Source organism: Xenopus laevis, chromosome 4L (assembly GCF_017654675.1).
Source record: "Xenopus laevis strain J_2021 chromosome 4L, Xenopus_laevis_v10.1, whole genome shotgun sequence".
Classification (NCBI taxonomy): Eukaryota; Metazoa; Chordata; class Amphibia; order Anura; family Pipidae; genus Xenopus; species Xenopus laevis.
The window spans coordinates 47,036,100-47,180,278 of record NC_054377.1 but is presented as its reverse complement, the minus strand read 5'-3'; the positions used below and the strand labels follow the sequence as shown (position 1 = coordinate 47,180,278).

The 144,179-nt window shown below is 38.2% G+C and overlaps 3 protein-coding genes across 5 annotated transcripts; all 3 read left to right on the top strand.

The window, feature by feature from the left end:
• The first annotated feature begins 38,256 nt into the window (after positions 1-38,256).
• nudt7.L (nudix hydrolase 7 L homeolog) lies at positions 38,257-51,970 on the top strand. Of its 3 annotated transcripts, none has more exons than XM_018257887.2 (5): positions 38,257-38,334; positions 39,757-39,877; positions 45,548-45,695; positions 47,635-47,793; positions 50,244-51,970. In XM_018257887.2, the coding sequence occupies exons 2-5, from the start codon at positions 39,834-39,836 to the stop codon at positions 50,598-50,600; spliced, it is 708 nt and encodes a 235-aa protein (XP_018113376.1). In that variant the 5' UTR covers positions 38,257-38,334; positions 39,757-39,833; the 3' UTR covers positions 50,601-51,970. The 3 variants fall into 3 exon arrangements, with proteins under 3 accessions (XP_018113376.1, XP_018113377.1, XP_041446091.1); XM_018257888.2 differs by having other exon boundaries at positions 38,280-38,367; XM_041590157.1 differs by lacking the exon at positions 38,257-38,334 and adding an exon at positions 38,430-38,818.
• Positions 51,971-81,387: 29,417 nt separating this feature from the next.
• vat1l.L (vesicle amine transport 1-like L homeolog) lies at positions 81,388-124,424 on the top strand. Its single transcript, XM_018257886.2, has 9 exons — positions 81,388-81,742; positions 93,271-93,400; positions 101,212-101,427; positions 108,121-108,263; positions 109,825-109,928; positions 110,710-110,765; positions 112,259-112,453; positions 116,309-116,392; positions 121,557-124,424. The coding sequence occupies exons 1-9, from the start codon at positions 81,528-81,530 to the stop codon at positions 121,653-121,655; spliced, it is 1,242 nt and encodes a 413-aa protein (XP_018113375.1). The 5' UTR covers positions 81,388-81,527; the 3' UTR covers positions 121,656-124,424.
• A 13,066-nt stretch (positions 124,425-137,490) lies between these two features.
• On the top strand, positions 137,491-142,739 carry clec3a.L (C-type lectin domain family 3 member A L homeolog). The gene is given in 3 exon segments (NM_001093856.2): positions 137,491-137,705; positions 138,486-138,563; positions 141,878-142,739. Coding segments are annotated over 3 exon segments (582 nt in total). The 5' UTR covers positions 137,491-137,590; the 3' UTR covers positions 142,267-142,739.
• The last annotated feature ends 1,440 nt before the right edge of the window (positions 142,740-144,179 follow it).

Genomic DNA, 144,179 nt, shown 5'->3' with positions numbered 1-144,179 from the left:
TTAATGCAGTGATTCATCCAAAAATAATATACTTACAAATACTGTGGTAATAATCAAAAAGAATATCAATATCATCCCACCATAAAACCCCCACTCATGAATAAATATTAGGTCGGAAATTATGTAATTTCCATGGATAATAAATAGGTAGACCCCATTTTTTTTTTCTTAAAAGTGCTCTAGTGTTCCCACCAAAATCTTCCCACAGTGTCATGATTTTTTCATGGCTGCTTAGAATGTGTTCATATTAGGAATGATATCACTACGTTTACAAAATTGTTTGTTTTAATTCCAACAACTTTATATTTACTTTGTAATCCTTTAAAAGTATAAAATGAGGTAAGCAAAGCATTGTTTACTCCTATGCAATTATGTATAATTTGCCCACAAAAACATGGTTACTCGTTTCACTAAACTTGCAGTTTTCCCATTACATCCTTAAATATGATGAAAAAGGGGTGACGCAGTTCTCATCAGCTTAACAGATGAAAGACAGATCTGTCTTTGTAGTAAAATAACAAAAATTGATGCAAAGGTGACTGCTTTAGTGCCTAATTGAGTTTACTTCCTGTTTGCCCGGTATTACATTTCCATCATAGATCCTGTCTTTCATCTTTTAAAACAATCACACACACACATACACATTATATATACAAAGTAATTCAGAACCAACTCTTTTCATTGAGTAACAAATTCTACACTGAAATTTTAAAAAACACTTACATTTAGTATTAGTATTTCTTAATATGATGCTGACATAATTATTCAATTCCCACACTTTATTACCCAGGTACAACATCTTGAGCTTCTATGCTTCATGATCTGCCCCATTAGAGGGGGCTGGTAGTTCCCTCCTTAGGAACAACTACTACACTTGATCTTAGCCAAAGGTTTTTAAAGGAACAGTTACACCAAAAAATTTAAGTGTTTTAAAGTAATGAAAATATCATGAACTGTTGCCCTGCACTGGTAAAACTGGTGTGTTTGCTTCAGAAACATTACTATAGTTCATATAAACAAGCTGCTATGGAGCAATGGCGGAAATTGAAAAACGGCTATATGGCACAGGTTAACTAATGGATAACAGATAACACCATTAGACAGACAGAGCTTATCTGATATCTGTTGTGTAACCTGAGCCTTTTCTCCTTTGAATGGCTGCCCCCATTGCTACCCTGCAGCTTATTTATATAAACTATAGTAGTGTTTCTTAAGCAAACACACCAGTTTTACCAGTGCAGGGCAACACTGCATTAGATTTTCATTACTTTGAAACACTTGTATTTTTTGATGTTATTGTTTCTTTAAGGAGAACTCTATATAGTTAACTCTTCCCAACAATGAGATGTGATGGAGTATCAGTAGTATGATGGACCTTGTATCTTGTTAAGATAGCAGAAGAAACATATAGTTCAATATACAGAGATAAAATTCAAGAGAATTTGTTTCAAACTGCTAGAATCAAAGCTCTACAAAATGTATTCCAAGTGAGAATCTCTGGCACTATTTTCAAATGAGTCATGTACATGGACATATAGAAGATTTTTCCTGTCAAAAGATCATATATTATTTAAATCAGAAGTTATATCAGAACCCCCTAGTTACTTATTAGGGCAGGGCTCCACGGACGATTCGGCCGCGATCCGACGAGCTGTGCAGAATCGCAGGCATCACGTCGGATGCAACGGAAATAAGATAAGTAATTCAACTGTCAGATAGTGTCGCAGCATTGATGCGGCGCAACAAAACTGTCGGATGCAGACTCTGCACAATACTTCTGCATCCGACAGTCATGTCGGCCGCGCATCAACAATGCAACACGATCTGACACTGGCATTACTTACCTTATTTCTGTCGCATCTGACGTGACGCCTGCGATTTTGCGCAGCGCATCGGATCGCGGCCGAGTCGTCCGTGGAGCCCTGCCCTTAGTGTTAAATGGTACTACTTTTCTTTATTAGATACTGTTTTTCTTTATTAGTTGTTTAAATCTTAGCAACATAATACTGTAAAATGTATACAGGTTTTGAGGCACAAGGGAATAAATATAGAAGAAACAGATGCAATGCTTCTAATTTTGAAAAAATAAAATTCTGAAAAATTTACTAGCACAGAATCATGAAATACGACTATTTTGATTGCTTGTCTAAAGCGTGGTTCCAAATATGTTAGGAAAACCATGATATCTTGAGCACTGGTTTATACTGCACATGATAGAAAAGCATGAAAAGTGTGCATGAGTCTCTTTTCAACTTATTGACAAAGCAGACACCAGATTAGTAAAGAATGGCTTTTAGGAGGTTATCTAAATGAAAAAAGTTCTGGATTTATCAGTTAAAACTATAGAAAAGGGAAGGCGTGATGGATTATGCATCTTTACAGAGCTCCAGACTCCAATCTGCCCATCTACATGCACCATCATTACATTGAGTAATTCTTTGATTTTCCTGACCAAGCTCAGGGTCGTAGATGTAGATGGGGACAAGACAATTATTTTGATGGGCCAGAAGTGGAGGTTGACTGGTTAGTCTGTAGATATCTTCCCATTGTTCTGTTCTTAAACTGCTGGGGGGGGAGGAAGGGGTTGACCAACTTGCATTACAGCAGTAAAGAGTGACTGAAGTTTATTAGAGCACAATTCACATGACTGGGGGCAGCTGGGAAACTGACAATATGGGGCACATTAACTAAGCTCGAGTGAAGGATTCGAATATAAAAAATGTTGAATTTCGAAGTATTTTTTTGGGTACTTCGACCATCGAATAGGCTACTACGACCTTCGACTTCGATTCGAATGATTCGAACTAAAAATCGTTCGACTATTCGACCATTCGATAGCCGAAGTACTGTCTCTTTAAAAAAAACTTCGACTACATACTTCGGTAGTTTAAACCTACTGAGGTACAACGTTAGCCTATGGGGACCTTCCCCAACACTTTCCTACGTTTTTGACGTACTGTATCTAGAATGCACTTAACCATATATTTTGCATGGCACTCTGCAACTATGTCAGACCAGAGATGGCCTGATAGGTCACTTCAGCTGTGATTCATGAGTTACTCCACCTGGGTCAAGTTGTTACTAGATCAGTGCATATTTAATGAACCAGCGAAAGGCTACTTTAATTATCTACTCTTTATGGTTCTTTCTGACCCATGCCAGTCCAGCCTCACATTTTGGATACACTGGACCATATGTGCCTTCAACCTGATCTCTTGGTAAGATACCCAGCAACTTAAAATACCATGTCTCTTTTGACCAAGCAACACTTGATGAAACCTCAAGTTTATCCGGCTGTGATACTAGGGTGGAATGGTTTTCCATGGTTCATGTCACCTGTGGATCAGCATACATATACTTAATCAATGGATGGCTACTTCTTTTTCACAGTCCAGGTCTCAGGACTGTGTTCAGTTGAGCACTTATTCAGACCCGGCTCTAGAGTGGTGTTATACTCATGTTTTAGACAGTGTATCTTCCAGAGGAGGAGGAGGGGGATGAAGGGTACTTTGCTGGCCTGCTGCAGATGGAAGTGGTGTAATATGCACACATATATTCCGTACTGCACATGCACAGATAGGACACACTGAGGTCCAGTGCCTATAGTGGTGCCAAGAGGCGGCTTTCCTTACCAAATCTTGAATTATACATCCATGACAGTCAATTAGTTTTTGCACACTTGTGGAGGAACCCCAAGTCAGATAACAAGCCACTATTTTAGAAGAAGCAGGGGTAGGTTCCAATAAAGTATTGACAAGGCTCCTATATAGAGGACCATCCAGACATTAAGATTTCTAATTTGGTCACCCCTAGACCTTAAAAGTTGTTTGAGTCTGAAAGCTCAAGCAATCTTAAAGGGGTGCTTCGCCTTTAAAGGACAAGACAACCCCTGAAAACTGCAATCGTCCCACTTGTAATGCTTCTTTGCCCCTTTTATTTAGACACTAACTTTTTTTATACAGTACAATAAGTGGTGTGCGCTGCATCCTTCATGGAGCTGGCATTTTACCCCCACTGACATCACCAAGATGGTTATGGCAGATGCTAAGTGGCATATACTGAAATCACCCCACAATTACAGTGATGAAGAGGCTACATCTGTAGTTTTATGGGCATACACAAGGCTTTGTGCACATGTGTAAGGTCTTGGTATAGACTGAAGAATTATCAGGAACTTGTGTCATGCAATGTGGCAAAAATTATAAATGTATTGAGCTGGTACAGGGAAAGCCTAAATCACTGAGAAGATTAGTGAGCATTTCAGAAGTCAATACAAGTAAGCTTATCTTGGTCACTATCTTTTTGGGGGATGCCTTGTCCTTTAATGGCCCATTTTAAGCAGCTTTTCAACTGTTCGTCATTATTAATAGTTTTTTAATTATTTGCTTTCTTCTTCTGACTCTTTAAAGCTTTCAAATGGGGGTCATTGACCCCAACTAAAAAGCAATACAAATGTATTATTGCTACTTTTTATTACAAATATTTCTATTCAGGCCATTTTCTATTCTTATTTCACTCTCCTATCCAAATCAGTGCATGGTTGCTAGGGTAATGTGTACCATATTAACCAGATTGCTGAAATTGCAAACTGGAGAGCTGCTGAATAAAAAGCTAATTAACTAAAAAAAACACAAATAATAAAAAAATTAAAATAAGTTGTAAATTGTCTCAGAATATCATTCTCTAAAACATGCTAACAGTTATTTTAAAGGTGAACAATCCCTTTAAAAAGGCCATTTTGTGTATAATCATTTAGTGCTTTTTCATTTCTGGTGTTACTGGCCCATTTAACCTGGACACTTTGAGGAATGGCTAGCCAGGTGAAAATGTGTTTTGGACACAGACAAAAAAAGTCCACTGCTCATACTGTGCTATATAGCTAGGTTGGCAGACTAGCAGAGTTCCCTGAGTGCCACCTGCTGGGAATACATGGAAAATTTCCTTTAAACTTGCATATTTGACAAGGGTTCAAACTACAAAGCTGATGTAATTGAATGGCTGCCTGCATGCTGAACACCAACATTCACAAGAACTCTCTATGGTGTGCCTTGCTAAAGCCTGCAGCGGCTGAAAGCTTTTATATTTAATCACATTAACTGTTTACTTTGCAAACATAGCAGTCACTCTGTTAGATAAATCCTGTAAATCCAAGCTGATGAGAATATTCTATACAGTGTTTTGTGATTTTGCCCAGTAGACCTGAAACTTGTCTTGCCCTTCTCTGGCTCACAAATGTAATTGGTGCAGAGAATACAGCTTTAACACATGAATGGAAAACACAGCATCGTTCAGTACACCACTTTTATGTCAACTTTACTGAGAATTTAGCAAATCTTTGAAATGCAGACCCCTTTGACAGGCCTGTCCTTGCTTGTACATATCACATGTCCAACATATCTTAGCTGAACAAGCAAATCTGTTCATGATTTTTTTTCCCTTAGTAAATTTTGCTCAACTGGTTCCAGTAGCTCAGTGCTGTTTTCATCATACTGACAGATATTTCTTCCCATCTGACCAACTTATCATAAACTGACTTATATATGCTTGTTGTCAGATGTTAGCAAACATTATGAGAAGGAACATAATTTATCAACAGTTCACAGAAATATTTTTTTAAAAAACTAAAGGAATATTTAGTCGTAAATCCCAGCATAACAGATCTACATTCGTTTTATTTTTTAATGATCTTTTCTACAGAAACAAAGGTCAAGGTTAGCATTATAAAGAGAATGACATTATAGAGAGTGTTGCATTATGAGGGTGCCCATAATAAAATAGTATTCATAGTAAACCCTATTGGGTTCAAAATGAGTAATTTATATTAAAATAGAGTAACTGGAGCTACCAAATGAAACCTTTTAATTTCATACACACTGCAGGCAAACAGTTTACAGAACATAAAGGGGGGGGGGTATGTAATCTGAGTGGGCCCCATACCCCCTAATCCGATGCTGAATGTTTGTACATTTAAAAAACAATAAAAAAATATGACATATGAACTTGGTCACCTTCGAAAGTGAAGTTGCCCAAATACAGATGATCCATAAGGCCCTTTCTTATAGGTGTTAGGAGAAATACAGGGGCTTATGTAGACCATATTTTATCAATCTTGTCCTATGGTATCCATGCTGTTTCACTGATGCTGTGTCACCAAGATGATTCAGTCACTTGAATTTGTGAGTGAGTGTCCAAGCTGACATGTTTTGCTCCATAGGGAGCACATATTTATAATTTTAGCAACTTCCCAGGGTGTTTAATCATCATTTATAGTTTAACAGTAGTGCCACAGAAGAATGTGAAGTATTTGAATAAAAGAATAAAAGTCAAATAGGAATGTGGGGAATTTTTATCATGTCTCAAAATAAGAAGCTTTTTGTTTTTGATTTATTATGATGGGCAAAATTGCCTTCAAGATTCAGCTGTTGTCAGCATTGCTACTTAGTCAATGTCACTGGAGGAGCAACACAAAAATATAGCAAATGCATTCTGCGGCATCTTACAAAAATAACTACGGAATGGAGGGATTAAACTAGGTAGAGTGCATCTTCATATTATTGGGATCAAAATTCTAGTGAAATCAGAGGGTAGCAGAATATCTAAAGATGCAGAAACATATTTTTACCCCCAATGACCAGAAGCTGGGCTCACGGATCCAGTCATGGTGCCTTCAGCTCCTTGCTGATTAGGGGTTTAGCAAAAAAGGGAAAGTTGTGCTCACCAGTACATTTTAAACCATGATGGCAATGAGGCTGTGACCACAAAATTCATATAGACATAGACCAGAGGCCCTCTGCACTCATCCATTATCAATAATGGAATCAAAAGTGACTGTAGGACTGGCCAGACCAGGGATGACTTTGATGTAATTGGTCAGTTTGAATATACAGCAATATATGGACAAACAATCCCTGTTTTGTTTAAAGGGGAGAACATTTTTTTAGTTGCTTATTGAACAAACTTTCTTAATGTCCTTAATATGTTGATAATGGGTTGAGTGCAGAGGGCCTCTAGCATAATGGGTTACCAATCAATTAATTTATATTTTCTCCAAAACACATATATATTTGCAAACCCTACCATTTACTATAGTGTATGGGGAACAACAATAAAGACCACAATCCCAATAACATACAGGAATTCCAAAATACTAGGCTTGATAAATGGTCTTAATAGATATTTGCTCCACTGATTTTTACATTTGTCTCAAGAGAAAACAGAGTGTGGTGTATGGTCATGCCCTTGAGACAGAAAACGCCTCTTGATAAATGTGGTGAACTTGTTCCATGCCACTGCTTGATGAATAAACAGGCTTGCATTTGGGTTTGGAGAGAAAAACTCTTTTATTAGTAGCAAAATATTAACTCCTTTGAGTAAGATGGCATGTATCTTAGAATCATGTCCTCTGCCTCCTTCTCCTTCAGAATTTACTACCAACCTTGAACTGAGAAATTAATCAGTTCTTAATAGATCAAACAACATTATGCAAGTAAGTAGGCTTAGAATGGTCTTTAGAGAAAGCAAGATAGATTCATGTCACAAGCCATTCAACACTGATAAATGCAAAGACATGCACATGGGGAAACAAAATAATCATGCAACTCACACCACAGGCTATTCAAGATTAATGCTTCACGGATAAGGATTTGTTTTGAATTGCAAATAACAAATACTGCATTTATATGAATAGCATCATACACTTATATAATACAGGTATGGGACATGTTATCCAGAATGCTCAGGACCTGTGTTTTTTTGGATAATGGATCTTTCCATAATTTTGGATCTTTGTACCTTAATTCTACTAGAAAACCATGTAAGATTAAATAAACCCAATAGGCTAGTTTTGCTTCCAATAAGGATAAAACTGAGTCTTTTGGAGATGGCCTTTCCATAATTCTGAGCTTTCTGGATAACAGGTTTCCAATAACGCATCCCATACATGTACTGTCTTTGTAAAAAAAAAAAAAAAAATATATATATATATATATATATATATATATGTGTGTGTGTGTGTGTGTGTGTGTGTGTACCAAAAAAGGAACCGCACTCACAGGACTTTAGTGAAAAGATATTATTCAACGTTTTGGCTCCTAAATTCGAGCCATCATCTTGAAGCTCCAGTTTAGGAGCCGAAATGTTGCAATAAACAAAATATCCTGTGAATGTGGTTCCTTTTTTGGTACTTTTATATTTGGATATAACCAGCACCCAGGCAGTTGTTATTTGTCGGTCATTGGTGCACTAGCTTAGACTGCTTAGACACTTCCAGTGTCGTTTTCCATTACAGAATTGGAGACATTTCAGATACTGCAAAATAAATACAGGTATCAAAAGTTCTAAGTATCGGATGACAACATGTTGTTTGATCTAAATGAAGAAAAAGGTACCCACGAGGGTTATGCGTTCTATACACAAAAAGAAAGGTGAACAGAAATTACTCTCCAGGGACCTTTTCCAACACAGGTTTGCACAGAGAACAAAAGGTCATTAATTAACACTGGAAGAAAAGTGTTTTCAGCTTCAGAGATAGAAATATATTGTAACCGTAAAAGCAGTACATTTATGTAATTTATTGCCAGAAGAGACTTGCTGGAGGATACGTTTCTTGTTAAGGCATTTTATAAATGAGTTTGTAGAGTTTTGCTATAATTTCAAACAGAGAACACTGATTAAGAAAATGCATGAATTGCTCAAAAAAATTACATTTAGGGATCTATTTACTAAAACTCCAGTTTATCTAAATTTTTTATGAAAACAAAACTCCCATTCACAGACTGACCTCATTTATTAATAATTCTTCTTGAAAAAGTTGGAGTGAAAAAACAGCTAGACGAAATTGAGTGTCAATTCGAATCATACAATTGACGCTCCAAAAACTTGACTTTATTGAACAAAACCACAGCTTTATTGAATTATCCAGCATGTCAATAAAGAACTTCAGGGACATCTGTCAATGACTTCTACATTTCCTCAACAGGTTTGAAATGGAGTATTTTTGGATTCAGATTTTTATCAGCTTTGGGGTATAATAAATTTTAAAAAATTAGATTTTTTTTGCCTCCTCTAAAAATGTGAATTTTCCCCTTTAAAAACTCAACCAGATAAATTTTAGGTTTAATAAATGGTTCACTTAATGAGATGTGTTTGTGAGGTGGGAGGTGTCTGAATTGGCATCAGGAATATAGGTTCTTTTAGGCTGATTGTACAAAGTGTGTACTCTCCAACTGCATACCATATTTCAGCCAGCCAAGCATTTTTAGGCAGGAAAGAACCAGCACTATCGCATATCTATATTGAATGGGAGGCAACAGTTGTGGTTTTCAAGCTGAAATATATGTACATCAAAGGATATTTCTTAGGTTAAAAGTCAAATGGGAAACTTCACCCATTAACTATTGAGAGTGATAATAGGTATTAACGCCTGTGTTAAAATCTTTACAACCCCAAGTTGTATTGCTCCCAACATTCCACTTTAAGTAGGGAGGCTATTGAAGAACACCTGATGTAGTGATGCACATGTATCAATACAATTCTACTAAATAAGTTGGTCATTTGTGGCCTTATTTAATGTATAATACTGAGAGAAATTCCTGTGTACCTTGTCTGGTGCATATGGGGGTGACACCTGTTAAATTTAATAGAAGAGTAAGGTATGCATTTTCAGGGCCCATATCACACCAAACCTGAATCTTCTTTTGTTTGTATATAGAAAGGAAACAAAAAGAAAACAAAAATGCAGGCAACTAAATCTTGTTGGATCCCAAAAGGTCTGAGCTTTAGAGAAAAAGCAGACTATAGCAATTTCAATCAAACTAATGAAATGAAAAAATGATACTAATTCTGTCTGGTTTTTTTGTAAAGTAACTTGCCTTTTAACAGGTAACGGCACTTATTAACAGCTTATTATATTAACAGCTTATTATAAAGGAGCTTATACTTAGTTTATAACGTGTCCTCAACAGACCCTCATAAACGAAGGCAGAACATGTGACATTGTAACTACTGGTTCTTAGAATCGAGGAAAACTGACCTTGAAATGGTTTAAAATATCTACCAAAAACATCATGTTTGTAGCGCTACATAGATTTTGGAATACACAAACATTCTGAGGCTAAAAGCCAATGCTTGACATAGCATTTATTCAAATATCCCATAATAGTAGTGTGGTAACAGCACTGTAGTTAAAATCAAGGAGGCACATTTAATTACTGCTTACCTTGCATTTCTGGTGTAGGTCAAAAACTCAACATTCTATTAAAACAGCCCATGTATGTAATTTGGAACTGGTTGGGTTCCATTCTAACAGCACAAAGAAAAAAAACATTATTTTAAGAAAGAGAACACAAAAATCTCAATGTTTCTTAAAATTATTTCTCACACATGAATCTGAGCAGTAAATGTAAATGTCTTTTAATAATTTCCGTTTTCATTTATAAAATAGAAATGTTACTAAATTTAAAGCAATTGGGCACACACACACACATGTATCCTTCCTTATTTATACATATCCTGGCTAAATTCAGGGGTAGTTAGGCAATATTCAGTATAATGGACCTCATTACTTTACATATTCCACATAACTGATATCCAAGGTCAAATTTTAGAGTTTTAAATACCTTGAATAAACTTGAATGGTTTCTAATTGTAAAAAAAACTTGAATCACCGAGTTTGGGGTCAACAACTCAACTCAAATTGATCGAGTTTTCGGCTGTAAAATACTTGAAATGCTCGAATTGATCGAGTTTTCCGTCAAAATCCTCCGAAAAAAACTGGAAGATAATGAAGACTATTAACATCTTCAAATGGTATAAGGGACCTCTGCCATTAACTCCTACATGACCTTGATGGGATTCTAGCTATTCCCAGGGTCGGGGGAAAATAAATCTCAAAAAATTATATATAAGTAAATTATATATAAGTTGAATAAATCTCACATCAGGTGTATATCTCACTGAATTGCAACTGATGTGACTTTTAATAAACTGGCCCCTATTTATTCCTTTCGTCTGTGTGTAACGTAAAGTTCTTGATGGAAAAAATGCATTTGAAAAGGTAAAGGAAATAATTCATTAGAATGGAGATTAACTATGGGTAGATGGCCCACAAAGGCTGGCAATGAGGTTATCCAATGTCCCATTGTTTGATCTGGCCATTCATAAGTATAAACAAAGAACACTGATTTTCTTGTTTGGTCAATGATCTGAACAAGAAGATCTGGAAAGAAGAGGAAGGGAGGCTCTCATTGGCCAATATTCTAATGCCACGTACACTTGCTGATGGAAGGCCTAATTTCTTGCCTGGACAGACAAAGGGGGGTATTTACTTAAACTCTATTTTTTTTACTTTTTTTAATAGAATCAAATTTGACCTAACTCCAATCCACGAATTGCCTTAGTTTTTCAAAAATTCTGGTCAGCAACTTTTTCAAATCTGACACTCGAATCGTGCGACAATTCATGCTCGACCTTTTTGGATTATAGAAGGAAAATCAGCACAGATCATAATGGGAAAAAACATCTTCCATTTGTAAAAGGGGCATCTACTATTGACTTCTACATGACGTTGACAGGTTTTAGCTGGAGTATTTTCGGATTTGTTGCCGTTTTGTCGCATAATAAACCCCAAAAAAAGTTGCACTTTTTTTGGGCAATTGTTCGGATTCTACGGGTCAAAAAGCCCAACCCAAAAAATCTAAACTGCCCGTGCAGGTTTTATTACTTGGCTAAATCATGCAGCCATATATTTGCATTGGCTGCTAAACTTACTGTGATCCAGCAAAACAAAGCTGACTGCGATATAATTACTGAACAATATACTTTGCAAAAGGACCATTTCAGAATCAAAAATTCAAAAATACATCAGAACGCCTTAAAGAAATGGCCATTGGGGTTGGGTGGGGGATAGACTTACATGGTTCATATCATGAGGTATTAAAGCATAAAACATAGCTAAGTGTGCTCAACAGCCAATGTGCCACTCTTTGCCATAATTGCTTTTAACACAGTCTGTATTAAATGATCCAGTCTCCCAAGATTTTCTTCCTCACAGCAGAGGCCTCATTTAGCTGCTGTTTAATGCTTACAATTTTCAGTGTTTTGTACTCAGTCCAAGTAGGAAGACAATAAAGAAATGCATTAGTGATCAAATTCTGAAGTAAAATTAATAACTTCTGTGTAAGTCCCAGAATGGACACAGATTGGCAGTTACATCATTTGTTTAAGGGAATTCCCTTTAACTTGCGGTTAAAATCAAATGTGCCTTTGTTTGGTTAACGGTGCAGTTTTTTTTGGACAGGTAACAGTTGTATCTGAGGCTATGAATATCAACACTCCATAAACCCAATTCATGATTTATATTTTTTCTGGCACATCATGAATTCAATTTACACTACATTTTGGAGGAAACTATTATGGGATCCTGAATATTTTATCCTGGGGCATATTTGCAACATTAAAAGGCAAACTGGCAAAACACAATGGGTATTTCCAGTACATTGTTTTTATTAGTTTTCTTAGACAAAAACACAGCAGAAAACAAGAAACTGTCAATATGTGTGTATGCAGTGTTACATGATTTTCTGGCATCAGCATTTTACTCCATTATAACTTAATTTATGGGTAATGCCACTAAGTCTGACCTCTATGTTTCTTGCTATTAGCCATGCAGCATGTGAATTTCAGAATTTCATATGTTGCCTTAATAAAGGATGATGTGTGAATTAAAGCGGTTCAGAAACAGGGGCAGCTTGCCCTGGGCCCTGCATTAAAGAAGTAAAGGGGGCCTCACTTTTTTTCAGTTACATATTTCATGTATTTCTTTGGTGTGGTCTGGTGTCCTATAATTACATTTAACCTCTCTATACATTTGACCTTTAAATTTGCCACAACATCCCTTTAGAACTGAATGCCAGATCATTTCATTTAGGGGTTTATAGAGAAAAAAAATTGTGCCTTCTACAAGTCAGATATTTTAATTGAAGTAAAAAAAAGTACATTAGGGGGCATATTTATTATGCTGTGTAAAATTCGCCAGAAAAAAAAACGTGTTAAATAAATGGTGAATTTATCAAGGTGTGTTTGATTTTTTACGCCATGCCGCCAATAAAACGTTTAAAAAATGTACACCATTTTTTACACAGCAAAGCCTGGTGTATTATCCAGCCATTTTTTACACCACATAATAAATATACTCCTAGATGTTTGCTGAAGAGCTGGGGGTCTCCAAAATGTTTTTACTGGTAAGCTACATTATTAAATGTAATAAGAGTTGGGGAGGAAACACATGCATGAACAAAACTCATAGGGAGTGCCACATAAGGGCTGTGATTGGCTTTTTTTTAACACTATGTGGACTGACAGCCTGCAGGAGGCTCTGTTTGGTAGTGAACATGGTCTCAGCAATTTGCCTCTGCAGCTGGCCATACGCTCATCTGGTGACGTCGCCAAACGAGCGGGGGATCCTTCCCCAATATGCCCACCAATGGCAGGGCTATATCGGGGTAATCTGAACATTTGGCCCTAGGGCCGAATATTAAGATTACAATGAGGAGCAATGGGCTCCAATGGGTCGGTAGCAGGAAAATGTAAACCTTCCCAATCAAAATCGTGGGCAGATATCGATCAGGAACACCCGTCGGAAGCCAGAAATTCAAATTAGACGCCTGAGAACAACATTAGGGGGGGTTATTTATTAAGGTTTGATTTGTGTTTTTCACAAAAATTCAAGGGGTTTTTTTGGTACATTTTTTTGGGTAAAAAAAAAATTGAGATTTATTATACCCTGACCCTGGAAATAGCTTGAATTGTGCAACTTATTTCTTACATCACACTTCTATGAAATCATCAACCAAAACAATCCCTTAAAATTGTAGAATATAGGTATTTTATCTGCTAGCTATTACTATTGGATAAACTGCATTTATCAAAGTTACTTGTGTCAACATGCCCCCCTTGCATTTCTGTATAGTTGTGCTCAGCACTGTTGCCTTCCTCCTGCGAGTGCAGTTGTGCCAATTTAGGCAGGACCATGGAGCTGCCGCCAACTCTGAACCAGGTGGAAGCTCAGAGGTTCCAACAGTGTCCTGCATCAATCACCACAGTGCAAATAAATCTGGCATACGCTCTCAAGCCTAACTCCGGAAATTGTGCCAACTGGCCTCAAGCGCATCTCCCCCTGGTATCACTATGAACATCCAACTAAAATTTTGTGGTTAATGTCCCTTTAAAGCTCAATTAATTGTCTCCCGACTGTGATACTATAAATATGCAGTAGCTGAAATAGCTATCATCTGTGCAGGAAATATACAATATTATGCTGTGCGATGCTAGGTCTGTTTCATTTATGCAAGTATTTAAAATTCATAGCCCTCCAGATAATCTGAAGTCAGTATTGGCTGTGGATTTTTTATTTTTCAACAGCTGGAAGGCCACAACTTTGTCAGCCCTAGCTTCTGTTAGAGAGAATTGCAGCTATAGTTCAGCGCTGCTATAAGAGCAGTATATTTTGTCTGTGTCTTCCAGGTCATTAGCATTGCTTGTGTCTCGCTGTCTACTGTCTAGCAGCCTGCAAGCTTCTTCCCTTTGCCGGCTGGAGAATTCCCAGTCTTCTGTTCATGTGGTTTTATTTTGTTGGGGCAGGAAGGTTTTCAGTGCATCTTTCTATCAGATTTCTCCCCCTGGAAAACACTTGGTTCATGGAACATGATCAAACGCATAGTGCTGTTAATTAGAAAGTGAAATTTGACTTAACAGATGTTCTAAATTTTGTCTTTGGATTTGGGTGCAAACTAAGTATCTTTTATAAACGCTACCATATGTCTATCATAAGACAAAACACTGAGCTAAGGTCATGCATTTTATTGCACCCTTTAGAAAAATTTAAATTAGCTTGTTTACATTCATTTTCCACTTTGTTTTAATCTCCAATTAGGCATTTATTCCCCTAGTGGAACACCAAAGTGTGATGCATAATAGTGTACCTCCAGAGCTTACACAGTATATTATCCACATAACTGCCTTTAAATACATGATGTCTAGCTCATAATGTCTGTCTGATGTATGTTTCTATGTTTCTGCCTTTTTTTTATTAGAGTTACAGTTTATTTTACAACTCATGCAGTCTTGGTAACTGCATTGATGTACATAGTTCTGATTAATGAATCCTTCTCTAGTCAAGCCTTATCATTAATTATCAAGGCAAAGTAGTAGCATTCATACAACTAATCTTGACTCATATGGCTCATAATGAAATTCTTGTTTGCACAGTTTTTTTTGTTTTTTTTTCAAACAAAGCTTATTTCTAGCTTGTGTCATCAGATCTTTTACAATTTTTCTTGCTGGCCTAGATCGGGCCTTCAGTCTTGTAATATTTCATTACTGCCATTATTTGAAAATGACATCCATGGACACTAGGTTGCTGTATTTTTATGCAACACAAAAACTGCGTACAAATTGGGAATAATGTGCCACATCTAGCATATATATCAGAAATGATACATTAGCAAGCAGGACTAACTATGAGAATGACTAGTGGCTTTACAATCCATGAAATTCTGAAGTGTAGTTGGATAGATGTAGTAACAGAACTGCCTGCTAAAATTAGGGACACTTTTAAAATATGTTTGTCTATTATCCTTTATAATTGTCCACAAGTAAATGAGATGACATTTTAAATAGACTGCGCTACTGGCAAACAAGACATTATTCTGAATCTAAAAGGGTGATAGGAAATGAATGCAATGTGTTGGGGTATAGCAGGATGTGAGAAACCCAAACGAATTGCATTCCAGAGTAACAGATTCTTCTCCTGATGTTTTAATTCAGCTTTGAAGGGGCCCAGGATATATTTCAGAACTATTTTGGGTCTTTCTGGTAGTTGCAGTTTGATTTATAACCACCCGTTGACTTTTTCTAGAACCTTATTTTTACCTGCTTTTCCCTGTCCCCTGCAGGCTATTTGCTTCACCCACTGGGTTTAATTCATCTCTCTTTTCCAGAAAAGCGGTCTTCTCTCTACTTTTGAAATCTCATGCAGAATGACAGCCAGGTGTGAATGATGAACAACGGTGTCATTAGTAAGATAAAGTGAACGACAGTCAGGAAACATGAAGCAGCTAGCAAAGGCTGGTTAGGACACTGGAATCTGAAGTATATGTGTGTGCTGCGTTAGTTTATTATTCTCATAAACTTATATTGTGATATTGGCCTAGATTGTAGGCTAATAAGGTAGCCATTTACAGGCTAAACTTAGTGACTGCCAGCTTATTAGCTCATTGTCCAAACAATAAGTTGTTTTATGATAAAACATTGTTTTGTAAGTTCAAGGACTCAAAGAGAAGGCACTTAAACAACTGAAAGATTAGCTCAGAATGTGGAAATTTGGCCCTTGACCAGCACACAACCAATCCATAGAAGAGGTAAGAATGCCCTAAGGTTGATGCCGACATTTTTGTTATTTATGCAAATCAAAATATATATTGGATTTTTCATAAATATTTCACTGTATTTCTCAAAGGTTCTGGGCTTTACTTCAACCCACATTTAAATATGCTGCAGACCCTGAGTCTGACTCGCACTTCTCATCAGCAAACATTCATTTTATCCATTCATCATGTTCATCATTTTTTTTCCCGTTCCTGTGTTTAGATCTCATTTGGATTGTGAGTCTTGTGCTTATATTTGACTCTATTGAACATTTCCCTACTCATTTATCATTCATTTTTTCAAGCAACTGGTTTGTTCATTACCATATTCATGCATTATTTGTTCCCTGGGCAGCTTTGTTCTTCCACTTTTATCATACTACAGACCTAAATTATCTATACTGGTATGCAGTCATGAATTTGACCTGTATATCCTTGTTTACTGTACATATAATTAACATTTAAATTATATTTAGTCTTAAAACAAAAAAGACATCCAATAAAATATGTGTTTATTTCATGCACAGTTAAAAAGTAAGTGTGAGCAGGTCAGTTCATGAATATATGCGAGAAGAATTATTGTCTGTACAAATTTGCAGTTGCTTCTCTAGCTAAGCGTTATTGCTTGGCTTCAGTTACTCTCAATCAGAACCAAAGATGCTTGGCTCCTTCTGTAAGCTGACTGACTAAAAGTTTTTTCCAGTTTATCAGCCAATGATGATTCAGGCAAGGACTCAATTTTTTTCTGATTAACTCAAATGTGCACTAGTTTTTGAATATCATTAGTTAAAAGTCTGCTGTGACAGGATTCAGTACCCCACAATAGGTCTTAATGCACTTAATAAAATTAAGAAAACAATTTATGAGACACATACAGTATATGCTGTTTTGCTTTATCACAGAAAAAAAGGATAATACACTGAGATGCAAAGCAATAGACTTTGAGCAATATATTTTGTAAAATACATAAATACCCGTATTTGTACATAAGATCTTTTTAAATGGCAACAAAACACCACAATAATAGTTGGGGTTAACTGAAAACAGTAAAAGTGTAAAATGATGTGATTAGACTATCCCCATATGTTAACACCAGTATGAACTATAAAAAATAAGCTATTTGAGTATATGGGAGTCAATATTTCTGGAAGACCTTCAGGAGAAATTGATTTAGTAAATTTTATTAATGAAGGTGGTGTTTCTATGGGACACATAACTATGCAATTTTCCCTTATGAAATAGACCCCCTACACTATTAACCCATCCCTGCAGTATTTCTCTGAGACATACAATGTCTAATTTTAGTGAGACAGAATTTTACGTATTTGCTAACACTGGTAAAATGTACAGAAGCAGGAACCACAGCTATCATTTTGATCAGTATAGTTATATTTAGACAAATGGGAATACATCTCTGGCTGCTTATCTGATAACTTTTGCCCATCTTTGTAAATGAGCCCCATGAGCCCCAAATACTCCAGTGTCTCTGCTCTCAAAATTGTCTGACATCTGTGTGTGTGTATATATATATATATATATATATATATATATATATATATATATATATATATATATATATATATATATATATATAAAAATTAAATGAAAAGGCAGACAGATGGTGGATGGATAGGATAGATAGATAGATAGATAGATAGATAGATAGTGTAATTTGTTTTTCAACTACTCAACTACTTGAGTCTGTTGTACTTAACATACAATTTTTACTGCATTACTTATAGCATGTGTCTTGTTTGCAAAACACAAAGATGCAAAACCTACAGCAATAAGTGATTTGTGCATGGCCATATGAGGTGTTGACTAAATGGACTTGACGATTTACAGAAAGATCATGTCATGGTTAGTGTTTTAAACATCTTAATTTCACTGCGAATAACATCCATAGAGGACAAACAGCCATTTTTTTGGGACATCAGGGCAACATTTTGGTGTAAAATTCAGCCAAGCATTGTGTAAAATGTGTGCAAATTAACTTAGCACTAAGCAAGAAAGAAAAAAATGACTTGTCCATAACCTCAACATGATATAGAATTTGAAATCAAATCCACAGTTCTGTACATTCCCATGTGCTTTACACTGTAATCATTAAAGTAAGAGGGGAAATTGAAATTTGCACTAAGCATTTTATACAAAATGTCTCAGACACAAATGCATCAAAATTGCTTTGAAATCTGAAATGATTTTTAGTCTTGACATGCAGACTATGAAAAAGGAGCCCAGAGAGTTGTCCTGTGGCTGGCTACACCTCCAGCAATAGTAGATCATTCCCCCTTGAACAGGACTCTGTGGTTTCGGAGATAATAACACAATAGAAGACCTTTGGAGGTAAGATAAGGTGCCTGCAGCCAGCAAGATTGAGACAATACTCTTAGGCAAGATTGTAACAGAATACTTAATCTGTAACAATCATAGAACCTAGGAAAAAAATCAGCAGGCATATAATTATACATTGCCTACTTAATATTTTGAGTAGACAAATAAAGAGAAAATTATTAGACTGATTTCACATGGACCCAGAAATTTTGTGAATCGTATACTCACCCACCCACCTCTATAACATGTAAGTTATGTCTGGGCACTCTTTTTCTCGCTAGTCTATTCTTACCTACAAAACAACCAGCAGAAGATGTCTCAGGATAAATAAGAGATTGTTTTGCCTTATAATGTTCTGAGTATGGTTCTGCCAATGACAACACAAATGAGTCATTCAAACACTTATCACTTTAATTATGCATTTGGTGCAATTTAATTAATGCAAAAACATCCAAAGTACTCAGCTACATCTTCTGTATATCCCATGAATGTCTTTAAACCTCTTCATCTATAGGTCACACACACTTGTTTATAAATACCTTTATTTGTGCCTTATGATACATTTGCATATTTGTATATCTGAACGTGTAAATATACATTTAAGCCACATCAAGTTATTTGGAGATTGTTTGTTCTTAGTGAGTCTGACACAGCTCAGAGTGTCAAAACTGATCGGAAATACCATTCCAGGATGATACAGAGAATCTTCCAAATAGTCAGTAAAACATGCATTCACACTAGCAGCATGAAAGTAACTGCAATAATATTCACTTTCACATTCAATATTCACCTACTACATTTATTATACAGTATATATAACTGTTACCCTTTATCATCTATTTGCAATTATAAAGGAGCATTGATCTTGTTATTCTTTTATTGTATTTTTATTGCAATTAAATAAAACTATACAAAACAATCTGGTTGTTCTTAAAGAACATGCCTTTTTTTATTCAGTTTGAATAATTTTTCTTTCAGAAATGCAGAATCAGAAATAAACTGTGGGTTTTTGTTCCCGATTACATTACAGTGTGTTAACAAATGCATCTGTGGTAGAAGCCACAAAAGGCCAACCTCTATAATTCAGCTGGTTAGTTAAGGCAACAATTCTAGCTACATCATCACGATTGTGATTTCTTTTAAGCATTTATTAGTCCAAATAAAATTAAAATATACCATGACAGAGAGAAAACTATTTTGAAACATTTTTTCATTGGATAGATTCTAGATGTATAAAATACTGGAATGTGTTCCTTTATTTTTAGACAATTCTGTCCAAAGCTGTAACTCACTCTTAAAAAATGTGCTACGTTTTCCACTCTGTCTCAAAACATTTTGGAAGAGTCATTATATACTACAAGTTATATTTAACTTTATTTAACATCTGTACCCATTAGCTACTGCAGCTACAGTACTTCCTGTACGAGTTTTTTGTATCATAACTACAGTTTATTTACTTTATTAAATATTGCCTTATACAAATACAGCCTACTATAAAACCTACTAGTTACTTAATTTCATTCACCCACTTTCAGACTTCAGCATTTGTGCAAAGGATTCCCCACCAATTCCTCAGCAGTATTTCTAGTAGGGGGAGACAGTGGCAGCATAAACAGGAACAGCTTCCAAGAAATTAGGAGTAAAAGTAGCATCAGGAAAATAGTATAGTCAACTCAATATCTTGATTAGAAAGAGGAAATGTAGAGTGGTTCTTTAAGTTTAATTAGTTATAAAAGAACCATTGCTCAGCAGAACGTATCTTGATATAATAATAATAAAAGTGTATATATATATATATATATATTTTTTTTTTTTTTTTTTTTTTTTTTGCAGTCTCCAACACTGGCTTAGAGCCATTCCTTTATGCCCCCATGCACTTTTAGGTTTCATACATTGTAAATCTAAACAAAAATCAGTTAATAGTAGTGATGGACGAATTTCTCCCGTTTCACTTCGCCAAAAAAAACATAAATTTCCTGCAAAATTCTCAAAACTGTGAAAAATTTGTGAAATCGGAAAGTTCACGAAAAAATCGTGAAATTCGGACGTTTACACAAACAAAACATGAAATTTGAAGGATTTCACATAAAAATCGTGAAATTTTCGCGGGAGATTCGCAAATGTATTTGCCGGCGGCAAAACGCAGAAATTATTCGCCCCATCACTAGTTAATAGCTATGATAATCATAATTAGTGATTAAAAACTAGAAGTCAGAATATATTTTTTTAAACTACATGGCATTAATATAATGTATATCGTTTTTGGGGTCTTTTTAAAGTAACCATCTGCTTATTTGCCATGTGTGCTATGTTTACAATGTTTATTAAATTATACTTTTACTTGTTAAACAGCTGCAAAAAAAATTCAAATGCTGTATTTAACCAAGAAATATTGCACAGGCTACCTGGGGACCATTTCATTTCATATTATATGATCCTTTTGAATTCAGTGTATTGCCACATACCCCTGAGCAAAGCTAAACTCAATAAAACAATAAAAAAAATTTTAGAAAGGATTAAAAAGATTTTTTTTTATGTTTGTTGGAAAATCTCCAAGCATCTTGTGCTTGTGGAGTCTTGTGTTGCACATCAGCCACCAGAGTTGTTCAAGGACTTCAAAAACTTTAAATGTAAATGCTAGGCATAGTTTTCCTATTCCTACTGTGCTATTACATGTTTCTCTTACACTGGCCTTCCACTCACTCGCTATGTCCTCTCCACAGGCATTTCTGTTGTGCAGGATTCTAACATTTTATAAACTGGATTGATGGGTGACAGAGGAGATCTTTGACCAGTCTGGCAAAGCATGTGGTATGCTGGCCTAGGGTCCAGCTCGAGATTTTTACCAGTTTACCCAAGAGAATCATACAGCCTATTTGACCAAAAGATTTATAAACACAGAAAAACAAAGATTTTATATTAATCAAGCAAATCCTAGTTTCATATTCAGCTTATTCTATTCAAACCTGCCGCAGGGGGTCACCATCTTGGAAATTGTCTGCGACACTCACATGCTCAGTGGGCTCTGAGTAGCTGTTGAGAAGCTAAGCTTAGGGGTTGTCACAAATTATCAAGCAGAAAATGAGGTTGGGCTGTAATATAAACTAATGCTACAGGGCTGATTATTAAATTCTGATGCTAGTTGCACTGGTTACTGTGCTGCCATGTAGTAATTATCTGTATTAATTAGTAATTAGCCCTATGTTGTGACATTTATATTATTTATATGTAGTGTTTATACAAAGGGCCTGTAGGTGTCACTGTGCACAAGAGTTATACTGTGTACATAGTACTTTCTAGACTGTTTTAAAAGTATTAGAGTTGAAGTGTAAAGGTTGCAGGAACTTGCTTATAAAGCACTGTTATACTCTACTCATCCTTGGCTACCAAAAGATAACAATATATTCAGTATATTGTGTGTCAAACCCTAAGCTCAGTAACTAACATCAGCAAAAGCATGTGCAGTGAATCGGCAGAATATGGGGAGCTACTGAAGCACAGATCCTCCCTACTAAACGGCTGTGGTTGCCTTGGGCTGGCACAGAAGCCCAAAACATTACGTACAACATTTCTAGCCTACTTCTTTAGTTAAGCTCTAATTCTCCTTTAAGGAATATGGCACACCAGGAATTTCAACAACTGAGGTGCTTGCATTGAAAGCCACAGGTGCCAAACGAACCCTTCCTCAGGAGGTATATAAATTGTTATAGAAGGCAGCTCACTACTGTGCCAGTGGTTCTGGCTCTGGTTTTGGAAAAGACCTAATACAGTGCCACAATTCTCAGAGTTCTAATACAGTATTCAGAAGCAGAAATATTCCATGTCCCAGTACTCACACCCATTGTCACTTCATTAGCGAATTGCATAGGACCCCAAAAGGACTTTCTGGAATCACTTCTCTCTGTAAAAACACCTGTTTCCTACTACTAGCCCCAGTAACAATAATTGGTGCCAAACCGATCTATTATAGGGCATTATATTCTAAAATCTGGCTTAATTCACACTTCTTTTATCCACATGCACTCACTGCAACTTGCATTTGCACAAAACTTGTTTTGGGTGCATTGTTCACCATTTTGGCCAATCATTCCCAAGTTTTTTTCAGTGTGTCTTTGCAAACAGTGCCCAGAAGGGGTCACAAAGGGTGCTTACCAGGCAGTAGCCAATCAGTGACTTGAGGGGGGCCCTTTTGAGTCATAACTGTTTGCTTTTAAATCTAAGCTGCATGGATCAATTGCAAACACACTGAACAATAATGTCCCATGAGGCCCCCCTTAAAGCCGCTGACTAACTCAGAGTTAGAGAGCTGCAAGGCAGGAAGCATTGTTCTGTTCTGTAAGACATCCGGTCACTCCAGCCTTAATGTATTACATTTTTGGCTAACAAACTATATTACAAACATTTGTAATTTTGCACAGCCTATCTATTTAAACAGTTGCTTTTACACTGAACTGTTCCTTTAATAATAAGCTAACATTGAGATTATTCAAAATAGAAAATACTTCAGCCTGCAATGGGTTGTGTCTCTCATTTCAGTGCTGCCTGCAGGGCAACATACCACAGGGGTGTAATTTAGATGGAATTGAGGCGGTGCAATTTATAAAAGAACCCTATAAATATGCTTGTTCATGTCAGGCATTAACTATTGGGGAGTCCTTGCACTGATCATTGCTGTGCTCCACTTTGTGATACATTAGTCTGAAACATTTTGCTTCATAGCACTTCAAGGAGAAGGAAAGGCTAAAACTAAGTAATCTTTATCAGAAAGGTCTATATAAATACACCAGTAAACCCTCAAAGTAATGCTGCTCCTCTGTCAAAAGAAACACAGCATTTCTTTCCTTCTATTGTGTACTCACGGGCTTCTGTATTAGACTTCCTGTTTTCAGCATAACCTCCAGGGCAGGGCTTGAGCATGCTCAGTTTGCTCCTCTCCCCCTCCCTCCTCCCATCCCTGCTGTAATCTGAGCACAGAGCTGTAAGTGAGCAGGGAGAGACTCAGGCAGGAAGTGATGTCACAACAAGCTTATATGGCAGCTTCTATCCTAAACAAACAGAGACAGTGTCTAGAGCTGTTTACTCGGATATGGTAAAGCATTCTGCAGAATAAATATAGCATTCTAGCTTGCACTATTGTGGCTAATCTGTTGGCAATAAACTGTTTTGGAGCTTTCCTTCTCCTTTCAGCACTTGCACCTCTGTCCATGATAAATAAGTCATCTAGTGTGTCACATACTTTACACATACACAATTACATGGAATGGACAAAATATTTTACTTATATGTTCTAGGTAGGATATAGAAATACTTGACGTGCGCGAACTACTCTGAATGGTCAGGTATTATTAAATACTGATTTTTACATTGTATAAAAAGCCTATTCTGTGTTTAGCGACCTTTTAAAAGCAATACAGTAAAATTACATTGGTGAAACGCCAATAAGGTAAAAGGCAATAATGTTCATGCCCTATCAAAAATTATTTAGTCATTCTTCTAGATCCCTACTTTTGATTACTACCAGGCATACAATTATACTATGCATGGATTAAACAGGTCTTTCTGGATATTATTTCATTAAAAATATATCAGCCCACTGAACAGTGGCCAAAGCAAAAGATTAACATGCCAGATATCGTGTATGGTACAGTAGTTGAACATCATCCAAATATATTTTACCTCCCTGTATTAATTAATGGAAATTAACTATTTAGAAATGGCAAATTCAAGAAAAGATGTTACATGAGCAAATAAAATGAAAAGATGTCTTTAGGCAAAAAATTCCAGCATCTTGGCAGCCTTGACTAAATAGTAAACATTTTAGTGCATTGGAACCAAATCTGCTCTTTGAAATGCAGAAAATTTAGTAATGAGTAATACTACAAATTATGGATTTTAAAAGATCCTTTAAACAAGCCCATACTGACCTTTGCAGGACAGAAAACATATTGTAGTTAGTGACAACCCTGCAAGGTTATAGGTGGCAAGAATATCATGGTGGTGATTAATAAAATATATATATTCAATAAAATATATGTTGAAAACAAGCTGAAAATGAGATGTACAGATGACCCGACCAATACAATGGTGTTTTATCAGTTATCTGCTAAGTAACCTGTGTCTTTTTTCCAGCTTTAATGGCTGCCTCCATAGCTACACAGTAGTAGTCTTTCTGAAGCAAACATGACCATTTTACCAGTGCAGAGCAACAGTACATTATATTTTAATTACTTTGATACAATTTCAGTTTTTGGTGTTACTGTTATTAATGAGCTGTAGAGAGTGCAGAATTATGTAACTAAACTAGTTACAGCATGGAAGACTAAAATTATGAGGATAGATTGTCAAGTGAAGATGATTATGAGAGTAGACTGTCAAGGTTGGAGTTGTTTTCCCTGGAAATAAACGCTCTTGCGAGGGGACATGATTATACTTTACAAGTACATTAGAGGACATTATAGACAAATAGCAGGGGACCTTTTACCCATAAAGAGGATCACCGTACCAGAGGCCACCCCTTCAGACTAGAGGAAAATAACTTTAATTTAAAGCAGCGGAGGTGGTTCTTCACAGTGAGGACAGCGAAGTTGTGGAATGCACTGCCAGGTTTGCAGATTCTGTTGCCTTTAATGCCTTTAAGAGTGGCTTGGATGATTTCTTGGACAAGCATTATATACAGGTCTATTGTGATACTAAAATCTACAATTAGTACAGATATTGGGATATAAACTTTATTTATGGAGTATATAGATAGGTCAGTATAAGTTTGTGTGTATGTGGATAATGGGGTGCTCTTGGAGGGATTTTGGTCTTTTTTTCAACCTAACTTAACTATGCAACAACATAAGATTTTTATGCACCACTAAAGCCATCTTGTTTCTTAAATGAGTGAATAACACACCTGCCTGTCACTTTGAAGACTTCCCTGCTTCCACAACCTAATAGTAAGGTACCTATTGAGTAGGTTTGAAGATCCAGGACCGCCTCGGCTACTTGAGACATCTCCCTGTCTATATAGGCCTCTGTTTTGAACCAGCCAATGACCCAGGGGCCAGACGATTGGATCAGACCACTTTAGCCCAGCATGCATAGCAAAATCAGGCAACGCTGCACTGGTATAGTGACTTTGCTAATGAGCAGATCTTTATGCATGTGGCCATATTAACTCTGCTGTTTCCAGGGGTATGTAATAAGACTAAAAATAAAAGATTATTGACTTTTGATTTTTTTTAATTAAAATCAGGCAGAACAAGGCATCAATACAAACCCTAGTTATTTTGCTCATGTTGAACCTGGGTATATTGTGCAAGGAGAAGGAAAGGCCTGTATAATTGGGAGTGCCAAAAGTTGGGCACCCCCAAGTGATTATATATACTTACAGTATCTCACACCCTGAGCCGGTGCTCCTGCACCAGTCCGGGGTTTCTTCCAACGAGCACAACGGAGTGATCGGCTTTCATCTGCTACTTTCTTCAAATATCCTTGGGTATGAGTGTACAGCAGAGCAAAATAACTAATTTCTTTTTAAAGTTCGGCTTTTCATGCTACTGCGCATGTACGCCTGCACAGAGAGAAGAATCCGGAAGTCAGTCGCTCTGTGGTGCTCGCTGGAAGAACCCCAGGCTGGTGCAGTTTTTTGCTGATGGGAGCACCAGCCCTGGGTGTGAGGTAAGTAAATACAATCACGTGGGGTGCCTAACTTTTGGCACCCACAAGTAATTAGAGCCGTTCCTTCTCCTTTAAGCAAGATAACATCTCAATCACAACTTTGCAGGGAACAAAATAGTGTCAGTAGCCCTTTTATTAGAAGAACTACAATATTTAATCTACATATAACTGTAATGCCATAGTTTCCTGTTCTGAAAATACAAAAACAAATACACAGGGTTTGGCTTTTAATTTGTCTTAAGGGTGTAGAAAAAAAAAACAGACATCTGTTCTGTTACTGTTAGTGATTATTCTCAATCCCCAACACAAAATACGATTAAAATCAGCAATGAAACATGTGCTGGACCATGAAATAGTTGGGAAATGTATAAAGCTAGGAAAAGCTAAAGAAACAATCACTTATCAAGCAGTCCACTCATCAAAAGCTGCAGACCACCAAGTCACTAGATTATTTTTAACTGAGAGTAAGTATGGCCTCTTTTGTTGAAAGCAGCTTCCAATTTTCTGCTGCAAAGTACATTGTACATTCTTCTTTCCACTGATGGGTTCAACAGAATATTAACCTTTACTGCACGGAGGTGTGAAAATCTAAAGCTGTATTATAAAATCCTATTGTTTTCTAAAACATCAAGTAGAGCAGCTGACATCCCAGATTAGTCTCACCAATAAATATGAAGACAAGAGATTCATGTAATGAAAGCTGGTATGCATTACTGGGGTTTTCAGAGTCAAACATAATGAATAACATAAGCATTTTCTCTAAAATCTGTTTTAAATGCAGTTTATTTTAAGGTTGTGTTATGTCAACAATACATTAACAATATGTATGCAGCTATAAGAACCAGGCCGGCTGACAGAAGTTTGATTTTTCTGGCTTTTCTGGGGTATTTACAGAACTTCCCTTCAAAGAAAAAAGTTTTGTAAATGTTGTTTAATTAAATTTGCCTGAAAGGGCATGTGGTTTTAATTCTTTGTTTTTTGATGACTGTTTAAATTTAACAGACTCGATTATGTCGTTGAATAAAATTAATAAAACTATTGTTTAGGATTAAAGTGATGAGCACAGATTTGTACGTTTGGTGGTTTGACCCCCTCCCCCTTGGGTTTTAGAAGTTTTTTTTTGTGCAGTACTTATTCTTAAAATAAATGAATCAAAGAAATGAAAGCTTGAAATTATGAAACTGACAAACTCCATATAAAACACAACAATTTGGGTAACTGACAGACTGTTAGATTATTATAGAAAAATACCAGACTATGTTAGTTTATGTTATCCAGAAAACCCCTTATCCAGAAAGCTCTGAATTACAGGCCTATCTCTGTAATAATTAAACAATACCTTGGGCTTGATCAGAACTATCATTTATATTGGAGTAAAGAATCTTTTTGGGTTTATTTAATGTTTAAATTATTTATTTACTATATTTATGGTATGGAGATCCAAATTACAGAAAGACCCCTTATCTGGATCCCAATCATTCTGGACAAGAGGTCTCTTTTCTGTATAAGGAATAATGTAGCCTCTATTGTAAAATATAAGGATCTCAGAAGAAACCTCATAGTTCCGTAACTATATAGCAGCACAAGGGCACGGGCAGGGGGCTTTTATACTGGTCACAGAACTTTTTGGAACTGGGATGTACTTTTCTTAATGAAACACAGGTTTCACTCAATCATGTGACAAAAATTACATCACTAAGCACTATTTCCAAAGACAAGAAGGAACATAGAGGATTGCGACACACACAGAACTGAACCCTGCTAATTACAGCTTTTTCAAACTGAAGTTGTTGCCGATTGTTTGGTCTGTCACAGAGAAGTTTGCCGAGTATCTGGTGAGACATCGATTGGACATCTATACAGATAATCATCTGACCTATTTGGGGTCTGCACAGTTGGGCGCATTGAAGCAGCTAAGGGTGGCTCAGCTGGCCAGGTTTGACTACAGCATCCATTATAAACCCTGCAAGTCCAGCAAAATACAGATGGTCTATCTTGAACCACACTGAGGTGCCTTTTGCACAGTGGAACAGAGCAGGAGGGGATTAAGATTCCTTCTCTGAGAGAGTGAGTACAGGCCAGGCAAGGGTCCAATAGAACACAAGTAACTGCTGTTCTTAACCCCTCAGTTAGATCTATACCCTTGAGGTATATGAAATTGCTTACATTTTGGTAGGACAATTCCCATTGTCTTGTTTTTGAATTCTCTAGATTTTAAATGTTTTACATTCAAGTTTTTTTGAGCTTAAAATATTTTAGTAAAAATCTGAGTTTTCAAACTCTGTTTCAAATTCTTGAGTTTTAGCTCAAAAAATCTTGACTTAAAAAAGGTAGAAAAATTTAATTTGAATAATAATAAATCAGCCCCTTAGTGTTGCATGAGGCATAGAAATAAAAGACATGGGCTGACCCTGCACCTCTGCATCCAGGAGATCAAGTTATGGTATGTAACCCCAAAATACAGAGGTGTTCCAAAATGTGTCTCTTTTGGGAGCCAGACACATATGTTGTGGTAAGACAATCACAGGATTGTTTTGGTCTATTTGTGCTAAATGCAAGTGACTGAGGTGAGAGGAATGTCATCTCTGAGCCCTGCACCTACTACTAGTTACACTCTGATAGTTTGGTGCACATTATGTCCTGTGGACCTGAAGGTCAATCCATAGACAGCAGTAGACCTGGGGCTGAAGCCATTGATCAGGCTGAGGTGTCTGTTTCAGGGCCTGCTGGAGAATCTATTAGAAGCCCTGAAGTAGACATTGCTCCCCCAGGAGATGATGAGGGAGAGAGAATGAAACACCAACTGTTAAGGGGAATGGACTCCTTGAACCCACAAAGGGGCCCGGTGCAGAGGTGGCTGAGGGATGTTATCCAGTGAGGTCCACCAGTAACCATTTTAGGCTATAGAATTATGAACTCTGCCTCAGTTTATTTGAGTGGAGTGTAAGAGGGCATGTGTAAATATGTATTCGTTGATTTATTGAGTATGTTAGAAGAAATGTTATTCTTTTCTCTTTCATCTGTTTGTCCGTGTGATTAATAAAGTTTTGTTTCAGGAGGAAAAGGAGGTGACTTGGCCCTCCTGGCAGTGGCGAGTTAGGGATAGCAGCTGTATGAAGGACATATAGGTGAATGGAGAAGAAATAAACTGAAAGATCAAACCTATATATAAACCTTATCGGCTAAGGGGGCCCTGACCAAAAGCTGGAACTAAAGAATTCTGACAATCACTGCCTTAGACTGGAATGGGGAAATTGTCCTATATTTTATTGCCAGCTACCACCTCTTATGACTTCAAAACTATTTCCTGGACTGCCAAGCTTTGTCTTGTTAGTTAGTTATGGAGGATTGAGGAAGTGATTTTATTATGGTCATAAAGCACTTTTAACCCTTATTATATTTGTTTACCCTGGCTATCATATTTCCATTGGTTACTTGTCTGTGAGTCAGCTAACCTCTTGGCACCCCTTTTGCATCTCAATTACCATTTATTGCCTCCTCCTTATCTCCTTACTAACAATTTCTCTTTAGAAAAATTCCTTCAACCTGACTGCTACTTAGATTATGCCATTGTTTTGACAGTGTCAAAAACCTACGTTCTGTACCTATAATGACAAAGTAGAGAACCAATTCTCTCTCAGTTCCCGTGACTTGTGGTATGGTAGGGCTGGGTTGTCTTTGTGAAGAAGAATGGAAGTTTAAGACCCTGCACTGACTATCTCTATTTAACCAAACGAAAAAAAAAATTTTTTTATCGGTTATCCTTTTCCCTTCACTCCTGTGCTGTTTAGTCATCATAGCACTGCTAAAATTGTTTCCAAATGTGATCATCGTGGGCTTGACTTTCTTGGGCTGACTTGTCCACATAATTTAGGGTTATAAGTTGGTCAATACAAATATACTGCCTTGACAACACTTCTTTGTATGCCAGGACTTCATTAATGCCAAGTTTGAGATATTCTCCAGTCTTTATCTGCCTAGAAAATATCCATTTTTTCTACTACTAAGGAATAGCACATAGCCCCATGTGTTCCTCAGTCTTGGATTGGGTTAATCCAGTGGGTGCCTGGGGAATTTCAAATTTTCCAAAATTTTCCAACTGTTATAGATATTTGCTTGTTCTGGAGGAAATCATATTCCTTAGTGTGAGACAAATCACCACAAAGAGCCTGGTGCCCCAAAAGCGTATCTGTGAACTCCACCACTTATTGAGCTCTTCAGCTCTGCCAATGGTGCTAAATAAGAAGATGTTTTGAGGTTTTTCTATTCTGATTCTGGATTTGCAGGCACTTGCTTTATGAGATAGCAAATGCCAAAAACATGTCTATCAAGCTAAACGGCACTGCAGTGGTAAATACCTAATCAAACAGTGCCACCTTCTGGTATATATATATATATATATATATATATATATATATATATATATATATGTGTGTGTGTGTGTGTGTACATATTATGGATTATGAGTAAAAATCACTTGAATAAATACTATTTTCTTCATCTACAACAATGTGAGTGCTGATCCTCTCTACACTATCGATGCAACTTTGATCGTGCACCACCTGCAAAATAATGATCTGAGTGCTGGTGCTGTGGGATAACACACACACACACACACACATATATATATATATATATATATATATATATATATATATATATATATATATAGATATATAGATAGATATATATATATATATATATATATATATATATATATATATATATATATATTCTTATGGGCAGCACTCCGCCTTTGGAACTTGTGAAATGCTCAAAAGGTGTATTTAAAAATTACATGAAAAGCCGATGTGACGTTTCCGTCCACACAGGGACAATGAATTGCAAAAGCATTCATGGTGTAAGATAATTAATTATCTTCATATTTTATACTTTATCCGGGAATATTGCCAGGTGAAGGGAGGGTACTCTCTGAAAAGAGTCTATGATTAAGGGATACATTCCCGAAACGCGTTAGGTGTTTAACAGCAGCAATCCCAATAAACCTCATTCCAGAAGTGCCGTCTGCCTGTTGAGTTTTGATATACTCTCTGAAAACCCTCAAAATCCACAGGTAAACATACGTTTCCTCAAGAAAGAGTCTTTTAATTCTTTAGGCATTAGTGGAATACAACAAATAAAATACACATAAACAAGATATTCTAAGTTGCCTGGCCTATTATCTGAATTGACCCTGATGTTAAAGGGTTCTTTGATGTTCCTTTGGGCCTTCTGTCCTGTGAGTGTCTTCTCCCCCACTCCTCTTCTTAGTAATCTAAAGTAGGCCTGTTATATACTGTTTTAACATATAGCATATTCCTCTTAAACCCACCCATTTGGTTATAGATATAATTGTTTTAGGGATTACCTGCTATGGGTGAACTAATTAACTCCTTCGTAGGCAATGTGAAACACTGCTACGTTAGCAAAATCTAAAAATAGCCTGAAAGGATGCTCAAACAGTATTCCCTTGTCTTTTTCTGTTATAGCAATTAAATTTTTATGACAGGCAAACGTTTAGAACTAAAATACTCAAATCCTATGTTTATATAAAATACAAAACAACTATATCAAACATAGAATGACACATATAAAACAGAATATTAAACTAAACATATATATATATATATATATATATATATATATATATATATATATATATATATATATATATATGTTTAGTTTAATATTCTGTTTTATATATATTTTTGGATTTGCCTTTGCCCGTTTTGCAGCATCAGGGTATAATAACATTAAGATTTTAATAAATAAGTGTGTGTGTGTGTGTGTGTGTACATACACACACACACACACACATATGGGGTTATTTATTAAAATCTTAATGTTATTATAGCCTGATGCTGCAAAACGGGCAAATCCAAAAATCCGCCATCTCAGACCTGTCGAGGTCCTGTATAAGTCAATGGGAGAGGCACCTACAGTATCTCAAGCAGCATCAGGTATAATAACATTCAGATTCGTTTTCATGGTCTGAGCTGGGTTTAGCCCAAAAATCTGACTTTTCCTGGGTTTTCGGGCAAAAACTCAAAAAAATTCGAGGAATTTGGGGAAAAGCCCTACAAATTTGAGTAATTGGGGAAGCAGCTCGAAAAAATTCAAGTGATTAGGGTTTTTGCTCGATTTTACAGTTTTTCTGCAACCTGGTTAAATCAAGGTTTTTTTTGTAATAAATAAGATAAAATTGGTAGGGATGCACGGAATCCACTATTTGGGATGTTATGACATTGATAACACCTCACACACAGATGGATATTCCCTTTTGTTGGTCATTTGATCTATCAGCTGAATGTTGAATATATATCAGAGAACAACACAACTTTATTATATTCATCTTGAAAAAGGAACTAAAATATGACCTTTATACCACTTGTTATTTTTTTATTTCAATAAAGTTAACTTGTAACATGTAAATTTAGTGGATAACCACAGTTTTGGTTTAAGATCTGTGCACACTAATAGGTCCCTCAAATTGTGAATCACTGGTAATTTAGACTTAGTTAAGGGTAGTTTTTCATCTGTAGTGCCAAAGCTGTTTTACCACCTCCTTCAGAACACGGCTAGCCATATCAAATTGGCAAATTAAGTAAAGTTAGTCAACCTATTTGCTGTTTGCACATTCAGCCTGAGTCTTAATATTTTTGCCTGTCAAATTAACTTCATTTAAAAAGAAGTCCCAATCATAACCACTCTGATTGAACCTCTGGCTATTTCAATTCATTGTGTATAGTAGGTGCCACATCCTGCAAAGTATTATTTCTGAAAACTTGCAAAAATTGGAAATAAGGAATTCTGTTGATGAAACATTTTGGATTAAAACTATAGTCTGTCCCTACTTTATGTTGGTCAACAAAATGAACACTCTCCGGACTGGACTCTAAAGAGAGTTGGATATGCTGTTGCTTAGAGTTAGGGGCAGATTTATCAAAGGTCAAAGTGAAAATTTGAATTAAAAAAAATTGAATTTCGAGATGTGTACTTCATCTAGGGAATAGCCCAAATTCAATTTTAATTTGAATTTTTTTTCGAAAATTCTAACTCTACCATGTACTGTCTCTTTAAAAATTTGAGGTCGACCATTCACCAACTAAACCTGCTGAATTGCTGTTTTAGCCTATGGGGGACTTCCTATTTGGAGTCCATTAGTGGACTTTGAAAAATCGAAGGTTTTTTTGTGGGAAAAACTTTGATTCGATTTTGATCGAATGCACTATTACTTTGATTCGTACGATTCAAAAAACCTGCAAAAAAAACTTTTAAACAAATTTTGGTCGGTCATTTTTCATTCGAAATTCCTACAAATAGGAATCCCCTTCTGATGAGGGATAATAGTTTATAAACTTTTTACATCTAAGGTGGTCAGAATTCAATTACAAGGCAAGTAGACAAGTAGGGAGAGCGAGAACCGCTCCGACTCACCGCAAGTTGATTAGAAGGCAGCCGGCACAATAAATCCAAGTTCGGGTGCTGGAAGTTCGGCGTCCCAAGCCGTAAACGATAAGGATAAATAGAGGAGAGCGATTCCGCACACCAGGCCGTTTAGTAAAAGTAGAAAATCTTTATTCAATCATGATTAAAAATACACGCTGTATCTTCCGCTTGACGCGTTTCGGGCTCAGCTGCCCTTAATCATAAGCATAAAGACAAAGTGAAAATCCCAACTTAAATAGCTAATGCCCACAGTGACCCCTAATAGTCAAAAAAGGGTAATGAATTACAAAACATCTTAAAAGTATCCATTCAGTGAAGCATAAAACAATTGTGATACATATAAAGATACATTATGATTAGCCACTCAAATTGTTTAAATAAAATAGGAAATATCAAATCTAGTATTTAATCCATCTGGATTGCGTGTATGTAAGGTTAGAATCCAAAAAGCTTCACGGTTATTTAATGAGAGGAGTGGATCACCGCCCCTTCTGGGCATAGACACTCTTTCTATTATTTTTACTCCCAAATCCTGTGTACCACGTTTGCTGCAAAATTTAAAATGTTTGCCAATAGGGGATTTCATATCGCCTTTTTCTATGGCAAGTAAATGTTCCCTTATTCTATCCTTAAGAGGGCAGATTGTACGTCCAACATATTGTTTCTTACAGGGATCCCTGTAAAACATGTATGGTAATTTCAATAAGCACAGATTTTAAATCAAATGTCACAGGAAAAGTGTTCAGTAACCATACTTATAATAATTGTTGCAGTAACAGGGTTATATACTTATTGGAGTGTAAATCCTGTAAGAAACAATATGTTGGACGTACAATCTGCCCTCTTAAGGATAGAATAAGGGAACATTTACTTGCCATAGAAAAAGGCGATATGAAATCCCCTATTGGCAAACATTTTAAATTTTGCAGCAAACGTGGTACACAGGATTTGGGAGTAAAAATAATAGAAAGAGTGTCTATGCCCAGAAGGGGCGGTGATCCACTCCTCTCATTAAATAACCGTGAAGTTTTTTTGGATTCTAACCTTACATACACGCAATCCAGATGGATTAAATACTAGATTTGATATTTCCTATTTTATTTAAACAATTTGAGTGGCTAATCATAATGTATCTTTATATGTATCACAATTGTTTTATGCTTCACTGAATGGATACTTTTAAGATGTTTTGTAATTCATTACCCTTTTTTGACCATTAGGGGTCACTGTGGGCATTAGCTATTTAAGTTGGGATTTTCACTTTGTCTTTATGCTTATGATTAAGGGCAGCTGAGCCCGAAACGCGTCAAGCGGAAGATACAGCGTGTATTTTTAATCATGATTGAATAAAGATTTTCTACTTTTACTAAACGGCCTGGTGTGCGGAATCGCTCTCCTCTATTTATCCAAGTAGACAAGTAGACTACTTCTCTGACATCATCATAAAGGAGTGGTTTACTCTAAAGTTAACGTTTAGTATGTTAAAGAATGGGCAGCTCTAAGAAACTTTTCAATTGGTCTTCATTATTTTTTTTATAGTTTTGTAAATTATTTGGCTTTTTCTTTTTTTGGACTCTTTCCAGCATTCAAATGAGGCCCACCTAAAAACAAATGCTCTGTAAGGCTACAAAATTATTGTGATTGCAACTTTTTATTACTCATCCTTCTATTCAGGCCCTCTCTTATTCATAAACCAGTTTCTAATTCAAATCAGTGCAGGGTTGATAGGTAATTTGGATCCTTATCAACCAGATTGCCGAAACTGCAAACTGTTGAGCTGCAGTGCTGAATAAAAAGCTAAATAACTCAAAAAACACAAAAAGAAAATTAAAAACAATTGCAAATTGTCTCAGAATGAACAACTCCTTTTAAGAGCTGTAAAATAAGTCAAGGAACAAGTAGCGGTTTCTGGATACTGCCCCTCTCTCCAGTATCAAAAAACATACAATTTAATCTAATTCAGTGTATATTAAACTGATTCAGACTTCCTGTGTCCTTTATAAACAGGCTGGGGCACTTTTCAAAAAAGACTACCCAAGGCCTGTGTGTTCTTCACAGAAAGTCAATAGCCCGGTGTGTCTAACACATTTGCACTGTTGGTAATCATTGCAGAATCTGTCAGTCAAAAGAGTTTTTAGGGCCCTGACAGACGAGGTGCTAAAATGCCTCCTTCCATAATTTCAAATGATTATCAAGAATCAAACACCTCAGGTGGCGATTAAAATGCATGTGAAGGGATAGATATTGCCAGGTGATAAAGTGTCCCATCTGTCAAGGTCTTTAAAATGTTTCAAACTAAGAAGTAAAGGGGAAATGTAATGCAGGTCTTTCACAAAGTATCATGCTTCCCTTGATGTGTTAATACTTTTCTTGCAATTATAATATTGAACCTTGCATTTAGTTTAGGAGATATTCAGAACTGTAAGGGGGTGTCAATTCTACAAAAGGACATATCAGAGTTTTTATTTGCCTCTTTGCAGAAGAATCGGAGCAAATTAGGTTACAAATAAGGCAAAAGTTATTTGAAGCAGATTCTATGCAGAAGAATTTCCCTCCTGTGAATATACAATTTGTCTTCACTTTTTTTCTATCAAATGTCCATCTCTTAAAGGACTGTAGCAACCACATTTTTTTACCTCTCTCCTGATAACATTACAGGTCTCTCTGGCAGCTGCAGCCTCATACTTGTTTCTTTTCATCCAGAGATTGAGCCAAAGCCTGGTCAATTAATGCTGTGTGAACCTTTTTCTGCTTGTGTTAGAGACTGGTATGTTATTTGTTAGGTTATTTTCCTATAAGTCTGCCTGTCCTGCTTCTAAAGTATCATGATGACAATATAGAATAGTGGCTGGACAGCCTTCTACGTGCACTTTCATATAAATAATATAGTTGAGTTATAGTTTGCCTGGAAGTATATAACAGCTATGTGATGAGAGGCAGACAGTCAAGAACATGTCTCTTAATATTTTAGCAGTTCATGTAATGTTCAGTGGCTGAAGCCGTGATTAAAGCACATTTTATATTGCATTTTAATGGTTAGTACAGTATTTGTATACACTCTATATTGTAGAGCACTAGCAGAATGTGTTAATGTTCTTTAAATACCTGTTAATATTAATAACAACAATCATACCTCCCAACATTTTGGCACGTAGCGCAGCACATTTTTTGACCACGCCCTTTCTGTGGCCACACCCCCTAATTACCATGTTCATTTTACAAAATTTGGCAGGTTATGAAAGTTTGAAAATATTTCTTCTCATCTAAACTGTTTTTTTGTGGCTCAAAATTGTTACAAAGTACCTTATTTAAACCTGTTAACTGTTCTGTGCTCTCTACTAAAAGCCAATTAAGTTATAAACTTTATTTCTTTTTCTGGCTGTTCAGTTCAGAGAAAATAGGGACTTTCCAGTACAAATGAGGGACTGCAGGTTGAGCTGTCAAAAGAGGGACTGTCCCTCCGAAAAAGGGACAGTTGGGAGGTATGCAACAATGGCTAACTATGTTGCTAATCCAGGCTGTAGATTCCTTTGCACGCTGTATTTTTCATACAAGACCAGTAGATGTCACTCTTTGACCAAATAAACACCTATACATACTGCTATTTAGTTCTCAATTAGCCAGAAAGCATAGTACAGGTATAGGATCTGTTATCTGGAGACCTGTTATCCATAAAGCTCTGAAATCCAGGAAGGCTGTCTCCCGTAGAATGCATTTTAATTAAGTAATTAAAAATTCTAAAACATGTCTTTTTTCTCTGTAATAACAACACAGTAACATGTACTAAGATATAATTAATCCTTATTGGTAGGGAAACAAGGCTGTTGGATTTATTTAACCTTTAAATGATTTTAGCAGACGTAAGGTATGAAGTCCCAAATTATAGAAAGACCCCTTATCCAGAAAACCCTAGGTCCCGAGCATGCATCCAGCATTCACTGGGTGTTTTCGGTTGGGACTGAGACGGCTGAACTTCTGCCGCTAGGAGGGACATGAATGGGAAGTGTTTCCTGCACTGCTGAGTCCCTTTGCATGCTGGGTATTGTAGTTTTTAAATTATCTTTTGCAGTGAGCAAACCATAAAAGTAAAATGCACATTACCAAGATTTTTTATATATATCATAGCAGAGGTTTTCATTAGAAACCCAGCAGTGTAAGGATTTGGGCTTGTACTTTTTGGAGCCTTGTAGTTTGAAAACCTGACAATTTTTTCTTTTTTTTTTAAATTATAAACTGCAAATGTAAATTTCTGAGCCTGCCTGGCCCACCTTTGCTGATATCAGTGAATCTTCAATTACCCAGTGCATGCTGCATAATGTAGTTGTACTTTGACTTCTTGCCGACTGCATAGTTAATGCAAAACTACAATATCCAGCATGCACTTGTTCCTGCTAGCAGCAGCTCCTCCCTCTCAGTCTCAGCCTGATGTCCTGACAACATTACAGCCTGCTTCTAGCTGCATTTGGTTTGTGATTGTACTAATCCTCTGCAATGTGGGGTGGGTGTGTGTTCCTTTGCTTGATCCTTAAACTATATACCTCTAAGGAACTCTTGGGGTTGCCTGCGGTAGGGTTTATTTACTATGCAGTTGGACTAGGCAGGGCAATAAGTCCCTTGTCTATCCCTTATAGACAGTTCCAGGGACTTCACCCTGTCATGCACTACAATCTGCTTCCAACTGCTTTTGCTTTGTGATTTTACTACTACTCTGTAGTGTGTGCGTGTGTAGCTCTTGGGGTTTCTGAGAGTTGTAATTCAACACACCCATATGCTTATCATTCCTGGAATGCAATGCCTTGAATCCATTTTCTGCAGTATTTGTGCTGGCATGGCTGTGATTAGTTCAGTATGCTGAATCCATTTATGCAGTGACATTTCTGTGCGGGTCAGTCCTGATTCTCGGCTCCCAGCCTGTGGTCTTGCAAGATGAGAACAGGACATAATGAATGGTGGGTGGCTCACCATTGCATCTTAAATGAAATGCTTGGGGGTCGTAGTGTCATGAAGTGGTTAGGGTCACAGTGTGTCATGAAATTCCTAGGGACCATAGGGTTTCTTGAAATACTTGGGGCCATAAAGTCATGAAGTGGTTAGGGGACACATTGTAAACTGCACTACCACTGAAACTAATGGAAAACACACTATGGCAATTCACACAGGGCGCTTGCACGCCGAAATCCGCCACAGGACGCCAGTATTGGCGTTTTTCAGCAGAAAAGCCAATACGTCAAGAAACTATCAAATCAATAGACTCTATGGGATTTGCACGTTTGAAACCACACTTTGAGTAAATACGCAGCATATTTTAAATATGGCGTCCAAATTCTCAATGAGAACAATGAGAAGTGCATGTTGGGAAAAGAAACCTACGTTATGAAAAACGCATGTTGACGTTCGTGTGTGGTTTCAGTGGCGTATTTACGCCCGTTTCTTTTTAAAAACGCCACGTCTGGCCTTGCCCTTACCTATTTGCTTAGCTCAAAATTGTTACAAAAGTATCTTATCTGTTGCTGTGGCTGTTCTAGGCTCTCTGCCAAAAGCCAATTAAGCTAGAAACATTGTTTCTTTTTCTGGCTGTTCAGTGCTCAGAGAAAATCTGGACTTTTCAGTACAAACGAGGGACTGCGGGTTGAGCTGTCAAAAGAGGGACTGTCCCTGTGAAAATGGGACAGTTGGGAGGTATTGTGTCATGAAGTTGTTTAAGGCCACAGTGTGTGATGAAATGCTGAAGTTGGGTCACAATATGTTTGGTATAGACTTGGTATAGAATGTTTTAGGCTTTCAAAGTGATAGTGCACGCACAGGAGTGTATTGAGGGGTTGGTCTCAGCACTCTCTCACCAGTGACCGACTGCAGTGCACTGATAAACTTTACTTTTGTTTTATAGGGACCCACACCCAACCCAGACTCTATGTAGATGCACAGGCTTAAGCCAAAAGTCCTGCTACCAGCAAGTCAAGAGGTATGGAGCCAGAATCACCACTCCAGATACTGGATAATGATTACAGGTATGGAATATGTTATCGGAAATTATTGAGACTTGGGTTGATTCAAGGGAAGGGCTTTTCTCGAATCCAGACCCCAAAAACCATTGAAAACACCCAATAGACACAAATATGAATTTATGCAGCTTAGTTACCATCAAGTACCCTTGTACCCAGAAAAAAGAAACTCATTAAAAATGTAAATTGCATAAATAGGACTATGTAAACTGTCATTTCTGTATTTTAAATATTTCTGGATATTGGGTTTCCATATATTATATAATTGTAATTGTTAACAGTGATGTGCGTAATTGTTAACACTGACACTTCAAAAAAAAGTAAAAACCCAATCAAAACTCTACTTTGCATATTATAATATGGAAATAATCAGAAAATCACAAGAAGGAAAATTCCTCACGTGCACCGTCTGGCCTCTCCTATCACTTCTGCCTGATGCGCAGTAATTAGGAAGGATCAACACCCTCACCAGTCTCTTGGCAAGAAAATGAACAGCACAATGTGATTGCAAGCAGCTACTGAGATACGATTATTTCATTTGCTTATTCTACTGAGCAACACTTGCTTATTGACTGAATGAGTAACCCCTATTAGAATAACAGAACACTGCAAGTAAGGGTAAGGCCACACTAAGCGATAGCGCGGCGATTTGACTCGCCGCGACTATTCGCCGCGACTTTTAATCCTCAATCGCTGGCGAAACTTTGGCGCTGGCGTCTATGGGAAATCGCGCAAAATCGCCAGCGTAAAAACACACGCGGCGATCTTTTTTCTATTGTCGCTCGAAATCGCCTAGCGAGGCGATTTCGAGCGACAATAGAAAAAAGATCGCCGCGTGTGTTTTTACGCAGCGATTCCCCATAGACGCCAGCGCCAAAGTTTCACCAGCGATTGAGGATTAAAAGTCGCGGCGAATAGTCGCGGCGAGTCAAATCGCCGCGCTATCGCTTAGTGTGGCCTTACCCTAAAGTCACAGGAGCTCAAATACAGGGCCCTCCCTTGGCTAGCATCACACCTGAAATAAGTTCAAATAAAATGACCCCAACAGAGGACCAAAGTTATCTAACCTGTCACTGCTTTTAAAGGATTAAGATTGTACTGGATTTTACTTTTCTAGATAGCTGCAAAAAACAGCACTATAAAATAAATAAATAATATGCAGGCTGTAATTAAAGCTAGGCTATGGTTAAGGGTTAGGCTAAAATAAACTGAAGGTAGTGTTTTCATTGTTACCTATTGTTCCAGAGACTGACAACCTCCAATTACACTATAGCAAAGGGTCAGTAAAATAGATGGGCCTTGGTTGCTGGGTAGGATAAGAAGCAATGTTTAAAAAAAAAAAAGATATATATATATATTATTCGTCAAGCTGGAGCACTCATGTAATGAAGAACAACTGCCTGGGTGCAGTTTAGTGGTATTATGTATAACAAAATGTAGAAAAAAACGCACTCACAGGGCTTGTAAGGTGCAAAACAGAAAAACAAAACGTTTCGACTCTAGATACTAGAGCCTTCCTCAGGTGGTGTGCACAGTGGAAATAACAATCTATTTAAACATAAAATAACAGCCTGTGATGTCACCAGAACATGAGTGCGTCACTAATTGGTAGTGTATAAGTGTATTTCACTCAGCAGCCGCTATTCCTATAAGGGAAGTGCCCCCAGTGTGTATGCATAATCGTATGTGATAGTGTAACATTTCAGTATCCCTTCTAGGTACATGCTGTACATATATTCAAAAAGTGCTGTGATGCAGCCCCTGCGTGCTGGTGCTGTTTTAAAACATTATCGCCACTTACCAAGGAGGACTGTGAGTAGCAGAGGAAAGGATCGTTCCCCATATCGCCTCTGATGACAGGTGTAATCCACTCAGCGACACCAATACCCCTTACCGATCCTTCAAGCTCGCAACTTAACCGGGCGCCAGCTCACTGTCAGTGTACACCGACCTCCACATCAGTACCCCTAACAGGCCCCGCAGTGAAGATGTCACTCACGGGGCCGTGAGTCCTGCAGCATCGAGACTTCATTCATAGGTTCAATACCAACTGCTCATCCAACATTCACATACTTAGTAGCGCCCAGGTGCTAGAGATGGAGTGTGGCCAATCGCCCACCCAACTCGCAACTATTTGCGCCTACCTGTATTTCTCATATACCATCTGGTCACTGGATGGACACGATAGCAGACAACTTAGTCCCACATAAATCCGCTATTTAAACCGCTCAATGACCTGTATTGGGACCAGGGAGGGAGCTGACGCCTGTATGTATATTGTTAATTATTGTTTAGTCTGGGGTATTCAGCATCCGGAAAACGTCTTCCCTGTCATAGGCCTACCAGCAAAATCTGCTATTCATCCAGTACCTCCAGGTAATCAGAGCCTTTCAAACGGTGACATAGCCCCTTATTGGAGTGTGTGATGTAAAACTGTGAAAATAAAAACAAAACAACCATATGTTAACAGCCCATTTGACAATTTGCAACATTTTAACACAAGATAGTGTCCTTATGGCACGCAATCTCCAATATATACTTAAGGTCCCCATAGACGCAAAGATTTCTCTTGCTGAACGACTGATTTTAGGGAAGCCCGACCAATCCTTCGAAATTATCGTGCGGTTAGTGGGATTCGAACGATCTTACATCTTACGATTTTTCGCCCGATATCTGTCAGGAAATTGATCGGCCAGGTCAAAAAATCTTTGTCGGTCCCAGTGCAATCTATCTATGTTTGAAGGCCCAAGCAGGTAGCTACCCTTTGTTTTCCTGGCAAATTGGTCTTTTTAGTTGATGGTCAATTTGTACGATCGTTCCGAGAAGATCATGGTCTCACGATCAGGATCTGATCTTTTAAAAATCTCAACATCTATGGCCAGCTTTAGTAACAAAACTCTCCCCTTGCAACATTGTGCTAATCTTGTAAAATGGTCATTCCAATGCAAATACATCGACTCCCATTCTATAAAAGGTCTCTTTAACCACACAAGAGTCTATAAATGCTATTGTTGGACCCCTAAATCTTAGTAGAAAGGAGACATAGGTAAGTCTCATTTAACCCTTTTGGGGCTAATGTGTCCAGAGTGAAAATCCACATACTCTCCTTTCTCAATAATAGTAGATCTCTATTGCCTCCTCTCTTGCGGGCAGGCAAATGATCTATTATCACAGGCCTGAATTGAGGGAGTGTGTGTCTCATCTTGAGCCAATGTCTGGGAACAGGTTGCTCTGCCTTTCCTGTAGCTAGTGCACTTCTGCACTACGATGGTTATTCATTCGCTCCCGGTATGTAGTGGAAGCTTTGCCTATGTAATGTAATCCACAAGGACACCAAGCCATATAAACAATATGGTCAGTGGTGCAAAACACCCTATGTTGTATCTTGTACTTAACCCCAGTTCTAGGGTGTGTAAAATGAGTGCCTTGTGACAATCCTTCACAGGTCAAACAGCTGGCACATTTGTAACATCCAGGTTTCAGTGGTCGATCCAGCCAGGTAATCCCTGTCAGAGCTTTCTTAATCTGTGGACTGGCGTCCGTCCATTCTGTTACAAAAATGTAATCCAAGCCCTCCTTGGGCGATTTCACCTGCTTCTGTAAAAGGTCATCCTGAGTGTGAAGGCAAGCCCTATCCAATTGTTCCTTTATCAGGGTGTCAGCATAGCCCCTGGAGGCAAACTTACTAGCTAATGCTTTCAGTTGAAGTTCTGCCGTATCCCGATTAGAATTATTCCTAATAACTCTTAGGAATTGTGAATGTAGAACCCCCCGGGACATGTGTGGTGGATGATGAGACCGTGCTTGGATCAGACTATTTCTATCGGTTGGCTTTCTATATAATGTAGTATATAACTGATTGTCCTCTACATAGATACTCACATCAAGGTAGTTTATCTTTTGTCTGTCGTGTGTCATTGTCAACTTAATGGCGGAGTCTATGTCACTTAAGGTTTTGTGAAAATCAATAAACTCTCCCTCCGTCCCCTGCCACAGTAATAACAGGTCCTCCATATAGCGTTTGTAAAATATGATCTTAGTTCCACCCGCGGTATATATATATATATATATAAATATATATTAGGGGTGCACCAAATCCAGGATTCGGTTCGGGATTCGGCCAGGATTCGGCCTTTTTCAGCAGGATTCGGACAAATCCAAATACACAAATGCAAATTAGGGGCGGGAGGGAAATTGCGTGACTTTTTGTCAGAAAACAAGGAAGTAAAAAATGTTTCCCCTTCCCACCCCTAATTTGCGTATGCATAGCGGGGTCGGATTCGGTTCGGTATTCGGCCGAATCATTCGGGTGTTCGGCCAAATCCAGAAAAGTGGATTCGGTGCATCCCTAATATATATATATATTATATAACCACTACAAGAGGTCCTCTGCACTCAACCCATTATCAATATATTTAAGACAGAGACATTTTGTGCATACTGTTACTAAAAAATGCCTTACCCTTTAAACAACACAGGGATTGTGTTGTTGGATTCGGTTCGGGATTCGGCCAGGATTCGGCCTTTTTCAGCAGGATTCGGACAAATCCAAATACACAAATGCAAATTAGGGGCGGGAGGGAAATTGCGTGACTTTTTGTCAGAAAACAAGGAAGTAAAAAATGTTTCCCCTTCCCACCCCTAATTTGCGTATGCATAGCGGGGTCGGATTCGGTTCGGTATTCGGCCGAATCATTCGGGTGTTCGGCCAAATCCAGAAAAGTGGATTCGGTGCATCCCTTATATATATATATATATATATATATATATATATATATATATATATATATATATATATATATATATATATATATATATATATATATATATATATAGTCAACTACAAGAGGTCCTCTGCACTCAACCCATTATCAATATATTTAAGACAGAGACATTTTGTGCATACTGCTACTAAAAAATGCCTTACCCTTTAAACAACACAGGGATTGTTTGTCCATATATTGCAATATATTTAAGCTGGCCAACTACGTCAAAGTCATCCCATATCTGGCCAGTCCTACGCTTAATTTTCATCTGATTCATTAAGAATTCAATTCAATTCAATATACATTTTCATCTGATTCATTAAGAATTCAATTCAATATACATTTTACAAAGGGACTAAGTTTTACCTGCAACTTACTAGCTGCTTTCAAAGTAAAACTCCCAAACTTGGCTGCCCTTTTATTAGACACCAGTGGGATCACCTGACTATAGCTGGGAGGGGTGGGAGCTATATATATATATATATATATATATATATATATATATATATATATATATATATACATTATACATATACACATATACATATACATATATATATATATATATATATATACATATACACACACACACACATATATATATACACATACACACACATACATATATCTATATATACACACACACACAGTAGAACCCCCATTTTACATCCCCTGATTTTAAGTTTTCCCTCATTTTACATTGTTGTTTTGTAGACCCACCTATATATTATGCATAATACATTTCCCTGATTTTACACCATTTTTTTCTGGTCCCCTGAAAAACATAAAATGGGGGTTCTACTGTGTGTGTATATATATATACTGCAATACACTTGTTTTTGCTTAAAACGTTTAAATCTACTGGGATATTTTTGTATCTTCATTAGATTGTGTTTCCTTTTTGTCTTAGACTTAAAGAGAAGATCAAGAATATCATAAAGAAATATGATGTTGGGACCCGGTTTGCCAGTATACCACTTCAAAAAGCCTCAGTTCTGCTACCTCTTTTTATAAAGGAAGGGAAAATCAATTTGCTATTCACCGTCAGGTCAATGGAAGTATGACTTTTTATTTTACTTACGGAATATTTAGCTGCTTTGAGTTTTTAAATATATATCCCATGTTCTTTTTCTGCTTAAAGGAACAGTAAAACCAAAAAATTAAAGTGTATTAAATTAATGGCAATGTAATCTACTGCGATGTTGCACTTGTAAAACTGGTGTGTTTGCTTCAGAAACTCTACTATAGTTTATACAATCAAGCTGCTGTGTAGCCATGGGGGCAGCCATTCAAAGCTGAAAAAGGAGAAAAGGCACAGGATACACATCTTTTCTTTTCAATTATGTTTATTGGCATTTTAAATAATCAAGAAGAGTAACAGCAGGACATTTTGCTCATCAAGACATTTGTAGATTTTGCAATAAAAGAAATATTACAGAACAATTCATTTAGAACAGAACACAAAAGATTGATCCTTAACAATATTAATCAAGAAAAATCAAAAATCAAAATAAAATAAGATAAGTTAAAATAAAATAAAATTCTCCTCTCTACCAACCAGACAAACCAATATTTATTAAAATAATATAGTAAATTATCACATCATCAGTTCATCCCAGAACTGCAATGGGTATAAAGAGAAGAATCTTCATCAGAATTGTACAGAAATTTATCTATATAGGCTTTATCATCAGACTCCAAAATTTGAAAATATGGAGACCATAACTTAAGAAAATGTTCCCGTAAACTTACACTACCATGCCTAAAGCCAATGGCCTCATCTATACATAAAGATCTAAGATATGATAAGATAACCTTCAAATCTGGGGAATTATCTTGAATCCAATATGGAAAGAGATTTCCGAGTAGAAGCAAAGGCTAAATGTATAAAATGTTTATAATTACTCCACATCTTTGTCATTGGAAAACTACTTGTAGACGACATTACTTGAAAGTCAAGTAGTGCAAGGTCAGGAGACAACTTAAGATAAATGTTCAACTTTTTACTTAGAAAATCCTCAAGCTTACTCCATAATTCAGAAATAAAAGGACATTCCCACATATAATGTAAGAAAGAAACATTTTCTGATTTACATTTAAGACAATGGGAAAGTGTGATACCCTCTGAATTCTGAAAGTAAAGGGAGTTATAACTTAAATGTATCAACCTATAATGTTGAACTCGCCATCCTTCACATCATATAAGTTTATTAAAGTTCTTAATAGAGGATAACAAATTCTGAGAAGTGATTTCAACTTTTAATAGGGATGACCACTTTTTCGCTAACATTTGTAGAGGATTAAGATTACTAGGAGAAGATCGAAGACAGAAGTCAGTAATGTAAGAAATCTTATTAAAAGTAGGTTCATCTAAGATTTTTTGGATCCCTTTACAAAGAGGAAGTTTATCCATAGCCACACTAGTTTTATGTGTGAGAAGGTCTAAACCACACAACAATCTCATAAGAATTAGTCTGTCACACTCATTCAGATCAAACTTAGATTTCAAATCATCCCACAATATTGGTAAACCAGTAACATTATCAGCTAAGTGTGTAATTTGGGAAATACCTTTTCCCCATTAGTATGGAATTAAAGATTTTCTTTCTGCTTTACTGAACATACATAAATCAAAGGGGGACAGAAAAGGAGAAATTTGATAATTGCTACCATGTAATTTATGAATTATCTTCCATGTTACAAAAGTATCTCTCCAAAGAATGTTCCTTTTGATATCTCAGGATACACATCAGATAAACTCTGTAGAATACAATGGTATTCTTCAGAATGCATCTGTTATCTACTGTGTATCTTCTGCTTGATTGGCTGCCCCCATGGTTACACAGCAGCTTATTTATATAAAGTATTGTAGGCTTTCTGAAGCCAACACACCAGTTTTAAAAGTTCAGGACTTATATAGAAGAAAGTTGTTCATTTTCATTTTGGGAAATTTTTCTACATTTTTAGCATTGCATAAACATATTTATTGCTTTCCAGCTTAAGACCATGCCAGGAGATGTGTGCTTTCCAGGAGGACGGCGTGAGCAGACTGACAGGGATGATATACAAACTGCTCTCAGAGAAGCCAAAGAGGAAATTGGCCTATGTCCTGAGCAGGTGGAGATCATTGGCCGACTTATTCCATGCATGTCAGTGGTAAGTGACAGATAGAAAACACTTAATTGGATCATCCTGCCACAATATGTAAAGCATGAGCACCATTCACTCCAATGAGAAGTGGCTCTAATATGTTGCATTGGGCTATGCCAAAATGTTTCAATCAAGTCTTCTCTGCTTGTACATTCTTATTCAATAAAATGTATTTGGTATGTACATTTTCAATTTCCAAGAAAGGGACATTAATAGCTATACAGTTCACACTGAGTTTTTACAGACTTGCAGTACCTCGAAAAAGTTCAGGCACTTTAGAAAAAGCATAGAACAAGACACAAGGTGTCATCCTGCATCCACAAGGTCCTGCCCAAGCTCTTCAGCAGAAGAGCCAGCAAGGTTCAGGACAGGCAACATATTGGTTGGTCAGGGTTACTGAGTGCAGCTGAGTGAAATGTGTTAAGCTTACTTTCCAATAAAATCAGAATATATCCAGCACCGCTATCAGCTTAGAACTGGCAGGAACCGCAGGTACCCTGTTACACCCATCTACAGTCTGGAGAACTCTTTTCTAAGAAATGGTTTTCATGGAAGAGTTTCAACCAAACAACCATTACTCTGAAGTGGACATAAACTGATATCTCGAATCATAATGTAAATTTGGTTCATATTGAATTAGTAGTGATCACAACATACATCTTGATTATTTATACATTTTAAGGATTAAGGATGCTTTTAAACATATGCTACTGCCTTTTCAGATACTTGGGGGGGGGCATGAGGTTCCAGGTCTTTCTCTCTCTTCATGAGAAAAGGACACACACACAGATACACATATGAAACAGACATTTCTGCATATTATATATATGCATTAAGTATACACATTATTTGCTGTAGGCTGTCAGTGACATGTTCGACTGGCTATTTGTACTTTGCACATATTTGTATTGCATTCATTTGTATTGCATATATTACCGGGGGAGCAGGGGGTGCGGGCTCAGGGCCCCCCAGCAGTCCGCCCGCCGCATGTTCCCCGGCCAGTTCCGGGTGTACGGAGGAGGGCGGGGGCCCGGCTGCGCGTCCTGCGCCAGGGCCCGCCCCTCTCTAGTTCCGTTTCTGTATATAACACTATTTCACAATATAAAGGTACTTTGACCCTAGAACTTACTCAAACATTATTAGAGATACATCAAATCTTACACACAACTTAATGTGTTTATTGAAAGTTGCATTGCTTCGAAGCATAAAACAAACCAAAAGATACGCCCTAAAGTACAACGGACTGGTGAGCATGAAAGATGGCAGTTAGTGCTCTGGAGTGATATGGTTTTAACAGAAGGCAGTTGGATGCCAAAGGACTGAAATAATGTTGCACGGATAAATGTCTGCAGGCAACAGTGCGTGTATGTGCTGCGCAGTGTCAGTGGGGCACACTTACGCATGTTGGGGGACAATAATATCCTATAAGTGGGCAATGAGGGGATCAGGGCTCAGAGAAGGGGTAGTCGAAGGAAGAGGTACATGACAAGTGCCACCCGCCTCCGTTGCGCCCTAGACACATGCCTCTTCTGCCTACCCCTAATTCTGGCTTTGCATGCTGAGGAGTGTCACTGTTATTCCTTTTCCCCCTTTTATCCCTTTACCCTGACATTTCCAGTCTGTCTAAATTTCTGACCACACAGGTACACACAAGTAAGGTTTTAACTGACAGTCTCTTTCTAGCAGTTTTGGCAACCTTTTTTTATACCACAAAGTAGAAAGGCCTTTTTTTTTTGTTACATCCACCACTGTCTATAACGAGACAGTGAGGAAGGACATCACAGACATTATGTGGTCCTCAGTGTGGGGGTTTCAGTACCGAATATAAATAATCTAAGACTGCTTTTGTCTTGACAGAGGCAACGTTGGTACCTATCCCAGCCCTTACCCAATAACCAACAGCCCCGTTCCTCAAAGCCTCTTTAAGGAAATACAACAATTATGCTTTTTGGGTGAAAAGGCTGCAGAACAATTTTATTGTAACAAGTGATATAATTTACTGGGTGGGTGGGAGTTTTCCGGTGCTGCTACAAAATGGAGTGGGGGGGGTGGCGGCAACCTAGTCCACAATATTTTAAGGCTGTCCCACATCAACCTGATCCCGTTTCCACTGCCCAATCACATATTGACAACTAGGAGGGGCTTCTGCACCTTGTCATGCCCCTGCTTCCATAGGTAGTGGCTATCATTTTCATCCACCAATCAAAGCAGGGCAGCATTTTTAATGCTATACCTTTAAAAGTACCATATTAGCTGGATTGTGGAAGCAGTAATTTATTTACAGCTTTAGAGCCACCAATAAGTTGCAGTCTCCTGCTCTTTTCCTGCATGAGGATTATGTAATCTTTTTGTAGCTATTTAATAATGCAACCTTTACTGGGGCACAAGATGTAAACCAGGGACATCCAAACTTTTGAGAGACCAATGTATTAATTGCATTATTTTTTTTGTTTCAGTCACCAAGATATTTGATCACACCAGTTGTTGCAGTTGTAGAAGAACCATTCCAGGCCTGTCCAGACCCCAATGAAGTCGCTGATGTGTTTTTAGTGCCTCTGGATTTCTTTCTTAGTTCTGATCAATATAGCATATTAAATGTAAATGTTCCAAGAACTGGAATTCACAAAATTCACGCCTTCCACTATGAAGACAAACAGAAGAAGAAAATATATAAAATATGGGGACTAACAGCTCACTTAGCATTATTACTTGCAGTCATTCTTTTGGAAAAGGCACCTTCATTTGACTACGATCTGCAGAATGTTCTGCTGTCGGCTGAGAATGCTCTCTTGAGTTCTTACAGTAGGATGTAATAATACAAGCACAATATTGTGCCACACTTTAAACAGTACTGTTAAAATGTGGCTTTACTTGTTTTAAATGCATTCATGCAATTGTCTGAGTTGGACTGACTTCTATAAGATACATCTATATCTGCTGCATCTGAAGATTTTATTACCTGTAACTCACAGAGCCTGAATGCCTTCCTGTATTATGTGTAGACTTTGCACCACTGTCCAGCCAACTGTTATCTCAGACAGATAACACTGTAGGCAAATGTGATTCCATTGATCTGATAAGAATCTGTGAGAGTTCTTTCATTTTATGTTTTCTTTCAGTTTTTTTTTTTTTTGTAATTATACAAATGGAGCAAATAGCACAGCTATTATTTACTTATATTCAAATTTATCTCATTATTTAAATGAAAAAAAAAGAAACCACAACCAAACTCCCATACCCGATTTTACCTTATTTGTTATTAAAAAAGCATGATTTAATAGGTTCGGGTAAAAACTTGATAAAATCGAGCGAAAACCCAAATCATATAATTATTTTCCGTGTATTTTCCCAGAATCGCTCGATTTGGTTCTGCCTTTTTCCCCAAAAAGCTAGAATTTTTTGAGTTTTTGGCCAAATGGACAGATTTTTGGGCTAATTCTAGCTCAGACCACATAAACAGCAAAATAATATAGGGACCTCTGCCATTGACTAATACACCACCTCGGCAGGTCTGAGATGGCGGATTTTCATATTCAGGTTTTTTGCAGCAATCGGACTTTAATAAATCTGGAAAAAGCCAGAGCAGAGTTAAGTAAATAACTCCCTTAATGTGCAAAGAGCCCTGTAACCACATATAGTTGCCTGATAAGTATATACAGAATTGGGGGCAAGGCAAACCACCCAGGGAACATCAGTAGCACACTCCTCTGCTGCAACAAGCAGTTCAACAAGTGAAGCATAAGAATTAATCCTGCTGCATTATGATTCTGATGTACTTTTGCAGGCCCTGTAGGGCTTGGGGAAAATAGTGATTTGTGCTTGATATTTAGCTGGAACAATAGCTTTAGTACAAGGCAATCTAGATAATGTATATACAGTCTGAAAAGTCAGAATCCCTTTATCCCACAAAGTAATTTATTATTTTATTAATCTTTGAACCAGTAGTCTTTTATTTGGCACAATACATTGACGAATTATAACGCATATAATTTTATGCCGATAAAATGTTTTTTAAATATTTGTACTGAATGAATAACTTGAATAAGTGTTGACCCATATGCATGTATGTATTTTGTGCCAACAAGAAGATTCATGTTTTCCTCAGTTTATTTAAGTGTGTAAAATACCAGACTATCTGAAATGTTTTACTCAGTTATTCTGCAGAAAACCTCCTTTGCATCCATATTTGTTTTCTTGCTTTTTTTTTTATATTTCTTAAAATCGTTAAGGTATTTACTATTAACCTATGCACAGAATTAGACTCTGCTGAACTACAGGAAGATTGGATAACCACACAGGGCCTAAACCTGTTAGGCTTTATAAAGCTTGTAAAGAGAAAATCGTATTTGTTACCTTACACCTTGAGACAAAGCCACGGGAATGTTAATAAGCAACCAAATTAAAATTTGCGCCTCCTTTTAGATTTGTAACCCACACTTTATTTTTAAATAGATACATTTACTTATGAAAATAATAGCAAATCCCATAAATATCAAACTTTAACTTATATTAAGTATACATTTAATATTATATAAATTGCAGGCTGGCTCTCAAATTTGACTGGGCTGGCTGTTTGTCCTTTACAGGCTAAGGCTAGGTGAAAGTGCAGAAATGCTAACGGCCTTAAAATACATCCTGATATGTGAAAGGGTCATACCTAGTCCTTTCAGAGCTACTAGTTTGCTCTGTGCCCTGCAGCAAATTAAAATTGCAGCTCACAGTACAGCATTGTAATTAATTTCTTTTATAAACAGGGATTATGGGCTTTCTAGTACCTTGCATACCCTGACACTGCACTGTATGTTTTGAGTGACAAGCAAGCTAGGGGCATTCTAGGAGATTCCCATGTGATGCCCACCCTCTGCCCCTGCTGAAAGCTTTACAACTGTTTTTTTCCCATTTTGCAGCTTAGTCCAATTTTGTAAATTAGCTCATTTGCATTATTTCATAACCCACCAGCAACATTACAAGCTCTACAGCTGCTTACCATGCACACAAATCTGTCTGCCAACACACATCTCCATTGCATGCGCACCATTTGCCTTCCCCTAAACTTTTCTTTTTCTCTCTATTCCTCTACTGGCCATCCTACAATAAGGTGCTGATTTACTAAAACTCAAATTAATCTAATATTATGAAAACAAATCTGACCAAACTCCCTTACACGAATTTTACTCATTTATAAACTATTTTTCTTGGAAAAATCAGAGCGACAAAAGTCACAACAAAATCAAGCGTCAATTCGTATGGTACAATAGATGCTCCAAAAACTCAATTTTATAGTCTTCCTGCGAAGAGACATCTTTTTCGGATAATCCGAAAAAGATGTCTCTTCGCAGGAAGACTATAATTACTCTCTCATCTCAGGGGGACACAGGCCCTGGAGGGTTAACTTCACCTTCCGGGAGGAAAGGACACTAAAAACAAGAACTTTGACAGCCCTCCCAGGGGCCGGCCCGCCTATCCCAGCAGGCTACACCCCCACCAGGTGGCTGTCACACCCCAGTTCTTTTAGTGTCCTCATGGGAGGAGGACACTCTCCCCTCAGGGGAGATTTTTTAATTATTTTTTATTTATTATTTATTTATTTCCTTTGTAGATTCCCCGGGCAGGAATTCCGGTTCAGTCCCGGTTGATGCAGGGCATTTTTGCTGGGGCAGGAGCTACTGCTCTGTTCCCTGAGCCCTTGCGCACTTTGAGACAGGAGCTGCGGCTCAGTTCTCCTGGTTGGGGGGCAGCGACTGGATTCCAGTCTTCCGCACCCCCAGCCCAGTAATGGCTCTCCACTCCGGCGCCGACCACACTACTCCCTTGCCTAGGGAGATGAGCGGCAGGTTCCCTTCCTCACAGAGGCCTTTTCGGCATTCGCGCCGTTCACCGGTGACGTCATCGCGCATGCGCGCGCACTTCCCTTTTCCTTCGCGCCGTTTTTCCTCTTGCTTGGCGCAGTCTTGCAGCTCTCCTCCCGGATCACCCGTCTGCCACTGGTTCTTCCAGACCGCACAGGGCTCCATTCTCCTACACAGGCACTGGCAGGCTAACTTCCTCTTCCAGAGGCAGAGTCCTTAGAGGCACAGGTTTTTCAGCGTTTCAGGCTGCATCTCCAGGGACGGCTGACACCCCTTCAGGCCTGTATCATTATTTACCTATAAAGACCCTTGGGCTACCTTTTTCTATATATATATATCTAGCTTATATATATATATATATATATATATATATATATATTGTATTCTATATATATATTTATATATTCTCAGGTAAAGTTCTGGGACTATGGCAGACCCCACCAGGGAGGGTCCTAAGCTGCGTTCTACGCAATCTACTGCTAAGGTTCCTTCCGTGCCTAAGGTCTCCTTTCTAGCATGCGCCGATTGTCGCGCCAGACTTCCCCTGGGTCACCCTGAACCTACATGTACAGCATGTTCGCAGCCTTCCCATGCCCCTGCTTCTACGGACAGCCAGGGTGCATCGGCTGCAGTACCTGAACCTCCCTGGGCTAGAAATTTAGCGGCCTCTATTTCTTTCCTTCAGGGGCTTGCACGGCTCCCTGAGTCCTTAGACAAGTTCCTTGCCCAGCTGACTTCCCAACCTCCCTCTGGGATAGCCGGGAAATTCAAGGTTTCTGACACCGCCTTACTTCCGAACTCCGACGAGGAGTCGGAACTGGCAGAGGATGGCCAAATTTCAGACAGGGACTCTAACGAGGATTCCCATTGGGAACCAGAGATTCCCCCAGCTATCTCAGACATAGACAGCTTGATTGAGTCTGTTCTTGAGACTCTCAACGTGTCTCCACCTGTCTCAGCCGATCCTTCCAAGGATCTCTTTAAAAGACAGAAAAAGACTGCTAAGTTGTTCCCGTCACATGACCAACTTTTTTCTGTAGTCAAGGATGAGTAGGCCTCTCCAGAGCGCAAGATTAATCTTTCCCGTCGCTTTGCCCTTCTCTATCCTTTTCCCAAGGACGACACTGATCTTTGGTGCCTTTCTCCTACAGTCGATCCACCTATCTCCCGTCTAGCCAAGTCCACCACCATTCCAGTTCCTGATGCGGCTGGATTCAAGGACCCCATTGACAAAAGGCTGGAGGGTTTCTGCAAATCCATATTTTTCGCCTCAGGTGCGGCCCTCAGACCGACCTTCGCTACCGCTTGGGTCAGTCGCGCTTCAGAAGTTTGGGCCGATCAGCTCTGTCAGGCTGTTATAGATGGTTCTGACCAGGCTTCCATTTTACAGCTGGCGGAGCAACTCAAAGAGGCATCCCAGTTCCTCTGCCAGGCATCCTTGGACTCGGCGAAGATGATTGCAAGGGCTTCCGCCACTTCCATAGTGGCCAGACGTTTCCTCTGGCTCAAACATTGGTCGGCGGATTTGACATCCAAGAAGTCACTGGTCTCTATTCCCTTTGCAGGCAAGGTTCTATTTGGCACTGAGCTAGATAAAATCATCAGCCAGGCTACAGGGGGCAAAAGTACCCTTCTTCCACAGAACAAGCCAAAACATCAGACGGTTAATCGCCGTTTCTCTCGATTTCGCTCCTTTCGTTCCAAACAAGCTAAGCCTCCAACAACAGAAAAGAGCGCTCCTTCGTTAAGGGGAAAGTGGAAGAGACCTGCCTGGTCCGCTGGCAGACAAACTCAGAAACCTTCTGCCGACAAAACCTCCTCTTCCTGAAGGTTTTCCCACCTCCCGAATCGAGAGGGTGGGCGGGCGTCTCCTCTCCTTTCGGCAGGTCTGGTCTCACTCCTTCGTAGATGCCTGGGTCCACGAAGTGCTCCACCAAGGTTATTCCATAGAGTTCCGACACCCTCCTCCGGAGAGATTTCTCTCTTCTCCCCCTCCGTCCAATCCTGTACGCAGAGCAGCCTTCTGGAAGGCCATTTCCTCCCTCCAACAGGCGGGGGTCGTGGTACCGGTACCCAAGGAGGAGAAACGGCAGGGGTTCTATTCCATCCTCTTCTGCGTCCCGAAGAAGGACGGAGGAATACGCCCCATCCTGGATCTCAAGAAACTCAATCGTTGCCTCAGACGTTTCTCCTTCCGGATGGAATCCATCCGTTCCGTCATTTCAGCAATGGAACCCGGGGAGTTTCTTTCCTCCGTCGATATCAAGGATGCTTACCTCCATATCCCTATCCACCGGGCACATCATCGCTTCCTGCGATTTGCCTCTCTAGGGAAGCACTTCCAATTCGTGGCTCTCCCCTTCGGCCTGGCCACGGCTCCTCGGGTCTTCACCAAGATCCTGGCTCCAGTTCTAGCTCTCCTTCGGTCTCAGGGGGTATCAGTTACCCCCTACCTGGACGATCTCCTCATCAAGGCTCCATCAGCCCAGAGGAACCAGTCCGATCTGTCCCTCATGATCCAGACTCTGCAACAACACGGATGGATCATCAACTTCAAGAAGTCGTTCCTGATCCCCGCACAGAGAATGATATTCTTGGGGACTCTCTTCGATACCCAGCTCTGCCGCACCTTTCTTCCAGCGGACAAGGCTCTAACCCTACGCAGCCGCATTCTCTCTCTAGCGGACTCGCCATGCTCTCCTCTCAGATCTTGCATGCAGGTACTGGGTTTGATGGTCTCTGCGATAGACACCATCCCTTTTGCTCAGCTGCACACTCGTCCCCTTCAGCGAGCCATCCTGGCACACTGGAATCCAGAGATAACGTGTCTGGACTCTCCCATCACCCTCCCCACCCTGACGAGGACTTCCCTAGGGTGGTGGCTACAACCAGCCAATCTCAACCAGGGCAAGCCATTTGCAATTCTCCACTGGACCATCCTCACCACGGATGCCAGTCTCCGGGGTTGGGGTGCGGTGTGTCAGGGCCAGACAGCACAGGGCAGATGGCTCCCCTCAGAGACATCTCTTCCAATCAATGTCCTGGAACTCCGAGCCATTCGTCTGGCTCTCCTTCACTGGACAGCCTTCCTCAGGGGCAAGACCATCAAGATTCAGATGGACAATGCCACGGCCGTGGCATACATCAACCACCAGGGAGGGACTCGCAGCAGGGGAGCCATGCAGGAGGCCTCGCGCATTCTCGTACCGGCCATCTCCGCAGTCCACATTCCAGGAGTGGAAAATTGGACGGCGGACTTCCTCAGCAGGGAAACTCTCGACCAAGGAGAATGGGCCCTGCATCCAGAGGTGTTCGAATTTCTGACCGACCAATGGGGCATGCCAGAGATCGACTTGATGGCCTCCAGGACCAATGCAAAGACTCCGCGATTCATGTCTCGGTCAAGGGATCCAAGGGCCATAGGGGTAGACGCGCTCACGGCCCCATGGCCGTTCAGCTTCGTTTACGTCTTCCCTCCCCTACCTCTCCTTCCCAGGATACTGAAGAGGATCAAGCGAGAAGGGGTCAGGACCATGCTAGTGGCACCATACTGGCTCAGAAGGGCCTGGTTTGCAGATCTCATCAATCTCGCAGAGACAGAGCCCATCCATCTTCCAAATCGACAGGATCTTCTAAGCCAAGGTCCAGTATTCCACCCGAATATTCATCTGTTCCATTTGACGGCCTGGCTCTTGAGACCCTAGTCCTCAAACGACAGGGGTTTGATGACCGAGTGATAGCGACCATGATTGCTGCCAGAAAACCTTCCTCCTCTCGTATCTATTACAGGACATGGAGGACTTACATCGCATGGTGTACCGCTCACTCTTTCCCCCCGCATCGCTACAGTACGGCCCGCATACTCGGGTTCCTGCAGCAGGGCCTCGACAAAGGCCTTCGCCTTGCCTCCCTCAAGTCTCAGATCTCTGCCTTGTCCGTACTTTTCCAGCTCAACATTGCACTGAAATCTCCCGTTCGGACCTTCCTGCAGGGAGTCGCGCATATCGCCCCTCCCATTCGGGCACCTGTACCCGGTTGGGACCTCAACCTAGTCCTGTCGGCTCTACAGAGTGCCCCGTTCGAGCCCCTCGCTCAGGCCTCCGATGTCCTTATTACCTGGAAGACCGTTTTCCTCCTCGCTATCACGTCTGCCAGACGAGTCTCCGAGCTAGCAGCACTTTCCTGCCGTTCGCCCTTCTTGATTTTTCACCAGGACAAGGCTGTGCTCCGGCCCATACCCTCCTTCCTGCCAAAGGTAGTATCGGCCTTCCACCTCAACCAGGACATCGTGGTTCCATCCTTCTGTCCACAGCCTAAGTGTTCTAAGGAAACTGCACTGCATTCCCTGGACGTAGTCCGCACTCTCAAATATTATGTTCACAGATCCGAATCCTTTCGCAGGTGTGATGCTCTCTTCGTCATTCCTACTGGTCCACGGAAGGGTCTGAAAGCTTCCAAGACCACCCTTGCCAGATGGATACGATCCACGATTCACCGGACCTACCAGATCGCCGGTAGACCTTCTCCTATGAGGGTCACAGCCCACTCAACCAGATCACTGGCGGCCTCCTGGGCAGCACGGAACATGGCGTCTGTGGAGCAGATCTGCAAGGCTGCCACGTGGTCTTCCATCCATACCTTCACCCGCTTCTACCAGGTTCATGTTGCCTCCTCTTCTGAGGCTGTCTTCGGTAGGAAGGTACTGCACGCTGCTGTGCAATCTTAAGCTTGATCTACCCACCCTTCTGGGGACTGCTCTTGAACGTCCCTCCAGTGCCTGTGTCCCCCTGAGATGAGAGAGTAAGATGGATTTTTGTCTTACCTGTAAAATCCTTTTCTCTCTTCATCGAAAGGGGGACACAGGCACGCCCATCCCTTACGATATCAAGCTTGGCCGCGGAAGGTTCCTTAGACAGTCTCTGTCTAGATCCAGCATCACCTCCTGGTGGGGCTCCCAAGCCCTGGTGATTTTAGCTATTTTTTGTCCTCGTTGCGTGGACATCTGTCAAGTTAGCCCAAGGTTCTTCCTTGGTCAGTTCTAGGGAGGAAAGAGGCCCACCTAGGGTCGAGGTGAGTTTAGGCTGGGCCCCCTCCCCCCGCTAGATGTGTATTGGGAGTATCGGCCCGGTCCGCCCCCACTCCCTAGCACAGGGAGTTTACAACAATAGGGCCCCCTTTTTCGGCGGGAAAAAAGGGGGCGGGCTGAAGGGCGGAGCCGGGGGGCAGGTAAGCCTGGAAGGGGTTTTTAAGGAGGAGCAGGAGGCCAGTGTAACATAACCTGTTTTTTCTTTCAGAGAGGACACTTACCGGTACGCTGCCAGCTTCGTTGAAGATGGAGAGAGGAAGATTCACTGCGCCGAGAAGGAGAGTGCTGCGTCCTCAGAGGTTCCGTGACGAAGAGGAGGTCGGTCGAGTCCACGCTTCCGGTGCGAAGAGGAAGGTAAATTTCTCCCCTCTAGCTGGACGCTCCAACAGGCGACGCAGGATGATGGAGGTCATCGCGGGAGAAGACGCCGCCAGCAGCCACGGACCGGAGGAAGAGTTCGGAGGTAGCGGGTCGGAAGAAGATGTCGGCGGTACGGAGTTGCAGGCATCGCGAGACTTGGATGACGTCATCGCACCGGAAGTAGGTAAGGGAGCGGGAGCGGTCTACACCGCTAACGGCCCTATTACTCCCAGCCACATATCCACGCAGCCGGTGGAGCAGGAGGCCACAATCCCCCAGGCAGCACCCAAGGGGCCCCAAATACGCTCACCACGCCTGCCCACCAACGATCGGGGGGTTTTTACGCCACGGGGCAATGCAACAACCAGGGGCCCTAGGCCATCAAAACCCCGCCAGACAAACCCCACCTCCGCCCGAACAGGGAACCCCCCTCCCAGTAGCCAGAGGGGGGTCCCCACAAGTAGCACGGGCCGGGGACCTGGAAAACGCGGGGGGAAAAGCCAGGCCCGCACCAACAACCCCAGCAGTCCAGCACCCACAGCCCCCCCTATCCATAGGAATGCCCATAGAGGTGGAGGGAGCTGGGAACAAGAGCAGGGCTCGGACGAAGGAGAATGGGGGATGGAGGCAGAATCCACCCCAAACCAATCTAGGGCAAGGCACCCAGGACCTTTCCCAAGGGGGGGGGGGAACTCCAGGCCCAGGGGAACTGGCGGTCACTTATATTTTCAAACCCCAAGACACAGGAGCCAGCCACAGTGGTCTGGGGAGTATGACCAATGGGAAGATGATGACTCTTGCTATTTTATCGAGGAATACAATTACGAGGATGATTGTGAGTTTTTTCCTGCAAGCAGCCACGGGCATCGCCAAAGGAGGCCAGTAAGAGGAATGTGGCAGGAAGACATTGGTTACGTAAATAACCGGGTGCCAAGTTTTTATTTTAGAAACCGAGAGGAGGAGGAGAGTTGGATCCAATGGAGAAAAGAGAGAGAGCAGAAGGGAGAGGAGGAAGCAGGACCTTCAAGACGGCAGGAAGGAAGGGAGAGGGCTTCATCCAGTACAGAAGGACAGTCTTCACAGAATGGCGACAGGACCAAGGTGACTACACGGAAGACTACTAGGGGTGAGTTGAGTATTTCTTTTGATTCAGAATCTGATATTGAGGGGTCAGATAGTGAGACTGAGGGAGGAAAGATATTATCATTAATGAAAAAATTCTTTAGAGGGAAAGGAAAAGAAAAAGGTTTAGGAAAAACAAAGGAAAGTAGTCAGTCAATGGTTATAGTTGGAGCAGCAGATACTTATGCATGCGCGTTGACAGAAACAGCAGATCACTTGCCGAGGAAAACTAGGAAAAATATTGAGGCTGGAAAATTTGTGGATATCTATGAGTTGACTAGGGAAGCTGTTCAGGCAAAGGAGGACGGGGTGAAAACCGAAGAGAAAGAAAAAAAGGGGAAAACAATTTTCGATTGGTTGAAGGGATTCTTGGTTTTTGCTAGCGTGTACTTAGAGAAAAAACCGGAACAATGTTTGAATATTATAAAGTACATAGACACAATAGTCGACACATACTTGTTTTATAAAGGCTCTTCGTGGTCGGATTACGACAGGGCCTTTAGAAAGAAGATATTGAGTAGCAAGGTTTTGTCCTTTGGACAAAAGGATATAGATTTGTGGACGAGATTGGTTTCAAAAGATAATGGTTCAGCTGGCAATAGCAATAAAGGGTCATATGCTTTTAAGCCCAAAAACATCTGTTTTGCGTACAACGAGAAAAGGTGTACTAGGGGCTATGCGTGCAGGTTTAAGCATTCTTGTTTGGCTTGTGGATTTTCTCATGCAGTAGCTGACTGTAATAAAAAGAAAGAAGGTCAGATAAACAGGCAGCCTTTTCGAGCAGCTTACCAGAAGAGCGGAAACGCCAATACAAACAGCCAGGCTAAGTAAAGAGTTGGCAAGTTACCCAGACAAGGAAGCCGCAAAATTTTTAACAAAAGGTTTTTTGGAAGGTTTTAGGATCCCAGTTTTACACCCTCCCCCACCCAGCAAAGTTCTTAAAAATTTAAAATCGGCTAGTCGACATACCGAAGTTTTGAAGCAAAAAATCGAAAAAGAAATAAAAGCAGGGAGAATGGCAGGACCATTTGAGGACTCGCCTATTGAGGGGCTAGTAGTATCACCGTTAGGTATAGTCCCAAAAAAGGAGTCAGGAAAATTTAGAATGATACAGCACCTTTCATATCCAGATGGTGAGTCGGTGAATGATGCTTTAGATGAGGAACAGTGTAAAGTACAATACCAGTCTTTCAATGAGGCATTGGAAACAGTTAGGAGTCAAGGAAAAGGGGCATTGCTGGCAAAGGTAGACATCGAATCTGCATTTAGGTTGTTACCCTTACATCCAGAAAGCTTTAGATTGACGGGTTGTCATTTTCAGGGAGCATTTTATGTCGACCTATGTCTACCTATGGGCTGCGCAATCTCTTGTTCATTTTTCGAGACTTTCAGCACCTATTTGCATTGGCAGTTGTATAAAAGATCAGGCAACAAAGCTATAGCTCACTATTTGGATGACTTCCTGATCATAGGCCCTAGACGCTCTGCAACCTGTCAAGACACATTAGCAATATTTCTGAATATGTTGAAGGAATTAGGAGTGCCAGTGGCTGTTGACAAAACAGTACAACCAACCACAAAGTTGACCTTTTTGGGTATTGAGATTGATACAGGGGCCAAAATGTGTAGATTACCAAAAGAAAAAGTAGTAAAAACTAGGCAAGCAGTTAGAAGATTGGAAGCAGCGAATAAGTATCACTGAGGGAAATGCAACAAGCCCTAGGTTTATTGAATTTCGCATGCAGGATAATACCAATGGGCCGCATTTTTAACAGGAGATTGGAAAAATCCACATCAGGGGTTAATAAGCCATTTCATAAAATAAGGGTCACAAAGGAAATGAAAGCAGACTTGAAAATATGGAACTGTTTCTTATCTAAATTCAATGGTGTCAGGTTATGGTTAGCAGAGGCACAAATTAATCAAGAGGTAGAGCTTTTCACAGATGCTGCCGGGAGCGTAGGCTTTGGTGCTTACTTGGCAGGGAAATGGTGTGCGGCCAGGTGGCCGCAAGCATGGCATGACAAAGGTCTGACAAAAAATTTGACTTTGTTGGAGTTATTCCCAATCTTGGTAGCATTAGAGCTTTGGGCAGAAGATTTGAAGGATAGGGCAATTAAGTTCTTTTCTGATAACATGGGAGTGGTCCACGCAGTGAATAACCTGTCATCAGACTCAATCCCAGTAATTGGTCTACTAAGGCATCTGGTTCTGATCTGTATGCGGTTTAATATATCGTTCAGAGCCCAACATGTACCAGGGGTAGAAAACACTATAGCAGACGCCTTGTCTAGAGAAAAGTGGGATATGTTTTTTAAGTGCGCTCCATATGCGGAAAAATCAGCTTACGCATGCCCTGAAAATTTATGGCAGCTCGTGACCCCCTCTTAGAAGAATTGTGTGAAAGGGCAGTATCCGAAAAGACTCTTTCCAGCTACAAAAAGGCCTGGAAGAGATGGCAAATATTCTGCAGAAGCGGTAAGAGCAATCAAGGCACTAAGGATTTGGTGTCATTTTTAATGGTCCTGTACAGAGAAGGAAAGTCAAGAGCAGGAGCCAGCAACGCATTAGCCGCAATTTCTCATTTTTCCATAGTAAAGGGTAGGACAGATATCACACATGATCCATTAGTTAGGAAAATAATGAAGGGATGGGCAAGAGTTGAAGGCCCCAGGGTTGATAAGAGAGAACCCATAATTGAATGCAGACTAAAAATGATTCTGAACTCTCTTGAAGAGGTGTGTTCAGACCAATTCGAATGTATTTTGTTTAGAGCAGCCTTTGCTCTGGCTTTCGGAGGAGCATTTAGGATAAGCGAATTGGTCCCCCCATCCAAGAAGGTAACAGATAAAGGTTTAATGTATAGCCAGGTCTCGTTACAGGACAGTAAGTTGTTAGTTTACATCAGTAGATCAAAAACAGATCAGTTGGGTAAGGGCAGATGGTTCAGTATAGAAAAAACTTCAAGGATAACATGCCCTGTCAAGGCCTTGCAGGATTACATAGGGATGCGCCCAGCAGGGGGGCACCTTTTGTTAATTCACAGGGACTTATCCCCCATGTCAGCATTTCAATTTAGGCAAGTGCTCAAAAAGGCTGTCATTGCGAATGGATGGGATCCTAAAAAATTTGGATCACATTCATTCAGGATAGGGGCAGCAACAGAAGCAGCAATGAGGGGAGAAACAGAGGATAGGATAAAAGGGATTGGGAGGTGGAAATCAAAAGCATACAAAAAATACATACGCCCCATAAATGTAACACTGTAGTAATTCTACAATTTTTAACTTATCCCCCCCCCCTCCTTTTTTTTCTTTGGTTTGTTGCTGCAGGGGGAAAAGCTACCTGCAACATTTTGATCATAGGCCATTCCTTTATTTTTTGGGCAAGACAGCATGCAGCAGGCAAGCAGTTGGTTTTACCGGAGGAACACATGAAGATTACATGGCAGGGGTGGAGAGGCATGAAGTGGGAACAAATGAGAGGCCGGTTGTATAGTGCAATACAGAAGTTCAAGTTCATAAACCTGGTGATAGTACATGCTGGGGGAAATGACCTTACGTCAATCAAAACCCCGGCATTGATAGAAAGCATGAGAAAGGACTTAGAGGATTTAATGTCCAGCAACAAGATAGGGGGAGTTGCTTGGTCAGACATCATACAGAGAGGAGAATGGCGAGGAGCAGTTTCCCCCCAGGGCATCGAAAGAGCCAGGAAAAAAGTAAACCGGGCCATGCACAAGATCATGTGTTCCTCAGGTAACGGGGTAATTAGACATGACAATATAAGGTACCGACAAACACAGCTTTTAGAAAGGATAAAGTACATTTGACTGAGGAAGGTTTGGATTTGTTTTGGGAAAACTTCAGGAATTATATAGAGGAATGGTGGAGGTCACAAGAGGTCTAGGTGGGCCATGGAAAAGGATAGGTGGCACCCTTCCCTTCTTTTCCATTGGGTGGCATCAGTGCGGCTCCAGGAAGACGGATGGTTCTTCAGTGAAGTGCAGGCCTACCCTCGGAAAGTCGCGAGTGTGGAGCAGACTTTGACTGCACGGTCTTGTCTGTGTCATGCGAGAGGCTGGGTTAGCGCCATTATTGCACATGATAGGGAGCAGGGGGATGGGCTAATGGTTGGTCAACAGAGGGCGCTCTGCCCCATGATCCCTGCTCTCTAAAATAACTGTTTGGTACGGTGTGGGCACCAGGCCCACGTTCTTGGCGATTATAGGAGCCGCAGCTGGTGGTCAGGGTGTACCTAGTCCTTAGCACATATATATATAACTTGTTAATAAAATACGTGACCTCCACAGATTTTGCCACCTTAAGAAGTCTCCGTGTCGTTATTCAGGTTTATTCAGGTTGGTGGTGAGCACAACGGAAGGGGGGTAGGGGGATCCTTAGCCTAGGAGGAAAGAGGCCCACCTAGGGTCGAGGTGAGTTTAGGCTGGGCCCCCTCCCCCCGCTAGATGTGTATTGGGAGTATCGGCCCGGTCCGCCCCCACTCCCTAGCACAGGGAGTTTACAACAATAGGGCCCCCTTTTTCGGCGGGAAAAAAGGGGGCGGGCTGAAGGGCGGAGCCGGGGGGCAGGTAAGCCTGGAAGGGGTTTTTAAGGAGGAGCAGGAGGCCAGTGTAACATAACCTGTTTTTTCTTTCTCCCACCCTCCCATCCCAGGTAAAGAGCAAGAAGATACGAAAAGACGGTGCTCCAGGGTTTCTAGCAACCGATCGCCCTTATGGGGTCAGGAAGGAATTTTTCATCAGGCTGCTAATTGGCCAAAAAAGCACCTGAGTTTTTTTGCCTTCCTCTGGGGCACCATTATCTGTGTAGGTCAATGGGTACCACCCTGACACAGCTGCGTTTTCAGTTACAAGGCATCAGTGCGGCTCCAGGAAGACGGATGGTTCTTCAGTGAAGTGCAGGCCTACCCTCGGAAAGTCGCGAGTGTGGAGCAGACTTTGACTGCACGGTCTTGTCTGTGTCATGCGAGAGGCTGGGTTAGCGCCATTATTGCACATGATAGGGAGCAGGGGGATGGGCTAATGGTTGGTCAACAAAGGGCGCTCTGCCCCATGATCCCTGCTCTCTAAAATAACTGTTTGGTACGGTGTGGGCACCAGGCCCACGTTCTTGGCGATTATAGGAGCCGCAGCTGGTGGTCAGGGTGTACCTAGTCCTTAGCACATATATATATAACTTGTTAATAAAATACGTGACCTCCACAGATTTTGCCACCTTAAGAAGTCTCCGTGTCGTTATTCAGGTTTATTCAGGTTGGTGGTGAGCACAACGGAAGGGGGGTAGGGGGATCCTTAGCCTATTAATTCCTCAGTTATCTTTTACACTTTTAACGTTCTGGGGTGTGACAGCCTCCTGGTGGGGGTGTAGCCTGCTGGGATAGGCGGGCCGGCCCCTGGGAGGGCTGTCAAAGTTCTTGTTTTTAGTGTCCTTTCCTCCCGGAAGGTGAAGTTAACCCTCCAGTGCCTGTGTCCCCCTTTCGATGAAGAGAGAAAAGGATTTTACAGGTAAGACAAAAAGCCATCTTTTTCGGATTATCCAGCGCAGATCACAATGTCAAGAAACAACTTCAGGGACATCTGCCATTGATTTCTACATGACCTCGACAGGTTTGAGATGGCGTATTTTCGGATTTGGATTTAGCAGCTTTAGGGTATGACAAATCTCTAAAAATTCAAGTTATTTTTTTTCACGAAAAATTCAAGCTATCCCCCTAAAAACCTCGACCAGAAAAAAATTGAGGTTTAATAAATGGGCCCCTAAGTAGAGAAATATTTGCACTCATGCACACCAGGGTCAGAGAGATGCTTTTTCTAACGTTATCAAGGCTGAAATCTCTGCAGATAACTTCCACTCCCATTTACATTTATCCATTCTGAATGCTGTAAACAACCACACTAAAACAGATCATCAACAGTTTGTAACCTTTTGAACAGCACAGCAAAATCTCTACCAAAAAGTACTCATTTTACTCGATGCACCCTCCTAATTTAACAGGCAACCTACTGAGTAATTAAAGTAAAAATCAGGATGACGTGATTTCAATTTTATATAGAACATCACAAAATTAAGTAAAAAAGAAAACGTTGACTAAAGCAATTTCCTAAAAATGAATGCATTATGAAATAAACCTGATTACCCTTCTCATGTTTAATATATTGATACAATCCATGTTTACTAAAGTGACATCTTGATTCAAGAATCTGTATGAAATTTTTTTTGAAATATGCAATAATATTTATAGTCCATGTCTTCTTTATCAAACTTATTGTAAATCAACAGCTGTCCCTACTGCAAAATAAAGCACCAATACACAGGGAAATATATCAGAGTAACATACTATACTTAAGGCAACACTCTGAGACACACTTGTTTAACCATTAGGTGCCCTACCTTACCCAAATGTACTTTTTGGATCCAGTGAACAATGGATCCTGTAAAGATGAATGCAGCACCACTTTTAGGGTATCCACAAGTCACATCTGCTACATTCATAATGCTCTTTTTAGGGTGCACATTGTGCTGAATGAAACTACAAATCTCCTAGTTTAAACTGCCTTAATTTTAAATTTTCGAGCAGGCCATAGCATCAAACAGAGGTTCAAGCCTATGCATGGAATGCTGTCCAATACTATAGTCTTAACTGGACAAGTGAAAATAGCCTGCAGTAGGACATGCACTAAGAATGAGTTTTGTGCTAACACAGAGACTTACCACTATAGCATTTCATTTTTTCTTGGCATATACTAAGAACGAGCAGACGGGGGCTTTTCAGTGCATCACCCACCTAGCCATACTTCTATAAAAGAACCCAGGATAAAACCCTCCAAATTCCTTTGAAGTTCCCCATAGCAACCCTGGTTTTAGATGGGGAGATATTTAAAGGCTAGTTACCAATGCCGCAATGTCGAACTTGTCAACACTAAGAATTACACAAAAAAAGTATATTTGATTCAGTTACTCTTCAGTGTCACTTTAAACGTTCTTGTATGTCACAACACCAGCTTGTCTAGTTGTTAGTCTATTATTGTTACAAAGTTTGGTCCACATATGCTACTACCAGTCGAAAAAAAGAGCTGTTCCAATGACGAACTGCTTAGGGAAAATATATTTTGTAATTGACCCACCATCCCAAAATGGTTCTACTACAGAAAAGTAAGTGTGCTGCCTACACTTGGGAGTAGGCAGCAACTGGGTTGGACTTTCAAGCTGTGGCCATTTTTGTCACAATCATTTGCACACATCTGGATCAGCACGGAAAATAACAGCATTGCTATAGAGAGAATTGTGAGCCATGGCAGGGATCTTGGGGTTAGTTCTGGGTTTTGGGACACCCTATGTTACAGTCACCTTGTTGAAACTGATACAGTGCTAGCTATGTTCTCTAATGGATATATCTTAATTTCCGTAAAGGAGAACTAAACCCTAAAAATGAATATGGCTGAAACTGCCATGTTTTATATACAAACTTATTGCACCACCCTAAAATGTCAGCTTCTCAATAACAGCAATGATCCAGGATTTCAAACTTGTCACAGGGGGTCACCATCTTGGAAAGTGTCTGCAACACTCACATGCTCAGTGGGCTCTGAGCAGCTGTTGAGAAGCTAAGATTAGGGGTTGCGGCAAAATATCCATCAGAAAATGAGGTTGGCCTGTCATATAATCTTATGCTACAAGGCTGATTATTAAATTCTGATGCTAGTTGCACTGGTTTCTGTGCTGCCATGTAGTAATTATTTATTAATTACTAATCAGCCTTATATTGTGACATTTCTATTCTATGTGTACAGTATATTGTGAGTGGGCCCCTAAGCTCAGTAAGTGACAGCAGCACAGAGCATGTGCAGTGAATCAGCAGAAAAGAAGATGGGGAGCTACTGGGGCATCTTTGGAGACACATCTTTACTGCTGTGGTTGTGGGCTGTGGTTACCTTGGGTTGGTACAGAAGGCCAAAACATAATGTACAACATTTCTAGCCTACTTCTTTAGTATAACTTTCCTTGTCCTTTAAGATTTTTGCAATTCAATTTCAGTAGTTGCAGTTAGAGAGGATCTTGGAGGAACTTGTCTAATTTAAACCTCAGTTATTGTGCTATTCTTTTAGAAAGAAGAATGGATTTTTAGAAAGATTTGGAATGGATTTAAAAAGATGGCAAACCATCAGAATATCATGCACCAGTGGAGATATTTCAAACATCTAAAAAACATCACATGCTAATTGCCTACTCATAAATTGTTTTGCATCAAGAGTACATTGCATTTGAAGGTAAAAGTCTGGAATCCTCAGAAGGCTATGCTTTTCAGAGATATGGTTCAGGGAATAGCAATCGGAACCACACTGTTTTTACCTACACATTTCACAAACTCTATGGTCTGCTTCATCAGGTGGAGCTGAACTGTTCGTCAGTAGGCAATTGGTGTTGTGTGATTATTTTTTTAAAACATGACACTGGATTACCTTACTATTATCTTATCACCACATTATGTATTCTTTTTAGATATTTTTTAATGTTGGCCAGCTTTGTGTGTGAGTTGGGTTCCAGGAAGCAGCAGGCATAAAGTGAAGTGGATAAAGTGATAAAAGCTTAATGAATTGCTTTTAACTGCCTTTGAGAGATTTCAAACAACTGCCACCTTGCCCAGGTTAGTCTGTTTCTGTAAGTTCAGCCCTAGAGCAGAACATATTTCACCAGAAGGCCATGCAGCTATGCTACTTTAGAGCCTTGTCACTTCACCATCATCACTATGTTTTCATAAAGGAAGACAAAAAAATCCAATTTGTGTGGGCATATGTTTCTAGGCAGTTTCTAAGCAGCATACACTGCAGTCATTCACATCCAGTCAGACCCAGGGCAAGAGAGAGAGAGACTTCCTTCCTAATAATGTGATATAATCTATCCTTCCCAATAATGTGATATCATCTTGTTCATCTCGGTTCAACACTAATCATAATACTAATATAGTATGTTGGACTGATTTAAAGTATTGGCCTTTCCTTTTCAATTCAGTTCCTCCTTTGTAATGTTATTAGAGATCAACTACAGACTTTAGAGCTATGAAAATCCCTCTCGAGTGTGTACATTAACTTGGCTGTGAAGTCTTCCATGACATTCGGCACAGAAAAATGCATATAAGAAAATTCTTTGGTCTCGGGCTGATAGCTCCTTGCGATACGCTGGAGAGCCCTACCTACGGTGCTCTGTTAATTAAGTTGCCATGGGAACAGCTTTTTCCAACCTGTTGCGAAGCTTCCTGAAAGAAGAATGCAATATGCCAAGCTTTATTCCTGCAAGGATTCATTGTTGATCCTCTGGCAACAAAGAGCTTTAACATTATACTTTCACCTGATAAGGTGAAATATTACTTTGGATATGTTTTCCCATTATCTTATGGCCATCTGAAATGAAATTCTGTGTGATCCTGAAGGAGCTGAGTGCTAGCAGATCAAAACATAAATAATTATAGTGTTTATCTATTGCTGCACAGGCAAATATATCATGTTTGTTCTGCCTTGGGTATATTGGGGAAAAAAGAAAAGTAAAAAACACATTTACAAGTGCAAGTGCACAGAGCTGAAATGTAAACAAATTGAGAATGCTTTGATGCTATTCCCAAAGATACCAGTGCCCAGACATGCTTCTGACCAGCGCCATTGCACCCACCCAGCCTGCACTGATTAATTAATTGCAAGCACACACATTGGCACAAGGAAACCATAGAATTACAGCTAGCATGAACATGAAAATAGTTCCAGGATTCAACTGACAGATTGCATCAAAAGCAGCTACCGACTTGCCCCAAGTGGACACTAATGCTCATAAACACCGGCTGCTTTGGCACTCTGGAAGTGATCTGTCATATTTAATGTTAAATATTTAATGCAACTTGCTGTCCAGCAAAAGTGGAGAAGTAGAGGTATGATTCTTTGGGGTCCAAAGCTTTTCAAGTAACAGGAGGCTCAAAGAATATTAAATTTTTCATGTTCATCTTCATGTTGATACCTAAAAAAACAAGTTCTGGTGGAAGTCGCAACATGGCGGAAAAAAGTACAAGTGACAAGTACGTTCCAGGAGATGTCACTCTGTAAAAAATACATGTAGAAAAAAAAAAAAAGAGGCAATGGATGAATGTTGCAATTTCAAATACCATTTTCAAGCCTCTAAGTCTTCCTCATACACTTGGTTCAAAGGCTTCCAGTTGCTCTGTCTGTTTTTTTCTTCTCTCTTCTCTGTATCTTTAAGTCACTCCCATTGGGGATTTATTAAATTATCATGTGAATATTAATTTCAGTGGTTTATAGTTGAATCTCTAGGAAAAGTCGCCAGCGTTTTTTCAACTTTAATGCATTTTCGGCAGACTGGATATGATGTAAGTGACAAAAGATTGAGGAAGATCCTGCTTCTTTTTAGCACTTCACCTGTTCTGAGGTGGCAAATTCAACTCTGGCAAAAAAGGTAACATTCAGTAAAATCCCCACTTTACTGAATTTGTGGAGTAACAACCTGTCGCCAGAGCAAAATGTCACCTGGCGATAGAGTGTGAACGAACGCTAGCGACAGTCTCTTTCACAAGTGAATTGTCACCTGCGCCTGTTAGTGAATTGGCGATGCTGTGGATGGTAACGCTGGTGAAAAGTCGTTAGCCTTATCCACTTTGCCCTTTAGGGAATCTGCCCCTAAAAATTTACTCAGTGATGAACAACCCTTTAACCCATGGACACTTAGCTAGGCTCCCTTTGCTTAAAAAATGGAATTATTGATAAGCATCAAAGTCGTCAAAGAAACAATTACTTTATTAAATAGTTCAGCTATACCTTCTACATATCACCAAAGAGTTAAGAACATTGGATTTGACACCTGCCCTATTTAGATGTCAGCTTAGTGTAAACCAGTAGTGATGGGCGAATTTCTCCCGAAACGCGAATTGTGACGCGGAGTCAATGGGCGAGTAGAATTGTCACCAATGTCGGAATCAGTGGCGGAACTACCGGGGGAGCAGGGGGTGCAAGCGGGCCAGGGCCCGCACCCCCTCAGGGCCCCCCGGCAGTCTGTTCGCCGCTGAAAATGCGGGCAAATACTGCCGTACGGAGGGGGTGGGGCCTGGCTGCGCGTCACGCACCAGGGCCCGTCCCCCTCTAGGATCGCTACTGGTCGGAATTCGCGCCTGGCGAATTATTTCGCTCATCACTATAAACCAGTGCTGTCCAACTGACTGCATCTGGCATGCAACCCCCCTTGTGTGGCCCCCACATGAAAGTCTGCCTACTGTAACTGTTTACCGTTTCTGAAATTTAATCTCAGTACCTTTTGTAAACTTTAATCTCAGTACTGAGATTAACTGGCCCTGCACGGTTTAAACCTCAAATGAAGACTGTAAACTCCTACATTGTTTTAAAAGTTCTTGTGGTAAAATGGGTGTGTTTTAAAAACAGCGAGTGGTCAACACTAACTTTCATCATCACCCTCCACCACATAGGCCAAAAAAAATCTGAACCTCAGCACCACAGAAGTTGGACAGCACTGGTGTAAACCATTCAGCTTTTGCCTCTACATAACAGCAATATTTCTGTTTTTCTTACATTTACTGGGTCAAAACTACCACTTTATTGACCTGTGCTGGAAACAGAATCACAAACACTGCTGTGACTGTTTGCCCAAAGGCATCATTGCTCACACGGCATATGAAAATTCTCTGACTCATGACAAGGCCTTGCGCAAACTGCTATGAGAACAACAGTTATTTAAATGAAAGATAAAAGCCTCAACCATTCCAAATGAAATGTTATGATTGCTATTCATATACATTCATAGATTTCTCTTGTGTCTGTGAGAAATTTGGTTCAGTTATAATTTTAACTGTACTGTTATTAAACATTGCAAAGGTTAGTTGTTTAGGCTGGGCAGAACATTTCTGCTTAATCGGCAATTAGAAATTGCCATTAGTGCTAGCTTAATTACATGCGTTGTGTTCATTGCATTGGAAAGTGAAATAATGTTATGTTCTGAGTGTCTAATTGCTACCATTTTTTTGCAAAGCCACAGCCACAGAAAATCTTAAAGGGCCAGTAACAAGAACAAAACGCATTAGAATAATAAAACACTTGCAGGGTGCAGCAATGGGTGCCAGTTCTAATAGATGAGGGGCACAGTGATATTCAGTATCACAACTAGGCCAGTGCAAGTTCTGTTGGGCAAGCTAGGGCAATAGAAAAGAAAAGTAATAGTATTACTGATCAAAAATGAGCTTCAATATGAAACAATGTTACCGTTTATCTTTTCAGTTATCATAATAAAAAAATGTAACATGTTTTAATGGATATGACATTATTTCACCTGCAGTACCCGCCTCTACACCGGACTGCAATTTTCATACCCTGAAATTTTAAACATATTCAGAATTTACTATTCATGTAACACAGAACACCTGTGGATTTAGAAATATAGCAAAATCATGCTTCCACATAGTCCATATATTTGAGGACATTGCCAAACATTGTGTTTTGTTTTCAAATGCAGGGATGTCCTCATAGCAGTTATAGAGTACAATAAAAAAAAAAAATCATTGATCCAGAATAGGAGTTACAATCCAAGAATAAGTCCAAGTGATCAACTAAGGCTCGGCTTGTTATATAAAATGTTTTTATTTTTGGTTTAGAACCACATGGTGAAATAGTGTCCTCCATCTCTGGTGGAAACATCTGAACTTACATAAAGGATTATCAGAGAAGTTACAACTTAGGTGAGTGGAGATGTGTGAACCCTAGTACACAAAACAGTAAATGTATTAGCTTCATACCCTATTACCACTGAGGAAGGAACTTTTCCCTTCCACGTTACTTTGGGGCTGATTTATCAAAGTTTTAATTTGGGTTTTAACCACAATTCAAGGTTTTTTTTGAGCTAGAACTTTATAAAGTTCACACAGCACATATTTATTTGCAAATGGTTGTATTTCCCATGCTTTTTCTTGAACGCTTAAATAATGCACTACTGTGACCGTCTTTCAGTTTTTTTGCGAATTCGAATTGTGAATACATTTTCGCAAATGGCTCGCAAATGAAACGGGTGTTTGAGTGAGTGCGTGAGGTTGTTGTGCGCATAAATATCATTGACAGTAATTTAAATTTGCCAAACTGTTTTGCGAATATTTTCACTAAAGTTGTGGCGTAACTCAGACGCAGATTTTTTTTGCAATTTGCATTTTTCGCCATATTTAAAAAGCTTTTATGGACATTCGCAGTGTGAAAAAAAATTCGCAATTCTGTTTGCACATTAAGTACACCACTCTTATCCAGCTTTTTAAATATAACCATGCGCAGGGCACATATTTTCACCGTGCAATCATTCTGCCCCTGATTTTTATAAATTTTTGTTTTTTACATTGAGATTTTTTAATAAATAAGATATCAATCATATTTTTTTAAAAAATATTTTTTTAATTCGAAGTAGAAAAAAAATTACACAAATCACTTTTTTATCAAATGGTGAACTCTAACGTTCACCCATGGATATATAAGATTCTAATAAATCCTATAGGAATGAATAAAAAGTGAGTGACTGTTTCTGTGGTGAGCTCTAATTTCACATTTTGATAGATCTGCCGCTAAGTATTTAATTATTTCACCCATCATGATTAATGAACAGATTAATACCTTGTGACAGAACAGGAAAACATTGCCCATAAACAGCTACATATCTGGTTAGAGCGTACAGTAGGTTAGTCCGAGCACTGTACAAATAACGTTACAGTGTGAGTTAGGCTGAGCACACTAAGGGCAAAATTTATCAAAATGTGAGATTAGAGTTTATCACAAAAAAAAATTCACGCATTTTCTATTAATTAAACTATATTTATCAAGGGGTGAAAGTTAAAGTTTACTATTTGATAAAGATAATTCTAAAAATCCCATAGGAATGAATAGAAAGTGTTTTTCTCTGGTGAGCTCTAATCACTTTTTGATACATTTACCCATAAGTGTGGTGCTCTTTATAAGCCTCAGCCGTAGTATGGTACATGGTAAAGTTCTTGCATATAGTGAATGGATGGTGAAACCAAAAAAATGCATGTATAGTAGTGTACATGTAAATAGCACAGCAGCAACTTCAGGATTCTACTGGTTGCTCTTAATGAATGTGCTAAGTATTTGCATGCCTAAAATAATCAGCCAACTAAAAAATGTCTGTTGAAGGGTTAGATTCTATTACATCTCTTTCTCTTTTCTCTTTTGTTGTAGATAACCTTACTCAAGTTTGCATATTTTTCATAAAAAGTTTCCCACCCATATTCTCCCTACCCACGGATTAGACAAAATGTCACGCTGGCATAGAAAACATTGGAATTTTAGACAAATACATTTTTGAGATGAATAAATGAATGACTCTTTATTCAGAGACGGGATTGCTTACATTACTGCATGGTACGTTATGAACAAATGCACTGTGATTCTTTTTCTTACAGTTTGAATGCCAGTGAAGGCAAAACACTTTCTAGAAACAATTCTCTGAAACCAAACTGTTTACTTTGTTGCATACCAAACTATTTATTATACAATTTAATCAGATTGTACAGTTGTAGCTCTAAACTATTGGCACCTTTGCACTTGATTCAAAAATACTACTCAAAAATAAATGATGTACTGCATAATTATCTAGAAGCTGACAAAACCAGGTTGCTACAGTTTCTAGTTCCACTATTTAGTTTACAGAACTTTGTTATTTCATTAACATATGCTTACCATATCCTTTTAGATCTGAAAAAAAAAACCACTGACAATTAGTATTTGGTAGCACACCTTTGGAAATTGAAATCAAGGGATTTCTATAGTAGGTACAAATTATTGGTAAATGAATTATGTTTCTACAAGTTGGGACCATCTTCTTAGGCAAAATGATCCAGTAATGAGATTTAGATCTGGACTCTTACGTACTCTTACTGGCCACTGCAGAACAGTCCAGTTTTTGAGGGTGTGCTTAATCCTGCTGGAAGATCCATAATCTGCAAAGGAGACCCAGACACTGGGTTCAATATTATTCTCCATATTCTGATTTCTTGATGCCATTCACAGACTCAAAACAACCATTTCCAGAAACAGCAAAGCAACCCCAAATCATCAGTTAGCCCCCTCTATATTTGTCTGTAGGGATGTGTTCTTTACTTTGAAGGCTTCATTTTTTTCCCCTCTAAAAAAAAGCTAATCTGCATTACCAAAACGTCTCTATTTTGTATTATTTGTCCACAGAACACTTTTTAAAAAGGATTTTGACTTCTTCACATGTGTTTAGGGAAACTCATGTTGGACTTATGTCCTCTCTTAGCAATGAATCATTGTTGTTCTCCTACCATAGATCAAATACTTAGGGCAATGTCACATATGGCATTTTCTCTCCGCTGGCATAGATCTGCTAGGTGGATGGGAGCAGATTTTAGTAAAGTACTTACAGCCTTACATGTTGCTTATATGTGGCAGAGCAAGCACCAAGCAAGTTTTTCTTTAATCAACAGCTTAACGTAATTGATTCAATGGACCCTGTATATTGTATATACATATTCTGACCTTCTGGTAGCGAAGACCATAGCCATGGCACAGTTTTAGCACAGAAAAGGAGCACCGCCTTTCACGTTCAAATGTAGCTTGGCTGGATTTTACTCTACACAAAATCACATCTTCAAAAATCTTGCTTCACATAAGCATTAGCAGTCCCCCTTAACACCTGCACTGGTGTACACATTACCATAGCTTTTCAGCACTTACATCTTTCACTGTACACAAGTCCCAGAATGCTGTCTTTACATTCTGTATCCTGGGAGGGGTTTTTCCTCTTCCTCTCCAGTCATTTGGCGCTCTCTCCAACACTTTAACTCAATGGGGAATCTCTTTCCCAGCTACTTTCGTACATGCACATCTCCTTCCTGCACATGGAGATTTTCACTGGCCACTCACCCTCCTCCACTCAAGGAGGTCTCAAGGGTGTGTGTAGTCTCACACCTCCTTTTAACTATAACTTAATTAGATAACTATCTCTACCTTAGGCAGCTGCAAAACACTTCATGGAGCAAGAAATCAAAGGCCCACTCTGCTCTCTTTCATTCACTCCAGGGACCCATTATCCAGCTTTTCCTAAGCCGGTACACAATTACAGCCATGCTTGCTGCAACAACTCACATATCTTCCCTGGAGTTCAATATTCACCAAGGGCAGAGACACACGGCCAGATTTGGGGAGATTAGTTGCCCGGCGACAAATCTCCTCTTCTTCGGGGTGACTAATCTCCCCAAACTGCCTTCCCCTGAATTTCCGCCGGCTAGAATGAAAATCGCTGGTGGGATGGCACTCACTGGGCAACTAATCTCCCAGAATCTGACAGTGTGTATCTATACCCTTAGGCTAGTGGCAGACGGGGAGATTAGTCGACCAGCAACAAATCTCCTGTTCTGCGGGTCGACTAATCTCCCCGTACTGCCTTCCCGCCAGCTAAAATACAAATCAACTGTAAAAGTGACCTTTGAGGTCTAGCTAAGGTACAGGACCTTTTGGAATTTTTGTTTTGCTGTCAGGAATCTCAGAATGGGACTGGTCCTAGAGAGGGACTCAAATCGTGTTTTTACTTATAGCCCAAAAGTGACAAGCATTTTTGCTTCTATTATTTTAGCGGACATTTGCATTGAAAAGAACTCTCTCTCTGAGATGAATGTCAAATATTTTGGGACAATATATATAGATATATATATATAGATATATATATAGATATATATATAGATATATATATATATATATATATATATATATATATATTATATATATATATATATATATATATATGGCTGTATTTAAAGAGACAAGTATTGGTCTGGGACTTATTTAAGCACTTTGTATAACAGTGACTAGATCTGAGCATTAAAATGTACAACCATAGCCCAACCCCCAAAGAGATGATGTAAATTCATTATCCAACCACAGTAACATATATAGTAGGATATATATATATATATATATATATATATATATATATATATATATATATATATATATATATAATGCTTTTATTATGTATCACTTAAGATAAATAAAAGTTGAATTTTATTGAACCGGAGTGCGTGCCGCTACAGCCTTTCTATATATATATATACATACACGAATATCAGAAAACCGGCACACCCATGTAAAAAATTTCACCTCTTTATTTTTGTTGTATCAAAGTCCAACGTTTTGGTCCTCATTAGGAACTTTTTCAAGGATGTGCGGATACTCATCGGATGGATCAAGTGATGCCACGTGATGAGTAACCATGGATATGATGAAATGCAGTTGGATCCTAATAATGATTAAAAAGGAGTATCCAAAGTCTCTGCAAATCTCCCTTGATCCTTGAAGAAAAATACTACACTATTGGTTTTATTTTTTTTTTTTCCTATACATTGCTGGAATTGCTGCATACCTGTTCTCCTGAACTTTTCTTAGCGCTGACTTGTTTAATCATCTGGAAGTTTTATGACATTTGAAGGTAGACATGATGTAAAGACGACAAAAGGCTGTGCTAGGTTCAAACTTCGGGAAATGTATCTGATGCTTAACAACAAAAGATATTGGTAAATGCTAAATTGTAAGTACTGTATTAGTATATAGGATTTGGTATGAGTGCGGTGGCAGAGACTCATTTCAGATGGAAGAGAAGCACTGAAATGATAGTGAATTCATCTGCATAAGAAGTAGGTCCGGACTGGGATTCACAATAGGCCCTGGCATTCCAAGTACACAGAGGCCCAAGCAGCCCTCCACCGGCCCAATAAATAGTGACTGTCTATGGCAACTTACAGGAGCCCCTCTGGCATTTGCCAGAACCCACAGATTGCTAGCCCGGGCCTGATAAGAAGTATGGAGAAGATAAAGATCATAAGAGGATGCTTGGAAAGGAGAGCAGGTATAAGCCAGAAGATGGTTGTACTACTGCAGCACCAGTACTGATTTGCAGGGCAGTATTGATGGTTGCTTTCCCTAGAGTATGCAGAGGAAATTGACATTTATAGAAATATAATTGTGGAATCCAGCATTTAAAAGTTTACACTTACCATTGACACTGCCTCACTAAGATAAAGGGGTTGTTCACCTTCAAACACTTTTTTTCAGTTCAGTTTAAGATAGTTCACCAGAAATATAGACTTTTTCCAATGACTTTTTATTTTCTGTGTGTGACTGTTTTTCTAATATTGAAGTGTAAAATGTAATTTTTAACCTTCTAAACCAGCTCTGGGAAGGGGGGGGGGGTCGCAGATTCTTTAACCATGTAAATATGTTTAGTTGATACCTTTGTTATCTTTGTCCCTGATTGGTTCTGCTCCCTGATGAGCAGAATCCCGGAGGTTCATAAAAGGCAGCTGTTAGAATTGATACAATAGTTGCTGATACAATAGATACTGCTGAGAAATTTATCAACTAAATGTATCAAATAAATGTAGAAACCTGTAACCGTTCAGAATTCTCCTGGATCACTGAGCTGCCAGACTGAGACACTAGCGTCAGGTACATTAAACTGCAATTGTTGGAAAGCAATAAAAAAATAAAAGATGGAAAGCAAATGAAAAAAAGTGTTTGGAAGGTGAACAACCCCTTTAAGTGAAGTATTTCCTAACTCATTTGCACTACAAACACTGGTCTGTTCTATAACTTCATACTTTTTGAAATATAAAACAATATAAAACAAACACTGGTTTTAAGGGGTGGTTGAAGAATAACAAATTGCTGACTCAAACGTACCAATTATTAAAGTTCGCGCAGCTGTAGTAATTCCAGAAGTCTGTGTAACCCAAAAAATATTCACGGATAACGGCAGAACTTGGAATAAACAGCTTTCAGTCAGTGATTTTAAAATTAGCAGTGTAAAACACTTTTTCAAAGGGCTCTACCCAAAACAAGTAGGGGCAGATTTATCAAGGGTCAAATTTTGAAGTAGAAAAAGCTTAGAAATTCGACCATCGAATTGGAAAACTTCGACTTCTAATATCAAAGTCAACGTTTTTTTACATCGAATTTGGCCATTTGCGGTTGAAGTAAAATCGTTCGATCGAATGATGAAACAATTTTTTTTCGACTTCAAAAAACTTGGAAAAATGCTCTAGAAGGTTAGGCTAACATAGCACTTCGGCAGGTTTAATTTGGCGAAGTATTGAAGTCAATTTTTTTTTAAAGAGACAGTACTTTGATTATCGAATGGTCGAATAATCGAAGTATATTTATTTTGAATCAAAGTAGAAGTCGTAGTAGCCTTTTAGATGCTCGAAGTATCCAAAAAATGACTTTGCATTTTGAATTTTTTTACTTTGAAAATTCCCTCAAATTCACTTCGACCCTTGATATATATATCTGCCCCGTAGTATTTTACACTGCTAAAATAAATGAAAATTTGCAGTTTGAAAATCACTGGCTGAAAGCTGTTTATTCCAAGTTCTACTGTTATTCGTTTAAGGGGAGGCTCGCCTTTAAATCAACTTGTAGAATGTTTAGCATGTCTAATTCTAAGCAACTTCTCAAGGAAAAGAGCAGAAACAGCGGAGCACTGAGGAGACCAGTATAAAAATATAAAAAAATCTAAGTTTATTTATTATACATAAAAATTCAAGTTACAGCAGCAAAGTATGGACTTTGGCCGCCCGCTTAACGCGTTTCGTGGCGTCCTGCCACTTCATCAGAAGCTGTCGGGAGCCTACCTTCAACTTCCTTACAAGCACACATGTAGACACACCCACAATAGTTGTTAACCCCATACTGAGTAAGTCATGGTAAAAGCCTATTCACCCAAACATCGATAGGTATACCTAAACAGTGTATCATTATAGGAAAAACAAATACACCCACATTAAGCAACAATATAATCAATATGACCTGTGATTTAATGTGCAACAATGTAATCAATAAAGTCTATATTTTGATGTGTCCTAGACACAATGTAGCCACGACCTGACACCTTACCGATATTCTATCCTAATATAAAGAGATAAATAGCCCATACTGTGTGTATATTAACCAGTTCTATAGGGCTGCACCTCAAAAGATATCCCCAATATTCAATTATAATTTACACGTCCAAAGATAATATAGGAATCTAAACAACACATCCAAACACCCACCTACACATTCAATAAAAGCAAGATAATTCCCATTCCCTGTTCATACCATCATAAACTTCTGTAGTTTTCAGCTGATGAATCCAGAACGCCTCCCTGATCAACAACCTTCTATCCAGATCACCCCCCCTCACATCAAAACGGGGTTCATCTATAATTTGAAATTGAATATCAATTGCTCCTCCATGTTTATCTATAATGTACTTGGCTACCGCGGATTTACAATCTTTCCTACCAACCGCCGAAATATGTTCAAGAATACGTGTTCCTACCTTTCTCATTGTTTTCCCTACATACTGGGACCCGCATGTACATGTTATCAGGTATACTACTTCTTTAGATGTGCAGTTGAAGTATTTCTTAATCGTAAAGCAACTTCTCAATTGGTCTTCTTTTATCTTTCTTAGTTTTTTTAATTATTTGGCCCTTTTGAGCCTTTCCAGCTTTCAAATGGGGATCACTAACCCCATCTACAAAATCAAATGCTCTGTAAGGCTACTAATTTATCGTTATTGCTACGTTGTGTTACTCCTCTTTTTATTCAGGCCCTCTCCTATTCATATTCCAGCCTCTTATTCAAATCAATACATGGTTGCTAGGGTAATTTGGACCCTAGCAAGCAGATTGTTGTAATTGTAAACTGGAGAGATGCTGAACAAGAAGCTGAATAACTTCAAAACCAGATTAATTTGTCTCAGATTATCACTCTCTACAGCATACTAACAATTAATTTAAAAGTCAACAAGCCCTTTAACTGTTAAAATTACATGTGCTTCATGCTCACTGTGTAAGTAGCAATATCAGGAGGTGCTGCAGCAGCAAACAGTGAACCTAAGATGCAGACAGACAAAAGATACAGAAAATGAGATAGTCACACTAAGTACAACGTGATGTACCAAAGCACGCTCACAATAGTCACGTGCCCTGTATTTTATGAATATGTATTTGTTGACACTCTCCAGTGTCCCTCTTTATCCAATATCCATCAAACTGCCCATCCACTCTCCTCTTTGGGCGCATTACTCAGAGTGTGCGCGCAGCTGTGCTCGGGACGCTTTGAGGCGGAGAAGGGAACCGCGCCGCTAGAGCGCGCATTACGGTAGAATCTAGGACCAGCGCCTGCAGTCGCAGCTCAGCCCGAGCAGCATCCCATTCAACAGGAGGCAGCGCCCGTGACCATCATGGCCAAAGAGCGGCCAGAGAAAGCCGAGGAGACCGAGCAAATGATAGAGAAAGAAGTGGCGAAGGAGGCGGCGGAGGGAGGAGGAGCCGGGGATGGCAGAGACATGAGAGCCGTGTTACTCTCCGGTTTTGGTGGGCTCAACAAGCTGCGGGTGGCCCGGAAAGTGATGCCTGAACCACAGGAGGGAGAGCTGAAGATCCGGGTCAAAGCCTGGTCCGGTACCCCCTTATTTACCCTCTGAGATACATTGACACTTGTTCTAATGCTTTGCCTGGTAGTGAAAGTGTTAATACATGGCAGGGCCCTATTGGGTAGGGCTTGGATTAGTCAGGTTGATTGCCCTCTGTGCCAGAAAGAGGCAGGATAAAGGGGCATCTGGGCTGGAGGATAAGGAACACCATGGAATGAGCTGGACATAAAATAGGCAAGATAAGGGACATCATGGAGAAGAGAGGGAGATATAATTAGGGAAAGTAAGGAACCTCATCATTAGTGGCACATAAACTAGGAGGGCTGGCTGTCCCAACCTATAATTGGCATATGAAATAGGTAGGGCAAGGGGTATGAGGGGAGGAGTTAGCTATAAACTAGGGAGGATAAGGGGCATCATAGCTGAGAGTTGCAAACTAGGGATCATGAGGGACATCAGTGGTGGAGCTGTCTGTAACTGCTATGTATGTACCTTCTCAAGGGGGATAGAGGACATCAGGAAAATACTGAGAGTGAACTATAAATTGGGGCGAGTAAGTGATTTCAGGGGTTTAGTGTGTTATACATTAAGGAGGAAATGGAAATTGTGGATGAGAGGACTGTACCTGCCACAGGGGATAAGGGTCATTAGGGAATGAGTGGGATATAAACTGTTCAGGATATTGGCCATAAACTAGACAGCATAAGTTCCTTATCAAGGAAGGAGTAAGCTATAAATTAGGCAGAATGTTGGGCATCAAGAGAGGCATATGCATATGCTAGGCAAGATAAAGGAATAGAGGGGAGGAGAGAGTTATATAATAGTTATAATAAGGGGCATTAGGATGAGTGGGCTATAATATTTTGGTTTTCCCCTATCAGGTGAAAGTGTTCATTTACTGGGTGGAAACTACAGCTCACAGTGAGCGATTTAACATATCCAAAGCCGCTTTACGTCTGAAGTGCTGAAGTCTGTCTAATTTGCTGAGTGGCTGATGAGTGGGTTATCTAACTAAAAGTCTTTCTTTTCAGTTAACCAGTCCCTTTAATTGTAACAAAAATGTCTATGCTTGCTTGGCAACTTAACGGTTTAACAATCAGGCAAATCCATGCCTTGGCAGCCATTCCCTACCAATGCCGATGTTAAGCATTTAGTTGTCAATGTGCTACACAAAGATGAATGAGGTGGGTGTTGTTCTCTTGTGTGAAGAAGGGGTTATATTTTTAAGGGGGATGATCAGCTTGTAAGCTCCACTGGGGCAGGGAATTATGTGATTTATGTATATCATCTGTAAAACACTGCAGAATATGTAGGTGCTACAGTATATAAATCACAGGGAGGTGTCTGAAAAATTGCTGAAAGAATTGTTTATGAAACCTTTTGTATATAGATTTTGAGCTTCATAGAGTGCATACATTTATTTTAAATGTTGCTACCCTTAGTCTATCCTGCCCTCGCTATTATTCCAGTTATAAAGTATACTGTGATGTCCAGCAACAAAATTATTATTTAATGTTTTGTTTGACATAAGTTCAATATTAAACTCTTTGGGTCTGGTCCAATACGGCCCCCAAAATGAGTTTATGGTGGTGCCCAGTATGGAGACCAGTAGGATGGTATTTGAGCTGTATGCTGATTAGTTGTCTTAGATATTCTTGAAACCCTTTCCTCATGGAACCATGCCACGTAAAAAGCTAGATATTTGAGTTTAACAAGATAGATATTGTTGTCATAATTATATTTACACAGCCTAAAAAACAAAGCTCATGGACTTATTATAATGCTGTGTCATGATTAGGCTTTATTAATATAAATATTTCAGGCAAGCCCTGTAATTCTTTTTTTTTATAGGAAAAATACAAAATAAAAACACACAGAATGTTCACTTTGTTTCACATGCTAAATACTTATTCCACCAGAAATGTATAATATTGTTCTCCCTCTTTATACTGTTTCTATTCCTAGCCCCAGCCTTGCACATCTCCAAATAGATGTTCTGGGCAGATGTTCAACAATATGTAAATCAATTTATTCAAATATCACACTGTGTGACTGCTGTTTTGTCCTGTACTTCTTGCTGGTTTCAGATCAGTGGATAAAACAGAATGCATTTTTTCCTTTTATTTGGCTTTTCTTTGAAATTACCTTTGACCAACATTTATTTAATATTTGATGCTACCACCATATGTGTGCATTATCCAAAAACATTACAACAAACCCTTCTCAGACTCAACTTGTTCAACTCCAGGGCAGATGAAGGGGTATTCATTTAATTCAGTGACTTTCTAGTGAAAAAACACGGAATCATTGGCCACTGACATATTCCAGGGACACATTTTAGCTGTTGTTCTTCATTGCAAAACTGGTTAAATAAATCAGAAACTGCATTGCATGAATAGGTGGGTGCAAGTTCCTGGAGCTAATTTTGTTAGTGATAACTAGTGATATTTGTGCAGAGACTTTCCATACCAGGGTAGTACAGAATGTGTAAGGGGATGTGTTTTTTTTTTAATTCTAGCCAAATTAAAAAAAAATATATAATAAGTAATTACTGAGTTGAAGGATTTTTTTTGTTTTTGGTTTATATATGCCTCATGGTGGTATCGGGACATTAAATCCTGCTGTCAGATTTTTTTATACTCCCTCACAGAGTGCATGGTTTGTCTGAGATTTTCTGTGCCTGGGTTATAAAAGACCAACAGGCAGCTGGATTTCCTTAACCTGAGGGGGGAGGGTGCCCTTAACCACACCTCATACTGCATAATGGAGAGAAGGTGATGGCAAAGGATAAAAAATACTTTTTACTTATAGTGTTTGTAAAGACCTACAGTAGTTCAGCCAACTTGTGAAGAGAATGTGGTACATAAGCTTACTCTTTCCCTTCCTTTTTTCCAATGCTAGGCTGGTTTTGCTAGGATCAAGTTAGGAGCAAGTACAAGGTTCTGTTTTAGTACTGCAAAGAAAAAGGATAAAGGATCCCATACCTGTATTAAAACAACTTTTATAATCAAATACACCCACAACCCTTCAGCAGCAGCTATTTCTTTTGTAGGGTAGGTTAACAAAAAGACTTCCTATTGGCCCTTTCCCCTAGTTTTGAGGTTAGGGTTTATAATGCACAATTACATGTAATCTACAAAAGAAGTAATTATTTTTAATGGCTAGAATCCTCTCCTGTGTATTCATCTGAAGTAGCTCTCTCTTTAGTCACCCAAAACAAAGTACATTAAAATATATTTGTTATAGGCATTACAAATGTGAGCTCTCGATGGACTGCTGATACTGTATATGCCAGAGAATATTTGAAAAGCTCCCCTTTTATTAGATATTAGATGTAATTATAGCTAGTCAAAGAGAAGAATATACCCTGATGTTTTTCTTCTACAACATTTGTTTTGCATATTGACAGATCTCTAGTGCAGTGATCCACAACCAGTTGCTCACGAGCAACCCATTGGCTATTGCTCCCAGTGGCCTCAAATCCGGCACCTATTTTTTCAATTCCTGCCTTGAAAGAAAGTTTAGTTGCATAAAAACTATGGGGCACATTTACTAAGGGTCGAATTTCGAAGTTAAAAAACTTCGAAATTCGACCATCGAATTTGATACTTCGATAGTCGAAGTATTTTTTCGATGGAAAACAGCCGTTTTTTAACAAAGTAAAAATTGTTTGATTGATCAATTAAATCATTCTAATCAAATGATTTTACAAAAAAAAAAAAAAAAACTTTGACTACTCAAAACTTAGCCCAACACTCTACAAAGGTTATAGGAGTTCCCCCATAGGCTAAACAGCTATTCGGCAGGTTTAAGGTGGCGAAGTCGAAGTTTTTCAAAGAGACAGTACTTCGATTTTCGAATTCAACGTTTTTTCAATTCGAATCTAGATGGTCGAAGTACCCAAAAATTACTTCGAAATTCGAAGTTTTTGAATTCGAAAATTCACTTCGACCCTTGTACTGGCAAGTGGCAAACAGGAGCTCCTGTAGGCTCACAGTCCACACACTGGCTACAAATACTAAGCCACAGCCCATATTTGCATGTTTAAGTTGCTCTCCCACCTTTTTTACATTTGAATGTGGCTCACGGGTAAAAAACGTTGGGGAACCCTGCTCTAGTGGAATATTTGGAATTTCAATTTTAAAAAAAAAATCCTCGATACATCACAAAAAGCAAATAAGTTCTCTTTTTGTCTGTAATGCAGCATTTCATTTTCTTACTGTAGAAGTGGTTAGAGCTTCTGTAAAATTATACAGTTATTTTTCTGGTTTGTTGTATCTACTGGCATCTATAAATTTAATCTTGCTGCTGAGTACAGAGACAGAGTGTTTGTTCTTAAATTGAATCCTACCAGTTAGAAAACAAATGTATCCATTAAATTACAGTCAAATGCCTGTTCACACTATGCAATCAGGGTTGATGGGTCAAAATTGCAGCAGACCACAGAAATGAATAAATGGATTCCATTCTTACAAAGACTTATAGTAGTATCAGATTTTAGTATCAACAATTTGAAGTAGAACTGAACAAAATTTGGGCTAATTTACTAAAGAGGATGCCACGTACAAAATGCAAGACACAGGTAGTGCCCATAGGTAAAACTTTTTTTGGTGTTGCCATCAGTGAAAAATAGAAGCATTGTATTACAAAAAATACTACTACATGAGATTACTTTTGGGTAAATAAATTGTATGTCGTAGTGTCAGACTACATATGTATTTATATTTATACACTTACCTATTATAATACAGTAGACTTACATGCTTATCATAAGCATTTAGATCTACAGCACTATTAAATCTGGGCCTTGTATCCAATGGAAGCAATCAGAAGTATTTTTATTTTGGGTATGACTTGCCCTTTAAACATACAATGAAACACTAATTTTATGTCCCCCTATTTTAAATTTTCCCAGATTTAATGTTTTTCTTTGTACAGTCCCTTCATGTTATAACGCATTCCAGTGGGAGCATTTTCTGGATGTTCTCCCACATTTGACATTATTATTTTGGCCCATTTTCATTAACCCTTATCTATCCCCAGTGATTGTTAATTTTTGTGCAATTTACACCATTTTTACAGGAAACCCCTGCTTTTACGTACCCCCATTTTACATTTTCCTGCATTTTAGGTTTTTTTCTGGAAAATATAGAATTGGGGTTTGACACTAATTAACCGTGTAACCTCTCTAATGAGGGTTGATGACTGCAACTTGCCTATACTTAAACTGTAGAGTGAATGAAGTTTTACCTGGATACTGGGCTGGATTAAGGGCCTTATGAACTGCTCCCTCTTTGTTTGGTTAATAAATAAGTTCAAGTTTTGACTTAAGTTTTGACTTATCAGATTTTTTTGCTATCTTGTTTTCTTGTTTTTTTTTGTAATTTACGTTTTATGGAACAATTTGTTAATCGTTTTCCAAACAGGCATATGAATAAACATAGGCCTAAAGAAAAAGTTAGCAAAATCATAGAGTGTAACATCAGTATAAAATTGAAGGCTGTGTGTGAGGCAAATGCTAGCCATTGAGTAGTATATGTCATGATCCTATATTAAGATTAACTATACCAATAGGTGAATAGACAATGTAATACCAATAGTTGAATACTGTACTTGCGTGAATTAAAACATAATAATAATGCTCTGACCTCCTGATCTCTCACTTCCGGTCAATTATTGTTATTATGATATTGATCATGGTACTGTGTACTTTGTTGCTTGACCAGGTTACCCTATGGGTCTGAAAGACTTTTTTGGGAATTGATCTGGAGTTAAAAACATAAAGTGGGCTAAATGTGTGTGCCTTACTGATATTGATGTGTTGTGGCCTATAAGACATGTGTTGTGGTACCAAGTAGTCCTCAAGGGAAGATGCCAAGGTAAGTGTATAATTTAGACTCAGATGCTTTATAGTACTACTATGTTCAAGCCCTATGCAATATATGCTCTCCACGCAGCAATAACCCCATCTCGCTAATAACACAAACATAGCTTATAGCGATCTGGTTGCCATGGTGACCTGAACAGACCAGGCAGTAATTGTCATAACGCAGTTTTCAGGTTTTGCAGATGATAACATATATGTTACCTCTGGTCCGCCATTGTCACGACATAACATAAATACATCTGTTGCATACTAAAGTGACATGATCCTGCCTTTTTGAGCCAGAAGTGCTCATTTATTAAGGGAGTCAAAATGCAAAAATTGGGCCCATATCAATTTTTGCAACCTGCATAGTTCCTTAGGTAGGCATTTAGTCTGAGAGAGCCCAGTCTACTTATTCTGTGTGGAGAATCTTAAAGTAGAAGGAAAGCTACTAGGGCATTTTATTGTCATATAGCTGCAATAGTGCAAGATAGAATGCTATATTTATTGTATAGAATGTTTTACCATTCTACCCTGAGTCTCTCCCTGTTCACTTATAGCTCTGGGCTCAGATTACAGCAGAGAAGGTGGGGGGGGAGAGCAAACTGAGCATGCTCACGCCCGGGGCAAGGAGTTTTAAGCTGAAGGCAGGAAGTCTGATACAGAAGCCCATGTGTACACAATAGAAGGGAAGAAATGCAGTGTTTCTTTTGACAGAGGACTCAGAGCAGCATTACTTTAAAGGTTTACTGGTATATTTAGGTGGACCTTTCTGACAAGGCTTACTTAGTTTTAACCTTTCCTTTTCCTTTAAGTATTTTGTGCTTCATTTCTTATTTCCACTGTACAGTGTATGCAAGGATGTGGCAAGGTTGTTGAACTTCAACTTCCACAACCAAACAATATGCAGAGGCCTGCAGTTTGTCAATCTCTGATGAATGCCTTAAACTTTCATTAAATTCTCTGGAGGATTTTGTTTTCTAACTATTCTTTACACAACAATGGTTTTCAGTCACCATTTCACCCAACCGTAGCTGTTTAAAAAAAGTTTGCTCAGTGGTTAGTGTTTCCTCCGCCGCTGAGTTTCCTTGTTGCTATCAACATTGCTGAATTCTTTTCATTTTTATTATCATGTCAGGTAGGAAAAAATAACTGACAGGCAAATGGAAATCAAATAATAACGGTTTCAGGAACGTTGTATGTTCGCTAAATTCCTTTAGCCTGCCATAAAAATTGAAAACAATATTTCTTTTTCCCTTAGCTGACTCAGAAGAATGACAGCTTCCCTTTTACCTTTTATGTCTAGAAATAAGATAATAAATGAGAATTATAGGGGAGGTTTGTAATGGAAAAACATTTTGTGGTCTGTTGATTAAGCTATCATATACAAAACACAACAGCATCTGAATGGCAGACTTTGTCAATTCTGGCATATTTCTAAACCTGTGTATTGATTTTATAGCCTAGTGTAAAATTCCTGTAAAAAGAGCTTCCAAAAATGCTGTGTAAAAAAACTCTAGTTCTGGCCTCTTTTTCTCTCCTTCCCCTCACTCTACAGGCTACACATGGGGGGCGGGGGTAGACAGTCTCGTTTCTCCTTGTTGATGCACGGTAATGGAGTGCTCAACCTGCAAAATTGCCACTTGTTGAAAGTGGTGGTTGCTCAACTAGAAGTCCCTCTCCTTGCACGGGGACAAAGATCAGTATAGGAAAATCCAGAAGCACACCAAAAAATTGTTGCTTTAGTGAAATAGGTGATGTATTTAACCCATAAACATTCACAAAGATGCCAATGTTTCGGGCCCCTCCAGGCTTGATAAAGGGCCTGGAGGGGCCCGAAACATTGCCATCTTTGTGAATTATGAAACAATTATTTGGTGTACTTCTGGATTTTTTACTATCCTTTCTCCTTGTTGTCATTTATCTTTTGAAGTGCAGCCAGTAAAACTATTCCACCCTAGGTCTAGTCTAGGTCTGAATCCTGGCCCTGCTTTTTCTCTCTGAATTGGCATTTAAGGGCATGTTTTGCCTCCATCCTGAGTACAACCATGCTCACAGCGCTCGGTGTGATATTTAGCAACCATCTGTACGTTCTGCAGAGTGTAAAAATAAGTCCTCAAACTCTTGCACAAATGATGAAGTGATAGGGGTCCATAAAACAGATTTTGCTATTACTGGAAAAGCTTTTGAATGTTTTACATGGTTTTTCAGTAAATTGGTGCTTTATTATATGATTTTTGTAGTGCAGAGCTCCATGTTGATACATCATTGTAGAGTTCCACAGCACCCACTGCACGCTTTTCCAGTATAACCTGCTCCCAGTGTTGGAGGCCCTGCTGTGACGCACTCATATGCAGAGGGAACAGGTGTCACATAACCAAGGACACTCATTCATTATGGACATGGACATAAAATGGAATCCTGATTATACACATATCAAGTGAGTCCTAAGTATGTGAAAATATGTGCTCCAGCATAGCCGTCTGCACAGCAAGCAGATACATTGTGGGACATTCACTAAGATTCGTAGTTGCGCCGGCGTCTGCTTCGCCGCACTTCGCCAGGCGTATTTTCGTCAGCGCTCCGCAAATTCACTAAAATCCGAACTTGCACTCAGGGGAAGCGTAAGGTTGCGAAGTTGCACTAGCGTTAATTCGCCAAGCAAAGCGAAGTTACACTAGCGATGGTTAATTTGCATACGGCGCCAAATTCAAGTTACAATGGAGGTATATGTAGCAGAACTACACAAGCCTGGGAAACCTTCAAAACAGCAAATAAAATTTTTATTTTGCCCTACACATGTGCCCACTGTATAGTTAAGTTGCCATGAGTTAGGAAATGTAGGGGGGAAGGAGGGTAGCCCCAAAAAATGTTTAGATCTTTTTCAGCCTATCACCCATAAAAAATGCAAAGACACCAGCGTTTTTTGGGACTTAGAAAAAATTTTAACTTTTTTTGAAGCAATCTCTATCTACTCTATTGCGCTTCACCTGGTCTGAGGTGGCGAAGGAAGTCTGGTGTAAAAGGTAGCGTTCAGAACAATGCGCGCGTTAGTGAATTTGCGTAGTTACGTCTGTTGCGCAAATTCGCCAGGCGTAAGGGTGAAAAGTAACACTAGCGAATTTACGCCAGCGTTCGTTAGTGAATCGGCGAATTATCGAAAATGGTGAATTAACTCGTCAGCGTTAGGCGCTTCAACGTTTAGTGAATTTGGACAGTACAAGGTGGGGGCATATCTTTATAGTAGTACAATTTTTTCATCTATCTGGCTTTGTCAGCCCACAGCTACCACACAATGTATTGTGGCAGTGCACGGAGTGTCTGTTCCCAGCGTGGATGGCAATGCAGTAGCACATGCATGCACAGAGGAAACAGGTATCCCAGAACCCAGCACACTCATTTATTATGGGCATTCCTTCTTACAGAACAGCTTCAGCTCAGGGATGTTGGTGGGCTCCGTCGGCATTAACTGAAACTCCAGGTGCTTCCACAACATTTCTATAGGATTAAGTTCAGGATTTTGGCCTTGAGTAATTCCAGAATATTAATTTTTTTCTACTTTAACCATTCTTTAGTAGATTGACATTTGTGTTTAGGGATTAGTGTGTTTAGGATCATTGTTTTCCTGCATGACCCACTTTCTTTTAAGCTTGATTTTATGGACGTGTGACAGTGTGTATAGAAAACACATCTATCTAGACTAAAAAATGTACAGGAAAGTGTGCATTTAAGGTACACCATGGATTTCAAGGGGGTGGCTAGTGGAGATAGGATTAATATTCCCTCTAGGTAATTAGGTGGCAGCTGAGAGTGGATCTGCCCATAGAGATAATACTCTAGCTGTAACCAGTGTGTGTGACAGGAAGCCTGAGAGAGAATCAAATGGCCTGTGAGGCCTGAGGGGCAGATTCACTATTGTCACCAGTGACCGATTCGCACACTTTGACAGGCGCAAATTTGTTACCAGTACGCTAATTCACTAAAATGCGCAGTTGCGTCCTGGGCTCCGAACACTGATGACTTTTTGCTAGCAATACTTCTTCAGTGCGAGCATTTCATCTCGAAGATTCGCTATAGTTCATTTGTGCCTAGAGAAAATTCTCTAGTAATCTTACGCTTAGGTCCATTTGACTAGGGGAGGCGCATAAAAGTTGTATACATATCTTTTTTAGAGATGTTGTTGTAAATGCTTGCCCACTTTTTATTACAAGGGAGCTTAATAAAGACATAAAAGCAGTTTGCCTGGTCTGAGGTGGCGAAGCAAACTCTGGTGAAAGAGGTAACGTTCAGTAAAATCCGCAAGGATACAAGCAATGGTTTTTGATCTATTTGATGTAAATATGTGGAAGGGAGATTGTGGAAAAAAATCATTAATCAGCTAATGATTTCACATTTCAAACACTCCATTAGTGAAATTTACATCAATGGTTTTTGGAGCTTTAATTTCAAAGCAGACAGTGTGATACAAAGCGATGAGTGCAGTTGTATTTTACCTCAAGTTACCTTCAGTCTGCACATCTAGCCATCCAAACAAGCTCTCTATAAATAGAAGCTCATGAATCTTAATATACCCTGCTCTAAAGCGATTAGGTTGGAGATATAGTCCTTAGCTTTGCAACCAAGCAGCAGCGGCACAGAAACTGGGAAAGAGGTTTAACTTGCTCCATGGATATGTCTGAGTATCAGTGTATATTATTTGTACTGATGAGACATGTGATAAAGCTCCCTGACTGGCTGTCAAGGTTTAAATATTGTATGTTTGTTCAATATTCAGCTGCATCTGTTTATAAGAATAAACAGAGAAGGAGAAAATTAATATGCAAATAAAACTTTTAAGTTGCCGGCAGTAGATCCTTTTCTCATGCATATTTTTATTTTGTTGCTCTTTTCATGCCTGTCTAATAGAAAGAGACAACCTTATTTTCCTGACAAGATTTGCCTTGCTGTTCATTGCTACACTACTTCACTTTACTTTCTGTTGTAGATATTATTCATGGAGAATGTACTAGGGTTACCAGATCACTGGAGCATTCAGAGACAGAGGCTAATAAATCCATGTTGTAGGGCTGCACTGGTTTACATTAAATCATTGCAGCTCTTCTAACTGGATATTCTACGTGTCCCTGAAATGTAAGTGATTTGCAGACTCTCAAATGTTTTTATGTTGGGCACATGGGAATGGGATAGATTAATCAACCCATCAAATAAAAAATGTGTTGTTTATTTGTGTTGGCCACCATAGGGAAAACTGCCCAGGGCTATGCAGAGAAGCAGTTGTAGGTAGGATGTGTGAGAGTCTATATTAGGTACAGTAGAGCAAAATGAGGACAACAGGGCAAGATAATGGCAGTAACACTTTATATCGGTGTTGCCCAACCTGCAGCAATTATTTGTTGAAATAAAATTCCCAGTATCCACTGAAGCCTGGTTGGGGGTACTAGTAGTTGTAGCTCATGAAACATAGGATGGACATTTCTGCTTTATATAAAACAGTGGACACCTTAAAAACTGTTCTTCCCTGAGCCCTATAGCTACTTAACAACTCTTGGTGACTATTCAGTAATTGCCATTTTCATCTGACTTGGCAGTGATAGGAAGTTTTTAAATGGATGTTTTAGATATATATTTTTAAACAGTAAAAGAAACAAGGATAATAAACTAACTTGCTTTTTCCCCCCAAAATAGTGGTCTAAACTTCATAGATTTGATGGTCCGGCAAGGAAATATTGACAATCCTCCAAAAACACCGCTGGTTCCTGGTTTTGAGCTTTCTGGGATTGTTGAAGCAATTGGAGGAAATGTTACTGGCTTTGAGGTAAATGATTGTTTACTTTATGAAATCAGAATATTTGGAAATGCCATTCATTTGATGTTTAGTGTGACTGGGACAAGCTTTTCCAAGGGTTGAGGCCAAGAGCTGTATTCTTTTGGATAGAGCTATTTAGGGTTATATGTACATGCAATGGTAAATTGACAAAAACATTACAGATAATTATGTGGAAAACGTTTTAGATTTTTTTTACGTATATGTGCTAAAACTAAGTTAATATATGCATTTTCTTTTTGTATTGCATTGCTTTCTTTCAGCCTATCCTGACTGTCCAATACATTCAAAGCCTGCTAATTTAGGTTATTTAATTACAGGTACAAAATTTGTGGCATCATTATCCATATCAACCACTCATTAACTGGTCTATTCAAAAAAATAAATGTGATCGTTTGCTGTGAGTTACTAAGCATAGAGCAAACTTTGTATGCACTTACTTTACCTCATGCTCTATTTGAATGGTAGTTTTTTTATAGACTTACAAGCAATTTATTCTAACTGCAGGCAGTTCATCATTTGTTAACTTAGGTGTATCATTTTTCAAAAGACTAAAGCAGCATTGCCTACAGTTTAGACTACAAGCCCACAGGACAAACAGGTCATATTTCTTGAAATGTACCTGCTATAAATGTATTTCTTTCTTATTTGCTTCTCTACTTGCCACGGTAGTGAGAAATCTGATAAAAGAGAAAAACAGGCTTGGAAGCTTTTATCACTCAGAAGCTGGCATCTATTGAGACATAAGAAATGTTTCACAATGTCGGGGTGGGTCCAGTGATCCATTTTAAGATTTTGAAATCCACAGGCACCAAAAATGAGTTTTAGTGTGCACATATGCATCATTGGTGCATAGTCTGTTGATCCAAATTATTTGCGTAATTTTTGTGTTCTCTACGGAACACCATTTATAGCATATGGTGTTACTACTTTTTTGTTTAATCCCTTACTATGACTAATGCTAGATGAAGGGTTCGCCTACTAGCAGAAAATCTAGATTCATGTTAGTCCCAAAATTATCTAGGAATTATGGTGCATGAGCATTATTAAGCGGGGTTCTCAAAAAGTAAAAAGTAAATGGGAATTCTCTCCAAATCTCACCCTAACAGGGCTTTAACCTGCAAAAAATGTAGATAGTATGTTGTCAGCAAGCAAGGTGAAATTGTATCTAGGTCACACAACAGGAAAATGCATTGCCGAGCAATTATATTTTCACAAAGCATCAACCTGACTGATACCAACAAGGAAAGGGTTACGTTTCCAACGACAATGGCCTGCCCTAGGGGTCCATACACATTTTGGGAATGACTGGTTTAGAGGGGACATTTGGTGAGTGTGGTGGTTTGTACCTTCAATAGATTAATTGGACATCTAAATATTTGTTTCCTAGTCATGACTTACATGGAGTTACAGCTAATCACCATCCCCACCATGATGTTACACACTATTCTGAAACACAAAATATTACATAAGGCATTACAGTTGGTAGGCATACATCATACACTGCAACTCAAAATATTAATGGAGCTGACACTCTATATAATCCTCCCCCAAATTTTTGAAGCACAGGTGTTAGAAGCATGAAAAAAAATGTAACCAGGGGGTTGCAGGTAGGACTTTAGCATACAGGGATATACGGTATGCAAGTTTGTAGGTCGGGTTTTACTACTTTACTTTACTACTTTACTACATTTTTCAACAGTTTTTTTCTGTCCCTGCCCACTTCTTCTGATGATGTCACTTTCAATGTGCAGCTACAGCACTTTCTGTTGATGGTGGTGAGTGGGTCGCTGATCAGGTTCGGGTAGTGGGTCCAAGCAGTAAAAATGCAGGTTGTGCGTCCATGTGTGGGTCACGGCTCTGGGTCAGGTCCAGGTTTCAAAAATTGGTTTCATGCAGGACTCTAAAAGGTAGTACCATCTAGGGGGGTCTGCACTACCATTGCAGGAGTGTGTGGATAATAGGTTATGTGGCTGCAAAGGAGCAGATTTAAAAGCATTGTTTATTAACATTTCCATTGTTTTAGAAAATGCTTTTTAATGCCTCTGCTAGCCATTAATTATATAACAGAGCATTCATAAATTGTCAGTATTCCACCCTTTTGTCCTTAAAACTTCCTTCTTTATGTGAAGACTTTGCTAAGTCATTTCTGCTTCCGTAAGCATCATGCAGTGCTCTACATTTTAAATAGTGTCCTACATTTCATATGTCTTCCTCATTTATGTTTTTCATCAGTTGCTAATCAGATCCTACCTTTCAGACAGAAACTGATGAAAAACCAGTGGTTGTTTTAGCAAAAATGTGAGTTATGCATACTGTGTGATTAGACTTGGATCAGAGTTGTACCACACCAATGAGATCTGATGAAAGCTGCTATTTTGAATGAGGTCTTAGGGTAATTTCACATGGTGTGACCTTCCAGCAGTGATTAAATGTAGAGGGAACCTGCCAAAAATGTAAATATCTGCTTCCTGTAATGGAGGTTACACTACTTTGTACCCGTGATCTTTAAACGCTGCAGCTCTTTTATGTGAGTAGACATAATCTATTGTTAATCATTTGCTTCTATGAGTATTTGATGGGTCTACTTTGACTATAGTTGAGTCAGACTTGTAGCGTATGTCTTTTTTGGTCCAGCTGCTATGAGCTTTTAAATCAAAGATTCCTTTTTCTGCACTTTTCACCTAGCAAGGGAACACAGATGTACAACAAAAATAGATCTAGACTCCAATCTGATGCATGTCTTTAATGAAAGCTACTCCTCTTCTACTGCCTCCTGAAGCCTAACCAACTGAGTTGTGCACCACACTATTGACTCAGTAGCCAAAGCATCAATAATTGTCAGTATAATCTTTAAAGGAGAACTAGAACATAGCTGTTCAATTCTGTTCATTGTGGGATTTTGTATCACCCCAAGGCAATTTCAGCCCTTTAGCCGTGAAAATCTGTGCCACTGAAGATGTCCCTCATCTTCTTTTCTGCTAATTCATAACAAATGCTCCATTCTGTTTTCAGTTAATTGAGCTTAGGGACAAAACATATAGAATATGAATAAGTCACAAAACAGATTAGGAATTAAAGGGGTTGTTCACATTTAAATTAACTTTTAGTATGGCGTATAGAGCAATATTCTTAGGCAATTTGCAAATGGTTTTAATTTTTTATTATTTGAGTTTTTTATTCAACAGCTCTCCAGTTAGCAATTTCAGCAATCCGAATGCTAGGGTCCAATTTACCTTAGCAACCATGCACTGATTTGTATAAGAGACAGGAATATCAATAAGAGACAGGGATATGAATAGGAGAGGCACTGAATTGAAAGATAGGAAATTATTTTCCATTTCTGTATTTTATTTCGTTATTTTGTAATGTGTATCATCGACAACTTTTGCATTTATTGAACTCTTGTTTATTGATGCAATGTGATTCATGTAACAAATGCTTCTATACATATCTTGACAATTTTATTTCAATAAACACATTTTTTGAATACAAAAAAAAAGAAAGATAGGAAATAAAAAGTAGCAGTAACAATAAATGTGTAGCCTTAAAGAGCATTTGTTTTTTTAGATGGGGTCAGTGACCCCAATTTGAAAGCTGGAAAGGGTCAGAAGAAGAAGAAGGCAAATAATTCAAAAACTATAAAAAAGAAAAAATGAAGGCCAGTTGTAAGGTTGCTTAGAATTAGCCATTCTATAACATGCTAAAAGTTAACTTAAAAACCACCCTTTTAGTTCAGATCCTTTTTACATCGCAGCTCAGAAACCAGTGCAAGTTGCATACAAAGATGCTCTCTAGACTGGTGCAATAAGTTCAATATATGAAAGACATGACATGATGACATTTCTAGCCATATTATTTCAAGGCTTCAGTTCACAGAACACAGTGCACTACTGATTAGAGACACAGTTGACTGTGTTATTCCAGATGAAGCTGTGATGGGGAACTGCTTGATTGGCATCGTTTAAAGGAGAAGGAAAGCCACTATCACTTGGGGTGCCAAAAGTTAGGCATCCCCAAGAGATTAAAAGCACTTACCTGATACCCCGGGCTGGTGCTCCCGTGTCAGCGAGAAACATTGAGTGCTTCTGCTTCTTCTCTCTTCAAAATTCCCGGGGCTGATGCATGCACAGTTGAGTGAAGTTCACTTTTCACTCAGCTGCACAGAAGAAGAAGGTATCAGGTAAGTGAATACAATTACTGGGGTGCGCCTAACTTTTGGCACCTCTCAGTGGCGGATGACTTTCCATCTCCTTTAATGCATATTTGTTGAGGATATTTGTTATAGAGGCCATTGCATGGCTGCATACCCATTAAATGTTGTTGGTAGATTTACTAAAAGCTGCTGAGGTACAGCTCCATCATTTACTTTGCATGGTGCATAGAGAACCACAGGGAGACCTGTAATAAAATTCTGCTTATCAGCTAAGAGCCATTCTGGCTACTTAAGACCAGAGGGTGTACATCCTACTTCTCCATTCAGCATTTGTTATGTGTGGATTAGTGGCAATGACTCTTAGGTATGCTAGATAGATTGGTTCCCTAGGGGCCAAATAATGGTAATGTTTCTTTTCTTAAGGCTCCTTTTAATTAGGGATTACTTAATGCATGCCGGCATTCGCCTTTTAATAAGGAGACTTGTAAAATATGCTGAATTTTGCTAAAAATATAATCATTATTAAACCAAGCTCAACCAAACTCCCATCCACAATTTCAACTTATTTATTAATACATTTATTAGCAAGAGACTCGATAAAATCAAGCGAAAACTCGAATCGTACAATTTTTCCAGATTTAATGCCTGAATTGCTCAATTTTGTAGGGTTATAGCGTGAAAACCCCAAATTTTTCAGATTATCGGACAACGCCTAACACAGATCACAATATCTTAATTTTTATTCGAATTTTTATAATTGTAAAAGGGACATCTGTCATTGACTTCCACATCACCTTGGCAGGTTTCAGATGGCGGATTTTTGGATTTGGACTTTTAACAGTTTAGGGGTATAATAAATCTTGAAAAATGTGAGTTTTTTCCCCCACTTTTAAACCTCAACCAGAAAAATCGAGGTTTAGTAAATAACCCCCTAGGTGTGTGTTTTAAAAGTCTTCCTTCAAAGGGAAGGCATTGAAGGAAGGGAACTGTTTATGTTGATTTTTCTGACATAAAATGTTCATTTAATCACCAATACTAAGTTAAGTACATGCTACTTTGCAAAAAGGAAATGTCTCATGTAAAACACGGAGGCCAAATATTTGCTGAGAAATAATTCTCACTATACTGTACATAATAGAGATTAGAGAGAGTGACACTCTTAATTCTTTTACATTCATTTGGTTTATTTAAATAAACTTAGTGGCAGTAAAACTGCTATAACTTTAAAGTTTACAAAGTATCTCTAATACGGTACTGCACCCCTCAATTTTTTGCCACCCATTTAATACAATGTATAACTAGAAAATATATTTCTATGTGATATTAAAGAATCAAGTTCTGTCATTTTTAATTGAAGTCTCACTTTCTGTGTTTGTATGCTGCTGTGATGTGGCAAGTCTTTCTCTCTCCATGGCAACAATGTCTGGAGAAGGGAATAAAGGGCTTGCACTGTGGGGCGGCAATTAACTGAGCAAGAACCAATATTAAACATTTCTCAGAAATAGTTGTAGTTAACTCATTGATTCCCAACACCAGTCCTCAAGAGATCCCATACTTGAATGCAAAGCAAAAACAATAACTATTGCTTCTACACAGAAGACATTTTCCACCACTTTTAAATATTTATATTTGAAATATTATTATTATTTTTATCCATGTGCCGTTTCCTGTTTGTTGGCAGAATAGCGATTTTGCCCCTGTCATTTTATAATCTCACACAATAATGTCCTACTGTGCTTTATATTAGAGACTCCTTTATTCTCTCAGCAAATACAATTTTAATAAAAAATACATTGTACATTGTATTTAGAATTACAGTATGATTATATCATTGTATTTTTCTTTAGAGATAAATTACACAGGAGATTTTGTAGGTGTCGTATTGATAGACCGCATCCTACAAGTCAGATGTAGTTGTTGGAATGGGTCAAAATATAATGGCACTGATAGAAAAATCTGATGTGGAAACTACATAGAAGATTTGCTATCTGATGTGACAGAATGGGAACACTGACTGCTGCCTCTGCATCTGACAAGATTAAGGGGGTTATTTACTAAAATCTGATTTTAGCTCATTTTTTAAATAAACAAAGCTTGACCAAACTCCCATCAACGATTTTGCCTTATTTATCATTAAAATAACTTGAATAAATTGGATTGGGGAAAAACTAGATAAAAATTGAGGGAAAACCTGCAGTAGAGTCTGTTTGGAAGGCAGGAATAACTGAGCGGCACAGAGCACAACTATACTGAAAAAAATGTATATACATGATAGATAAAGATATACAGTATGATATATATATATATATATATATATATATATATATATACACATACACACACACATATATACACATATATATATACACATATACATATATATATATATATATATATATATATATATATATATATATATATATATATATATATATATATATGAAGCATGCATTTGGACGAAAATACCACTGAAAGTCATTTTATGCAATTCACTGCGGTGTTTGCCCACTGTGTCTAAGGCTGTAAATGAGACCTATTGACTTTTGAATGTAGATGCATGCGCCACACAAAACAGCTGTGTATTATTACAGCAGGTGGGATCAAATGTTTTAGCATCCTACAAAAACACATGCTGTTGTGTCCTGTTGCATCAAAAGATTTTGTGGGTCAGATAAAGTTTGACCCGCAAAATCTGATCAAAATCCCCCGTGTAGTTCAGCTCTAAGCGTTCAGGAAAACTAATTCCTACTGTGTTAGGTTAATCAGTCTGAATATTAGGATGTTTTCTATGGTAAACTGAGGTGTGTAACCGCACAAGCTCACTGTTTCTAGTCTATTTGCATTGGATCAATCTTTAGCATGTAATTACAAATAAATTATGAAAAAACAGGATGAAATGTAATAATAGGTTAATGAAACAGTGATGTGGTATATTTTACTTTCTATTAAATATTTTGAACCTACCATGTAAGGAGAATATGTTTTAAAATGTCTGGAGATTGATGTCCTACTCTGCATTCCCAGCATCAACATATTTGCTTTGAGAAGGTTTTCTATAAAAACAAACATTCAGATAAAAGGACACATGAAAGCAGAGTTCGGACATTAGTGTCTCTGGTTGTTGCACCCCTTTGCATCGTTTGGCTGTGAGTGTGATTTGGTAGTTGTAGCCCAACTCCTGCAAGGAGTGGAATGATAGATCTCACTATATAGCACAGAAAGCACGTCTGACCCAACAAGTAAACCTAGTAAAATATACAGTACTGAAATCAAAGCAGCTTGTACTAGATATGTTCTATACATTCTCAGATTAAAGAGGGGTGTTGGTAAGTCTGCCCTATGCAATAGCTGCAGTAGCTGCAAAGATTTCCCAGTGGTTCAAGTGATCCACAGCAGTTTACTATAGAATAACTGTAGTATGCGTTCCTTTTCATACTGTGTTATGTCTTGGAAGCTTGTAATAGCTGAAGACACAAGGGAATTGTATACTTATTGGTGTAACTTAAATTCTGATTCTTTAGCATTAAGGAGTGGTTCTATGGATGTGGGGAGGAATTTCATCCGAAAAGGCTCCATTTTTCAGTGTGCATTTCTTACCACAAGGAATTAAAAGAAACGTTCCCAAACCTGTGCATTTCTATCCCAGATAGGTGACCGTGTTATGGCTTTTACCAACTACAATGCGTGGGCAGAGGTTGTGTGCACACCCGCAGAGTTTGTCTACAATATCCCCGATGACATGAGCTTCTCTGAAGCTGCCTCTTTTCCAATGAACTTTGTTACGGCCTACATGATGCTGTTTGAAGTGGCCAATCTCAGAGAAGGAATGTCTGTTCTGGTCCATTCTGCTGGTGGTGGAGTGGTAAGTTATTTGTCTTTTTATCCATTTAAGGCTTCCTGATTCAACATACTCAATGATTTTTGAGCGGGTCAATACAGTTCTTCTTAACATAAAATACCTACACCTAGAAACAAGAAGAGCAGGGTATTATATAAACTATTTTCCTTTTTTAAAATTCATCACCAATGGACATTTTTCCATTGGATTCCTATGGCCATTAAACTTTCTTCGGATCTGCGGATCTGTCAGAGATTCTAATGTCATTATTGTAGTATAATATAGTATAAGTTTTGTGTATAGCAAGCAACATCATTTTGAAGAGAGTCTGTGAATGTAATTATCATATAATTTGTTATGGCTGTTACTTTGGTTTATCATATCAATCATTCCCAGTGTTGTGAACGGCACAATCTTGTAATTCCAGAGCAGCTACTGTATATACAGCCAGGCAAATCCAAGTTTAATTGACCTAAATCAGCTGTGTGTGCCAGTAAATCAATATATGTTGACGTGTTATAACTCATGCATTGAATTTGATTTTTTTAACTGTAACACATATAAACTCTGTATAACCTGTTATATGTATATCCTTACAAAAGTTACTTGGCGATGTCACTTATGATTTTACATAGATGTGTATTGGCAATATAAGGATATAAAATATGATTGGAGAGGCCCATTTCTGATTTTAGTGGTTTTAGAAACCATGTAAAAAAAGGTTTCTCTAAAACCACGTATTCCAAAAAATTTATTAAAACAGCGTTATATAAAAAGCATGAACGAATAGAAATATGGAACTAATACAAATACTAATGTAAAGTCATCCTCAAATTTTTCATACAAAGACAAAACAAAAACCACTAAAAGCTTGAATTAGAAAATGACAAATCCCATTGACAGCTAAATGACATTGACAGCATTAAAAATGGTGCAGTTTTGTCTTGTTTTGTTTAATAAATTATTATTTTTTTATGGTTTTGTGCAATTAATATAATCCACAATTTTTTGGGCTAAAAAAAATACGATTCTAGGAAAAGAAAAAATTACTTACGTTAGTAAATCGGCCCCATAGTGTCGAGGGCAATTCTGTCTCCTTACTCCCTCCCAATGCCAAGTTTATTAAAGAGACAGTATAGAAGAAAATATAAATTGAGGGGCTTTTGGATTACACTGTAATATTGTGATGCAGGACAGCAAAAGAGCAAGTAGCGACTTTGTGCTGATATAGGGAGTGGGGTGGAACAATTTGTGAGTCTGAAAATATGCTGGTTATGGAATGACACATTTCTAGTTTTCCTTATTCATTTGGGCTTATGTAGAAAAGGTGCATGAAACCTAATATGAACTTCCAAACCTAAATATACATATTTTATACAGGCATACATGATTGCACAGTTTCAAAGGAAACCATGATAATCTGCCTGGGACTCATAGGAACCATTTCACACAACCTTGTTCCATTGTGAATTGATGGATAGTGCAAACTCTTTGGGCAGCAAAAGGACCAAGATTCCATCACTTTACAATGGAAAAAGTCAGGGAGAGCTTGCATGGCTATGAGCCTAAAGGTGGCCATAGATGCAAAGATCCGCTTGTTTGGCGAAAAATGTCGGCACTCTCCACACACGGTCCGAATCGATAGGATCTTTGCGTCTATGGCCACCTTACGGCTAATGCCACAGGGCTGATTCTTGCCTGCTGAATAACACATGCCAAGAATATGTCCCACCGCTGGTATCAGCCTCCCCCTGAGACACACATAATGCCCCTTGTGGCATTAGCCTTAAGAGTTTTGTGAAATAATTTAAGAGTAAGAGGCAGATTATCATGGTTTCCTTTTAATACGGGGAATCATTTATATCCATTTTTTCATAAGCCCAACTGAATGAGCTCAAGTCAAAGGGTATTTTTTCACTTTAATAATAGTTGCACAGTATAGCAGATTTGGGCTTGTGTGTAGTCATTTAAAACTTTGCACAAAATACTGGCATCTGGTGGCCCTTAATAGAATGGTAATTGTGCACAGTGGTAGCATCCATTGGCAATCTCACAAGTAAGTTTGTAATCTTTACACTCCTGCAGGAGGCAAACGTTAGAGGCCGTGTGTGATGGACATTAATGCATTAATGTTTCCAACAGTAACAGATTTACTATGTCTCTAATGCAATTATCTTACTAATTCCTGCAATGAAATCATTTTTTTTTTATGTTATACGACTTTAGTATGGTCCTTAAACTGAAGGCAAAGGAATTCTAAAAGTATATTAACTAAAATGGTTTTGTATTGATGAACAAATAAGTTACTTTGTGCCACAGTTATTCAATAAATATGAATAGGGTAGTTGTATATTAAGGGGAGCTATAATAAACACCCCCAGCACCCTGAGGTAGCTTTCCCCATGGCACACCCTTAACCCCCCCTTGTTTACCTTTTTGGCACTCCTGCAGGGTTGAGGAGGGGGGGGTTATTAGTGCAAAGAGTATAATTGCCCTGCAGATATTCCAGTTAAAAAACTGAATTTCACCTCATAAATTTATAATGAGCAACTTTTTGCCACCCCTGGTAACCTGTGGTTCTCACCTTGCCTTAAGGCTGGAATTCCCCTGACTATAGCAACAATGAACCTGTATGTTCTAAGGAGTCACGTAAAAAAAAGGAAAATGGTCTCATTTCTTGTAGATGTGTGCTGAAAGTATTGGGAAGCAGGCTGTGGTCTGAGCGGTAAATGAAGTGGACCGTAGTAACGTCATCATGTTTTGCTTAAGGAACCCTGCAAATTAGTACAGGTATGGGACCTGTTATCCAGAATGCTCAGGACCTGCGGATTTCCATATAAGGGGTCTTTCTGTAATTTGGTTTGCCATACCTTAAATCTCCTAAAAATAATTTAAACAGTTAAAACCCAATAGGATTGTTTTGTCTTCAATTATTGATTATATCTTAGCTGGGATCAAGTACAAAAAAAGGAAATCCTTTTTGAAATGTAACTTATTTGGAAGATGGCCTTCCCCTAATTTGAGCTTACTGGATAACTGGTTTTCTGATAATGGATCCCATACTTGTGTATATATATTATACATTTTAATGTTATTTTAAAATATAATGGAAAGGGAAGACAGACATTTTAATGATTTACTATTTTGGAATAACCATAGTAAACCCTCTTAAATACTTATCTTTATTTATCACATAATAAATGAATATAATTATTGGTATGATGTGAAAACAAAAAAAAAAGGGCCCAATGTTTTTCTCTTCAATATTTTTACATTAACTCATGCACCTTATCATAGCCAAATCATATCTTACAATGGCATTTTTGTTGCCTAATTTTAGGCCTAATGACGCTTGTTTGTGTCACTTGCAAATGAATCATCATTTTAGAGCATTAAATACTACTGCAGTTTGGTAATTGTGGTTATTCATTTTACTAAACTCACATATTTATGTTTTCCAGTGGATACAGAATTATAGAGCTTAACTGATATTAAAGCATATGAGATTTGCTTATTCCTGTTATATGGCCAGATGACTAATAGCAACTGAAAAGCTGTATTTTAGTCTTTGGTTTCATTTAATGAGGGAACCATGACATTCACCAATACTTGATGCAAACTGTAACCTTTTATGTCATATATATGTGATAGCAGCATGTCTGCTAACAGATCTGTCATAACAGTAGAAGCTGCTTTGAAACACCATATCTACAGAAAATCAAATAACAAAGCTAAGTTTACACTTTATGAGTCACATTAGACTTGCAGTGCAAATATGCAGTTTAATAACAGTTCTGACTCTAGTTACATAAAAATATACTTTAATTTAACTCTATATATGTTCTTTATGTGCAATAGATACTGAAAAATATGAGAACTTTCAACATTTTCCATTAAAATATGTTCTTGTCTGGACATTCCATCCTTCTGAGCCTGTAGCCTTTCTTTAAATGGGAACATTTCATTCCACTGTCATCTTTTTATTCCGTTTAATGATTTTTATAGGCACTGCTCTAATATTCAACGATTTGAATTTAGAAATATGAGAAGACATTCTCAAGTTCAACTACAGGAGAAAAAGCAATCACAGAAATTAGCTGAAACCAAATGGAAAGTATAAGCAAAGATATAAGTGGTTCTTATTTTCTTACAGATGAGTATTTGTTAGGATAGTCTTTCATGCAGCAATCTGCTTTTTTACGCATCTACCAATCAATCAGCCTGCCCACATGAATCCACTCACATTTCTGTAGGTCTTTTTCTACTGTATTTAGCAAATCTGTGAGAATATATTTATATTAAACTGCTCACTATAAGCATTTACATGTATCATGTCTACATATCTGTCTACTGTATTGGAGATGTTTTCCTCCTGCAGAGAGACACAGACAATTTATTTTTCTTAACAGCAACATTTTATTTTACATTGTGTTTTTGTGGATTTTTCATCAGTGGTAGGCTGTGGTAAACAGTTAACTCCAGGGAGAATGCATGTTATTGCAGCAAGTATGGCTGTTATTTTGCAGGCTTAGGAAAAGCCAGATAATCAGGTCCCTGGAGTGAATGGAGGAGAGCAGGGTGGGCCCTCCATTCCATACTCCATTTAGGGTTTTGCAATTGCCCAGCTAGGTAGAGGTATCTGTCTGATGAGCAGACACATAAAAGAGGTGTGGGACTACACCTCAATGTCCCTGACATAAAACTTTTTAAAAAGTTTTATCCATGATGAACTGTGTGCAGCCATATGGGAGTTATAGTTGCACAATGCACTTTAAGATGTATAACACTAAATAGTTAATGGAAAACTTTTACCCATACTGCACTGCTGGTAGTCACATGAGATTATAAATGATTGTTTTTGGTTGTTCCTTTTTACACTTGATAAAGGGCGTGGGCCCGAAACATGTTGTGTAACTCATTATCCCAATAAAGAACTTTGCAGACAAGTTGCTGCCCTGGATTTGTTCCACAACTACTGAATGCATTGAACTATTGGGTATTACACACAGAATACCTGTGGAAGAAGCCAACAAAGAAATTCGGTGAGCTTGCTCTGAATATTATATTTGCATCTTTTAGGGGGGTTATTTACTAAACTCTGAATGCAAAAATCACAAAAAAATTGTGGTTTTATTTATATAAAACCAGACTTTAAAAAAATCACAAATTTTTCAGAATTTATTAAACCCAGAGGATGGAAATGCTTTCTGAAAATCCGGCATCTCAGACCTGTCGAGGTTGTATATAAGTCAATGGGAGAAGTCCCATTGATTTTTTGATGTGCTCTGGGTTTCGGGCAATACCTCGAAGTTTTCGGGTGAAATTACAAATATAAACGCGAAAATCAAATTAAAAAGTCTGAAAAATTCGGCAATTTTTTTGGGAAAATGTAATAATAAATAATTGTAAAAAACCGAGCAGATTTGATTGGACTTTGTAGCAGAAAATATTGAAATAAATTTGCACTTTGATAAATAATCCACTAGGGGTATACAGAAGAGATATATGCCTGATCATAATCAGACAATTTGAAGGCTGTGTGTGCTGATACTTAAGTGGCCAAATTGAATATCTTAGGGCTCTAGCATCACATCCACTAAGAATGTCAATGTTATGCTTATAATGGTGTTCCAAGAGAAATATTAGCTAAATTAGCTGATGTATTAATATATGGAAATATAATTTCAGAGTTGTTTTTTTTTTAAATAATAATTGCCTATTTTTGGTTCATAATAAGGACAGTGGAAAATAATAAGGCTGCATAAGGCATCCATTAAGATCATCTAAGACATGCTTTCTCACATTAGCAGATGCAGAAAGCCTTAATCCGATTGGCAGCTTTTTTTGGGCTGCACTTTTTCAGTGTTGCAAAGTAACTGGCTTAGATATTTGGTTCAGATTGATCAATATATCCCACAATGTGACTCCATATTTATCACATTATTTGCCATATAATTCAGTAATATGTGCTGTATGAGTATTGTGGTGACAAAATAAGTTTGCTGCATTGGTGCTGATGGGCTGGTACAGTAAGCACTTATGTCTTTGGTACATATAGTGCAAAAACATGATCATTTGTCATGATTCAATTACCATTATTTCAGTCACTCCCATTGCACATGAGAAGAATTTACTCTGCTGACTTCCAGTCAAATATATCAGTCATTATTGGGGTGGAAACAAATATAAACAAGCTTATCTGCATTAAGAAGTCAGTTTGGTCATTATATTCTCTTTTCTAGATTACATATTTCAGAATTTATGTATGATTTATGCATGCTATATTGTAGTATGATATATATGATATATATCTGCAAATCACACTCCACATATACCAAAAGCCACGAGGAAATAGACCTCATTCTTTTACTTTTTATAGACAGATTTTCTGTTTAGACAAAGATTATGTTTCCAGAGACTTGATATCAGTCTCTTTCCACCAGTCTGCCAGCATTTGTCTTATACACCTGGCTGTAACCATTTCTTATGGAACTGCTTGGGATCCGATTCGTTTTGTGGAGCTGTTGGGTGAAGATGGGTCAGATGATTGGGCTTTTGCTACCAACAGTAAATAGCTGAGGATATGTATATGTGCTGTGAGCTGAATACCTCTTGGGAACATAAGACCTCTGTATCTTATACAACGTGGATGTATGCAGTCAACATTTGAGGATGTATTTATGCTAAATGAGCTTATTATTTTCCTTATAATTTCAGGGACAAGCGGTGGCACAGCTCTGTTCCACAATTCCCGATGTAAGAGTTTTTGGAACTGCTTCATCTTTTAAACATGAGGCTATTAAGAATTCTCTCACTCATCTTTTTGACAGAAATGCAGATTATGTCCAAGAAGTTAAAAGGTACGATACATATTTTTATTGATGCCTATTGTTATATATGTATAAAATGTGTTAATTTCTGTACAGTATTAAAGGGTAAGTGTAAGTGGTGAAGTTCAGGAAGGTGGAGGGAGGGCTTTCGAGGAGGCCCAGTTTTTTCTTAGGGAGAGGTCACACAGGGTGTTTTTAAAATGGCGTATCTGTGAGTTAATACACACAAAATGAAGCCTTACTGAAAATAAAAGAATGCACACTATAGCAAATCCCACAGGGAGAATGCAAGTTTTTTTTCTTGAAAAAGGATTTTTCTGTCATTTGGATCGCCATACCTTAAATATGTTAAAAATAATTTAAATAAACCCACTAGGGGTATCCAATATGGATTAATAATAACTTAGTTGGGATCAAGTGCAAGGTACTGTTTTATTATTACAGAGAAAAAGGAAATCCTTTTTAAAACTTAGATTTATTTACTTAAAATGCAAACCATGGGAGATGGCCTTCAATTAATTGGAGCTATTTAGATAACGAGTTTCCGGATTATGGATACAATACCTATATCACAGTCACACACACTGGGGTCAATTTAATCAGGGGCCAATTAACCTGCAAATTGAACCCAAAATTCCAGTGCTGCAAGGCAGCGATGATACTTTGTCCACTGTGCTGCTGTATTGTTTAGCTAAAGGCAGAGCAGTTAAATACAAAAGTGGTTAAATTATTTGGTAGCCTGTACTAATAATAACAACATTATTATATTAACTAGCTATAACATATAGAATTAAGAAAGTATATACAGGCATGGTGATCTCTCATTTGGAGACCCAATATCCAGAAAACACTAGACTATCAAGAATTGCTGTCATTTTTAAAGACAATTCAGTTTTTGGTTATTTTTTTCATTTTCTTTTTTAGTAAAAGGTTTATTTAAAGTTTAAATATTTTCAGTAGACTAGAGTTATGGCAATCCAAATGACAGAAAAAAACATTATCTGGAAACCTTCAGGTTCCAGGTGTATTGGATAAGATATAATTTACCTGTCTTTATACCATGTTGGATCTTGGTTGCAGCTAAGATATTGCATAAAATAAATAATTGTTACAGTTCCCTGTGTTTTTGGAGATGCTGGGAGGAATGCATGGTACTGAAAGTAAAGTCACAATATACTCCCTGTTCAAAGAAGCACTGTCACAACAAATTAGCAGTCCACAGAGAAGCCCTTCATATAATGAACGGCTACCAAAGGCTTCATCTCAGGGAAGGGAGGGGGTTTGTTTATACAGAGGTTTCCTTCGAAGACTGATTCATTTTGATTGTGCTCATACAAACAGGAAGAAAAATATTACTTTGTTTGCAATTTCCATTTTTGTCCTTTTTCAATTACAAAAAAATTTTCTACATTAAAACAATAGACAAAAATAGCTCTATTCATTGAATTAATGTTGAGAAATGGGGTAAGAATATTTAAGAATTTCAAAAAAACCCTGTCAGTTGCATAAAGTAATCTGTCATAGTATTTACTGATTTTATTTCCTTACTAGCTCAGTGGATTGACCTGCTTTCCTGCTTTTTGCTTTACAGAATCTCTCCTGATGGAGTAGACATTGTTCTAGACTGTTTATGTGGTGACAACACTGGAAAAGGCATTGGTCTGCTTAAACCACTGGGAACATATATATTATATGGTTAGTTCTGTCATCATATTTTGCAGTTGGCAATTGTAGTATTTCCTTGAAAAGTTCCCAGCTTTCAGTTTAATAATATCTTGTGAATCCTGGGTCCATTTTATCTGTTAGATCCTTGTGATCTGCTGAAAGTCATAGTGAACACATGTAGTGATATGCTAATTATCTGGGGTTATTTTCTGACCTTGAGTTTATGATATTTAACCCCACCAGCACCTATCCGCCAAGACTAGCTTGTTTTTCTTTTATATTTTTTTAAGTTGTGGGAGCAGTATTTACATATAGCAATGTATGCTTACAAGATGCACATCATTTTCATAAACTGTCAACCGCTGAAAATAATTGCCTGTAACATATAACATAGAAAAGAACTTTCATTTGAAGGTAACGTAGGGGGTTCTTCACAGTGAGGACAGTGAGGTTGTGGAATGCACTGCCGGGTGATGTTGTGATGGCTGATTCTATTAATGCTTTTTAGAATGGTTTGGATGATTTCTTGGACAGACATAATATAAAAGGCTATTGTGATACTAAACTCTATAGTTAGTATAGATATGGGTATATAGAATTTATGTGACTGAGGGGTGCGTGTATGGATGCTGGGATTTCATTTGGAGGGGTTGAACTTGATGGACTTTGTCTTTTTACATAGTTTATGCAACTAACTATGTAAAAAGATATTTATGGGAGTCTTGCAATGTTAAAACCACTAGACTTAATTATAAATGAATGGCAATGTTACAGAAAGATGCCAAACTTTTTTATTAACTTTGTGTTTTAGGCTCATCTAATATGGTAACCGGAGAAACTAAAAGCTTCTTCAGTTTTGCTAAATCGGTAAGACTTCATATTTCTTTGCTGTGACATATGTCCTTTAATCTTTTTCTTAGCACCCAGTAACAGTTTCAATTAAAGACATTTTTTGCCTTCTATTTAGATATGTGTTATGGAAATGTAAAGGGAAGAAGCAGTGACAAGATTTTGTCTTTTTTTCTGTAAAGTTGCTTCTTCCTGGTCATTATTCGTTTCCTCTACTTACCAAAGCTTTCCTCTGAGATTCCAATAAAAAAATAGATACAGTACATGGAACTAGTGGAGCAGATAATGACAGTGACAAGATTTGGGTTTCATAGCCAGAAACAGAATCTGTGCAGAACTGGCATCATGAATTGGTAGTAACGACCTGGGAAATCAGTTCAGACTTCACTGAATAACACTGAACAGATACACTGAATAACAGACCTGTGGTCAGGGCAGGTAGCAAAATAAACTCCAGAATCCAGGGACTGGTCCAGGCAGGTAACAGGGAAAGAAAGGCATATAAATCTCTATTAATGGAGGGCAGACTATTCATAATAGCAAAATAAGTCATAGGTGCAGGGTAAATCCCCTCCCCGTAGGAATAAAAAGGGGATACACAGTACCAAATGGTTCCTGCACAGTAACTAAATCAAGCAGAAGTGGTAATGCAAAAAAATAGAAAACCTCTTATACATATAGTTAATCAATGTAAAACAATGTTTACAGAATTATACATATCAAACATACCCACCCTGCCATAGCCTAAAGAAAGCTTACAACAAAGCAGATATTCAAGCCAATGAGAATTACCCAAACATTTCAGTGAAAAACTTTTATCAAGGGGAATTCAGCTTTTTGCTGAAACGAGTGAGCCCTCACAAGAGGGATGGCAACCCAACTCTTCAGTGTTTGCTTATAAAAAGGGGGAGAATCAAATATGTTAAGAAAGTAAATTAAACGGGTGGTTCACCTTCAAAGTTAACTTTTAGTATATTTTAGAATGGACAATTCTAAGCAACTAAAGTAACAAATGGGAATAACCATGATAATATTTATATTGTATTCAGTAGCCCCCTGCATAGATAGAAAAAAAGACAACAGTGCGGTATTGTAATCATTAGAATGCACCACAATTTGGAATTTTAGTATTGCAAGAGGCATACAGTTAAACAGCACCGTGGAAAACGACTGCAATCTGCATGAATGGGCTAATTTCTTATAGAGCTTTAGAGGACCCATGCTACATTCAGTCATTTCTCTTGGGTAGAAATTCTGCAGTTAATAGAGGGAAACAAGTAAACAGCAGAAATGTAGTGCAAAAAGGATTCGTTCTTTGCAGCTTCAGCTTTAACACTTGGACTCCTTTTATTACAGAGAAGGGAATAAAAATGTTGCTTGTGTGATATTGACCCAAATATATCAGTTGTACCTAAATCATGGAATTATGCAAAACATTGTCTCACTTTATGTTTCTAATTCAAATCATGCAGATGTATTCAACATTCTTCAACCTCTTTACATTTTTACAGTGGTGGCAAGTGGAAAAAGTAAATCCCATCAAGTTGTATGAAGAAAATAAAATAATGGCTGGCTTCTCCCTCTTAAACCTGCTTTTCAAACAAGGTCGTGCTGGTGTTATCAAGGGGGTGGTAGATAAACTTCTTGCACTGTATAACCAGAAGAAAATTAAGCCTTTGGTTGATTCATTATGGGCCTTGGAAGAGGTAGGGGAACTTTCCACCACATTAACAGTTGGAACTATTGAATGCAACGTCAAAGAGACTACATCCTTTATGCAATTAATGGTTTTAATTAAGGAGCTCTGTGTATTTGGTATAGAACACACCAGTGAGACAGGCTTGGTACTTGTTTGCTTAGCATATGCATGAATATTCAATTAGCACACAAAATTGCCTGTTCAGACAGTTTTACAGTGTGTCTAGTGTTGCAGCTACAGGAATAATCAGCAGCTTTACTCTGGATATCCGAGGCTTTGCAGACCCAGAAGGTGTATTTACAAGAGGCGAACCAGTGTAAATATGTTTTTCAGTATTGAGTGGAATAGAAGGGAAGCATGTGCAAAGCTGGTAAAGTTTTCATGGAAAGACATATGGGGGTATTGTAGGAAAAGTCTTGATTGGTTGCCCTTGTACACCTTCAAACACATAGTTGTTTTCAGATAGTTCACCAGAAATAACTTTTTCCAATTACTTTCTATATATGACTTTTTTTAAAAGTCATATCTAGAATGGCAAAAAAAGTCAGAATGCCAAAAACTTCAGAATTTTTAGTGTGAAAAATACTCAAATTTTTCAAGATTTATTATACCCTGAGGATGGAAAAAGTCAGAATCCGAAAATCCGGCATCTCAAACCTACAGAGGTTGTATATAAGCCAATGGGAGAAGTCCTTATCCTATTTGAAACGTTTCTATGGTCTGGGCAGTTTTGGACTTTTTGGGTAAAAGCCTGAAAAAAAATCTAGCAATTCGGGAAAAAACTCAGAAATGTACGATTTGGATTTGCACTTGATTTTATTGTGTTTGTCACCAATCCGATCATACTGTGCTTTTTAAATAATTAATAAGTTCACATTGTGGATTCTAGTATGGTCAGACTTTTTTTATTTAAATACTCTGATTTTGATAAATAAGGCCCTCATTTGCTACATTTCTTATCTTTGGCCTTGCTGAGCAGAATCCCAGAGTTTCATTAAAGGCAGCTGTTAGAATTGCTACAATAGTTGCTAATACTCCAGAGATGCTGAGGAGAAATGTATTAACTAATGTAACAAATTGTAACAGTTCAGAATCTGCTCCTGAATTACTGCTCTGCCAGACTCAAACACTAGAGACAGGAACCTTAAACTTTAAACTTAGATTTTGCAAAAATAAAATAAATAATGGGAAGTAATTGAAAAAAGTCTATTTCTGGGGAACAATCTGAAAACAAAGGGGGTTATTTACTAAGGTCCAAATACCCGAAATTCTATTTATTTTGTTATAATAGGCTTTTCAAAAAATCACAAATTTGTCAGAATTTATTAAAACCCGAGGGCTAAAAAGCCCGAATATAAAAACACGGCATCTCAAACCTGTCGAATGTTGCATAAACAGTCCCATTGACTTTTGGTTTTCGGGAAAATGTAACAATAAATAAGCATTAAAAAACCCGAGCGGATTAGATCGGAGTTTGTAGCAGCCGATATTGAGATAAATTCGGACCTTGATAAATAACCACCAAAGTGATCAAGTAGCATTTACATATTATATTTCAAGGATAGAAGCAGTAACTTAACATTCCTTAAAGCGATATGCCAGGGTATAGTTCATACTCCCAGTGCTCTGTTCCTGGCAAACGCCTTACTGTATTTTTCAAATAATATTTGGAATATTTTGATGTAAATAAAACACTTTTCTTAAATTCAATCTTGGTACCTCCTTTGAAATTGTATCAGAAAACACCAAATAAACACACAGTTGAGAAATATTACAACGTAGCACTGTTCTACTTTGCTAAACCTGGCATCTGTGCCGTCTTTGTTGCTGTTGTCACATGAACAAGGAATGAAAGAAGATTCAACCCACAGAGAGAAAAATGCTGAGTTATGCAACAGTCTCAGAATTATCACAATGCTCTTTTATTTAGCATATGAACAATAAAAGGAAGAGGCAGATTTGTCCATATCATAATACAAAGCTGAAAATAACCTGCCTCTGCACCAAAACTCCAGTGTATTATTTTATTGATCGAGAACCTACAAATAACCTTTTTCTTGACAACAGATGTCCTATGTTGTACGAGAAAGGTTTTCAGTCTTAAATCCTGTAGAGAAGCATAAATGGCATATGAACTAAACCCACTGTATTCTACAGAGCTTATAAGACACACAGCGAGCTACTAGTCACGGCTACAAAATAGACAACAGTGATAATTTTCTTTGCTAACACACTACGGGCCTATTTATTAGACCTCAAATTTATTTTTGTTGAGTTTTTAAAGGGGAAAACTAGAATTTTTAGAGGGGGGAAAAATGTGATTTTTTAATAGACTTATTATACCCCATGCTAACAATCTGAATCCAAAAATACTCCAGCTAAAACCTGTCGAAGTCATGTAAAAGACAATGCCAGATGTCCCTTTTACAATTTGAAGATGTTTCTTGACATCGTGATATGAACTGGTTTTTGTACGATAATCCGAAAGAGTCAATGTTTTCAGGCAACAACTCAAAAAATTCTAATTGTCACACAATTTTTCGAGACTTTTCCCACACAGAGTTTTTCAACTTGATTTTTTGATAAATGAGGTAAATTTGTGACTGGGAGTTAGGTTGACTTTGTAAAAATACGTAAAAATTTTATTAACTACCTCCCTATGTGTATTTTAGCTGAGGCAATTCTCAGTAATGTCAATGGCGGGGTATTTTTTTTTTAACATTTTGTAGCCACAAGTAACTGCTACTCGTAGCTCTGGAATTAGCAGTAGCAGCTACTCTTTGTGGCTACCATAGACAATACTAAGAATTGCTTCTGCTAAAACACATTAGCAACAGGGGCGATCCTGGCCCCTCCGCAGCCTGAGGCAGCAGCAGTTGCTGCTGCCCCCCCCTCCCCCGGAAATTCGCTCTTAAAGTACTAGGAGCAGCATTTTTCTATTTCGTAGCTCTAATAGTAGCTCTGTGTGTCTTCACCCTATCTGTTATCTGCTGTGTAACCTGTGCTTTTTCTGCTTTTTCATTTTGAATGATTAAACAGCAGCTTATTTTATATATGCTATAGTAGTTTTTCTGAAGCAAACCACAATTTCTACTGGTTCTGGGATGAATTTTAATTACTTTAAAACACTATAGTAAAATTATTTGGTGTTAGTTTCTATATGTAATAGATGTTATATGAACATTAAATGAATATTTAATGTTTATTATCTTGCAGTTAAGCCATGTTCAAATTATGTAGAGCTCTATTTACCTCCTTGTGTCTCTACTTTTATTTCAGTAGGCTGGTTGTTTTCTTGTATCTGCAATAATTAAGTATTTTCAGTAGGTGGAGAATTTGCTACACTTGATTGGACTTACCCAGCTGACACATTTCCAGTCTTGGTTTGGACAATTAAGGGTCATGGCACAAGGGTGATTTGTCATCCATAGTTAAATGTTCACTACCATGGACGACAAATCTCCAAAAAAAACAAAAAACCCTTGCCATTGAATAACATTATGATTTTTGCAGGTAAACAGTTACTCGTGGCAATTCGGATTTATTGCAGGAAAATCAAAGGGAGGCAATTTCTTGTGGTTAAGACATTTTACTTGCAGCGATCAAAATGCAGCAGCAAATCTCCCCATTTGCCATCACCATGAAAACATAATTTGAAAGTGTCATTAATGACTCATGCCTAGATAATGCCACTGAGCCAAATATCTTTTGGGAGTCTAAAACCTCAAAAGTTCTTATAGAAGCACCCTAAGTACATTTACAAAAAAATTTGGGGGGGTTGGGTTTAGAGCCCCTTTAATTGCAATTCAGAATTTATCTGCTGTGCACTGGGTGGTATAAATCTTTTCTTCTTTTCCCCCAGGTTAAAGAAGCAATGCAGAGAATCCATGATAGAGGGAATATTGGAAAACTTGTTCTGGACGTTGAAAAAGCTCCAACCCCTTTGGTTAGTGTCCAAAGAGATATGTTTTCATTATACAATGGCAATATAACTATAACTTGAATGTGGCAACATATCTAGAAGCTAGTCAAGTACCATGGCACGTTTTACAATTGTCTCCATCCATAATTATGGTTTGCATAAAAGAGAAATATAAATGATGGGTCTGTGACTCACCATAGCCCTCCTCCATTCATATTGATGCCAAATAGGAGTTACATTTTCAACATTCTGTTGTTCCTTAATATTGCGGACCCTGTGGATCCTGGATTCTGTGTCAGAGAACCTTCAGGAGCATCATGTAATTACACACCTACATTACAAACCAATTGCATTTCTGGGTCAATTTGGCTTGTGATATGCTTGAAGGGGTTGCTCGCCTTTAAATGAACTTTTAGTATGATGTATGATTTGCAATTGGTTTTTATTTTTTGAGTTATTTACTGTGCAGCTCTCTGCAATTTCAGCAATCTGGTTGCTAGGTTCCAAATTATCCTAGCGAACCATGCATTGATTTGAAAAGAAAAAAAAAAGACTGGGATATGAATAAGAGAGGGCCTGAATAGAAACATGAGTACCAAAAAGTAGCAACAACAATACATTTGTAGCCTTACAGAGCATTTGTTTTTTAGATGGGGTCAGTGACCCCCATTTGAAAGCTGGAAAGAATTAAAAAAAAAAACTATAAAAAATGAAGACCAATTGAAAAGTTGCCTAGAATTGGCCATTCTACTAAATACTACCTCTTTAACATGCATTGTCACAGACTCTATACAGTAGAGTATAATTTGGAAGCAGAACTAACCCTAACGTGAACACTGGTAAAAGTGCCAAATGTACAAGAACAGCCGTGCTTAGCAGTGTCTGAGGCATGTACCACATTCACCTGTGTTGTGTTATATAAGTGTGCAAATACACCACAGCATATCAGAACCAAAAACACGAAAGGGCCGATTCACTAAGGGTCGAATATCGAGGGTTAATTAACGCTCGATATTCGACTAGGAATTAAAATCCTTCGACTTCGAATATCGAAGTCGAAGGATTTAGCGCAGATAGTTTGATCGAACGATCGAAGGATAATTCCTTCGATCGAACAATAAAATCCTTTGAATCGAACGTTTCGAATGATTTTAATCCAACGATCGAAGGAATATCCTTAGATCAAAAAAAGTTAGCCAAGCCTATGGGGACTTCGCCTGGTCTGAGGTGGAGAAGGCAAGTCAAAGTAAAATCTGCATCTTAGTGAATTTGTGTAGTTATGTCACTTCGCCAGAGCGCAAATTCGCAAGGCGTTGGACTCTAGTGGTACTTCGCTCCCTATCTCCTTCGCTAGAAAACAGATCTATTTCAGGATCCTGGGAACCTATTTTGCTGTCCCCTTAGCCTTGAGAGACTGTGTGGGAGACATTCTTTCTCAGAGCCTCCAGTGGCTCAATGACAGAAGGCTGCCCCCAAATACTGTTATCTTAACTGGCTGGCTCTTCAGGGAAAGCTTTTTGTTCGGGGCAATGTGAGCTACTTAAACATCGCTGAAAGGTAGTGCCCGTGGGGCTGTTCCACTGACGAGACCGTGGAACATTTTCTAGTTGATTGCCCTGTAACAAAAACAGTGCGGTGTCAGTTGGCAGAGGTTCTGAAGGTGCCCCATATTAGGCAACTTTCTTATGCTGACACGGCCTATGGCATTTTGTCTACCCAGCACCCACTTGACAGAGGAACGATGTACCTGATAATATCAGTGATGAGGTACCATCTGTGGCAATGCCGCTGTAGGAAATCCTTTGGCCAAGAGGATGTTGTTATTGACCAGATAGTAAAGTCAGTGATTCCTGAAGGAGCGTGAGATCAAACACTGCACCTCAAATGCCTCAAAATGGAGGAATATAAATTTTTAAATGCCCTTGTCCTTCTCTTTGCCTTTAAGGAAGATTGTACCAACTATACTGGGGAAATTGCAATAGTAACATTTGAGTATTGTAGGTTGGTACCAGCACCTCAGTATTACGAATCTTCGCCTGCGTTAAGTCACTTCGCCCTTTAGTAAATTTGCCCCTATGGGTCCTTAGTTTATACATTTATTTATACAACTTTATTCTTGGTCTAAGCCATCCCACTGTTTATATAAGAGATGTTTAGTAAAGTACACTACTCAGCAGTTCAAAAATCTCTGGATTATAAAAAGAGAGTAGAGTGGGTTTACAGTAGGGCTTTGCAAAACAGTACAGTTTGTACATTCACACAAACAGCCTATTTTGCAAAGAAAATTTGCAAAGGTAGATGTGTTTTTTCAAAATCAGAACATGTTTGAGCTTTGATGACTCAGGGTGTTGTCATTGTGCTTACGGGGCCACCATCTGTTCTGTGCAGCACAGACACGGTAGTGCTTTCTTCCCAAATGAGATGGCCAGGAGTAATGTACCAAAAACATTAGCCAATATGCTTGTTAAAGAAATGTTTTGTACATAGCCATGTTGAAAACACTGTGCTTTTAGTGTTCTCCTAATAAGCTAAAATTATCCCTAATTATTTATGCTCTATATCTAAAAGTTTAAAGACGTTTGTGAATCTATACATAGCACAGATCAAGATTTTACGCAAATATTATAAAAACTAGGGCTCAGCTACACAGCAGTTCATACTGTATCTTTCCAAAACGAGAACAGAAACAGAAGTGAATCTGTACTTTATTATCTATAACTTATATTTTTTTATAATAAGCCTGCACTACTTATATTTATGTACGGAGTTAAATTTCCACAGGCTGAGTAAATTTAGGTAGGTGACTTTTAGGGGCACATTTACTAAGGGTCGAATATCGAGGGTGAATAAACCCTCGAATTCGACCCTCAAAGTAAAATCCTTCAAATTTGAATATCGAATATCAAAATTTGAAGGATTTAGCGCAAATACTACGACCGATCGAAGTAAAAATCTATGAAATCCTTCAAATCAAACAATTCAAAGGATTTTAATTGATCGATCGAAGGATTTTTCTTCGATAAAAAAACCTTAGAAAACTGATGGGAAAGGTAGGCTAACATTGTACCTCAGTAGGTTTAAACTGCTGACGTATGCAGTCGAAGTTTTTTATAAAGAGACAGTACTTCGATGGTTGAAATACACAAAAAAACCTTCGAAAGTTTTTTTCATTCGAATCCTTCACTCGAACTTAGTAAATGTGCCCCTTAATGTCTTGTTAAGAGTTGAGTGGGGTGCCTGGAAAGAGTATGGAGGGTTGCTCTACTTATACGGCTGGTTGAGTGTCCCCAAACTAATCTATGTATCCAGGCAGACTCATCTGAAGTGATTGGGTGTTATGTATTAATAGCAAGCAGTGATTTGGGTTTTAATTGGCTGGTTTTTCCATGATGTTAAGATTACTTTAGATGTCCTCAACAGGGTTGTTTGTGTAGGAAAAGTATTGGTAAAATATTTTATTAAATTTTTAATTCACTGACGTGAATGAAAGCCACATATATACATAGGAACTATTTATGCAATATACACTCTATAGAGAACTGTACAAAAGTGGCACGTGTAAAGTATGAAGTTTAAAGAAGCATTACAAATGTTATATGGGCCCCTTCTTATCAACCATCAATGCTAATGCCCCCGCTGGCTCATGCAGTATTAATTCCACAGCATTACACTCCTGGATAATTTTTTAACCCTGGTAACTATATAACTGATTATTAATAGCACAGACACCATTCCGTATTTATTATTATAATTCATTCTAGCTCCCTGTTTCATCTGTCATGCTCAAATTTGAGTCTACTCAAATACAACACACTAACCTTTCCCACACATTCCAGTTAGGCTGCATCCCGTGCTTACAACCTCTCTCCTGGTTAGGCTTTTTAGCATGCTCCTTTCTTTCCAAGTAAAACCACATTGCTTTGCACTACCCCCTGGCTATAGGACAGGCCTCATTCACCCTGTTAGTTCTGATCATGCAGTACCCCCATTTGCCTTCCCTCTCTTTGGCAGTTAGACCACCTCCCTCACTCTCTGATACCTGTTCATTGAAGAGGCCACATTTGTCTGTTATGCACTAAAGGTAGCCATAATAAAGAATACTACACTTCTTAGGTGAGAAACCTAAACTGGGCATCATTGCCCAGTTTGTCTGGAGAGTATTGGGTCAAATCTAGCTGATCATATGGCACCAGAACAGTGTTCAGATACCAACTGTGGAGGCCATTGTTTAGGTCCCATGCATAGGCCAGTAGGTTGTGAACTGCAGAACAAAGTCATCCAAACATGACTAACTATATCGAGGCAATATTATCTGGTCTGTGGCTATTCCCGGTCTGTTCCATTGACAGTGTTGCAACTGTTAGCTGTCTTCAGAGTTCCCAGGGAATATATGAGTTGACACACAACTGTGTCAGTAAAATGCTGTTGCAGGCTATTTTCTGTGTAGCTCTGCAAAACTCACCAAACTCACTGCAAATAGCAGTATAAGCAGCACTGGGCTAATGTCACTTGGAGACCACTTCCTAAACAGTTCTCAAAAAAGTGCCTCTAATGACATTTGCTTTGTGTCTGCAGTTTATTGCTAAGAGTATTCATAGGTCAAAGCTTACTTAAAGGCCAATGCCATCAAATATCAACCACTTAATCAATTGTTCTAGTTATGTTCTAAGTTGCTGAAAAAAGATTTGGCTTTCTGAAGCCATGATTTCTTATTTCTCCCAGTCTCCTAGATTTATAATGGACATCTAAAGATAGATATTCTGTAAATTTAGTTGATCCTGCCATAGATATAGGTTAATGATAACTTTTGAAACTATTAGGGACTAGAGACTGCCAGGAAACAAGGTAGTCCATGAAAACATATTAGTTGAGAAACAAATTAGTTTATTTTTCAAAAGCTACATAGGCACTTTTATTATTATTTTACAATTTACAATTATTTTTCCATCAATATCCCTTTAAATTGGTAAGATGAGTCTTTAACAATGATACTGTATATTGGTGTACTAACAGGACGGAACTGTCCCATAGTGATATATCCGCTGATACATATCATTTGCTGGTCTACTGCTTAAACTATATATTTACTTGCTTACTATGGGTTAATAAAATGTACATTTTTAATTTTTTTCGATTTTGTGGTATACAAGCTTTTCATTTGCTATTTCCTATATTTCTTTGCTTCTAGATGGCCAATGACAGCACCGAAACCAGTGAGGCAGGGGAAGAAGAAGAAGACCATGAATTAGACACTGAGAACAAGGAACGCATGCCTTTCATCCAGTGAGGATATCCTGAGAAAGTCTGATGAAAATTTCGGAATCTGGAAACTCTACTCTGTGCATCATTGAACAAACCTGCTGTAGTACAGTGTGTGTTGTATTTGTCTGCAGTCAGCTGAGCTCTAAGCTGTTGAACAATGTTGTTTTTGATGTGGCAGTAAATGTCTAGTTGGCAGCCTTTAGTGGGGCTGGCATGGCACAGAATAGGCTTACAGAGCCCGTGAACCACTCTCTGGATTCTTAAATCCTCTGCAATCAAAGGCCCTGAGAATCAAAATATTTAGGGGGTTATTAATCAATGGTCGAGTTGTGTTTTTCCAAAAAATTAGTTTTTCAAGGAATCTGGTAAAAGCCCGAATCTGAAAACACTCTAGCTAAAACCTGTCAAGATCAAGTCAATGGCAGAGGTCCCTTGAACCATTTGAAGATGTTTTTAGCCTTCGTGATTTTCTGATTTTTTTCAGTGGTTTGCGCTAGAAACCTGAGCTATTCAAGTTGTTGTTTTTTTAAATCAGATTTTTGAGTCCCTCCCCATGATTGCATTCACTCAAGTTTTTTACATTCTAGTTTTTTCATAAATAAGCAAACATTCAAGTTGTGAGTTTGAGGTAAAAAAAACAAAACTCACAAACTCGACCTCTGATAAATAACTCCCATAACGTGTTAACTGGAAAATTCCAGGTTTAGATTCAGTGGTAGCAAAAGCTAATGGCTGCTACTGGTGGCTTACATTCCAACTAAATGTTGTCAATAAGCAGAACTGCCATTATAACTAAGTGCCAATCCCTGTTCAGTATTACTGTGTTTCATATTGTGATACACCCAGTGCACCCACTTCATACCCCAAATGAGTGAAACACTTCAGGACTTCAGAAAAAAAAAATCCTGTCTGAAAATTCTGAATTGCTTAATGCGACTAAGAGCCTTATAGCTTTTTTTTATTCTAATTGGATTATTACATTTTGTAAACCTCCAATCCACTGGAAGACAGGAGAATGAGTGTTAATTTGTATTACCAAGTTCAGTATCCTTATTATAACTAAGAACATAAATCAAACATTTGGGGGATTTTTGTACCAATTAACTGTACACTGCATCCACATGAGAAAATACCTCATTTAAAAGAATTAGCAGGGGGCAAGGTTATTCCACAGCTTTATTAATTACATTTAGCATCAACACCAATTCAGCTTGAATTACATTATTTTGGACTTAATACAACCAGTGGCGTTTTTCTGCTCCTTATTATCCTAGAAAAGAAAGTGCCGGATAACAAAGGAAATGATAAACAATATAATATATTAAAGTGTGGGATAAATCATCTACATATTACACACACACAAAATGTATGACTGCTCAGGACAATTGGACGCCATATGCTTAGATATTACATTTCGCATGAATTTCTTCATATAGGTTTCTTGATTTCTATTGGCAAAAGCTCATTTGATGATAAGCATTCCGCTGGCATTCATAGGGCCACACTACACCTTTTTAGAGCTGGTATATGAAACTATATACAGTACTAGTGAGTAATATTAATGTTACAATAATAATAAAAGTTGGTATGTTTGCACCAAGTTAGGGAACACTTAGCAACCAATGATATGTTATAGGTGACTATTAAATGCTTGCTAAGTGGCTGGAACAGGTTACTCAGCCTGGTGCAAAAATAAAAACTGAGCTCCGTGGTGTTTTCCTGTAAAATGCTATTAACAAGTCATACTCTTTTCGCGAAAACAGAAATAAAAGGTATCAAATATGCTCTCACCCCCCCCCCCGCTACAATAAAATTATTTTTTTTCAGGAAAAGAACATAAGATCAACAAATAAATACTTTAAAATAGAGTGTAATTCGGTGGAAAACATATACTCAAGTATACTTTAATATTCTTATAATAAGACAACACTCAAATGCTCAGAGGGTTTGTACCCAACACAAACCATTTATTCTACAATCAATGAAACAAAGTCAATTACTCCCAATTACTGCAGCCTATAACAGAATAGTACTACAGACTTATTTCACCTTTAGTCAAAGAAGAAGCCATTTTTGTCCAGGAGTATGTCTTGTATCTCAGATATTACAAAAAAAAATAAGATGTAAGGTATCCTGTGAAATTAAATGTGTGTGATGTTAAATATGGGATATTTGAGAGTATATGACCATGATTCCATTGCTAAAACATGCTTGCACTGCATCCAGTTATAACTAATGGGATATATTGGGGGGTGAGAGAAATCTCTTACGCTCTCAGAATATTTGTGAAATGTGTGTTTATGATCTAAAGTACCAAATTTTTAGCACTAATACCAAATGTATTTTGACCGTGCAGTATTAAATACTCTGTAAAACTCTGCTAAATCCATATGATGGCTCCACTGGCAATGACAGCTGAAACACGGGGTAGTAAATATTGTTGGCAGTACTTTTTGAAGAATGATAATTCCACAGAAATCCACAGAACATAATTAACCAGTGTGTTATAATGCTGGTGTGGTGGAACCATGTTTAGACCCTGACCCTTACTTTTCAGACAGAACAAGTCTAAAAGTATGTTCACTATTTTCATGGTTACACTGTATTCTTTTCACTAGCTGTTTTTCTCGGTTTGCCTTAATTCATTCTATATTACTCGATCCGCAACTGAAGCCAACGTGAAATAGAGTGAGACATTGTTTGATTGTGTTTGTTGCTATAGAGCTTTTGTTATCTTGTGCCTACAAAACTGTTTACATGAAAAATAACATGTATAAATTGATCAGCATAGCAATGTACAGTTGTACGTTAAGTTATTATGCAGAATTTCTCAGTTATTATAACAAGGCCTTACTTCGAGTGAGAGGGGTTGAATGATTGGGGTCACAGGGGACACACCATTTCCTTCTTTATTTGCTCTTTTAGTGCCAATTCCAACAGAAGAAAGAATCATTAGAAGATAGAGGTTGGGTTATTTCAATTGGTTTCTGGTACAGCACTCTACCTATCAATTATCAATTTCATTAATATTTTGAATTAAAGGGCTCATTAGATCACAAAAGCTAATACAAAGGGGCCGATTCACTAAGCTCGAGTGAAGGATTCGAATGAAAAATACTTCGAATTTCGAAGTATTTTTTGGGTACTTCGACCATCGAATGGGCTACTTCGACCTTCGACTACGACCTTCGACTTCGATTCGAACGATTCGAACGAAAAATCGTTCGACTATTCGACCATTTGATAGTCGAAGTACTTTCCCTTTAAAAAAAACTTCGACCCCCTACTTCGGCAGATAAAACCTACCGAAGTCAATGTTAGCCTATGGGAAAGGTCCCCATAGGCTTGCTAAACTTTTTTTGATCGAAGGATTTTCCTTCGATCGTTGGATTAAAATCCTTCGAATCGTTCGATTCGAAGGATTTAATCGTTCGATCGAACGAAAAATCCTTTGATCGATCGAACGTTTAGCGCTAAATCCTTCGACTTCGATATTCGAAGTCGAAGGATTTCAATTCGAGGGTCGAATTTCGAAGTATTTTTTACTTCGAAATTCGACCCTTAGTGAATCTGCCCCAAAGTGTGAGATGGTGCACATTTACATTTTATTTATGTATGTCTTTATATAGAGTTTCTGTGTACGTATTGCAGTACTTTTTTTATACAACAGTACAAATAAGCACAGACACAAGGGAACCCTGGAATAAACAATGGCCTTGTGGTATTACTTCCCTTTGGATGTTGCACCTTCACATGCATAAACATGAATTGCACCTAGTAAATCGCTTGCCAAAGACTTATCTGACGCAACATCTAGGGGGGTTATTTATTAAGGTTCAAGTTTGAAAATCCGGATTTTTCATGATTTATTATTCCCTGACCTTGGAAATAGATTGAATCGGAAAATACAAATCTAAAAAACTTGTCGAGGACATGTAGAAGTCAATGGCAGAGTTCCCTTGAACCATTTAAAGATGTTAAGAGCCTGAATGATGTTCCAGTTTTTTTCAGAGACTTTTGCCTGAAAACTTGAAAAGTTTCTTCCAGTGAAAAACTCGATTAATTCAAGTTTTTTTCCAGTGGAAAACTTGATTCATTCGAGTTTTCGGGTTTCGCATCTCGAACTCACAGAATCGAGTTTTTTTCTAAATAAGATACCATTCGAGTTGTTAGTTCATTTGAGGTATAAAAAACTAACATTCAACCTTTCATAATCCCCCTACAGTTACTATGGAACAAAAACTAAGAAAGAGCATAGCAACTTAAATGCAATTTGTCAGCACTGGTACCTATAATAGTGTACTGATATGGGTTCTGCCTCAAAGGATTAACAGCAGGAAATAAGTGACCTACTAAGTAAGATTCAAGAGGAAAAATTAAGCTGACATGAAAATATAAAATAAGTGCAGGAGGAAACCTTACCAATGGAACTCTTTAAATTGAGCAGATACAGTGTACGGTTGTGAACCTCACTCTGACCTGCTTCTCACTCTGCCTGCCTAGAGGTGGGGATTTTGGAGAACTACATTAAGTTAAAATTATCGGGGAGCAACTGATGGCACTCTTCACTGAAGAATATATTGGATGACAGTGTGTATATGGGGTCTGAAAACAATATAGATATATGGGTTATCATTTTGTGATCTGTGGATGAAAAAACAGCTGGATTACTGCAAAAGCCTCTGGCCATTTGATAGCCCCTATGTGGATTGTCAATCTACACTGAGGCTGTGTTTGGCAGTATGCCTGGTTTTTATACAACCAAAACTTGCCTCCAAGCCTGGAATTAAAAAAACAAGCTCCTGCTATGAGGCCACAGGGAGCAACAGCCAAGGGGTTGGAGATCAACATGTTGCTCACAAGCTACTGGTTGGGGATCACTGGTCTAGAACAACTCAGAAAAAAGTGAAATAGAATGTAGTCAACTGTCAGGGTTAACTGTCATAAAGAATCTCCTTTATTTATATAGCAAAATGTGATTTGCCACTGCCACCATATTGAATTACTACACCACAGCCAGTCTGCATTAGTTTTGCAAGCAGACTGATCAGGATAGGGAAGTCAGTAATGCCTCATAAGGACAGCTTACATATTATGACTAGGGTTTACCAGGCGCTTGCCTGAAGCTGAAGCCACTCAGGAAGGGGTAATAGAGTCTCATCCACTTACTGTGTAGAAAGCAATACATTGCCTACTGATTTCTGCTATTATGTGAGGTAAATAATTAGGCTCTGCAAAGAGTACTAAAGTTGAAAAGATGAAAATTGTTGGGTTTTCTATTCTTTGCAAAAATTCCTTCTCTTTTTTTCTGAACAAAAACTGGCTGGTAATAGTTGGCATCCAAAAGGTCTCCAAAACACAAATACATAAGGAATGCTCTTTGATTAACCAAACATTGGCCATGTTTATAAAAGCCAGGAAGGGTCTGGATAGAATTAAGGGCCCCTTACATGGGCAGATATAAGCTGCTGGCAGTGTATGGGGCCCTCCGAAAGGCTTTCTTGATCAATATCTGGCCCAAAGTCGACCGGCCAGGTTTAAAAATCCCATTGTATTGAGGACCACATCAGTTTGTTGGTGCGATCCTTGATCCAACCACCTGTATCTCTCTATTACTCTTTGTAATACCGTTGTTGGGCCCTAGGGCCCACCCTCAGATCAGCCAGATATTGCCCATCTCAAGGAGGGCATATTAGAGAGAGATCAGTTTGTTTGGCGACCGCCGATAACTGACTGAAAGATTACGGTAAAAGAAAATTTCTATATGAGAGATTACTGTAATAAACAGAACATTTCTATATGCAGTGTTATTAGTGTAGTATCTCAGTTTGTCCTGAGTCCATTATTTTGTAATAAATTCATATATGATATCAAGGTTTGATGGTACTAAATTATGCTAAACAAGAGGTTCAAAGCAGGATGTTTCTGAATATATTGAAGGTTTCATTTTCATACATTCAACATCATATACTTGGGCAAATGAATACTTATGTACATTAAGTGGAATTGTGTTGGGCCTCCTTAAATGAAAAGGATAAATTACTTTACAACTCTAGACAGTCACTGTTTGATAATGCTAAGGTGAGATACTTGTGCTGTGAGGATAGGGTCTTTTCGTACAAAGGAAAAAAAAGAAAAGAATAAAAGGCTACTTTTTAAAGTGGAACAAAATAATTTTCACTCAAAGCAACACAAATGTGGAATGCTCTTGGTTATGTTGTTGTTGAGTGGTGTGAGGGACTACTTCAATAATGCAGGTCAGTGATACAAGGATATACACCAAAGGTTTGAACTTGATGAATAGTTGTCTTGCTTTAAAGCAAAGTACCTAAGCAACTTTGTAGATAGAAATAATTCTATCTACAAAGTTAATTATTAGCCTCCCTCTACTACAGTTACAACTTTGTGACCTGCAAATGAAAAATCCATCACCTATCCTGTGTACAAATTTAAAAAAAAAAAAAAAAAAAAAGCTTGACACTTTTTTTGGAGCTGCGTGTAAATTATTTAAACATAAAAAGTGAAGATCAACTGAATATTAAAATACTATCTGCATTATACTAACACCCCCACTGTATAAAATTGCAATTTTTTCCCCACAGACGGGTTTCCTGTTTAGAGAACGGATTTTTATTACCCAGCACCACCTACCATCTAATTTCTTGTTTTATGTCCCCTTTAACTTTTCTTCCCCCAGTATTAATTTGTTTTAGTAAATTATATAACACATATATATTTGAAAATTGTTCTATTGTAACATCTCCATTCCAAGTTAAAAAGACATTAGATATACAAGTGGGCAAGAAACTGCATGGTGAGCTGACTATATGGCCAAGATCATTATTATCTGTATATGTATTATAGGTATATATATGTATATAGGTTCATTACATTTTACGTAGTAGACCTATAACCTCTCTCACTAAGCAAAGCATATTATATTTATTTTACAGTTATATATAGGTGTACAAATGGATGAATACCCAGAAGGTACATTTGTGCATGGCACATTTGTTTGCAGTGCTAACATAAATAGATTACAATACCCCTTTCACATTAATCAGGTGATGCTAGAAAGATTGCTAATTGGAGCTTTTAACTGCTTAAATGAATAAACGTCCTCTACCTTCCCTACAAATTACTTAAGGGGTAAATGTTACATTTTCCTATTGGGATTTAGTTTTCACTTTTACCACTGTAAGCTGTATAATGCACTGCAACCTCTGCCCTAACTGTATGCAATAGTTACACATTTGAGGACTTGTATACGAATGCAAATGTTAGTGTGGTGTGCTAAATGAAACATAGCTGTGTCTGTATTTACTCGAATTATAAAAGTTAGTTTTTTCCCCAAACATGCTCCTTTCAATTCGGTGCACTTGTGGTGAGCGTCAATGCCCCTGCCTGGCCAGTTGCACATTAATACTGTTATTAATGCCAGATGCATTAATGCCCTAAGATTACACCATCACCAATATTAGCCAACACTTACACCTGATTTGCAGAAAGTGTTATTGCAACATTAAAAATGCATAGACTTTCCATACTTTATTGCATTGCAGGCATTTCTCAGTATAGTGTTTTCTAGCGGAATAATACACAGTAATAGAATTGTTTACACAGTATAACTGTACAAAGCTAAACATGCATAGCAATCTCACTTTTATACAGCTATACTTTCCTTATATTTTCTTTTAAAGGGCAAGTCAACCCCAAAATAGGAATGTGCATAATATAAGAAGACAGACTTTTTCGGATCATATGAAAACCAGCGCAGATCACAATGTCAAGAAACATCTGCCATTGACCTACATAAACTTAACAGGTTTTAGCTGGAGTATTTTTGGATTTTAAGTAGCTTTGGGGTATAAAATCTCTAAAAATGAGTTTTCCCCTTTAAAAACTCGACCAGAAGAAATAGAGGTTTAATAAATAGGCCTCAAAGTCTACTAAAAAGTGATAGGATTGTATCTTCTATCCTAGTTGGGGCCAAGTACAAGGCACATTTATATTTTTACAAAGCTAAAGGAAATCAATTTTAAAACAATTCAATTATTTAATTAAAATGGAGTCTGAGAAATGGCTTTCTGGATAACAGGTTTCCGGTTAACGGTTCCCATAGTGACATATGTCCTTTTTTTTAAACTGTACCTTCTAAATTTCTTTTCTTCCTAACTTTGCAGTTCTCAGTTCCTATCCCCACACAGAATACTTCATTACTGCTGCTATTGCATCCCAATACATTGACAATCCTGATTAATCCAAAAACCAATTAGATGATTACTATTATCAAGTTTGCTCTAGCCAAACTAAATAGATAAGGGGGGGGGGGGAAAATAGCAAGGTGTATGATTGCAGTCTCAATACTTCACTGGAGCAAGTGGGATATGGGATTATTCATATTCAAGTTATAATGAATGAAACCCCCTTTAAACTATTTATACCTAAATATAGGCTTGTACCATTATTAGAATTACTTTTAAAGTCTCACAATTACTGTAAAGATTATTCCTCTTTACCTCTGTGGTTGTTAAAGCAACTAATGGCAATTATCTGTGAATATCCACCTTTTATATAATTTAGATTAAAATTGAAACCAGGTGAAAAGTGGCTTGCGCAATAGTGATTCTCCTAAAAGTATATTATTACAATGTGGGTAACAAAAACCTTATCAACAGTGACCGGTTTTTCCATCAATGTTAAACACTTCAATTACAATTAATTCAAATTGAAATTGCTCGTTTAATAGTGATTCCCACAAGGGTAGTTACATAATATATGCAAACACCAACTTAACTAAAGCGAAATAACAAGGTTTAAAATATCACCACGCTGTGGTCTTATGAGATTTCAGATATAGCTCAGTATTTAAATTAAACTGTACCTAGCCAAAGCCATCCTTAAAGTTAAAGTTGGAAAATGAAAATACAGAAAGTGGAGATATCCCAAGAGGTTGCTAGCTTTTGTTTTTACTATCTAGGGATACCACAAAGAGGGAGAACGGCAGGACACCAAGGGCTGTGGTCTCGTTAGTTACCTTCCCTAGTACTCAGGAGAGAGCTATTTAACCTATAAAACCACAAACCCAAGGTACCTTGGAAAAGAAGATAGAAAAAGTGAAAATATATACACAAGTTTGGAGAGATATTCACCCCATTAGGCTGCTAAAAACTTAATTTGAATAAAACACAACCACCTACAATACCATTGCTGTTTACCTCAGAGCTTGATAATTATAAAGCTGAGATTGAATAAAAATAATAACAACAATTAGTGTGCTCTAACGCACATTTTGCTTTCCTCTTTCTCAAAGGGCAAATGGATTATGAGTCCTGCCATTTCGTTAAAATGTGTTTGGTATCCCTTAGCTCACACAGCATGGCCCTCTCACTCCAGCCCTGACATCATTTCCTTTCAGTTCTTACTGGCAAGCTTACATGTCAATCTATCATTAACCTCCCTCCCTCTGCTTTGTATGGCTTATAGCTTATAACTAGAATGCTGTAGTTCAAAATTGGACCAATCAGCTTGCTCTTATATTACTTCAAGGAGAAGCAACACAGGGTTGGTTTACTCTGTTACCATGGATATTGCAAACTATGGAGTGGCTGGAGCATTTAACCCAAAAGTTAAAAAAAACCCTACCCCCCCTACCCTACATAGACCCCCTCCCTCCTCCCCCCAGCCTAAGTGTTACCCCGGACAACTACCCCTTACCCCGTCTTGCAGATTCTGTCCAGCGGAGTTCACGGGCTTCTCTTCTCTTCTTCTCTTCGGTAGTCCTCAGAATGAGACCGTCAGATCGGCGCATGTGCAGTTGGAGCAATTGTCTAATGAAAACTTATGAAAATTGCCAAAGCACCGGTCTCATTACAAAGATTACCGAAGCCGCTGAAGATGGCACCCATGAACTCCGATGCCTGAATCTGCACAAAAGGGTAAGTAAAAGTTAGGGGTATTTGCCCAGGGTAACAGGCTGGGGGGAGGAGGGTGGGCCTATGTAAGGGAGGGTTTTTTAACTTTTGGGTTTGCTTCTCCTTTAAATGCTCCCCCCACTCCATAGTTTAGAACAAATTATCCTATCCTTTCACTGTGAAGTGTATACTGTATCTAATTTCCAGAGGGGTTACATCGTATATATCAGATTGCTTACCAGTCTAACTTTGAAATTTTTTTTGCAACCACATTAATTGTGAGATTTTATAAGTAATTTGAATATTGGTACATGCCTACATTTAAAGGGGAACTATTGTGAAAAGGAAATTTAATATAAGCTTTGTCATACTAAAATAATAAACTTTCTAAATGTAATCAATTAAAAATTCTGGCCTGTTACTGAAATGATCAAGTTACTCTTCACTCTCCTCCTGTCAGCATCTGTTTCTCTTCATTCTGTTTTCATACAGGAGTTGGGAGTCTGATTTTTGACTGACAGTCTAATACAGCCTCTATTTACCTAGATGATGTATTAGAGCTCACTTTTTCAAAATCTCCAGAAATTTTGTTTCCCTACACGCAGGGTTTGTGCCAAAGTCAGTTATTTTGTTGCATTTTGCTTGTGTTGGAGTTGGTAACTTGAGTTAGCTCATATCTGTGTTACGTACGGACTCCCAAACCCAGAACAAACCCCAAGGTCCCGGTCACGGCTCACTCTTCCACCTATAACTACCGCCTTTCTCTTTGGGAGGAGCCTTCCGCTACTCGGATGCCGCCAGACCTTAATGTGAGAGGACCAAGGAGAGAGTTCAGGGCAGACAAGGGAACTGTAAGTTTGCAACAGGAATGGAGAACAAGGAGCAAGGAGCATGGTCAAGGGACAGGTCAGTACAGCGTTGTCAGGGGACAGGCCGTGTCTATACCAATTAGGAGAAGCAGTACAATTACAGGAGACGAGAGAGTAGTCAAGGTCACAGGTCGGGTCAAACACACCGATATTGCAGTACAAAGCAGGATCCAAGAGAGTAGTCAGTACACGGCAAGGGTCAGGACAGGCAACAGATTAGACAAGGTCAGGGACAGGCAGGGTCAAGAACAGATCAGAAACAGAGGCGCATGTGCAAGCTATTATGCTCGCAAAGAAAGACTTCACTTCCGGGAGTGTGGCTGGGACCACTAGATCACCAGGTACTCTCACCATCTGCTAGGAAAGGGATATTCCTCCTATAAATACATTAGATCTAACTGTCCATGAAAATCTGACATCCAACTCCTGCATGAAGACAGAATGAAGAAGGAGGGATAATGAAGATGAACATGATTATTTCAGAAACAATTCAGAATTTTTAATTGATCACATTGAAAAGTTTCTTAGCTTGTAACCATAGCTATAATACAGTAATTATTTAATGACACTTTCATGCAACTAATAGTTACTAATTAAATGGGACTGACATATCTAGAGGAAAATTTTTGATAAAACTAAACTAAACTAAAGATAAGTGAGAGATTTGTAGTTTAAATGTCTTTAAAAAAGGGCAAGCTTTGCTGGTTTTATAGAGCTATAATCATTGTTAGTCTCATCTGTGATCTCTGTGTTCACTGCTAATTAATACTTTCAACGCAATGTTGACATACCTAGTTCTGCAATAGCACTTGCCTACCTCACATATACTGGCAACAACTATAAAGGAATTAGGATGATTTAAAAAGAACAATTCTTGATTATATTGCAATGGGTTGGCAAAAATGGTATTCTTCCAAGATTTCCTTTAGGCTTTAATTAAAAAATGCAACAACACACCACGTATTTACAGAAAAGGGTTAGATAAGGTGAGGCAAATTTTTTTTTTTGTTATTCATTGCAAACAAATATCAAGGCTGTTGCTAAGATGGAACAGAAAGTCAGCTCTTGTTGCTAAGCAACATTCTATCATTATCACTAGTTTCAATTTACCATCTGAATTTCTTCTAATAAAACATCTGGACTGAAGTCACTTACTGGAAGTGGTTAACTCCAATACAGAGAGGAAAACAAAGTCATGATTAATATTTTATGAGATTATTGCTTTGGTGTCCTGCAACAGAAAACCCTGGAGATTTGCGCATCCATTCCCTTGGTGATAGAGGTTTCATTTGTCATCTCAAAAGGTTATTTGTCATTTTTTTTACAACTCACCAACAGATGATCATAGCTGCGACACATAGAACAGTTTAGAGATAAGGCCATTTGGGACAACACATTTGCATTCTCTTATGAACAGGGATAATTCAGAGAACATCTCTACAAGTGATATGATGAAACCTATTTTGGGCAGAAGTAAAAACCCAATTCCTCGGTAATAATGTAGTTTGTTCAGGGATTAGGTGTTTTCAATTGGAGTAAAAGCTTCTCTTGCCTGTTTATACATCCAGCTTGTTCTCTTTGATGCTTTGTTTGTAATTCTCAAAATTTCAAGTTAAAGGGTGTATTATCTTATGTTAGTGCTCATTCAGAGAGCATTCTGTCTTGGGTCTGGCTGTGATCTGCACCTTGTGCCAGATAAAAAATATCAGGGTGGTCAGTGGGTGCAGGCCAGATCTGTTATCTCTCTCTCTAACTTTCTCAACTAAGACTCATTTTCTTGGTATATAGCTTCCATATTCCATCAATTTCTGCTTTTCAGCAGAAATTTAGTAACTAGTGTCAGGTTTACTGCAGGTCTCATACATAGCAACCAGCCATCCGTTGGCTTACTGCATTTATAATCTTAATTTTATGTTGTGATGGGTTATCAGACTTTAAACAAATGTTGTCCCCACTGCTAAGGTTTGGTTTTCCTGAAAATTTGGTGCAGAAAATGGGTGGGATCTAAAGGACGTGGACATGACCACCCATCTCCTGGCCCAAAAACCAAAAACATCTGCTGCCTATGACTTAAATTATCATGAGTATTTTTGGGCAAATCATGAAGAAAGTCCATAGTTTCTGGATATGTGCGTATACGAGTTCAAAGTGGAATTTTACACTTTGCAAATTGCAGTTGCTAAACGTAGTTATAGACCACATTGTAAGCATAGTTTACACAAAAATGGTAACCAAGGGTTCTGCTCACTGATTAAATAGCTTATGCCTGTTCAAAGTTTTCATGAATAGTGCTAACTGTACCTGAAATAAACATCCCTTAGTGTTGTAATTTCTTTATGGAAATGGAATTTCCTAAGTAAATACCATGCACTACACGCCAAGTCTTACCACTGCAATTACTATATAGCATGTATAGATAAATAGACAGACAGGTTGATAGGTAGGCAGTTATGCAGGTAGGTAGATATGAACCTTTCTTGATTTGCCTTAAAATTACCATAGTGGTAGTTTTTCCTTCACTCTGCTTTTCCTGCAGAGGGAGCACCCCCCCACCCATGTTAACTCATTAATGCTACAGAGACATGCAACTAGGTGTTTATTTAGTAAGGGTTTACTTTGGCCATGTCCACTTACTTAACAAATCTTTGGGAGATAGGAAGGAATTTAACACACAAAGGCAAAGGCAACATGTGCATCAGCATAATGTCATGAATGGGGTTCTCTTAACTCACGCATGCACTTGAATGTATGAGTAAATGCCTGTGCGTAAGGACAGTTACTCATAAGTAAGCTGCACGGAGGTGTGTCAGGATGTGTTGTGGAGGCATTTTGATGCATTCTATGCACAAAAAGCAGTGGAAGCATCAGGAGATCAATATTTTCTACATAGTTTGTACTCATGGGGCTGTGATAACCAACAAATGCAGCTGAGACTCTGCATGTTCAGTACAACCTACATAAAAACTAATGGGCTCTGTTAACTCATTCCCATGTGTTGCAATGCATCCTGAAACACCAGTAAGCATCCATTATCTCTTACTATTTTCATTCTCTTTGGTAAAGTACTAACAAACTCTGCTAGCTCAAGCCAAAGTCTATAAAAGAGAGAGCAAGATAGCCTTTTATCTCCACTCCAGCTGGACCTGATGAGCTATACAGTTAGCAGGAATTATTAGGCAAACCTGCTTCCAGCTTACCAAATATCTGTAAAAAAACCTTTTGGAGATGTACCAACGCTACACAACTTTTCAAGCTGCTGTCTTTTATATGTTGTCACAATTACGGTACTTCTGACTGCACGTGACTTTAGATGTGGCTATCAATGGTCACTAACTCAGTATTTCACTCACTTTGCACACCGGTTAGACTAACGCACCAGCACCCTAAAGACCAACCAACACCCACAAAACTTATATAAACCTTTCTGCCACCACTTTCATACTTACATTCTCTTGTTTAAGTATCCTGTACATAAACTGCGCTGCCATGTTTCTCAAAATTAAGTAATTAATATGGCTGATTCACAGTCTCATGTGCCAAGATAATACTACATGTTATTCTCTCTCGTGCGCTGGTTTTAATATGTAACCATGTAGCATACAAGTGAAGAGTTCATCTCCATCCTGCTCCCAATCTCAAATCTCTCTTCTGCATTTGCACCACTACGCTGATAGGATCTAATGTGCATGAGCCCAGTCTTGGTCTTTCTCAGACCCTGCTGGATTATGGGTCATGCAGAAAAAGAAGTTAGTGATCAGCAATCAATGGTTAATCAATATACACACTGACTAGCATTTCCTTTCTGCATGCAGAGGGTTAAGCACACTTTCTGACTAGGGTTGTTTAGAGCATCAAAGACAAACTTGTTAAATGTTATATTTAATATTATAAAAGGTATAACAGTGCAAACTAACAAAATATGTTACAAAATAGGCATACATATACAAAAAGTTTATAAAATAAATATAGACTTTAGAAAAGCTGACTCTCAAAGATTTCCGGGGCATCGGGTAACTGAACACACCCCCTCCCTCAGGAATGGAAGGGGGTATGGTCTAGCAGGACACAGCTTGAGTTTTTTATGACCTCCTGTGAGTAGGAACTGGACCAGAAATATATTAATCATAACTCCTTACAGGAACAAGGTAGAGAAAAGATATAATATGCGGTGGTCATATTTCTTCCTACTGGGTCAATAGATACCAAATATCAATACTGTGTGACCTGCTCCTGCCAGATATTCCCATCTGATAAACCAAGAGCAAAACCTAGCCATGGTTGGACTGTTTTGAAAGCTGATGTAGAATTGAATCCATAACCAGTTTTTCATACTGTTGGTACAACAGGTATGTTTTCTGGGATGATAAATATGTTAGAGAATATGTTTTAGTGTTGGCTCCACATCACCTTTGAAGGGTCTTTCTGTGAACTCTAACTTCTCCTTCCATGGGCTCCCCCCCCCCGCATGGAATGGCTCTTATTGGTCAGTTATCAGCAGGGCACCACAGGCCATGATCCCTTTCCACATTGCTGACTTCAGACCTTACTGAGCAGAGAGGCTTGTAAACTATCTGTTTCTGGTACAAATAGCTTATTTCATGATACCTTGACCTGCTTTATTAATGTTTAAAAGCCTGTGTCATGACATATGTTAATAAAAAGAAAGTAGGTAAAATGGCCATGGCACTTTTCAGGAGCTATTGGTATAGTACCTTACATATTAAGGAAAAAATAAATGATATATATATTTTCTTTTGCTGAGTCCAATTAATGTTTTTATTATGAGCAAAATGTTTTTCAGAGACTTGAACTGAATTGACTACTGCCTTGTTCTTAACATATCCAGCTCTCTGTCCCTCTGTGCTAAACATCCCTTGTAAAAACTGCCAGTACTTCCTATGTCCACTGAAGATACATGGGTAAAAGAGATGCATTCATTCAGTGAAAACTGACTGCATGAGAAAAGCAAAAAATATGACAGCACAAATAAAAATGTAAGAAGAGAGTGAGGAACAAGAAGTTACCTTGTGCTCTTAGCCAAGTAAAGTATTTAACACATTCATAAGCAAGGAGCAGAGCCAGTGTCAGAGCTGACGTGAAGCAGCTCTATTTGAGTTGGTCTCATTAGTTTAGTGTTGCTTCCCTACTACTTACATTAGGAGCCCTGTAAAATAAGCATGGCACAGGCTGGACTTCTCATTTGGCTCTTCTTTACCATACTTCTATTGGATCTGACATGCACACAATCTGCCAAATTAAAGACACAGAAGGACCACAGATCTAAGGAGAAAGGTGAGTATATGCAGCAAAGTAAAGATGCAGAGATAAATATATTCTGTAGATAAATAGATAGATGACAGATTGTTCATACATTGTGGCTGTTTAATATATTGAACATTCTTGTTGATGTATGCGCTTAATATGGAAAAACAATAATATCTATTGTCAATTTATTTATTTGTTGGATAAGGTAACTACCAGTTTCAGCAACATTAAACCATAAGACCGTTCTTTGTTGAACTGGTAAATCCTGTATATTAGTGCAGTGTCTTTATTCACTGTTTACAGAGACATTATTATAAATAAGGGGCAGTACATGTATGCTAAGATATGTTTACATTTTTTTTTACATATTTTGTATTCATATTTTATCCTTACAATGTAAAAGTGCATCAACGTCTTTTTCATTTATCCAAAAGATGCTCAACTGCTCTGGTACAAGCAAATGAATTTATAAGATACAAAAAAAAGTGAATATAAGCATAAATACTTTTTAAAGATATGACTTAGGACCAAGGGATTTATTTTAGAGTTAAATACAGAAGCATCATAGGTTGTAATATTTCCTTTTAAAGTGAGTTCAGGACCAAGATAGGTGCACCAAATAGAGTTATAAACGTGTATAAGCTAGCCATTAATGATCATTATAAATGATAACCATGCAAAATATGTTGGTGCTATATAAATACATCTTAATAATGATATATCTTGAGCCTAAGATGAGCCTTTCTTAAATTAACAATGGAAAGATAAGATTCTTGCAAAACTCATGTGTTTGTCTGTTTTTTAAAGATGGTGATCTGAAGACACAAATTGACAAGCTGTGGCGAGAGATTAATTCTCTGAAGGAAATGCAGGCATTACAGACAGGTAGGAGCATAAATATTATTCAGAGGGACCATTAACCTGTCCTTATAGGGGACGTGCTGTGTCTTTGTTGTTTCTAAATGTTTTCTGGTCAACTAATACTGGGTTAGTGCATTTACCCATAGCAATTATCTTTGATCTTTTGCAGGCAGAATAATGAAAGCAAATTTATGATTGGTTGCTGTAGGTAACTGCCTTGTATCTTTGTTGCTGATTGGTTGCTATCAGCAACATCACTAGTGATGTTTTTCCCCAATGTTAATAAATACGCCCCTAAATCTAGACTTGTTGCTCAGTATGGTCCTAGCTGATGTAGCTAGATCAAATAGTCTGTTACTCCTATTACTTATAGCAAGCTTATCATGTTTTGAGCAACATTTAGCATTTGTTAAAATATATTTGATAATTCTAAAAAGTCCTGTATTCAAAATGTAAATGCAAATATGCAAATGAGTATTGTTTCTGCAACAGTAAATTGTAGATTTATAATCTGCTCTACAAACAACAAACATAACTGAATTGATACATAAATGTGATATATTTTCCTTTTGCAAATGTAAAAAATGTAAAAGCAAAATTTATATAAAAAAAAAACAGATTCACAGCCCAACCGTTCTTTCATTAAGATGAGACTCTTAATTATTTTTCATGGTTCTGAAACACCGTTTCATGCCTTTGTAGGAGAAACACATATTCAGGTTGCTCAGTACAGAGAAATTATTTTACCCCTTACAGTAGATCTCTGTCCAGCAAAAACATTTCAGTAACCACTTGAAGAAAGGAGGATTATGTACTTTCAGTGAATCTTTCATGAATTTCAGTACAGATTCTTTCCATTGGTTATTTACCCAGGCCAGACTTGATGCTACATGTTCTTTGTGTTGGCTCTGAAATAGCTAAATCACAGTATATAAAAGTCCTTCAGAATTTCATATATTCAGCCCAAACTTGTTTTATGTTGTCAATGTGGCCTCCAAATATAGTTCTGCATATCAGGTAATTTATAGGAGCCACATTAGAGATATTATGTAATATCTACACTGCATATAAGTCTTCATTCAGTGCTATGTTTAGAGTTTTTAATTTTACCTAGGAAGACTTAAGCTGGCCATAGATGTAAAGATTTTTAAAAGATCCGATCGTCATTGTGCGACCGTGATTATCTTGAAATGATTGTACGAATTGTCCATCAACTAAATAGAACATTTCAGTCGATATTGCCAGGAAAACAAAGGGTAGCTGCCTGCTTGGCCCTGCAAACATAGATAAATTGCACTGGGACCGATATATGATTTTTTAAACCTGGCCGACCAATTTTCTGACAGATGTCGGCAGAAAAATCATAAGATGTACGATCATTCGAATCCCACTAACCGCACGATAATTTCAATGGATTAGTCGGACTTTGCTAAAATCGGTAGTTCGTCAAGAAAAATCTTTGCGTCTATGGGGGCCTTAAGACTACTGATCTGTAATATTTTGAAGTATTTAAATGGAAAATAGAGTGTATGTATATCAAAAGTCAAATTTTAGAGCTATGTGAGCTTTTTTAAACCTTGAATGAACTCACAACTCGAAGGGTTTCTGATTTAAGAAAAAGCTCAAAAGGAAAAAACTTGAATCAGCAAGTTGGGGGTTTACAACCAAAAACTCGAATTGGAACCCACCAAAAAATCCCCGAACATCATGAAAGCTATTAACTTCAAATGGTTCAAGGGACTTCTGCCATTGACTCCTACATGACCTTGACAGGTTTTTAGATGGTGTATTTTCATATTCAAATAAATCTTGAAAAACGTTGATCTTTTTTTAACCTGAAAAATCTATTTTTGACTCAAAAATCACCTTGAAAACTCGAATTTGTCATGGAAAGCATAACTCAGCCCTTAATAAATCTGCCCCTACATGTCCAAACTGGAGGGTCACCACTCCTGTTATTTCAGTAGTATTCTTCACAGCGAGATTCAGTAGCCCCTTAGTATAAAAATCCATGTGTATGGCCAAATCTGTTTAGGCAGAAGCCTAGTTTCTCTTCACTATATAATGAGTGAGTGTTCCCTGACTATAAGAGAGCTATACATTGTGTTGTGTGGTATTTGCAGCCCTTGGCTGCTTCCCGCCCAATTTTTTGTTAATTGGTTTATTATATATTAGTACTTGGATTCACCTCCCATGCAATTCATTCCTCATACTGGCATATATATATGATTGCCAACTAGGTTAACAACCAAGGCCTTCACCAATGTTTGTGACATTACACCAAAATTGTTTCTAATGGAAAGCTCATACAATATGAATACACTATATTCCTGCATTAAAACTAAAACTATTTCCCCTAACAGTGGTAAATAAATGTTTTCACATTTATGTGTTATTCTCAAACTTTACCATGTCTCACTGAAGCAAACTACATTTAAAGGACCAGTAACATCAAAAAATTAAATTGAAATTAAAAAATAATAAAAATATAATGCAGTGTTGACCTGCACTGGTAAAACTTTTGTGTTTGCTTCAGAAACACTACCATTGTTTATATAAATGAGCTGCTGTGTAGCCATGGGGGTAGTCATTCAAAGGAGAAAAGGCTCAAGTTACAAAGCAGATAGCAGATAAGCTCTGTAGAACATAATGTTATCTGTTATCCACTATTTATCCTGTGCCATATAGCCTTTTTTTAATTTCCGTCATTGCTACACAGCAGCTTATTTATATGAACTATAGTAGTGTTTCTGAAGCAAACACATCAGTTTTACTAGTGCAGGGCAACAGTACATGATATTTTCATTACTGTAAAACACTTTAAAACACATAATTTTTTGGTGTTACTGTTCCTTTAAGTACTTCTCACATAGTTACATAGTTAAATTGGGTTGAGAAAAGACCAAAGTCCATCAAGTTCAACCCCTCCAAATAAAACCCAGCATCCATACACACACCCCTCCATACACTCACATAAATTATACATACCCATATCTATACTAATTATAGATTTTATTATCACAATAATAACAATAGCCTTCTAACAGCTTTAGAATACGTTTCTTGTATGTTAGCTTTTTAACTTCTATGGAACCACTGAACAGGATGACAAATGAGAAATATTATGATTTGAATAGGTTGATCATTTACTTATTTGTTAGCTTGCAATTATAATAATAATGTCTCATCTGATCTAGGTGTTTGTGCATATCTCACTGATCTGTTGTGACATTAACAGCCAAGCAATATGCAGATTAATCCAGTGGGAAAGAGTCTATGTTTACAGCCCAGCTATATCTTGCCATTTGGTAGTCTAACAAGTTATCTTCTGTTAACAGTCTGTCTGCGTGGTACCAAAATTCATAAAAAGTGTTACCTGTCATTTGAAGAAACCAAGCACTTCCATGAAGCTAATGAGGACTGCATAGCCAAAGGAGGAACCCTGGCAATTCCTAGAGATTCTGAGGAGAACAATGCTCTCCGGGACTATGGAAAGAAGAGCCTTCATGGTTCTGGAGAGTTTTGGCTAGGTATTAATGATATGGTAAATGAGGGAAAGTTTGTGGATGTTAATGGTGTTGCCATAACCTATTTCAATTGGGAACGCATACCTAAAGGGGGAAAGCGTAAAAATTGTGCTCTCCTGAATCAGGCTTCCCAAGGTAAATGGGTTGACGAAGTGTGTCGTAGTTTAAAGAAATATATCTGTGAGTTTATTATCCCTTGAATGCCTTTAGAGCAGCAATGAATTACAAATAATGAATATCTGTCGAGAACATAATAAATATTTAGCCCATATTTACCAACATGTATACCCTGACTAGGTGATACACAAGGAAACCATCTACATCTATTTGTGTGCTAAAAGTCACAAAAAATAATGAATCTTTTAAAATGTTAATGAGAATAAAACTGACCATGATTACAGAATAAAATATGTTAATGCTAGTTTGAGTGTAACGAAACCCTGAAAATGTTGTTTAACTGCAATGCTGTACAAGCCAGAAAAAGTATGACCAGTGCCTATATTGTACACAAAGGGAAATGATCTTTAATTTAAGAACAGTTAATTAAAAACTATATTTATTTAATTTAAAATGTTCTATCTCGAGTGGCCAAACTTTAGATTTTAAAAGTAAAATGTGTTTCTATTTTTGTTATTGTTTAATACTATATAAATATAGGAAATTAAGCATTCTATGAAATCCTCCTGTCTCAGTTGAATTATTTATTTGCAATTGGAACTATTGGAAAAATTAGTAAACACTTGCAAGAAACAAGTGGTTGCAGTAATATTGTATACAAATAGCAAGCAGGTAGTTAGCAGGTTGAGCTGAAATGGTTAATCTCCCACTAGCATTGACTGCAGGGTGCAAAGTGTAGACCAGCTGCCTTAATGAATCAAACACATTCAGGGGTATATTTATTAAAGAGTGAAGTTAGAGGTCACCACAGTCTGCTAGAGTGAAATTCTGCCACTCTCCATTAATTTCTATGTGATTTTTAAAAGAGTATTTATCAATGGGTGAAAGTGAAAGTTCATCCTTTGATAAAAACGCTTTCAAGATTTGTGGCGATCACTAACTTCACTCTTTGATAAATATACCCCTCAGTGCTTAGTCACTCAGAACCCAACTAGTTCTGATATATCTGCAACAAAGTACTGGAGAGCTTTAGGTAAATTCAACAGGTGCTCAAAAGTAAAACTTGGATAAGAAAATAAATATTTGCCAGATCAGTGTAGCAGCAGCATCAGGGAGATACACACAGAGCTCAGGAGATTCTGAATACAGCCACACAAATGGACTAGGACAGACAAAACTCAAGTCTCTACGCAAGTCTTTAGAATACTAATCCCCCTCTCACAACCTGTAGCTCAGGCAGTGCAATTAGGTGACCAAAATATATTTATAACTTACCCTCAAAGCTGATTGGTAAGCATTTTTGGAAGGATTACCTCTTCCATTGCTGGAGTAAACCACAAGGTATGAATTTCAAAAAGGTACATTACATTTCAAATATGGCCTTATTATCCAAAATGTTTGGGACCTGGGGTTTTTCTGTAATTTGAATCACCATACCTTAAGTCTACTAAACATTAAATAAACTCAATAGGAGTGTTTTGACACAGATATGATTACCTGCAGTTTAGTTAGGATCAAATACATGGTACATTTTAGTATCACAGAGAAATATAAAATAAAAATAATTATTTGCTTAAAATGGACTCTATGGGAGATGGTCTTCCCACAATTCAGACGCTTCTGGACATGAAGTTTCTTGTAACAGATGCCATACCTGTACCTCTTTGATAGAAGTCACAGGTTAAATAGTGGATAACAGATAACAACAATATGTTCTACAGAGCTTATCTGCTATTTGCTGTGTAACATGAAGCTTTTCTCCTTTGAATGTCTGCCCTCATTGCTACAGTGTCCTGTTGCCTTTGACTTAATTCTACTAGATACATAAAAAATGAGAATAACCTTATGGGGCATAGACAAGATTATATTGTTTACTAAAATATACCAACTGGATGTGACTTAACCTTATATTATATGAGATAATTGACTCAAAACATTTATGGAGGGCAAAAGGAACATCTGCACTACTCAATGAGTGGATGTGTCTTTCCCTTCT

Excerpts from the sequence above, each read along its gene's own strand:
- vat1l.L (XM_018257886.2), top strand. The coding sequence starts at position 81,528 with ATGGCCAAAGAGCGGCCAGAGAAAGCCGAGGAGACCGAGCAAATGATA. Across the intron at positions 93,401-101,211 it reads GAAATGTTACTGGCTTTGAG|ATAGGTGACCGTGTTATGGC; the intron begins GTAAATGATTGT and ends TTTCTATCCCAG. Across the intron at positions 112,454-116,308 it reads CATTATGGGCCTTGGAAGAG|GTTAAAGAAGCAATGCAGAG; the intron begins GTAGGGGAACTT and ends CTTTTCCCCCAG.
- nudt7.L (XM_018257887.2), top strand. The coding sequence starts at position 39,834 with ATGGAGCCAGAATCACCACTCCAGATACTGGATAATGATTACAG. Across the intron at positions 39,878-45,547 it reads ATACTGGATAATGATTACAG|ACTTAAAGAGAAGATCAAGA; the intron begins GTATGGAATATG and ends TTTTTGTCTTAG. Across the intron at positions 45,696-47,634 it reads TCACCGTCAGGTCAATGGAA|CTTAAGACCATGCCAGGAGA; the intron begins GTATGACTTTTT and ends ATTGCTTTCCAG.